We start from the raw sequence: 135,373 nt of genomic DNA, 5'->3' as shown, positions 1-135,373 counted from the left end.
ATTTTTTATTGCTCCACCGTTCCCGACAAAGGGATGCACGGTTTGGGGAGAAGATCGCCTTACAGAGACATTTGGTTCCAGCGGTTGAAACTGAAATTGATCACGTGATGATGACGAAAAACGAAGCGGAAAACGGCTAATAAGGCTGAAACAACACATCGCTTTCCGAACGGGACTGAATTGATCGTTCGTTTTATGCTCATTTCAAATGCCCTGCTGCCCTCCAACGCCATAAATCTCCCTCGGGCGACCAACCCTCCAGCAGGGAGTTGGGAATCGAATAAAAACGTCAAGAAATCCCACTCGCCGATCGAACCCAGATTGTGGAAAGTGCACGGGTCAACACCGTAACCTGAAGGCCAGCATTCGCATGAAGGGTTCGGCAGGCCAAAAGTGCGTGCCAAAGCTGGCACTAACGAGGCACGCAAAATCTCACCTCCACACCAAGCGTGGTCAAATAAAATTAAACACGAAATCGACGGCCCTCGAGACGGCCGTCGGATGCAGCTTTCATGATGCCAAAAAAAAAAACACACACACACGGAGGGGGGAGAACATTTACAACTGCCAACATTCTTGTGGGCACTCTACTCGAGTGACGGCATCGGCATAAATGGCACTTCGGGGATGGTGGGAGGTGGGTGGTTGATCGCGGGGTACTGGCGGAGAGTAGCGCACACAGAGACGCGTACCAGCTGGAATGCACTTTCGAGATGCAGTTTTGCATTTTGCCATCTCCTTCAACTCCACTTCGCACTTCGTTGCCATGAAATGAAACTGTATTATTGGCTCCGGTCTGTGGGTAAGCCTGCATTATTTGGTGTTTCGAAGCGCGGGTTTTCTCCGCGACGTCTGAGATTGGGTAAAGGAATGGGCAGCAAATGGAGGGAAAAAAAGGGAACGAACATTTTGAGTTTATGTGCAATACTGCCGTCGAATGAGTTGGAGCATTTTTGCTGGTTTCTTTTCAATTCAAGGCAGGTGCGAAATTTTGTTCCCTAATGAGCCTGGATTCTGTCACAGATGAGATGTACCAGCTCAGCATAGCAACGCCAAAGCCTACTACTGGCTTCGAGAATCTGGCCTTCGAGATCTTCAAACAGCAGTTCCATCCACTAACCAGCGAGTCGCTTTTTATGCAAGCATGCAACAACCGTGGAAAAAAAGGTCGCTCCCGGGGCCTTTATTTATTGACCGTTCGAAATGAAACCGCAGGGATTTTTCTGCCCTCGAGCAGCCTCCCTTTTGCTTCCTTTTGAATATTCAGCAGCGTTAAAATAAGAGACCCTGGAAAGGAAAGCCAAGCAGCCGCAAAACGCTAAACGACAGTAGCCGTTTGCATTAAACCACAAACTATTGTTTTTTTTATTTCTTCTTCATACCTCTTTCTTGCTCTCTCTGTTTTCCCATAGAAATGGGTGCGCCACGGAAAGCCTCACGATCGGCGCGAGGGAAAACGGGAGCCGATCCGTTTTCCCGCCGATTGCCATCTCATGTTTGTAATTTAAATAAATTACTAGCGAAAATACGATCAACCACGGAGGACCTTTTTAAGCGACAGCCGCTACAAGAGCCCAGCAAAAAACCGAAGCACGAATGCTTCATCGATTCCAGCTTTAATTGAATGCATTCTCGAGGCAGCATCGCAAGGGCTAGCGAAGGGTTAAAAAGCCAACCGACGAGTAACAAGCACGAGCAAATATCTTCTCCAAGTTTGCATTCGCTTCGAGGCCGGTACGCTTCCTGTGACCGGGATCGACTTGACCGAACCGTGCCTTATTCCTTCATTTTTGCTTGCCCTCCCGCACACCAAAAAAGGCTCCCAAAAAGGGTTCACCCGCGAAGGGAGGGCAGCAAGCAACGGAAGCTCGCACAAACGCAACCAAAGACAATGGGCGGGTTTCGCGCGCGAACATATCACCGTATGTGTGTGTCTCCTGATCCTGATCGAGCATCGTCCCCAACCGTGCCGAGAACGGACGGAAAGGGACGATGAAAATGCGAGCATAAGTTCGCATAAGGGATGCTAAGAATGTCGCCGCGACCCGTCGGGAAGGAGTCCCTTTGAATGGGTCCATTGTTTTTCCGCCTTTCGTGTTCGCTCCCGCGAAACACGGTGAAGGTTGAGATTGGGCATGATTTATGCGCCTCGTTCGCATAATTTGTGGCTTTGTTTTATGCTGCTCGTTGCCGGAAAGTCGGCACGCCACGATCGCGTTGTTTGCGCTGCTGTTTAACCCTTCGGGATGTGTGCGATCGATTGCAACGATCAATAACTGGCTTGGTTTTGCAAAGGGAAAACGAAACGCGTGCAAATATTTATGAATATTTTATTGCGTTTTAATGTAAAGGAAATATTTTTAATTTAACTCAATATTCCTTACGTTAGCGCACGGTTGCATAAAGTTGCTCTTTATTCTTACCGTCATTTCTTCCTCGTTAACGCTACATCCCGATATTCGCCGATCGTATCGATCATCATCGGTTGCAAACAACCCCAAACAAGCGAAACATCCACGAACGCGATCCACAAGCGTGGGAAGGCAATACAACAGACAATACGTAGAACCCAATAAGTGCCACAGCGAATCCTTCCCCGGTGGAGTCCTTTTCCCATTGTTAAACGGCCGGCGGAGATGTTCACTCTTTCGTTCACTCTCATACCCGCACGCCATCACTTATCACACCATTTTGTCGGTCTTTTGTCGGTTCGTACTTCAAACACTACCGGCTGCAAAATCGTGTTAATCCTTGCTCCTTTGTAAGCGTGAGCAAAGCTCCACGCGCTTGGTGAATGGACAATGCAGAGGTTCGGCAAGAAAATCGTGCATTTCGTAAGAAGCTTTATTTTCTGCTAAGGTGTGGAGCTGGTTAAGATTGTATTGTTTAGAGAGCAAAAAACTGTCACAAGAGACCATTACCCACTACTTTCTATAAGCAGACACTCCGGACCGTACACCGGATATGCAATTCGAGTGCGCTAACGACCTGATCGGGCCAAAAGCGTGTGAAATTTGACGGTTCAAGGCGTAACAGGATACGAACCCGAGTGTGGCGTCGGTTGCTTACAAAGCGTGTGAATGCGGGTGCAAGGAATAAATGCATTGTCCTTTATTGTCCCGCATTATAAAGGCTGCAGGCGTGTTTTTTTTTTATTACGTCGTGCAAACCCTCGTCGGATGTGCATTATCCCTCTGTAAGAGGTGTATAGTACCCACAATGAACCATTATCAAAGCTTAAATTCAATTAAATTTTTGTACAAAAAAAGCGCCTTTCAATTAACCGAAGGGGCAATCCTTTTTATCGTTCGCCCTTGGAAGACGCCGAAAGCGATACGGCCCAATCATTCACTCGTTCATCATAAAACCGAAGGAAAATCGCATTTCCGTTACAAACTCTAATCGAATTGAACCGACGATAAATCAATCGATCGACTACTGCCCGCTTCCAGCCAGGTTCCTCCAGCCGGCGGGTCCATTTCTGCTTCCATTCAGCAATATATTTATATAAATACTCCAACATATCTTATCGCAACCCACCGCGAACCGGTGCACCGGACTCGAAAAGCTGTCGCAGCTGGTGATATTGTAAATCACCCCGTTCTACGCGCCAACGCTCCCGTCAAACCGGCCTTCGTGGGGGAATAAAAACCAACAAAATCGATTTCTTAATGGGCGCTCGTTGGCCTTTTTTCTGACCCATTACCGCCGGGACGGGGTGCCGTATTCGCGGGTTCGGTGCCGATAAAAGGAAGCCTCTCCTCTAAATGCCACCCCTGCCGGCGGGTGCCTTAAAAGTAGGGAAGCGCGATTAATCGAGGCGTTACTAACAAGCTTATTAATTATTGCGTTCACTCCCGAACAGGCATTGGGCGGCTCGTTGCCGTTTGAAATAAGCTCGGCAATCTTAATCGCTTGTCGGCCGCGAAAACGAGGCGTGAGTTTTTAGGTTCCTCAACACCCCCAGAAGCACAAGACGAATTGAATCGAACCGAAAATGGGAACAGTTCTTGCTTTGCAGGCACCGCCGGACGATCGAGAACGGGCGCCATTTCCTTTTGATTAGCTCAAATTAGCCAGCTACCCGTGCGTGTACAAGCTGCCATTTTCGCAATAACATGCCGCCGGTGACGCCATTGCGTTCTACATCATTGCGCAAGGGCTACTGTCAGCGAGCTGCGAAAGTAAAGTGAGCGAAAAAAAAAATGACCCACAAACATACGAACGATCAATACACGCCGCTGCCAAAAACCCCATACAAGCTTCCGTGGCTTGTCGTTCGCTTCCCAGATCCAGCGCGCATCTCGCGAAGAGGGTGGAAAAATGGACGAATGGGGTTGGGACTGATTTCGTGCCGGCCAGCCAATCAATCAGCGCGAGTACACAGCGCGAACGTGCGTCTAGATTGCGCTGAACATCGCCCGGTACACGGAACATCGATCGCGTGATCAATCTAGCAGAGACGCGGTTGCGACTCATCATGCGCATATGTCACTGTCACCGTTACGGCATGGCAGATAGGGGACGTAGGGAGTCCTACGACGTGTGAGCGGCATTCGAAAGACGAACCGACGTGAAGTGACCAGTAGTACATTGGGCAGGGTGACTTCCTTATCAGCGGGAATTTGGAACGAGCTGGTTGTATGAATGGTATGATCGATCGCCTTTCAACCTAGCAGCGGTCTGTGGTGAAACGTGCCCACTATCGGGAGTGGATTTGAAGTTTGTTTAATTGCGTAAAATTGGGAAAATGGACGATTAATTAGCAGCCCAAGAATGAGGTTATTAAAGCTGGTCTACTTCATGATAACGCATAACGCGCGCTTTAACCACTTGCGTACGGGTGACATTTATTACAAGCCCGAAATGGATGGATGCGAGCTGGAAGGTTCGTAGAGAAACGTCCGTCGCCAAAATGTCTATAATTAGAAGATTTATAGACCTCCGACGTAGATAATGAGTCGGGGGTGCTAACGAGCCAACCGAACGTGCGTGCGCCTGGTTGCTATGATTAAGGTTAGTCGACGCTCTAGTGAACTAGCTGTCAAAGTGACGTTTCATAACGGATGGCAAGGATGTTAAGGCCAGAAAGTTTCCACTTCCGAGAATTTAATTGGCTTGCGTGCGTTTAATTATAGCATTAATGATTTCTCCCGACGAGAGCAGCATCCGAAAGGAACCCATCCATGGAGCAGCAGCTCATTCTTGCATGAAATTATGCCCATTTCGTTTAAAGAACGCTCGTGTTGCAAACACATGCGTAGTTTTTTTCCCTTTCAGAGCATCGAAATCCCGCTGGTGGAGCTCGTATCGACGATACTTTGCTTCCATTGCACGTTCTCTTACACCTAGAGGTTGGAATTTCATGACAGCGAATCGTTTTTCACCTCCGAGAGGGTAAAGATCGAGCGTCGATGGCATTTCGAACCACCCAACGAGCCTGTCATGACCGGTACAGAGGTACATTATGCATCGGTAATGTGCGCACAGTGTGGTCCAAAACATAAGCAACTGCTCGGAGGGGAAAACTCCGCTATTTTTTGCTATCAATCCATATAAATGCTTTAAAAACATGAACATCAAACACAATTTCTTGCTCACTTCCACAAGGCGCATTTTTGCTGCAAATTATGCACCCGTTAGTGTGTCTACCGGGTCCATTACGGATCCGTGCTCCGTAATCGGGCTTACATGAATGCTTACATTACTCGCCAGCCAGTCCCGGCCATGGCCCGGATAGTGATAGTAGACCGCCTCGTACAGCAACGCAAACCAACTGCGCTAACCATTTATGGAAGGCGGCCCTGTCGACACCGCGTGTCACTTCGACGTCGTGATTTTATGTTGCACTACCGTTCGCCCCCATCCATCCGCTAGCGTACGTCTCGAGCAGCAACTCGAAAAAAAAAAGGAGTTTTCAACCCTATTCCACCCACCGGTTCGATACTGCAACCGCTTCAGTGGCTCCAGAAACTCACTCTCTAAATGGAAACGATCTGGGGCTGGTTTTCCATTTCAGTTCCTCTCGCTCATTCCCGTTGTACCTCTACTCCCATTCGCCCACTACCCGCGAACGTGCTGCGAAACGTGAGCCAAAACAGGACGAAAGGATAATGGGTTCGAGCGAATGATCGATCGGTCGCGATTTCGCGATCTCGCCAAGTGGTACCATTGTTGCGCACGGTGCCATGTTGGTCAACCGGGTGGTATGCATGATAACGAGAAACCACCCCACCCCAAAGGGTTGTAGAAGGCGAAGGGGTGAAATATGGCTCCAGCAGGATCGTGAGCTGAGTGGGTCCGGATCGAAAACCATCAGGCTCGAAGCGACGATCGAGGCCAGGGAAAAACCATGACCCCCACAAGGGGGCTTCAAGGTGTTGATCGGGGGTGCAGCTACATATTTTCCTGTTTTCCATCTTCTCCTAACATTCTTCCCGAGCATAAGTAGGCGGTAGCGAAGATGCATTTTCTCGCTCAACCCACGGCGCGATCGTACAACGCCTCGCACACATTCATAATAATGTTAATTCGCTCCTCATTGCCGGATTGATTTATTTCCTATTATTACCGGAGCAGGGAGATCTCGCTCCCACTCCTCCTGGTAATCCTACCACTCCTCTCTGGTTAGTGCCGCCTGCTTAGTCCCGGTTCCGAAGGGTGCACCAGCGGAGGGCAAAAGACATAAATAATTCCACACCGCTTCGAAGACGGGGTTTGCTGGTGCTTCTTTTTTTCTATCTTTACCTTTGCGAAAGCGTTCACCTCACACCGAAGGCCAGCGGCCGCACGGAAGCATGGAAATACGATTCGCTTTGCCGCTTCAAACCGCACCCAGCCCCTAAAGGACCCCCGGCACAACCCCGTCTGGAACCGGTTTCAATCGACACCTCGTTTCTGCGGGTGCATCCCGGGAGTGCATTTTTTGCGCTGCTGCAACACTGCATCTTGAGCGCGGATCTCCTTGGTTGTGTCTGGCAGTGGTTGCGCCTTCACCCCACTCGATCAACCATCCTTTTCGCACGTCCCCGAGGCTGGACAGCGGAATTGTTGGGTTCCCCCGCGATCGGTTCCGATGATCGATGAGGTGGGCATTTATTCCCCGTGTTCGTGTACGCATTCCTAGCCGGCGTCAGCTTGCCTGTGATCGGATATTCTTTTGTTGAAGGTATGTAAATTTCACTCTTAAAAAAATGAACTGAAAGCCGCATTCCACCGCGTGCATCCTAGGCCTTGTGCATCTTTGCTCCGAATTTTATTATGCTGGCAAACGGCGGCTCGGTGTGTGAAATGCGTAAGACAAACACCCCATCGTCCCACGCGGTGGATAGAAGCGTAAATATTTTGTCAACGCTTCCGTCTTATCAAACGGCAGCCCTGTGGCGGCAGTGATAATACAAAGAAAAGAGCATCCACTTTCAACTAGCCGCCAAGAGCCGGCTAGTTCCTTCATTAAGAAGCTCACTTCTCTTGGGTAAACGAAGTCATTTTAATGCAAACAATGCAACCGATCCACAGCGAGTTAATCCACCTACGTTGGGTGGGTTCTTCTCGTGCTGATTTGTCGAGGAAGTTGTCGGAAAATCATCACACGGAAACGTACGCACGTGCAGAGATGAAAAAACCGCGCCTTATAGTGCGGCAGAATGCCAAAGGGCGAAGAAAAACAGCCCTTGCACGAGATCAGTGGCAGATAAGCGCCCGTGACATCTTCACTCGAGTCACCTGGCTGGTATCGCGTTGGGACTGATAGGGTAACCTCTCTCTCTCTCTCGTGCTTTTTTATCAAAAGAACAACATTGCGCATTGTTGTCCCTGCAGAGTAGAGTGTCAGCAGAGCCCTTAAAACAGACACGATGCCATAAGTCGCGCGATAACGCTGGGGCTCGTGTTAATATTTTATTTCATTCTCGGTGAGCTACATGTTTTTTTTTTCGGTGTACCTCCCCAGGTCAATATTTGCTCAGTGATAAGCCCACCCAAAACCACACACGCTCCTTCCGAAGTGACGGAAAAAAATGGAACGGTAAGCCCAAAAGAAACCAGTGCTTTCATGGCTTCCAGGGCCGCTGCTGGTGGATCATAAACGGAGGCAGCAAACGTTTTTGCTCCCGGAAAGAACCAACACCGCGGTTCCGGGTGATTGCCAAACAACGAGACTTACCGAAGAGTTCATCCGCGTCGACGAGACGTGCCACGAGCACGGTGACGGTAAGCAATGCTGGAAGACCCCAGGCGGCTAGCTGGAACAACGTGTCGTGAGCTGGATCTGGTTTTTCGGCGTGAGGATCACACGGAACGCCGAGCTCTGTTCCGAGCAGCCGACGGACGGATTTGCTCCACCGCAGGCACAAAATCGCCCACCTGTAAATTAAGGGAAAAAAACGAAAGAAAGAGAGTGGATTAGACACCATCGCCGAATTAAGGGGACACACATAACATGCGCGAAAAGCGACGCATTTTTAACACGTTTCATTAAGTCCCCCAACGCAATGAGCTGCATTTTTAATTTCCCCGCACAAAAAAAAACACACACATTCACCGATCAGCTCGCGCATTATCGCGGTTCCTTTCCCAGCCCCGTGAATTCACGGTCCAAACGGGCCGGAACCATCGCGAAAAAGCGCAACCCTCCACAGCACGGTGGCGGGAAAGCGTTAAGCTCGTCGAAACGGAGCGAAAAACCGGTAGCTGAATGGCCGGTCCGACCCCGGAACTCGCGGGCAAACAAAATATACGAATCTAATTAGTTAAGTCTATTTTTACATGAAACATTTACCGTGCCCGATTAGATAAATGGCTTGCGTGTTCGTTAGCGAGCGCACGCGAGCTCTTCGCAGTTCGTTTCGGTCGGTTTAATTCCAAGTCGAGATGTCATTTTGGGCGTCGTATCGAGCCAACCTACGCTCCGATTCGGCGCCATTTTTTTACTCTCTACCCCCAACGGGGAGGGGTGCCCGAAGGGGAGGAAGCCGTGTGGTGGGGTCGGCAACGGACGGGAGGATTTAATTAAAATACGCCAGATAAAGCGGTGCGATTAACGACGCGCCGCACGGATTATGACAGCCCGGTGTTGACGGGATTTCGGTTGGCCGGTTTGCTGCCGATATTTTTTTTACTCTCTCTTTCTCTCTCTCTTTGGAAGGCCTTTTCCGTTGACCTTTCGCGAAGTCAGGGGGGGTTTGCGAAATGTAAATAAAATAATGAAAAAACACACACACGCTCACTGGCCGATCTTCCGCCAACGCGTTTCTTTTTCTCCTCCAGCTCGTTTTCTCGAGCCGCATCATCAACGGAGAGAGCTGAAAAAGGAATTTCCCTGCACGATACGAGCGAGAGAGAGAGAGAGAGAGAGAGCCCATGCGATCGATATAAATCACACGATGATTAAAAGCACCACCCGCTTCCACCCGGGGAGGCCGGAAAATGCATTCATCCTTTTCCCGTCTTCGACTTTTACGCGCTCCGCCTTAACTAATGGCTCACCGCGTGGTGTTTCGGGGGCAAGAAATATGGGTCCGGTTGCGTTCGGTGTGGTTTGATTGGTTCGCTTATTAATTATGGCCCGTCTGTTGCAACCCCCCCCCCACCGGGGGCCATTATTTATTGGCTGATTAATTTCCAAAATCACCGGGAGGAAGCGGCCTTTGAACGGCGGCGGTTCGATTTTAACGATGTGTCAATCGCTTCTTTTGGCGGCGTACGGTTCGAGGTCGGTTGAGGTTATTAGGGTGGCAACTAACCTCAAGATCGGCTCAAAAAAAAAAGCCTTACATGTACAAGACACCACCAAAAAACCGCCTATCGAATCGAATTACATAGGATCGTTAAACGATCGAGTGATTGTCTCTCGATCAATGCCTTCGATCTCGAGAGGGTGCCAAAAAACCGCTTTTATTCAAATCAAACAACAGCCGGCGTGTTTGGGACGCCTTCCAAGAGGGTCACTTCCAAACTGAAGGGCCTCCCGACACCACAAGCACCCAAGTTTGACAGCGGCTAGAGAAATAATTGGACACTTTCAGCTTTTGGGGGCCGATAATGAGGTCTCATTCCGACACGGTTGGATAAGAAAGCGCATGGCAAACACTCGCCACAAAACGTGCGACCAATGGTGGAAATATAGGAGAGATGCTGCGATAAAGCGCTCGTTCAACTCGCCTTCCAAGCAAAAGGCTCCTCAAAAGCCTACAAAAGCTTCCACGGCTCCAGGAAAACAAAATATATAAACCCAAAACCCGCGTATCCAAACGCGTGGTCGAAGAAATCTCAATTTTGACAGCCACCGCTGAAGATCCCGTCTCAGATGCCGACGCGATTAGAGCACGATCGAGAATGCAAAACTTACGATCAAGCGGGCCCCAAAACGATCGAAATGATAAATGGTGCCTAAGTCGTGTTGATTGCATCTAGCGATAAAGCGATGGCGCGCGCGAAAGAGAATAGGACCTCGCTCGTCGGGACTTCGTTTGTCAAAGAAAGAAAGAAAAAAAGGGCTGAAAAGAATGATTAATACGCTCCGCTTTCCCAGACGCAGAAGAGTTGCGAGAGCTCGCGTTTCGAGCCGCCAGAAACCGAAAGAACCCGTTGGTGTACGGAAAAAAGGAATGAAGCGTTGTGCACCCCATTCAGACTCATGGCTAGTTGTTGGCAGAACCCGCTAGCTCCACTAGTCGAACCGGAGGTCAATTAACCTCTACGACGCACATCGATTGACCGTGGTCAAACCGAAACATGGGACGATCGAGACCCAGGGACGAGACACGAGGTCCGGGTTCGCCGCAAAACTCCAGCGGCCAGCGACCATTTATCTCCCCATCTTTAAGGGGTTCTCGATGACGAGACACCATTTATCAACGGGGCTGATTGGTTTGAAGTGTGTGTGTGTGTTTGCCGATGACGGGTGATGGACAAAGCCGTCCAAGCCGACTCCCGGCGGCACATTCGAGAACATCGCCAATCGCGAGAACTAGCGTAGAGGGCGCTTTAGCGATCGTGTACAGTGCGTCACCATGCTTACACTGATCGATTGCCTCGCAGCGTGGTCGAAGAGACACACTCGAAAGCTTTGCCCCGAACCGGACAGCTGTACTTCCAACACCTTCTATCTCGTGTACCAGGCCAACATCGGCTAGTTCTAGACGTCTTTGGCGCACAATCTCACAGCCTGTTTTTTTTGGGGGGTGCCGTCTCGAGCGGTGTATCTTCAACCCCATTTCCAGGCCGCTGAACACCACACCACCGTATCGGTTCGCGCGGCTGTCAAAGATGACAAATTGTTGCCCTGATAAAGTGGAAATTAAATTCTCCACACACTTCGCGTGGAGCGTTTCGGCCCGTTGCGTTTGTTGCGCGTGGTGGTTTCGTTTATTTTTCTTCTTCCTTCCTTCAGCTTGCCTCCGCATTTTATAGTAGGGCTCTGCTTTTGCTTGCGTTTTATTTTGTTGATGTTGCCTCGATCCACATCCAACGCCACAAAATCCTCTCGGGCTGGGTCCCCGCTACCAGCAAACCGGACGCCGGATTCGGGTTTTGTTGGGTTCCCTCTTTTAACCGGGCCTCCCCGAGGTTGTTATTAAGTTATTTCATAATCGAGATTAGCCGGCCACTGGCTGGCCACGAACTAATATAATCGCTACGGGACCCCGGAGGCTTCTGATAACGGCGTACCCAGCGTGGCACGCTGGAATAGATTTGTCACTTTATTTCGCTCGCATTACCACGGGCGTTAGCATGGGAAAGTGGCTCGGTTTCGGGTGTTTTCCAAGCGACAGACGATCAGACACGGCTCAAGATACGGCGCAATAAGTCACGCTTAGTCGCGTACGTGACCGACTACTGGGATGGTTTGCTTCAGACAGACCAATCGACATTTGGACCAGACGTTAATCCGCTGTTTTCTCTAATTAATTGTCACGATTCCAAAGGGATTCCAACGCCACGATGGTCACTCCAACTGGCCCAGTAAAGCGGACGTTTTACAACGCACAGATCTCGTCCCAACAGCTCGTTAGGCTTGGGGACGCTTTTCGCGAACGATTTCCCCGCTGCGATAAGTAGATGCTAAACTTTACGGCCTTCAGCGTACAGCGCGAGAACGGCCAGACAACCGACCATTAGGGTTCGGTCTAGCCTTCGGAGGCTTAAAAACTCAAAAACTCAACCCCCTGGTGATCGTATTCGAGCTCCAATCAAAATGTCAAGCCAAAAAAAAAACGACTCCTTCTCTCACACACTGACACACCAATGGCAACCAATCAATCGTCCGGGAAGGGGTGCATGCTCGTGTAAGCCAAGTCCTCCTTCAGGGCATCCCCCCTCTCTTGGGGTCCCCTAGTTCAGGTCCTTGGGGCGCTTGTTACGCTTGTTCCAAAGTGGAGCTCGTCTCGACTCAAGACCGTTTGGGTTTATTATACCCCTCGAGGCCATCTTCCGTCCGTCCGGTCGTTTATTGATTTCTAAGCCCCCGAAGGGGTTTCGGAGGCCAGTAATAAGATGCAGAAAAAGAAGAAGAAGAACTAAACCAACAACCAAACAACGCATCATCCCCCTCTATGCCTATCGATCGCCATTCCCGATGATCGGATCGCGCGCTGCAATATTCAATCAAAACACCTCCACACGGAAAGTTAGATGGAGAGAAAGAGAGAGAGAGAGAGAGAGAGAAAAGGCGGCCCTGGGGGCGAAAATTCAGCTGCTGTAAAACGTCCGATCGGATCGAGCAAATCCACACACACACACACATACGCATGCTTAAGATCGCCTTTCCTCCGTCCCACCAGAGAGAGAGAAAGAGAGACCGGCTTCTTCCGCTCCGAACGCACCGCAAAAGGGGGGAAATCGTTCAAAATCTTAATCGCTTTATTTTGTAGATTTTATTCCGCATTTATTTTTATTAATTAAAATTTATGACCCCATCGTGGATCAATTTATGGCGAGCATGGGCGGGAAATGGCGGTGACGGTGACGGCGGATGGACGGCCCGTCGGATGGTCGAATTGGAATTGGTTTTTGAGCATCCCTTCGCCCTGCCCGTCCCAGCTTCGTCGAGGATCCTTCCGTTTTGAGCAGCAGAAGAAATGGAGAAAAAGGCAAGAAGCAACTCGACGCCACATACAGACACACAAACACATGCACATGAAGAGGCTTCTCGCTAATCCACCATCAGCCGCACCATTTTATGATGCTTGGCCTATGCTGGAACAAGGGGTTAAAAGGGGTTGAGGGTGCAGACCATCCCCCTGCCGAGGGGTTGGTTTAGTTCGATTGGCGTGTGTAGGATGGAAATATTTTTCCCCAGCATCCCGGGACTCCAGGCTCTCCTGTCCACTCTTATTTAAGAGTGTGGAGCGAAAGACTGTCAAAATATTTCGCGGTCCAGCGCCGATCTTATCTGATCGCAGCCACACGGACTTGGAATGCCCCCGGGGATCAGGGCTTCAGGTTTTGGTTGGGTTTTGGTGTGGCCAAACATGGGCCATTTGCCATCCGGAATGTTGTTTGCTTAGGAGGTACTAAAGCAAGAAATATGAAAGATCAACCTAATTTAGCCAGCCGATCGAGAGAGTATTTTGCATCACCAACTGCTCTTTCATTTCATTCTCTCTCACTCGCTCTCGCTCTGGATGTTTTATCAAGTAACATTTTTCCATTCGAGTAAAAAAACTAATTTACCATAACGAGAAGTTTCAGAACTCACGCTTTGCTTCACCAATCTGAAAGGAAGCTTGCGATCGAAACAATGAACATTCGCCGTTTCGTTTTTCCATCCCAAAATTCTTTGTCCCTAAAAAGCGATCATTGCCGACGACATCGACTCCAAAGAATCGATCCCTGGCAACGGCGATCGCGGCAATGTAAACCCAGTGCCCACATTCATGTGGTCGAGCTCCTTTTTGGTCAGCGTGTTTTTTTTTATTCATTCCGCAAACATTATCGAACCACGACGACCCGCTGAGCAAACGAACGGACGGCCACGAGTCACGAGGTCTGGAAATTATCATACGCGAAGTGGAATAATTTTCCTATAAAAAGGCAATCTCCCGTTCCCGCGTTGGGCTTCACTTTGCTGCCCTCCCTTTCCCATCGGAGGTTCGATTTCCTTCGAGACCGGGTTTCGGCTCGTTACCACCAGCCCCAAAAAGGGGGTGGCGAGCACGGGGAAGGACGAAATGGGCGTTACCTGTTGATGTCTGTTGTTCGTTCCAGAATAATAATGGATGCCCGTGCGCCATCTTGCGCCCGCATCCTCTACGGCACGCCAAGACCACGCCGAATGGAATGTAATTATTCTCAACAAGCCTTTCGACGTCGACGAGCCCTTTTTCCCAGCACAAGGTGGGCCGCCCAGGTCGCCCAACAGCCTCGATCGTTGCGTGCCACTCGAACACGGCCACGAACAACTCCTCGAAACGTTTCGCCCGACTCGGGCTGCTTAGCGTGGTTGAAATCCAATCTGACACCCCAGCAAATCATCCCGGGCCCTGGGGATCCTGGGGTTCCCGTCAGCGGCCTTTAGCAAAACAACCTATATTTTTATCTCCCCGCGCAACCACCCATCCAGTCCGCTTCAGCCCCACCGTGGACGTTGGAGCTAGCACGCGCCTCCAACTCTCGAAGGTGTTGCCCGTAAGCGCTGCGAAAGTCGCCCATAAAGATTACGCCAAACAGGATGAATGCTGGTCGTGGCCCGGTGGTTGAGTGCCGTGGCGAAATGCAAGCAAGCCTCCACCCCGAAACGACCCCTTAAGCTCGAGGGGTCTCAAAGGATAAGAGAGAGAGAGAGAGAGGGATGGAAAACGAACGCAAGAAAATGAAGAAAATCGCGCACACATAATAAACGCGAGAACGACACCGACGGCGCGATTGGGAAGTACGCATTCGAGACGGTTCCATGATCGCGCGAACCCGCGCACTTGAGAAGAGGGGGGAGGGGGTGATGGGTGGCGACGAGCACTTTTTTTGACACATTTTCGAAAGTGTTAAAAACCAACATCGAACGCAGGCGAGGATTATTTCCATCCCCATCCCCATTGATCGTTCGGGAACCGGGCCGGATTGTTGCACATTTTTCACCGTCCCATTAGCGGTGGCCAGGCGCTGTTCTTGACCTTTTTGAAGCCTTCTTTCGATCATTCTCACTCTCTCTCTCTCACTCTCTCTCTCTCTCTCTCTCTGTGTCTGGATTCGCGCAACCTACGATTTGCACGCCGCTCAAAACCGGATCGAACGTGCAACGGCGGAAGGATTACGATCTTCACCAAAACAGAGGGTGGCTGTGGTGCATCGAACTGACGCGATCTGATTGGGATTACGCCCCACAGGGTGGTGCGTGCATCCGTGAAGCCGGGAAAGGCCTGTCGAGTAAAGCCAGCCCCGTCCGTTGGCAGTCGGATTTGGGCGGCTGCGAGACATTGCGCTCGTTACATGTGGGTTTTAGATTAATTTTCCATCAGGCCAAAGGCCGGAGGCCGGGATGGCTTTCCTTATTTTTCTCTTTCACTTTTGTGATTCAATGCGCAAGTAAATTGTCACTTAAGCAGTCGCACATTTAATGTTATTTTTGTTGTGAAAATAGCCACTCAAGCCACTTTCCAACAGCATGGCAAGTAAGGGCTGGTGAGCTGTACAAACGGGCCGATGATAAATTATTCGACAAAAAGATCCATTTATTCATGGTTCATGGAGCTTTCCGTCCGTTTCTGATTAATTCACTCGTGAAAGGCATACAATAAAAGCGGTCGCACCAGCCGCGTTGAAATAATTAAAAAACCAACACCCTTTTGGGTGAAAGAGGGAAAATCACAAGCCCAAATGCCTGCCAGCTCAGAAGGCCAGTGATCGCCGACGCGTTTAGTTGCGATGAGAAAAATTGCGCCCGAAACCATCGCCACAGAGGCACCATAAAGACTGTGCTGGAATGATTGATTTACGGCGTCTCGAAGGCGATGCATTCGTTGCATTAGAGATGCATTAGTTCCGGCTTGGTGAAATCCCGCATACGGATGGGTGAAAGATCAATCATACATGCAAATAAGCACCTCCAGGGCAAGGGAAAACTGCCTCAAATCGGTGTTGGACGTTGACCAAACCGCTCTCGGACACGGCCTAGAAGTTTGACATGCTGAGACACATTGTTTATGCAACGAGGGATCGTAATTGTTTACGGCTGGCGGCCTGCATCAGACGGTCGCCTATCGTGTGCCAAAACTAGCGCGATCGCTACTGTCCTTCCGCATAAAACCCTCGCAGGACCTTCGTGGAATTTGCCACCAACAAACGTGGGCTTGTGCTTGTTCGACTCTTTTTTTTTGTTTTTAACTTCCTACACCACAGTGAACCAGGCCGTTCCCAAGCTTCTCCCGCTGGGTCGGCATCGGTCCGTGCCGTCTAATTGTTGGCTGCATCATCTCGGCGGCCCAAGAAACCCAAGAAAGCCGAAACCGAACATCCAAAGGGGCCCTGAGAATGATGCCTCGTTCAGACCAGAACATAACAAACGAAACGAAAGAAAGCGAGAAAGAAGAGAGAGAGAGAGCGAGAAGCAGAAAAAAGAGCGATCGCAGCATCCAACGATCGGCCATGTTTGGTTGTCCGGTTGATATTTATGTTTCCCGCTTCTTCCTGCACCTCGTTAGCCGGTCGGGTGTGGACGTTTTTTCATCGTTTTTTTTCTGCTTATTTCGAGTTCCCTCGCCCTTCGTTTTCTTCCACCGCCCGAGGAAGAAAGGCGCGCTCGAAGGTGGACGGTGCAATACGAGCCACATGGCCCTTCTTTTTTGGGTGCTTTTTTTCTACTTCTCTCGCTCGGACCGCGATCGAACGTGCCGGTATTTGCCGTCCCCGTCCCCGGAATGTACTGCCCTAAGAACCGCTGCCAGAGCCAGAAAGGACACCAGCAAAGGAATGCCTTGCAGTGAACGTGCAGGCGAAGAAGATCGAGGCAAGAAATCCACCCCGAAAATGGTCCGAACTATACCGAAATTTTTATCTTATCTGGACGCGCGCGCGCCTGGATGTGCACACACACACACATACGCACGTGTTTGCGCTTTTCTTTGGCTGCTCCTGACCCCGCCGGGAAAGGATCCTTTTTTGGGAACGCTATTGCCTTTGGCGAATTGCCGTACGCTCGTTGGATTTTGTTTTGTCTTTTATATTCTCCTTCCTACCGCCTTCACAACGAGGCTCGTGTAGAATGAAAATTTGCCGATAAAAGCACACCGCCGCCAAAGTCAATCCTCGAGCCGCTGGCGGCGATCGATAAGCGATTTGTTGTGTTTCTCTTTTCCGCCAGCCGAGAAAGCCGCTCATCCCATCTTATGACACATTGGCGGGGCGTTTGTTTGCACGGGCTAGAAATTCCACAAAACAAACAGTGGGAAAAACAAGGGACCATACCACCGACCTCTAGCTGAAATCCTACGAGTTTGGGTGCAGCAAAAGGCAGTTATTGCACCTTGCACCACGGTAACGCAGGCCCCGGGATAGGGATTAAAGTGCACACGCAAACGAAGCCCCGGGTGTACGCTTTAATCCGAGCAAATCGAGCGACGCCCGTAGGCTTGACCGGAGACACGGCAGGCTGCTCTTTGAAGCCTTGCCCAAGCAAACCCGGAACCTAATACCGGAGCTTAGGCGTCCCCGACTGGGCGACGCCGGAACGGCTTCTTTGCGTCAAGTCACGGAAGCCTCGTGGGGCTGAAAATCGACCCGGTGAGAGAAGAGGGACACCAAAATAAGGTGTCAACCGAAAGGGTGTCCAATGTCGTTGCTTGTCCCGCTTGAGTTGGGTGAGCACAGGCACGATTTATGACACTCTTCGAGGTGGAAAATCGAGCCTCTGCGCCACAGGAATGCAGCCCATTTCCAAGTGCTGGAGATGCCATCTTTGGGGTGATTTAATTGGCTAGATATTGTCAGTCAACAAAGTCAACACGCGCCGTATCATTACCGGCCCATGATTCACCGTTTTGCGCAACCAAAACCCACCAAACCGGTGGAAGTGGTTGGCAAATTTTTACACGTTAACAAGTCCACAGAAGGGGTGTTCCGTGTTAAAAAAAAATCACAAAACCCGCCCAACCTGCCAGGTAACACGATCTCCAGCTTCTCCGGCCGCTAAATCTCGTCCATTCCGAATCGTGCACGGACAACACCTAGCATCCTTCACTGGCTCGATCGAGTAAGGGGAAATGGCAAAACGGCCCTTCGGTCCTGGGACGATGGTCACAACCTTGGACCGCATTACTTCCAGCCCGGCTGCTTTTCTCGCTCATGCATAACGAGCAATCTGCATCCGTCCATCCCCTGGAGGGTGCACCACCAGCAGAAGGTGCAACTTTTTGCGCTACATCGTCCTCGATCGCCTGCAACGATCAGCCGTCGATCAGGGCAATCATCGTCGACCGACATCGATGGGTTTCTTCTCCGGTGGCAGAGCAGGACCCTCGGGGGATGCTTCACCGTTCGCTTTTCATCCCTTTTTTCTGCAAGTCGGTGAACTCACCTTTTCAGGAAAGACGTTCCACGAGCCCCAACAGGCCGGCAGTGGAAAGGTGATCTAGGCTCGTCAACCCACCATGGGGTGATTAAAAATAGCGAAAAACCGCACGCCCAAGCCCGGGACGACCTCGTAACGGCTGCCTGCCAGAAGCTATGAGCCGGAACCGGCCGTACCGTTTATAACCCACCAAAGGTGCCCTTTCGGACTCGGGGCCGACCTTTTTGGACGGGTTTATGATCTGCAACCGCAACCGGCAGTGATTGAAATTGGTGCAGTAAACCGTGCCCGGTTGTTTCGCGCTCGTGGCCGCTTTGATCGTGGAGAGCTTCTCGTTTTTTTTCTTTTGGCTAACAAGCAATTAACGAGCGCTCTCTCGGTTGCGATCGCGTGATTTATCATCCTTCCCGGTGGTACGTTGGGGGATTTTTTTTTGGTGAGAAAACCCAACCAGTTTCCACCGGCTGTCCATCCCAAAAATGGACACAACTGGGATGTTTCAAACACCGTATCTAACGTGGAGTTAGCTTCGTTTCTTCGAGCGCTATTTACCACTATCAAACAATGTTGAACAGGCGCAACAAGCGCTAAGATGGCCACGGTTTCCCGGGCATCGCATCCGGTTGCGGTTGCACGCGATGGCGACACCTAGAGCACAATACAAACGATTTAAACGACAAGCGACAAACCGGCCGCCTATCCATCCGGTGGCTTCGGACCGACCGGAGAAAAACCGGGTAACGTACATATTTGTCCAATTACTCAAATATTGATCAGCGGCGTCGATGGAGCGCTGGTGTCTCCGGACCATCCTGGGGCCCATCCCGATCCGGTAGCGCTTTCACCGGACGAGTAACGAGGCTCACCATTTCCACGCCCCTGTTTGGGTGGTGATGAGGAAGCTTCCGCTCGCGCGGAGGGTAAGCGTGTTTGCACAGAAATCGAATTCTGCATCTATGTCAATAGACACATATATGTGGCAGTACACCCAACACACACACACACACCCGATGCCAACCATACGGGGCCAACAGCCCCCCGGAAGGCCAGATCTGAGCCAAAGTGCTCGCTGGCAAACAAATGGATCCCGAGCTACTCCACCTCAACAAACAGCCTTAGCAACGAGCAAGCGAGCGAGAGAGAGAGAGAGAGAAGGAAAGAGAAGACGAAAGAAAAAGGCGACGAGTGGATGGGAAATTGTAAATAAGAAGGCTTTTCACAAACACTCTTCGGTTGCAGGCACTTTGGAAACAGAAAAGCAGCAGGCAGGCGCGATCACGGATGAGATCTTCAAAATCCAATTCATGCTCCCGCACACACACATACACGCACACACAGCTCTGCGCATGGTTCCTGATTCCTGGAGGAATTGCACGAGCAAACCGATCGCCTCCACTGCTTGGGGGCTAATTATGATCGCAATGATTATGCTGCTCGAGCAGCAGTAGCAGCAACCAAAGAAGGAACCTCAAGTCGTGGCGGCATCACGTTACGCGGAAAGTTGATAATGATCGAGTTGCGCGGATCAAACATTCGCGGTGTACAATCGGGGGTACTGTGAGTTTGTTCCGTCATGTTTGCTTCCCATCTGCCTGAGGGGAAGTGTACACAGTGGCGTGCTTCACAGTGTCGGTATTATGACTTATTTTTTGGGGAGGAATTCAGCTGGAGTTACTCAATTATTTCAGCTGTTAAGACTCTAGTGATCGTCATCCAGCAGCTTGTGTGGTCTCCACTGATGCATTGCCCTTTTACGATCACTTTATAGAACAAAATATTGTACAAAAAGTGCAACAAAACTTCACTAAGGGTAGCGAAGGATCTACAGTTTTGGTCCTTCGAAGTTGAAGGCTTTTGAAGATCACCTCAATCCAAATCGGCACCGCACTGTAGTGCTCCATCAAATCCATTCCCCAATCGAACAACTCTAAGCAACGATCGTGAGCCAATCCACCGTTCGATTGCCACGTACTCCAACATCCCCAACATGGAACCGAAGAGGCGCTCTCGACTGAATGGGAGCGATTGATTGGAAGCTTTCGCCTTTGGAGGCCTTTTTCTTCGCTGCACCTCCACCGAACACGTACCCCATTGCATGGCCAAACCGCCCCATTGAACCGGGTGGTGCTGATTTTCTTTTCCATTACCCACCATCCAGCGATCCTCCATCCCGGGCAGACCACGTCGTCTCTCGTCAGCCACGTAACGAGTCAGCAATTATGGTGTGGTTGTTTTCGTAATGATTCAAATTTCACCCACCTTCGATGGCTTCGCGAGGGTCGGAGCCACTGCTCTCGGTTGCCTTAAACACACGCCTTTCCTGGCACACTCTCGACCCCTTTCCTCGTTAGCGCGACGCGTCTATGTGCCGTGCTGGGCCCCCATTTCGAGCGCATCTTTTTGGCGAATACCGCTGCTCGGGCCACCGGTTTCGTGCCGGTTTTGCGTGTAAATTGAACCATAATTGGCGATGCTGTACGCTCAACCGAAATGGGGTAGAGGAGTGAATACAGAGACAGAGATACGGACGCAAGAAGTCCAAACCACCCCGTCTATTAAGAGCACTTACTCCACACGCATTACGGCGCACCGAAGATTAGCGGCTGGCCCCCATCAGGACCCGTTGGGGAGACGGATATCTTTAGGCTACTAATAAGCCGAAGAAAGAGAGAAAGAAAAAGAGAATGAAGGAGCTCCTGGAGTGGCAGCAGAAGTTCATCAGCCGGAGCTTTGTTGGTGTGTCCGAGAAACGACAACAACGGGATGCCTATGGGAAGCCACTCGGGCGCAAATAATTATGGCACTTGCATGGCAAACCCTTCTTTCTGCGGGTGTTCACAAACAGCGCGTTGGTTTGATTAATGCAGCGACAGATAGGGCGCACTGGGTGCTGCATTTCCGCATCGGCATCTCGATCAGCTACCTCTTCAACGAAAGTGCAAAAATGAAAAAAAAAAACACCCATCCCAAGGCAGATGTCGGAGTGATAGGGCATGCGCTGCCCACCGACACGTGATCCTTATCGGGGTGAACATCGCGGTGACAGCGAAGCGTGAAGCGGAAGGCCAGCTATCGGCAATCAGAGTTCTCACTTCATTTAAGCTAATTTAAGGCCCCCATCAAGAGCGAGGGGAGAGACCTCGACGCGCCACATGTGGGGTGATTATTTATGCTACTTCCAAGCCATCGGCCGCATCGGGCATCCGGTGCCGCCTTGGGATGGAATGGCTTTTTTTTTTTGGGAAAGACTAAAGCAAACGAACGTGGCGCGACACCGAACGTCACACTTCGCCCGCGCTGGTCCAAAGGACGCGCCGTCCGGAAAATATCAAATTTCCAGCGGAATGAGAAACGAACAGTGCCGCTGAAGAAACGGCCAAAAAACGGGACGCATATGAACAAATTATACATTATTTATTCTAATGTAGAGCCTCATCAAGAGACGGCAGGAGGGCTGTTTGTCGAATGGCGGAATGAACCGAAATTCAAATGAGGACGGCATTCGGGTGTGAGAGAGAGAGAGAGAGAGAGAGAGAGAGAGAGAGTAAGAGTAAGCGAGTGAGGAATAAAGGCAGGACAATAAAACACAACAAACTCGCCCGGAACGGCGAGAGGAAAAGATTGTGGAAAAACAAACCAAACCCCAAAAATGAAAGAATCCACACGGAAATGGCTGCGAGCAAGAACTAAGAACCAAGAACCAAGTGGGTAAGGGCAAACCGTGCACATGTTGGCTCGGAGCAGCAGCGCCGCCCGAAAAAAAGGGCCTGATGTTTATGTTTAATTGGAAAGAAACCCGGCCACAGTACCGAATGTGTGGTTTTTTGGCAGATGCGCCGTTTTTTTTTTCGAGGGTAACGATAAACAACGTCCCTTTTAGCCCGGTCTCGGCTGAGGTCCGTTCCATTCGTTCCCCGATGTTGGTTCGTTCCGGTTGAAACTTAATACACTTTTTCGGGCATTTTTAAGGCCTACCAACGTACGGGTCTCAAATGAAGTGACACAGAAAGTGCGTTAGTTGCTAAATCTTCCGGCCAAAAAAAAAATTCATTGACATCTAAAACGTCGAATCGACAAACAAACAAACGGCTTTCTGGTCGGTTTATTGCGATGAGGAACACGCAATCCCTGACGCATGATCCCGGAAAAGGTGCGCGAAAGCGAAAATACGATCACGTGCGATCGATCGGCAACATTCCAAACCGATCGCGACCTGCAGAGGCGACATCTCGAGCCAGGGAAAACGGCCACCGCAAATGGTGCGGTGCTTAGTGTTCATAAATCTATCACATAAATTATCTCCCCGGCGATCACGAACACGATCGACCTCGCGAACAGGAGGAAGATCGCGATGACACTCCTCGAGCGCGGTTTTATGGACCACGCGAGTGTTATTTCGGAATCGATGAAACCCGAAACCCCGCCGAGGTTGTTGTCGCAATGGGGCGCTTTCAACACCGGAACTCCTCACTCCGGTCACGGGAGGGAGAAAAGTCCATCAAAACCGGACGCGGAGAATCTGGAGGCTTGCCAAACGAAAGCCAAGCGAAACAAAAAAGAACGAAACATTCGAATGAAACAAGAAACGACCGTTTGGACGAATAACTAATGATCGTAAACGTGGTGACATACCATTTTCCTCACGTCGTGATTTACGGGCCGAATGTCAGACGGACGCATCCCGCCGACGTCCGAGAATATGTCAACCCTGGAGGATCCACCCCAAAAAAAAAACCGGTCATCAACGGGAATCGGAATGTCCCCGTGGCGAGTGAGTAGTGACATTTCGGCAGGAGGAAAAAGAAAAAGAACGTCCGAAAAATACGCACGACCAGCACCACCAGCACCAACGGGGCCACGCAGCGTAAATTAACATAATTTATCGACCGTTCTAGGCGCATATAATCGTCTTGTCGCGGTCCCAGTCACTCCTCAGGCCTCACGATGGTCGCTTAATTACGACGGCATCAAGGATGCGAGATGGAACAAGACGCAAGCATCTCCATTTAAAGGAAAGCTAGAGAGAGACAACGCACACGAAATCAAAAATTAAACAAGACCCGCGATCGTCAAGTCGCTCGAATAGACTCGTAAAAGTGTGTAAAATGTTTGGGGATGAAATGGAAGAAAAACGACCCCATCGCACGTTGATGCCGATCGTTAGGGAGTAAATGATGATCGTGGCGTTTACGACCCCGGGTTGGTGGATGCAAGTGGTGGTAGAATGAAAAGCTGTCTTTCCCCAGCGCCTTTCGAGATGAGTTTCACAAAAAAAAGGCTGTCGATAAGGCGACGCTGACTTGCAGGAACTGACAATCTCGCCCATCTCGCTATTTTATCATTCATTCCCACACACCGCTGGCTGCAAATGTGCGTACTTGAAGCTCGTTTCACATTAACATTTCATGCCACCACCCCAAAACTACTTGTTAAACCGAAAGCGAATCTTGTTCCGTGGCGATCGATGAAGCATTCGTAATTTCGACCGCCTGCTCAAAAAGGGTTCGATTTTTTTATTGCTTCTTCTTCTTCTTCTCGACATCGATCGCGCGAAAAGGGCGCCCAAAAACGCGCCTGGGAACCTGCAGCCAGAAAGACAACTGCTTAACCAGGCACCTCACATCGGGCAGCGGGCCTGCGTGGAACCCAAATCACGTACGCGATCGCACCGATCATTCGCGATCGATCTCGCGGACGGTGTTGTTTGAGTGCGTTGGCTCGTTTCCTGCCATTGCCCTGGGAGGGCGGCCGATCTGATTGAACCATCTCCACGCCTCACGGTCATTAGTATTCCCGGCAGGTTTCCCCCAGCGAAGCACACGCACCCACCGAAAAGAAAAAACCTCTTCCAGAACGTGATGCTGCTTCCCTTTCGGCCCTGCCTGAAGAAGATGATTATCGCACGCCCCTGGGGAAGTGTGGGTATGAGCACACGGGTGTGTGTGTGTGTGTGCACTCGTTCGGGAAAATGAATCGAGAGAACGAGAAGAAAAAAGGGAACTGAAAAACCTCCCCAGCCCCCAGCCCTCGAAAGCCTTACCACAACCGACTGGAGGCCACCATCGTGGTGGTTTCCGAATGGCCAGGAACGATCCTCGAGCTTGTTAGAAAGCTCGATTAATGGACGTCGGCGCCGAAAGCCCGGCTCGTGTTGGTCTGCATGCACGGCTCCTAATGAGCCTGAGCTCGGGGTCTATCAATTACGTCCGGCGATCTGGCGATCGTAACCCGCGCGCTTGGGCCACGAAATCTCCCAAATTCCCGGCGGTTGCTTCGTAATTCGAGAATTCACCAACGATCAGCTTGTTTACGGGGAAGTGTACAATTATCCCTCGCTCGGCTCACGGATATGCTCGGCTCATCGGGCGGGCAGGGATCATCATAAGCCGCTCGCCACGGTCATTGGCTCGTGTTTGGTGTTTATTTGTACAACAAATTGCTCTCTTTCTCGACCGCACGCGGGAGTGACCCGGCACAGCTGCATTTGCCCTTTCCGAGCAGCCCACCAAACACCCTTACCGAGGTGCTTCCTTCCGTGGGGGTGAGAACAAACAAAAAAACACGAGCTCACCCCTCATCGGGCTTACCGCGCATAATCAGGCGCCCAAATTGACCCCCTAATGAGGCCGATCTCCATCACCAGCTAGCAAATGCCCCGGGAAGGCTCACAAATCGGCCCCAAATTGGCTGCGGATCGGCCGCAATAACAATGTAATTGAGCATTGAGCAACCTACTCCCCCGAAAATGGCGCCCAACCACAGAGCGAGCTGGTTTCCGTCTCAGTACAATCACAAATCGGTGTTCCTGGGGTGGCGAGTGGGCGCTTGATTGCGCAAGTTAATTGGGTTTTGTTGATCAAAACCGTAGCGTGGAGGGTTGAGGGCGTACTTAACCACAATTCCCGAAACGGAAACCCGGATATCGATCGGCTGGCGGGGAGCGGGTTGCTGATCATATTGAGCTTTATACATCCGCAATCAGCGATCGATGCTCAATTTTCCCTAATCCGCGATCATTTCTAGCCGGTCGATTTGTGGTGCCAAGATGGCGCGATTCTTTCGCTCTCGATGCCCAAAGAGTTCCTGCTAAAGGAGCAGAAGTTCTTCGAGCCGACCCATTCGAAGCTAATGAGGCAAGTAAATACGGCACAGCTAAGGTACCTGAGGCGTGACGAGGTGTAACTTGAAACCCGGTAGCCAACCCCTACTCAAGGACCGGTGCCATAAAATCGATCCGTTTTTTCTTGTTAGACCAAAGTGCAGTTTGACCGATGACGAGCGGACTATGCGGCAGGTAGAACGGACCTTCAAAAGAGCTTTCAACAGCGAGAACCAGCTTCTGTCCTGAGGCTCTGGAAGCTGCAGCTTCAGATGCCTTCAGCTAGATGTACTTTTTCCTGGAACTCCCGTCAAAATCGACTTTGCTCGCGTTTCACAAGCCCTGAAACGTGCTTCGTAAATGTCAATGGTCTAATTTTGGAAATGACGTCTTCTGTCTCCTTTGGGACCATCTTCCCTAATTGACGACGAGCCTCCTCGCATGCCGACGCTCCCAGGGAGGTTCCAGTTAGTGGCCCCAACCCGATTAGGTGTAATTTGTTAGCCCAACCTTCTCCCCGTACTTACCACACAGCCGCCGATAGGCCGAAGTAGTACCGAAGCAGGAACGTAGCCGCACAGGGTGCCGTCGAGAGTCCATCAGTGAGCAACAGCGCCACACCCGGAAGCTGCGGGTCATAACCGCAAGCGGTGGCGTTGCGACCTGCCAACCACCTTACGGCCCACCCAACCGTCACCAAACAGTGACTGATGACGAGCGGCATTAGGCTCTTATCCCATCGTTTGGTTGACAAGATGAGACAGAGCGTGGCCACAATGGCCGTCCCAAGAGCAGCAACGCTCCAGGACGTTAGCCACACCTCAGCGAAGTGTTTCTCGCCCTGCTCGAACATGATATCAGCCTCGCACAGAGGCGCACATCGACCTGACCGGTTTAGCTGTACGTACAGATTGGACCGTTGCATTCCCTGACAACCGTTCCGGTCTGAGACGAGTACGTCAGCCGGTTCGCCTGGACCTTCCATGCACATGTTCTCGTGATTGTTCTCCGCCGGGAACCGGTTGCAATCCAGCACGGATGGCCACGGAAAACCGAACCCTTGCAGGATCGGATGGCAGCGGTTCTTCACCGTGTTGCAGAGGCTCCTACATGGTCCGATTGGCATCGAGACCTTAGGCGTACACATGGGAACGTATGTGGCGCAAAGGAAGAAAATCAGCTGATTGCTGCAACCGAACTTTATAAGCGGGAAGAACGTCTGGAGCGTGAAGTTTGCATCCGACTGCAGCTCATGCCCGACGATGTTCGGTAGGGACGTTTCATTGTAGCCAATGCCCTGGCACAGTTCGATCCGGATCGGTTCGCAGGTTCGCTGGCTGGAGAAGTCGGTGTTGGTACCGAACACCGGTACCGCAAGGCAGCTCATTAACAGCACGCGCACCAAACTCGACAACGCGCCCATCGTGATCGTTTCTTTTACTTCACTATCTTTCTCTTTGGAACACGTCCTAATTGCACGTCTATTCTGAGATGCAGTGCACCTCCACTACACACTCGCGATGATACGATACCGTTTGCGCTCGAACCACTTCACTCGAGCAACTCCACGATAGAGTGCGCCATCCTCCACATAGATCGAGTTTCCGTTTCTAGGGTTTCTTCCACGGAAACGACCGCAACGGGACGGATCTGTTGCTTCCCAAGCGCGATGATCGTTAAGCTAGCTGGCCCAAACGAACGATTCCGGGACGCAAAAGGTCCCAGACAAGGTCTTCTCGTTCGTCCGAAACGGTTCCCAAAATTCCAGACGATGCCGCCCGTGTTGCTGTGCGCCGCGTTTCGTTTGCGGGCTGATTGGGATTTCTCGTCTTTTATGTCTTGTTCTCTCTGCCTCCGGTCGTTCGTCTGCGAGGCGCGTTTCTTTTTTGGCGGTCCGTTCGCGTTTCTGTTCTTGGATGTTGTTTTTCTGTTGTTATCCTTATGATACGCACTTCCCAGCTCACTTGACAGCTCGCGCCGTACGTTCTCTCACGTTCACTCGCGATCGCGTTCTCTCACTATGGCGAAACGTAGTTGTGGTTTCTCACGCTCACGTGCGATTGCGCCTACTGCGATGTTTGCTTTTGTTTTGTCTTCACCAAATCGTATCTATCCAATTTTGCCCACGGGAAATGTTGTTTTTGATTCAAGCCACCTGTTTCAGGCGGGAATACAATCGACACATGAAAGAATCTGTAAATTTAAATCCACACTCGATAAGTGAAAGGAATCAAACGCCATCGCGAAAAGCCAATGATTGTTGCAAAAACCCCGGAATAGAAGAAAAACAAACTCCCCCAAGAAACACAGACACACCCACGTGTACGTCCCAGAATCCCCCCAATACGTTCCCTGGTACATTCACACGGCTGATTAAAAATAAATCATCACTCAACATTGGCTCGATTGAGGGAATTTTCCATTCGCGTGGAACCTCATGGAGAGCTGCTTTCCCTACCGCGTATTCCCCCACCATCACCATGTGGGTGGAAAACAAGCACCCACATACACACCCCACGGTATGTGTACACGGAGACTTTCGGTGTTTATTTTTGCATCGCGCACGTACGTCGTAAAGCGCGCAGACGCCACGGGAATATTACGCTTCGAACGTCTTGATCATGGCAAAAAATAGCCCCCAACCCATCGCAAAACAACTGTGCTCCAGTGCGGAGGCGCAAAATGGTCCCAACAAAAGAACATCTGATTTCAATTGCCGATCGCAAGGTGGAGTTTCACTTCTCCACATCTGTCATTTCGCGATGCTGTGAGATGCGCCAACACAAACAGGATCCCGCGTTTGCTCACTCGCGTACTCGCGATGCGCGAAACAGAAAACCAACATAAACAAAACACGGGCGGGAAGTTTCGCGGTTGGCAAATAGCGCCAAGGAAGCAGGGAAACAAAAACTATAGCACACCGTCCACCAGGCCAACCAGGCTGGTAGTTATTTGCGCGTGAAGCGAAAACATTTCGTCACCCGCGCTGAGGTAATGTTCTTGTTTTATACGCACGGACGGCAGGTCGACACGCACACGCACGTACGCACGCACTTGCCGCCAATCTGGAGATGAATCTATGTCAAACGCGTCGATCCCGCGCCCAAATTGCTTCCTTGCGGAAACAACAAACAACACGGCGACGGTGTTGGTACGCTTTCTGACATTCAGCGCGCTCCCGCCAATAACACCCCATGATAACGGTCTGATAACAGGGGCCCTTTTTTTCGAAGCCGAACCACACGCGGTGGAAAGACGCGTAAATGAGCAGGTTTGCTTGTTATGCGCTTTTTTTGGGGTGGTGTTGTGTCTGTTTTTTTTTTCTGTGCCTCCCCTTTACGAGAATTCCGACAGTGACGTCGAATGTTGCTGCTTCTGCGGGTTCTCGTTTTAATGACACTGCACAAATTTACACCTTCTCTTCACCGACGGGCCTGATCGTGCTAAGCCGGTTTAAGCTTTGTTTTTCTCTACTCCACCATCTCAGCTAGCACGTCTCCGATAGATGAGGCCGCAGAAAAGACAAACCCGCGTTCATTCCACCACATGCTGGCACGATTAAATTACGTACGCGAGCTCACTCGCACGTTTTGTTTTGCTATCTCACGTATCAGTTATCGATAACCACCGTAGGCAAACAGAGCCCGCAGTATGTGTGTGTATGCCCATGGAGACAAGATACGCAACGCAAGCACCTGAGAATCCTTCCTAATCCCGGAGGCCAGACTGATAGCGCGGCTGTTCGCAGGTTAGCCAGCCCTTGGGGTGTTTTTCGGTTTCACGTTTCGGTTCGCTTTACACGCACCTTTCACGAAGGATCACGGGACACTTGGGTGGATTTTGGAGCACACCTAAGGGGTGAAAACAACCACGCGCACCCGAACTCGAATAACAAAAAGGCGAACTTCCAGCGCACGTGAGGTTCCCCGTCTGTACGCAACTCGCTCGGTAAAAAAACTGACTGAATCGATCGCGAGTCAAACCGGCCGGACCTCTCGAGACGGTGAGATTGAACTCACTCTTAGTTTTTTACGCTCTTTCTCTCTTTGTGTTTGGTTTCTCTCACGCAATGGCTTCTCACGTAGAAGAGCACATGCGTGCCGATGCTGTGAGTGAGAAAATTCCAGCAACATGCTCGCTCACTGTCCGTTTATGCTGCTGCAGGAATACCTACGCACTGTGGAAACTTTACAAGAACCAAGAATAATGTATGTGTTGTTCAAACAAACAACGGATAGCGTATTTTTTGTATAAATGCATCTGAACGAGGCATCCACATTATTTAATATAATTGATATATTTTTATTATTTCAAAATTATCTTTAACACGAAACGTACTGTGCTTTAATTTATTGATCTTTTACTAACATTGATTTTATAAACAGTAGTTAACAAATTAAATCAATAATGTTTAACTTAATTCCCAGCAAGCCCACTGTGAATTTCATAAATTTTCCACCCCCTCTCTCTCTCTCTCTCTTGTTTTTGTGTTTTTGAGCTTTGGCTCTCTTTCTCACTTTCAAGGCAGTAAATTCTCTCAGATTAACATCCCACCGACGGATTTGAATTTATATTTTGCAAACATAACATCTACTAAAAACTAGACACATATTTTAATCATAATGACCTCGTCCCATGAAACGCCGACTAAATAATTCAAGAGCCCTTTCCGTCGATCTACCAGAAACAATCGATTAGAATGGCACTCGTCACGTTCCCGTTTTTCCTCTTCGCTCCCCACACGATCTAATCGCGAGTATGCTCCCTCGATCGACGAGCGGTGAGAAATGAGCTGCTTAAGATTCTTTCCAGAAGACAAAACAACAACCCACCGGGCGGACCTCGCACCCCATCAACGCAAACAAACCCTCTCGTTCGGTTGCCTATGAGAGGGGGTTTTAAAAACGATTCCAGACGCACGCACACACAAAAAAAAATAACCCCATGGCATGCCAAGATCCGTGCTCAAGCGTCGCTAGGCAACCGGGAAGAATCGCTCGCCCGTGTGGGTATGATGGAATCCCGCTACGCAAGCCACCCAAAGGGCCCCTACCGCTGAAAGGTATCGCATCATGCCCGATCGATTATTTCCCGATCGACGATCTTCACTGAGCCGGTTTCGGTCAGAGGCAAGGGCAGAGAACGCACACGCAACCCCGCGTTATGCTGCGCAGGGGATGAAGAAAAAAAATAATAATCCAACCATCCAATTTCAAGCGCGGGTCATAAACCATCCCCGCCAGATGCCCGGTGCAATAAATCATGTCGAGCAGACACACGAAAGCCCTCAACGACCCCATTGGGCCCCCGAGGGGATGGCCAAAGCCTACTATTTACCGCTTCATAATCGTTTGGCAGTGGAGCCATAATTTCGTTATGCAAATAAAAATCCAAAACTAGCCGCCCGAAGAACCGAAGGGCTCGCCAGTTCACCCAGGATGGTGATAAACAGCGCGTTAATCGATCGAAGAATGGATATTGAAATAGCGCCCGAACCGGGGTTTAGAAGGAGACGGATTAAATGTAGAGCATGCTTTCGGCGAACCATGCACCGAAAGCGGTAGAACCGATGAGGGGTCTGCTTGGGCGAAAAACTAACTAACAATCTTGGACCCCGCGTGTTTCGTTGCTCTACCCCTCGAAGTTCCTTAGCATCTCGGCTCAAAGCCTCCCGGAGGCACGCTGAAGCTCGAGTATAATTATACCCAACAACCAGTGCCACGAAGCAAAACTGCTGGCTTCTGCGCCCGCGGGCTCCAGCATGGAAATTTTGGCTCTTCATTATGCTGGTACCTCGTGTGCTCCATCTCGTCCGTTCCCTGGAAGCAGCAGCAGCAGCTGCTCTTTCTCAAACCAGAACCGGGTTCCTCATTATTGTGCCTTCGCGCAGTTCGTCAGTGCGGAAACGCACCTTCTGCGGGCTGCCAAATGGAGTCGAGGATCCGCGTGATGGAGCTTTAAAAAGGTCTGCCATGGTCGTTTGCGGTCCTAATCTCACTCTCGACGGTGCTCGTTGTCAAATCAATCGATCAACCGATCGACGAGGCGTTTCCCTTGAGCTGCTGCTGGTGTGGAAGGGAAAAGGCGACGCAAATTTCTTTTTCCATCACTTTTCACCCGTACAACTCGTCCACTTGTGGGATGATGGTTTTCCATTCTTTTTGTTCTTTTTTTTCTCCCTTTTCTCTCTCTCTCTCTCTCCCTCCCATCATCTTGTTATTGATGAGATGTACGTTCTGTTTCTCTTCGTTCCTCTTTTTTTTCCTGATCGTACGGTTTTTCGGGTGCTTTTCTTGCGTTCCCGCATCTCCCAACGCGCCCCGGGACGGCACGATGACTCGTTCACTTTTTTCCCCCCTGTCTGAGATCTTCCTTTATTAACGAGGTTCGCTGCTAAGAAACAAGTCATAAAACTTAACATCGAACGGGCGGGCACAGCATAAGCCAGCCAAGATGAGAGCACGTTTCTTTCACGACCCTCGGGCTGGGCGAGAAGGTGGATGGAAAAATGAACCAGCCGGCGGGTGGAATGGATTTCCATTCCAGAAATGGACGAACGAGAGAGAGAGAAGAGGTTAGAGAAAAAGACAAAGACGCATCATGCCCATGCGAGGAGTAGAAGTACGGGAAAAGCAACACCACGAAGGTCTCTGCACGGTTGCTACCACGCGCGCATGTTGCGCCTCGTTATCAGTGTTCTCACTGGGCTCCCCTCTTGAGCCACCGGGGGCTTCCAAAGGGGGTTCCTGTTTTTTTTTCGCCGAACCGATGGGTCTTAATTTTCTTCCTCCCTTCGGTGCCCTTTTCCCGGGTCGGTGATGATCGTACCAGGCCGGACATGTAGCGCTTATCTTGTTGTAGCTGTTGAAACTGTCCCCCGGTGTCGGGATGTGTTAAATGGCGCAGCATCGCGCGGACAGGCCTTCACTGGGTGGAGGGGTTGCTTTTCGGGGGTGGGTGTGTGGCTCGTTTAGATAGGGCGTGTTGCTGGAAGTTCGTAATTAAACGGGCCTTTTTTGTTCCCATTTCGAATGCACCAAAACGACTCGATCAGCTACTATTCGGGGTGGTGACGATGCCATCAAAAAACGAAAAATGTGTTTCGAAAACACGAGTCACACTATCAATAATAGTTTACGACTGGTACTGTCGTAAAATAAGCTTTGCATTCGTCTCAGCAACCAAATAAAGATTTATGCTTAAGTTGCACTGAAAATAACCGAACTCTGGCTGTGGTAGGAAGCACTCGTTTGCTATTCTACAAGGGAAATAAACTTCGCAAAAGGCGCTATAGCGACTTGGACGAGTTCAACACACCCCTTAGCATTCAAACCGGCGCGATCCGACAACACTTGGTGCGAAGGCAACGGCAAAACATGCCGCGGTAGAGGTGCAAAAAAAGAAGAATAAATGGAAAAACTCATCCCACCCGTAGACAGGTACCATTTAGCAAGATATATTGGAGCATGGACAATCCAGATTATAGGGTTGTCCCGTGATGCAATTGATGCAACCTTGGGACTGGATTACCGACGCTACAGTGCAACACGTGTGATTAGCAGTTGGCTAATTAAGGACTAAACCAATTGTGGAACATCTGCACTTTTTAAAATGAAAATTTATTACAAAAATGAAGTGGAATGTTGGTTTAAAAAATAAATACGATGTATTTCGATCGCTATGCAAAATGTTTGCCCTCAACTGTTCATACTGCGCCAATGTAACCACAGCGCATCAAAGAGTTTTTTTGTAATTTCCAATAATCACATATGGAATGGAAAAAAGGCAGAAAGAGAGAGGGCGAATCGCGAATACATCACCCGCGGTAACAGCTCTCGGTTGCAAAGTGCGCAATTTTTACTTGTCTTGCCTTTTCGGCCAGTACCATCTGCATGCTCGCGCGTTCGCCCTTCGCTCCTTCGCTCATTCACCTACGAAACACCCCCAAATGAAGCTGCCCCCCAGCACAGCAACACACAGGCATGCCTGTGTAGCCTTTCGCGCCAGCCAGCACCAAACGAGCCCTTTGTGCAGGGGGAATCCTTGCGCATCGTGCGCCGTACGCGTGCAAAATGGGGCGTTTTCGGTACCGACTGCGTACAGGTATCAGTTCTCGTTAATCGGAGAAGAGCTCGTTTTATGTTGTTACTTATTTATTTTTTCCTCTGCTGCGGTTTTTTTTTTCTCTCGGGATCCGTTCGAATTCGTTCCTCTCCCCTCGGTGGAGCTCAAAGCTCGTTACCCACGGGTGGTGATGGCCGGGGAACACGTACGGGGCATGTACGAGCTTTTATGCTCGGGCTTATCTGTGCGCGAGCCCCATCGGCAGCGCGAGCCTTATGGCAGGAAGCGCATAAGAAGAATCCGTTCCGTTTCCACGCGTACGAGCGTTTACAGATGTTTCCTAGTGTCTGGTCTGGATCCCGCGCACGAGCATCGCGCTCATTAGCAATGGACGCCTTTTTTGGAATGGGGTGGAAGCACCCCTAAAGCAACAAAAAAAAACCTCTACACCCAGAAGCCACCTAGCCGTCCGGAGCGGCAATTGCGTTCGCGTTAACGATGCAAATAGAACAACATTCTTGCGGTGCAGGTTGCGCGGCTCTGGTGTATGCTTTTTACCGTGCGTCGATTAAAACATTCACCCGTCGAATAGCAGCCTTTGATGGGCTGTATGTTCCGTCAATTTATGTGTTTGTTTTACATCCGGTGGGGCCGCAATATGAAAGAAACAAAAAAAAAACATTCAACAATTAGACGGATGCATGTAAGCAACCGTTCGTAACATGATTTTAAGTAGGCCTTTCAAAGGGCTTTTACAGCCATACAAGGGAATGTATTACCGCGTAAATGCGCTTAATCAGAGAAGAAGTGAAAAAAGCCCGTATAGGTTAAGGCGCGGTTACGCGCAGAATCTCCAAACTAAATCAGCGAATAGCTACACCCTTCAGGGCTTGAGATGCGACGGCTTTCCAGCGCACTCGTGCCGTCGAAACGTGGATGGCAAAATAATCTATCTTGTTAAAATAACGATAGCTTGTTGAACGAACGAATTGGCACGAATACGCTGCAAAGCGTACCAGGAGCTGTCCGGCGCTTTGCTCCCCGGGTGTGCCATTTCCTTGCGGATCATCGGACCCCGGGTTGGCGGTTTTCTGGCGCATTCTCGCGCCTTTCCGGCCGTGATCCGCAAAAGCGATACCGAATAACGAGCGTAAAAAGGAAACGAGTACATGTATTTAATTTTTCAAACCGCATCCCTTGATTCCCCAGACTCCAGCCGGTTCAGCCCGTTCACTTCCAGCGCCAGCGAGCAAGCAAGCACCTATCCGTTCTCATTAGCCTGCTAGGAAGATCGACGCACGGTGGTGGCCCACCGAAAACCGGGTAAAGAAGGGCAGCAAACCGACCAGAATTACCATCGCCAGTGTGGTAGACTTTAAATCACGATAAAAAATTGTTCAACTCGTTCTTTGTCCGTCTGCCTTCGCGCGGGTTGCGTAGCGTGTTGTATGTTTACGCGAAACTTTACGCAAACGCTGACGCCCGTTCTAGGGGTGAGAGGGGAGGGAGGTTAGTGGTTGGGAGCAGATTGAAAACAAGCGAAAGGCTGGAGCTCCAGAACGCATGGAAACGTTTTCCTGCTTCCTCACACGAGAGTGAGCTTCTTTAACCGGGTTCGTCGCTTGACGGCGCATTGAAGTCACCGGAGCTTTTTCACTCGTTCGCAAGCTCCGTGCGCCCGTCTCACAGCAGCTATGTTTGAGAATCATGGCGTCGTTGCTCGTTTGCATGTCCATTTCTTTCGCTCGTATTCTCCGCGATTCGTGCCTGCTGCGCAGCCGGTACTTCTGTGAGCATAAAATATAAAAAAAGGAACGCAGCAAACGAGAATAAACCAAAATATCGTTAATCACCACAAACGCAGCAGATATTTCAACAATGTTGGCTCGTCCTCACTCGTGCCTCCTTTCGAAAGGGAGGACACCATCATCCACCACCGGCGTGATCCTCGAGCTCCGTTGTTCTTAACAATGCAATCAAGGATGGACACGAATGAAAACAAAAAAATAGCCACACAAGACACGAAAAATAAACCACACCACACTGTTGCAATGTGTTTCCATCCGGCGAGATGTTGCGGGATTTTGGCGGTCATAAATAAGCATAAAGCGTTTCGGAGTTGTTTCGTTCCCGCAATTTTTGGCATTTCTTTACATTTTTCACATTCGACTCGATTGTTTTTCGTTCTTTTTTAGCCATTCCTACCAGCTTCACGACCCGGACAGGCGGGTCGAGGATCCGTCGAGAGGAATAAATTCTCGACTTGTTTCAACCAGGCGGTGGTACAGTGAAATAGAGTCGGTGTTTTAATTTGCATGTTGATGGGCAGCGAAACGCTTTTTACACGTTCGAAAATCAATAACACAAATCACGACGATGGATAGTTATGCGCTGGGTTTGAGAAATGTTTAAAGCTTGTTTATGTTCACCAAATGCTAATGTAATAGCGAGTCATTGATAATTACCTGATAAATGATATGCGAATGAATTATTTATGTCAACCATTTCTTGTATTTCTAATCGCACAACATCATTCTGTTACCAAAAAGCAGATGAAATATAATCACAAATGATCTAACCAGTTTTAACAAGGTTTCCCTTGAAATAGCGGAATAGTAATTGTCAATTCGACCTACAGCTAACCATTTTTACAATTATGCTCCTTCTTACTTAGAAACACAATTTATAAACCAACGGAGTAACAATGCACCGAGACATCGTTAAAAATTGCACTGTATAATTTGCAGCTAATTTATGGAATACACCTTAATTTTGCGAAGAGTAAAAAAGCAGAATGAATAAAACAGCCATTAAAACAATTCATTTATACGGTCCACATGCGCTAGCTGCAGGCTGGGGGTTTCTTATGCAGCTATAAATTATTTCCACTTCGTCTTACACGGCACTCTCACGCAGTCACGCTTTGCGCATAGAATGCGTACATAATAATCACTATTCCTATCCAAACAACGTGTTTTTGCTTCCGTTTTTTTCGGTTCTGTTTCACCAAACGGCTGCAGAATGTAAACCGATGCTTTGCGTACGCTCACGTACTCTGAGCGAAAGTAATTGAGTCATAAATAACGTTCAATAAGAGACGAAAATGTATGAACTTCAAACAAGAAGAGACCAGCAGGCTCTAGGGCACATAAAACAGTATCTAATTACATGAAACAATACCCTTTTGCCCTTATATCGGAGTGATAAAATCTTGAGCATGTGATGATGGACGATGTGCGTACAATCCTGAGGTGTTGCTACGATGGGAGGCGATTGTGGCGTGAGACACACAACAATACATCCTTGATAACATGCTGCATGTGCATTTATTTAACAGCTCTTGTGCAGTACGAAAACCATGTGTGCTTGCCGGTATTTTTGCGTCAGCTGCGCATGCGCGACACAGGGTGTACCAATGAAAGCTCGCTTTTGTAGTGCGAATTTATGCCGTAAAACGAATAAAATCTACCATGCTAAAAATTTTCATGAATGAATCCTTTCCTCTAGAGCTATTATGCTTCACCCACGTGGTTGGTTTGAGTCACCCTGTAAGCAGTTTGTGTGGTGTTCTCCTTAGCAACCATTCGACCGTTTGTTTGCCCTTAGCAACCGAGAAAGAACTGTCAACCGTGGCGATGTTATTTAGCTTTCCGAAGTGGAATGACCGCGGAATTACAAAAACCATATTCAAACCGTTCGTGCTCCATTTGAATTTCCGCTCCGATAAAGCGTTATGTTCCGCAACGAGTACAACCTCGCGATGGAGCGAGACGCGGGCGGAGTCTCGTCCGTGTCCTCCTTCCAGGTGGACGATCTGATGGAGAAGCTGAAGCTGCTGAACTACGAGCGGTTGCTGCTGAAGGAGATGAAAATGAAGCAAATCAACCGCTACTACTTCCTGCGCTCGTTCAACCCCGGTGAGCAGTTCTTCATGTTCACCTCGATCTGCGCCTGGTTGATACGCAAGATCGGCAAAACCTTCGATCAGCCACAGGAGTTCGACGATCCGAACATTGTCATATCGCGTATCATCAAGGTGCTGCAGGAAATGGTAAGTCGGTGGCAGGGGTTCGGTAATGATAATTTTCGATTGAAAATCGTCATCATTCGCTGCAGGACGTTCCAACGGACTTCCAGACGAACCGTTTGATCCAGGGAGCGGGTCCGATCTGTGTGTACATTATGGATTGCTTAGCTACGCAAGCCCTCAAACTGACTAAGTTCCAGTTGAAGCGACCCGAGTGTCGCAAAGAAGATGACCCCATGGTGGACCTAATTGAGAACGACTCTGAGATCATCCTTGAGAAGGTGGAAGAGGAACAGATGGCGATCGGTAGCGATGAGAGTGATGACGAACGGGCTGGTCTGTTCGATTTGAGCTTCTCAGATCCTGCTCGATCGAATGCGTCCAACGCCCGGAAGGAGACACGTGAGTATAAGGTGGATTCGCTTTCGGATAGCGAAACATGGCGTTTGGAACTCGAACGAGTCCTGCCGCAGTTGAAGGTAGTGGTTAAAACGGACCCACGTGACTGGCGCGCACATCTCGAGCAGATGAGAACCTTACGAGGCAACATCGAAACGGTGAGCCTTAGGAAGTGATCTTGAAGCACCTACACGAGTATGGATGAATCACTGTTCTTCTACATCTCTTTCTAAAACAGGCGACCGAAGAAACTGATAGCCAGTTGGGTAAGCTGCGCTCCGACATCAGCTACGTGATGGAGAAGATCGAGAGCCGCGAGAGACACCTGAACAACGATCTTAAGGAGCTGATCGCACAGTACAAGCAGATCCTGGTCGAGCACAATCAGGTGACCGCACAAATCCGACAGGTGGAACAAGAGAAGACAGAACACGAGCACGAACTGTCGAAGATCACCAACGAGTTGGAGAACGTCAAGATCCAGATGGAGCAGCGTGGTAACTCCATGACCGATGGCAGTAAGTCCGACCAAGACGTCGTGCAGATTGGCGTTCGAAGGATGAGAGTGCGTTTTGTTTCTTTCAGGTCCACTTATCAACATCAAGAAGGCAATCTTTCGCATCAAGGAGGAGCTGTGTGAGATGGACATTAAGATCGGGTTGATGGAGCACTCGCTAAATTCGGAAATCGTTCGACAAGGCTCGCAGTACGCCGAGTTGGACTCGCTCGTTATGGCAGCCCATTGAACAGGGAATGTGTTCGTTCCGGAGGAGTAGCTTCATCATCGCCCATTAGGAGTGGAGAATGAGAAATTAAAAAATATATATATCAATTCCTTTCAACAGTCTAAATAAAGCAGGCGCCTCTTCGATTGTGTTTGTTTTATGCATTCTTGCAATAAATGATATTTCGTGAACTTGTTTGTTTTACCCTCTCATCGATGCCTTAAAGCTAACCTGTTTCAAGACGTGGTAAGCGATCGCTGATGGTAATAGCAAACGAAAATTGATCGTTCCAAATCGTCACGAACCCCATAACCTTTCGTTAATTGCCCCTTCAGTCGCAAGCTCGTTTTGGGCGAAACGCAACCGGCAAGGAAAAGGTCGGCATACCTTCAGAAGCGATACCGCCCCTTCCCAGTCAACGTGCAGATGCGATCGCAAACCCCCTAATCAGGCTGTTTGCATTAAATTGGGACAGTCGAAGGAGTTTCGCAAACACGGCATTAACGTTGGCCAACATAATCGTGATCTTGTTAGCAGATTAAATCGTGCGCGTTCTACCCGAAATGGGCTCGATTTTTTTTGGTCTCTCTTTTTACAGGCCCCCTTAACGCAACCTGCCCGATCATCGAAGGAGGCGACGACAGGGATCGAGTCGGCCTGGAAGAATATTCGTTAACAAAGTTAATGCAAAAGTAGTTTTAATACATCCATTCTCGTTAAGTTGAAAAAAATACACGCCATGTTCAGATTGATCATGCTCGATCGAATTTTCGTTTTATTTTGCCTATTAGTATCTTGTACGTTTCCTCCCTACATCCTTCCTCTCTCGGTGTCCTTTTCGCCATATATCACGTCCGACCACGGGTATGCAGTAGTATCCTAAGAACGATAATGGTGCTTACGGTAGGTAATTTATCAATGCAACGGTAGCGATGTGGCAAACTTTTAAGTAAACAGTAAACTATCGCCACGGTTCAATGTACAAAGCGTTTTTTCCCAAAGTTTGTGAACGGGGGTTTCCTCGCAAAAAAACACGCGATCTCTTTACAATTGTATATAATACACGCCTTGTCTGCCCACGTGGCGATCTACTCTAACATGTTTTTTTTTACTTCTCTCAAGTGCTTACAGCCATAGTTTTTTGGAGCCCGTGGTCGTGAGGCCGGTCCGAGTGGTCGGGTAATAGTGTTTGCAAGAAACGTTACTGCTGCCTCGTGGAATAGAAAACTGACTTTAAAATCAATCCCCGCTTCTGGTTCCCTCGTTGCTCTTGGCTGCTGCTGCTGCTGCCGCTGTTTCGCTAAGTGATGCCCTCTTTTACAACAGGTATCTAACCTGAACTTACGTGCTATCATTCACACGGTCACACCTTCTCCTGCACACGATCGCGTGTTCGATATTCGAAGTGCCTTGCGCAAACGTCTCTGCTGCTAGCACGGGCTCGAGATATGCAAACCGTGCGCTCATGCAGTCTGCTCTATTTGCTTCTCCAGTATCATACTGTTATCACCGTTCGCCATTCGGGCGAGGTGCTACATTTACTGTACAACAGTTTTGCCGAATTTCCATTCACACCTATAAGCTATCGCACAAAGCGTTCCCTCTCTTTGCTCTTCAAATACACACATATCGCACTTCAGGTCCCCTGCAGCCATTGAACGTAAGCGTAACTGTTGATGTTTACTTCTAAGTCTACTTTTTAAAGGTTCTTACATGTACGGTGTTTATATCATATCGTTCATGCCCTGCCAATCAGCTTTTTTGCCAATGTCGAAATGTTTTTTTCTCTCTATCGAACGTTTTTTTTCTTTGCATCTGAGCTTTAAGCTTGATTTAGGAAATTTTATACGCGCTTCTATCGACGCAATCTATCATACGATTTACCAGGACAAATTTTCTTCGTTTTCCTTCATTGTTCAAATATTACTCTTTTCTGTACCGTAATCTTTACACTTCATTCCTTTACCCACTGGCGCTAGGTAAAGAGCGATCATTCCTACTGTTAAAAGCTCTCTCTCTGTTGCAAGAACCGAGGAGCCGAGTTTATGATAGTAAAAAGGAGGAGTACGATTTTACTTTACAGTCCCTTAGAGAGCCGCTCGTGGTGGTTCGCGCTCTTCCTATCACGTTGTCGCTTATAATTTCTATCTTCCAGCCCACGCAGCATGATCATGGTATGGTAATGAGTGAATGGATCAGTGCCGCCTTTCAGCTAAATCTAGTATTGCTGAAGCGGGACCGGAAGTGTATTTTAGTTCAGTGCAAAGATTGCATAATTGCAGGTTAGTCGTTGTATGTTTCTACACGTCAACAGCGCTTCATTGTTAGCAGATTATAGCACGCAACACACGCACTTATCATGGGCGATTGGGGTTTGGAACAACTTCCATCCGCAGGAGCGTTCCGTTCTGCACTCTGTTTAAGCTAGGTAGCACAATCAGTACGTTATTTGTAAGATACGCCTTGTAAGATACACAAAACACATACGTCCCTTTCGTACACTAGCAATCGAAAGGAGTACAGATTAAAACTAAGCTGAGCTAACGCAAACGGTTCCATTCCTTAGAATAGAAACCCGTCATTAAGTGTAGTGTTAAATCGACAAAATAAAACAAACAAGCCGGTTATGTTCAAAATTAGTTCCTAGCTAAAACCACACCGAACGGTGTCCTTAAAATGGTGTTCTCTCCGTGGAAGGGCAAGCATTAGTGTCCTTCCTCGTGGGGTAAAGCATAATGGCCGATGCTGAAGGTGCTGCTTGTGCCGTGCGCCGCTGGCAGTGGAGCTGCTCCGCTATCGCTATCCTCCAGATCGTTAGCCTCCAGCGACCGGTACTCGGAGTCAGCCGAATCGCTGATGTCGTCCGCGATCGAGCTGAATCCAGGACCACCTCCTCCACCAACCGACAGGAGCATTTGCGACGGCTGTGGATTGTTAGTGCCGGAAAGCGCAATAGCGGCGCTGCTGGCAGTGGACACTTCGCCGTGCTCACCACCGTCGATGTCCCCGCTGGAACCTTCCGGAGGATTACTGCCGACCGAAGGCACCGGGGAGCAACGAATGGCAACGATGGTGGAGGTGTCAGTGGCGCTTGTGTAACATGAACGGTGAACCTGGTCCGTGAAGGGCGTGTAAAGTGAGAGAAGGATAACAACGAGAGAAAGGTGTGATAAGTGAGCTGTTAGATGGCGACCTCTAGGACGGTTAGATGGCATTTTGCTTACGGAGCGTGGTTAGCTTGCGACGGGCGAGGGTGGTGGTGAATGGGACCATCGGGCGTTCGGTTGCGCGGGCTGTTAAGGGTTGGCGCAAGCGCAAAGGAGGTGAGTATGAAGATGTGTCCTTGCCCGTAGCATGAGAGTGACGTGGTCGATGTGCGAAAGGATTTCGATTTCGTTCGGTTTCCCAGGCGATCGAAGCGTTACGAAACGTGCGTCTTGCGACGAGGACGGGAGCATAAAAGCAGCGAAAAATGTGTATGCGAGAAGCGAGAAGCAGATAGCGATCGCGCGCAGCAGGCAACACCAGTACGGAACGGTCAAAATGTGCGTGGCTCAACATAGAAGTTTAAACTATTTTAAGGTAACGGCTAACGAAGAAGCAAAAAAACGCATCTTCAAAACTGATAAATTCTGCAGGCCGAAACATAAAACGAGCAATACCGAACGCGATGCCGAGACGTTCTTGCTAATGCCAAAAGAACAGATCGATTGATTTGTTTTTTTTTTTTTATTTTTGATTTTGTATTTTTTTAGAATAATTTCAAATTTTATTTAAACTACACTTTTTTTCCATTTCTTGTTCGAGAATGCGCATCCTGCCGTCCAGCACACACTCTTCGTTTCCACCTGCCAGTGTTAACGTGTTACGTTCCCTCCCACTGCTATACTGCTACACTATTCTCTTGAGCTTGAGTGCGTCACTTTAACGGACACGTTTTGATTTTCACCTAGTCCTCGCCATTCTGCAAACCTCTTTTTGTACACACGTAGCGCGTCAAACGAGCATTCCCGTAGCGCACGTTCGGTACTCCTGCCACCGAAAGCTTCTTCCCTTCCACGGATTCTGTCTTTCTTTTGATTCTCTAGCCCATCTCCTAGAAGTCCACGAGGCCTGACCTCCACACCTAGCATGAAATTGTAATGAGTGCAAAGATTTAGATGTTGAATATTCGATGTCATTCGATGGTTCTTCATCCGTGTGCTATAACAAACTGTTTGCTTTCCTCTTCGTTTGCTCTTGCCTATACGCGCCCCCTCAGTCGGTTGTCCGTCATCCTCGAGTTTGCCTCAACTCGGATTTAGTACCATAAATTACAATTACATCTCACACCTGTTACAACGTGCGGGACCATTCGGATATCCCTCCCGCGCTTACAACCCCCGTTTGTTCTTTTTTTTTTTGCTATCACCAAAAGTGCATCACCGACATTACTCTTACACAATCTACATCACAATCGTTCTGATCCTCATCATCCTCATCATCATTCCTCGTCGCCGTTGAGAAGTAGAAAAGCTTTAAGCAGCATCAACTGGAGAGAACCGAAGGAGGATCAATCAATACAACAAAAAAAGTATAAAACACAGCTATGAAAAGAGCAAGGATGCCATAGCAAACCCAGCCGGGGTGTGGCGGGCGCACAAAAAGCACTCGTACTAAGAGGCGGTGTTGCAAGAAACATGGCGGAAAGCGCGTGGGATTGGTTCTAATATTTGTAAACCAACAAAGCAAAGATAGTAACAGCAAGCAAGGAGAGCGATGTAAGAGCGTATAGCAGGAATTGTATGAACAGTATTAACTCGTCCGGCGTTTCCAGGTTAGCCGCTAAACAAAAAAGGATATGTAATAGCGCAAATACCGGCGAAATTTTATCGTAATGGTAGCACTACATGACAGCCAATGTTAGTACCAACTACGAATGGACATGAGCAACATGCATACGTTTATAATTATTACAATAGATCGCTTAAGTTAGCCATTCGTTGTTATCCGTGGCTCACGAATGGTGTTCCAGGAACGCGCCATCGGAATTTATTCCGTTGCACATGTATGTTAATAGGCAAATGTTTAAAAAAAGAATCATTAAAACTCTGCAGGCCTCAGTAGTGAAATAACATTAAAACGACACACGAATAAATACATTACAGAAACGACTGCACTTCTAAGTTGTAAATTGTGATAATGAAGAATGAGGACTGAACGAAATAAACGATGATGCGTGCTACGTGGCGAGATTATGATAGTTGAACATAATATGCGGTGAATTCCTTCCGTTACAACGGAGAAGAAATGAATTGAAATCAAGAGCCCTTTTCCTCAAACAAAAATGGCATTTCACATATGACATAGAGGTATGACACAGATTTGTTCAACATCAACAGCCTCCCAACAGATAGGGGGAGCATTTACCGCCACACATAGATAATGATGACGATCCGTGAATGTGCATGAGCATGGGGGAAAAGTGTATGTAGGCAACAAACAACAAAAAACCCCGAACGACAGGATGTAGCGAACCAACCGACAGCGAAAGGAAGTACGTACAAGATCGGAAACTAGGGGGAAAACTATCACAAGTAGAAATTTACCGTCGCGCTGCTGCCACCGGTAGTTTCCGGAAGCTCGCCGTCCGTGTCGTCATCGCCCGCCGGGTCTTCTTCCTCGCACACACTTTGGTAGCGGATGCGATCGATACTGCCCGTGGAACCGATCCCGACCACAACGTCGTCGTCGTCCGTGATGCTTATGTTGCGCTCTCGGTAACCGCTGCGCTGCTGTTCGGCGACACCCGAGTCAATCATGTCACGGCTGGCCGTGGTCGGGGATTTGCTACCATCCCCGGTCGGTGTACCGATCAGCATAGTCGTCGCCGACGTCGACACCGTGGTCGCAGATTCGGTCGGTTGTTCCGTTTGTGCGAATGAATCTATTAACCGTCCAGAGGTGCCACTGGGCTGCACTTCGATCGTAACGCTGGCCGAGGTAGACTGCTGCATTATGGAGCTCTCTCCACTGTCACTGGCGCCTCGGTACGAAGAAGATCGACCTAGAGGGAATAAAAAGAGAACCAATGAGAACCAGGAACCGACACCGACAAACGAAATCCCGTACTTTTACTCTTCTTGCTCACGTTGGCCGGCTTCAGCCGTACCCGGTAGAACTGGGTACCACGCGACACGCCGTACCGATTGTCGTCCTTGCGTGCGTGGCAGAATTCCTTGCTTATGATCGTTCCGAAACCAAACAGAACCGGCGGTACCTCGCCTTTCAGTGGCGGCAAGATGCCTAAGGTCGGGTAGCTGCTCTCATGCACAAAGTAGATATATTCTGCCACCTAAAACCAACGAAAGATGCACAGTAAGTGATCGTTCTAGCAGTAAAATAAAGCAAACTCGATACCTGAATGATGGTATATTGCGCGTAGGTTGGATTCCACATGAACGTCACCGTGTCACCGTCGGTACAGCTTATTAACTGTGCCATCTCTTTCCGCAGATCGTCCTTGAAGGACAGCTTCAGATTGTGATAATCCTGCTCGAGTTGCTTCACGTGGCTTTGTAGCTGAACCAACCGCTCTGTCATCTGCTGATTGCTGGCTTCAATCGCCTCCACGTGTTCGCGGGAACACTGTTCGTTCAACGGGCTCAGCTCGGGATCGGTAAGCGATTGCATCGTCTCCTGCATACGGATGACCGTCCGTAACAGCTGGTTATTTTGCTCGCGGAGCTCTTCATTCTGACGTTCCTTTTCCTCCAGGATACGCTTGTACACGTCCTGACTGCCTCCGCTGGGTGAACCACCCGCTCCGTACGATCGGTGTAAGCGATTACCGGCACTACCGACGGCCCCCCCACCAATTGCATTCGTTTCCAACCGCTGTCGTTCCTCTTCGATGGCTGCACGCACTGCTTGTTGCTTTTCCCGCTGAAGTTCCTCGCGTACCTGCGCCATCAGCTGCTCGTGCGTACCGATATCGATCATATCCGGTTTCTCGATCTTCTCCAAGCTCGTATCGGAAGGTGACCGGTCCATGCTGGAGGCCATCAGCTTGAACCGCGATCGGAACGTCTCGATCTCCGTCCGGTGCTTGTGTTCCAGTTGATCGATCGCTTCCTTGAGTGCCGTTTTGCGGTCCACTTCGGCGTTGGCAAGCTGACATTCCAACCGACTGATCACTTGCTGCATCTGGGTGATCTGCTCACTAAGCTCCTTCTTTTCCTGCTCGTAGCTCGACACAGTTTCGATCTGACTCGCTTTCATCGTGCTGTTGTCCGAACGGAGCGATTGAATTTCGTCGTCCTTTAGAAGGATGCTTTTGCGCAAATCGTTCATCTCCAGCTCGTGGTCGACCGTCAATTGCTGGATGGTTTCTCGCTCACGATTCTGTGCCAACTGCTGGATGTCGTTCCACGCTCGGTTTATTGCACTTAGCTCCGACTGGAACTGCGTCCGGTTCGATTCCACTTCGCCGCGTACCCTTGTCAGCTGACCTCGCAGCAATATGATCGAATCCTGCGATAATTGATAAACACTATGGAGCAACGCTTTCAGCCGCTCCACTTCCAGCCGTGTGGTACCAAGATTATCCTACGGAAGACCCAATGGAAAAAAAATGATTTAAAGCTTTTCAGTTATACAAAACGATGTTTAGGATCGTATCGGATCGTTCTTAATATCCGGTCAGCTTTTAGTCGACAAGAAAAGGATGTCTATGAACACGCGTTAACGGCACGAACGTCAAACAGTCAGATGAAGATATTGGGCAATTTTCCTCTTCTTTTTTGGCCAAAAATTTCCAATCTCAACCCATAACGCCTTTGAAACAAAGGGAAAACGCACGTCAGAGTCATAATGAAAACGCATAAAAACGATAACCCACGTCAAGAACATAAATGGAAAACAAAAGAAACCAAGGCAAAAATGTTCCATAATATCGTTCGCCTAACGTTCTCGATTGCGTCTTTCCCTGTCTCCGGATTGTACCTGCAGGAGCAAAATGACGGTTCCCTCATCATAACTGCTTCGGCCGCGGGCCAGCAGGCAATCGGCGATCGAGTGTCGCATGTCTTGCTGCTGCTGTTGCTGTTGCTGCTGGTGCTCCAGCTGCTGGCGCCGCTCGACGCTGGCTGCACTCGATGGCAGCGATTCGTCGATGTAAAACTCGCTATTGATAAACTCGCCCTCATCGCCGGGCGATCGGAGTATCGCGTTGCCCGCGTTGACGGGCTCCATCAGTGCCAGCAGCAGCAGCTCCTGGGAACTGCTGGAACGCTCCGACGAGGAGGCGCGCGTGAAAATTCCCTTGCGTAGCCGGCGTCCACCCTCGAAGGAGTTGGGAACTACCAAAGGGCACCGACCCTCAAGATTCGCCGCACTAGCAGCGGCTGCCCTCAACGTAACGTGCTCTTCCGGTATGACCGGATGATATCCCGACACCACCGGCTGCTGTTCCACGAGATCGGCCGTTACGGATTGCCCACCGGTATCTCCGTGCGCGCTCGCACTAAGATTATTGTTAATAGCGACGTTAGGGGAAGTCGTCAGAGTGTTAGTAGCATTCAAACTAGCCGAGTTAGTAATGTTCGTCCCTGTGATCGCTGTACCAGCGGCGTTTGTCGTAGGAAATGTTTCGTCAAATCGCACCTCTGTTAGCGTTTCCGCGCAAACCGTTTCCACCGGTTCGGTCGAGGTCGCAACACTGCACGTCATCACAGGCACCACTTCCGGTTCTTCCTGACGCGATCGCCCCCCGACGGGACTTTGATTTTGGATCTTCTCGTACTCCTCCGTGTCGGTTTCTGATTCCGCTCCGATGATTCTGCACCATCGCATGCAAAGAAAATACGGATCGTTACATTTGGGCTGAAATGGACGATTCCCTGAAGCCGGTTACATACTTATCGTTCTCTTTAGCTTCCGGCTCTCCTGGCACGTTTGAAGGCCCCGTGTTTTCACTGCTGGAGGCCGTTGCGTTGTCCTTGCTTCGTGCCGAAGCTGAGATATCATCCTTTTCGGCGCTGCTACTTCTATTTTGTTGCAGTAGCTGCTGCTGCTCTACCGATCGTGTTTGAAAAAAATCTATCACAGACGTTATGTTCGGCAGCGGAATCTTCTCCGTCAGTTCAGGCAGGAAGCGGGACAACTCTTCAAGATCTGCAGAACAACAGAGAGGTGTGTTAGTTAACCGATCTGGAGCTAGCTAAAAAACGGTTGGACACGAAGTGAAATCTATGACCGGTCTCGCCTACCCTTCTTGTCCAACGCTGGTAGACTAGAATCGAACACCGATGGTGCCTGATTGGCGTAGGACGGTGGCATATCGTTCATGCCCGGGAAAAGCGTGCTGAGGAAATGACCGTCAAACTGCGATGCAAATTCCTGTCGCCTCATCACTTCCTCGTTATGGATCGCCATCATCCGGCACGCCAGCTCGGAAGCCCACTAATCGAGAGAGAAATATAAAAGAATACCAAACGCATTAGATTCGAGGAACACTTCCGTAACAATGTACGGTCTCTTCCACATTTACCTTCAAAAAAGCGCGAGAAAACATACGCCTCCGGACGACTTCTGTCACAGCGCTCACGTACATGCACGGCACCATGTGGATTTGCTCGATAATGCTCAGATGCTTCTGGAGCCGCTGAAGGGAAGTGTGGTAAAGCTGTATAGAACTATCCAGGTCGTGCACCTTAGTTTCTACATTCATGATGTAGCTGTGCATGTAAAAGGAAATAATCAAACTCGAATCAATGCCGAAACATAGCAAACGAAGCAACTATCGCTCACCTTAATCTCATTGTTAAGTTTACACCGAGCTGATCCTTCGCAACCGTACACCGGCGCCGATACTCGAGCAACTCGGTGTGGTTTTTCTTCATCAAATTCAGGTGATTTCGATGCATCTCGCACAGATCCGGCAGCACCGACGTGTCACCGATCGTGTTAGCGCGCGCGTGGTTATTTTGGATGCCCTTCGCAAGCTCGTTTTGCTCCTGAAGGATCTTTTTCGCCTTTGCCAACAGCTGGTCCAACCCACACAGTCGCTCTTCAAGCCCCTTTACGACCTTTAATTCGAGCTGCAAAAAGGGATTTGCAAAAAAGAAGTCCCTTATTATTCGCTCTTACATTTAGCATCAGCGATACCTGTGGGATACTTACGCATTGGGACTTTTTCACCGCCGTATCGATGCTTTCGTTAAACAACGTCAACCTTTCACGGTTGAATTTTTCGATATTAATGCGACATTCCTCGGCCATGCGTCTCAGCGTCAGCTGACCGTCCATTGCAGATATCCAGTCCAGCAGTGAAATTCCTTTCCGTTCTTTCTCGGTCAGATTGAGCTCGTCCACTGCTACCATCGCATTGGGACCACTTTCCACGGCGTCAGTTTCGGGACATTCCGACGAACTAGCCGCTTCGATCGTCGTACCATCAGTTGGCTTCACACCCGCTGCAGTGTCACTTGCGGTTTTCGAAGCCGATCCTTCACCGGACCCCATCTGCGACTGGCTAGTGTTACTCGCCGTTCTGCTGGCCTCGCTGTTTGACGTAACACTTCGGTTGAACACCTCATCAAACATACCATACGGGCGCGATTCCGCGTTCTCTATCAGCGACGAAAGGATCGGAATGTCGGCAAGCTGCTGGAGACTTTTATCAAAGCTGCATGCACACCGACAAAAAAAACGGGTTGAACAAAATTAATTCCCTCCTCGAAAGTGGTTCGCTAGCGGCCTTTCGCTTAAGGCGCTTACTTTTGCAAAATCTCTAACTGCTCCTCGTGTAGCCGTAGCTGCTCCTCGTAATACCGGTTGAAGTATTCACTCCGGTCCTGGAACTCCTTGATCGTGTCCTCCATGTTTGCAACCACCGCCGCCCAACCCTGCTGCTGCAGATGCTGCTCGTGGATGAGCGTCTCGCACCGGCGCAACTCCTCCTGGCCCATCTCGTAGATCTTCTGAGCCAGCTGTGCACGTGCCGCGACAGTCGAGTACGCAACCGGAAGCTCCAGGCCCTTCTTCACCATCCCTTCCAGATCAACCTCGGCTACAATTAAGGACGAAACGCATGAGCATCGGTTCGAATGATGTCGACTCATCTCCACCGAAACCACCGAAACGTACTCTCTTTAATCGGCGCAGGTAACGGCTGGGACGATTGGCCAATGTTATTGCAAAACATGTAGATCGGATTGGTGTCGGTGCCGGTCGCGTAGTTGCAGGCCCGGCTATCATCCCCCAGCAGCTGGCCACCGCTGACGAGAAGCACGATACTCCGGGCCGGTATGGCATGGTTCCGCTCGATCACCTCCTTCAGCTTCCGGATGCTACAAAACAAAACCACAAGCGGTTAGTACGCGTCTAGCTTCGCCATCCGGCAACAGCACACGGATACTTACTCCTCGATCATGCACTCCATTTTAAAGGTCAGCATGCGACCCTGATCCACGCGAAATACGAACATCATGTTGCCGGCGTGCTATGTGCTGCGGTTCCTTGCCAAACGTTCGTTCCTCCTACGTGAAGCGTCTGCTGCGGCGCTTCGCCACGGCCACGTCCCTGCGCTTCGCTTCCTGATCCTCGTGCCTCCACGCGCGTTTCACCACGCCTGCCAGCGGTACCCTCAGCAAACCGCAGCGCCGCATTCGTTTCTTCTGCCCAGCTCAGGCCGCGTTAACCGTGACAGGATGGACACAGTAAGGATCCTCGGCGCCAGCAAGATCACGGGCCAGCACGCAGTCACCCAAGTGTAGCACAATGCGTCCACACCATCAGCGACGGAAAAACGGAAAGCAAAATTCAAAACGCCACCACACGGTTACGACCGCATTCTTCGCCACGAGGATCTGACCCCCGCGCGCGGCGGGCAAGTGTTTACGAATGCACTAGGCGTCTCCACACACGTGCCCAACAAGGCACACTCCAAACACACCCGTTGATGGTCACAAACGAGCAGGAGTACCGCGACGGCGCCACCACCACCGGTGCATATGGTGCATCACCGATTGCACCGAGTTTCTCTCACTCTCTCTCTCTCTCTCTTAGGGCCGCGATTGGCTGTACTGTCCGATCTGCTGCGGGTGGCTTTCTTCGTTCTTTTCTTCCCAACGTCACTCTCTCTCTCTCTCTCTCGCTTGCACTCGCTCTAGCGCACTGATTCGGCTTCTATCCGCTACAGTGTTGCCGCCTGCCGGTCTGCCCTGCTCCACTGCGCATATTATCGGACCATATGAGACCCGTGGCCGCCCGCGCCCCGTCGGGGGTTTATAGGGCCGGTTCTAGGGGTTATGACGCCGTGCCACGGTGATCGCGTTCGCGCGATCTAGCACGCTTGTTGCCGTCTCAGCTGTAAAACCACCACTGGCCCGTGGCTTCCCGCGACACCGTCCCCTCCCCACCCCGTTCGTTCGTCGCGATCCCCTCGTCTATCGCTGCCGAGAATGGCTGCAGTTTACAGCTGTTGTAGCGGGTGGCGAAAAGAGGGCGATCGGTGGTTGGCCCGCGTGCTAGTATTTCTCGATGCGATGCGGTCTTCTTTCCTGCTCCCCAGTTAATCAGTCAGTGACAGAGGTGCGGGGTGGTGTGCTGTGAAAGTAAACAAAACAATACGAACGCGATGATTAGACAAAGTGTGTTGCGGAATCACAAAACCGAGGCAATTAAAAGTAACATAAAAAGCAACACCACCACTCTTCATGTGGGTGTAGGTGGGTAGGGGGGGGGAGAGAGAGAGAGAGGGCCGTTACGTTGGCCGTCTTCTCGCGAAGGTATTTTTGCACACACCACCACCCCCCCCCCCCCTCCCTCCACCATGAGGTGGTTGGGCGCATCGAAATTGGAAGTAAAAAGCCCACCACCCACCGATGGGGTGAGTTCATTGACGCCTTTGAAGCTCACATGTGCCGCAATGGGTCGTTGCCCAAACCGCGATCTTGAAACAACTTGATGAAACCGAAATGCATACATTTTGTACAATCGAAAGTGCGTTTGTCTACTCCTTCTAAGCCTCTTCATTCTTCTCACCCTTTCTCTCTCTCTCTCTCTCTTCTCTCTTTTCTAGACAAATTAACCACCCACCCAGCGATAATCTTTGGCCGGTGTTTGGTTTGTTTCCGCGTGTTCACGCCAGAAAAAAAAACATAAACCACCCGATAACGCGTTTCCACATTCGGACCGGCCTGGGGCTTCTTCTTCGTCATCATCCACGCAAGGAGCACGCGAGCACCGGTCCGAGGTAAAAGGGTACACACATCCGGCAGAGAAATTACGTCTTACGACCAAAGTGATGACGATGCGGCGGCGTGCTGCAAAATGGGATGGATCAGCTTTTTCGCGCACCTTCCATCGCTGCTCGGTGATGATGGCCAAGCACAAACAAACACCCTCCTGAAGGACGTACCACGAAGCATTAGACGATGAAGGCGGGGGAGGAAAGAGCGAGGGAGATTGGGCTGGGAAATCCTGCCTCAATGAAGAAAAAAAAACAGCCACACATACAATCTCACACTGACCTAATTACGGGCCCGTATCTCTCTCACGCCGCAGCGTGGCGTGCATTTGATGGGATCATAGAGGGGTGCAAGCACAATGTGGCGGAAAATAGGGGGTGGGTGGGTGGGTGCGATTCAACAATGGGGAATCGGGATCGGTGAACGGCTGCACATAACAACGCACACACACATACACGCAACCGGCCATATCATCATCGTCGGGCAGGCAGACGAATAGGTAAACAAAATATTAAACAAGCGCCACCCACTTTTCCGCTCACCCCTGGGGTACGATGCAGATTATTTACGCCGTCGAATAAGCTTTTGATTGATGGTGTGAGAAAGAACGAGAAAGAAAGTCAACACGGGAAGGGATTGCTAAGCGCAGTGATAACGCTCTCACCATGACGGTGAACGTGACATTCGGAATGCAACCAGAGAATGACTTGTACTTTAGTGTGGAAAATCTGTGAAAACTCAGCACCAAGAAGATCACGACGGGGAAGATGCCTCGAGGGAGAGAAACTGTACAACGTATGAATAGGACACGATCGAGTGGCGACTTTCCTTGAGCACAGCAGCAACGAGCTGTCTCGCGGTCAAGGAATACTGAAGCGAAGAACATCGGAAGATGATCGCGCACGATCGTTTGAGACAGGGCGTGGAAGTGAGTTGCTTATGAGAAGTAACTTCAACAGCAAAAGGTACAATGTTTTGCCCGCACACTGAAACAAATGTCGATCGACTTTTGTGAGGTTGAACATTCGAGATCAACCAGCTGTTCATGGGTGCAAATTTCCATCCCATTCCACGAAGGCCTGCACACAGCACAATTTTGCACGCAGACAGACTACCAGAAGATTGGTTCGGCCGTCACAGTTTGGCTGGGAAATGGAAAATGCGTTCCATCGTGTTGAAGGTTTCCAATCACAGTTCTTTTAAAATGGCATCTGCTCGAACTGTTGAACTTCAACAGTAGCAATTTTGAAGAACCCTGACGGTTTTGCTCGAGTCATAAAAAATAGAAAAATGCACTCTTCCGTATCTGGAAGGCTTTACGGTGACCTTAGAAATAAAAACGAATGATTCTCTTCTTCGGGTGCTTCCGTTTCATGTACAACATATATCGCGGATTTACCGGAAATTGTACGCCAATGAAGCTACAAGCTACCGGAACCAAATTGCATCACTGGAATCAGCTGAAGCATATAAATCTCCATCTTAATCCGTACGAATAAGACATCTCAAACCCGTTCCTCGCATAATATTACTATCGAACACGTCTGTGCCGGACCAGACACATGAACTGCGCATGTTTATTGTTATTATTTTGTGTTCCTACACGTCCCGTTTAGCCTGCAACGACAATGCACCGAAAGCACACCGTCTCCCACCGATCGTTCCTCCTTTTAACTTCACGCGATCACTCCGTCGCGTTTGCTTTGTTTCTCGCCCCAAAACCGCGGAAACATCTGATCAGCGAAATGACAGTGTGTGCGTGATCTTCGGCGAGTGATCGTGTTGTTCGAAACCAGCTGAATAAAACGCACCACAACCACAGCAACCGCACACTTGTCAGTGCGATCATGAAATCGACGGTTGACAATCAAGTTTGGGTGCTTTTGGTAAGAGAAAAACCCCCTCTCGTTCGCGTCAAGCGGCTGCGTATAATTATGTATGCCCATACACAACACATTCCACCGTTGGGTGATTACAAACGTGGGGACACATCGTTAAACAATGCTCGATTTTTCTCAGCACGCTGCTGATTTTGCTTTTTGTTTTGTTGTTTTAATTGTTGAGCCAAATTGTAATTTCAACCTCAAATTAAAACCATTGAAAATTGGTTTGCTTGTTAAGTGTATTTCCCCTCTCTTTACAGAACCCTTCTACACAAGCGTGTCGTGCCGTTTTCCCCCTTCTACATGTGTCTTTGCCATCGCACACGTTTTTTTTTTCATAACGCTGAAATAGACCACACACAAAAATGCGACCTTCAACGACGCAGACCCCGCCGGGCGAACGATCGTTCCTTCCTGCTCATTATCATTGAGAACCGTCCACGCAGCGCGATTGCGTGTTACGCCTTGAACTTTGCTGCCGAACTCGTTTTTCACGAGCCTCCCTTGAGGAGTGGGGAGTTCGGGGGAGGGGAACGAAAACTTGCCTCAGACTTCCGCGGATGTGACTCATACCATCGCGTACGCATGAAGGCACTGAGCAAAAGGGGGTATGGTTAGGCGGTGTTATCAGAACCAGAGGCGCGCGATTTGCATGACATTAGACAAAAAAAAACACACCCATGCGACGTTGAGGGTTCTTTGTTTTTGTGTGATAAACCCGTCCACCTTCCTCCCATCGCTCGGGGTGGTTCCAAGGCGTCGCAGGCGATAGCACCACCAATTAGGCCAGGCATTGACCAAAGCACGTGTGCCAGCAAGCCTGTCAGGAGGAAAGCGACCGCCGTTGACATTGGAAGTGATTTCTAATGGGGCCTCTCGTTTCCGGGTTAATCGGTCAATCGGCATTGGTTTGCGTTTTTCTCAATATTTTCTACACCGCCTCAGTTGTGGCTCTTTGGCGACAATGGCCTGGCCGGTGGCAACAACAAGTGACCCACACACCCCATTACACAACATAATGCAATGTGCGAAGGATGCATATTTCATGACCGATTGCGTCAACCGAGAAAGGGTTGAAGGGTGTGGTGGTCTCCCTGGAAAGGTAACGTAATTGGGACGAAATTGAATTGTATCACGGTATAGTTAAGGCGCAATGTTGTTTGGGTTATCTTATTTACCTCGGCACTCTCTCTCTCTTGCAATAGAGATGTTTATTTGCCACTCAACAACGCCAACCCTGAGCGAGCAGCACGCAACGCAGGCGAAGTTAGTTGATTATTTTAAACCATATGCAACTAACTGCAGCAATGGGTTCATGTTGTGGCTTCTTGAAGTCTCAAGCATTATGAAGTAACAGCATTATTTCACGAATCACTTTTATAAAGTGTATTCTCGTCTCCGTTTCGACGTTTCTGATAACGATAACGAAGGTGTTGAAATGAAAATGAAGCATACACGTACGGTGGCATGTCCACGCGTTTTTCCACGCTTTATGACAGAATGTGCCCGAGACCGAGATATGGCACGAAGGTGTAGGTCTTTGCATACGCGGTTTGAAGCGATTTATTTACACCCCGCTCGGTTCCGCTGCCCAGCATTCCCACCACACCAGGAGGGGGAAATTTTGCACCAGCACGTGGACGATCAGGAGCTGAATGCGTGGCGCTTTAATTTGCCGTTTATCAGCCGGTGTGGCCTCATCGCTGAGCCGAATGGAACGCAAACAACAACACGAAATCGATTTCAATCCTATCGACCCATTACATCAGACAGCAAACAAGCGAAAGCCGAGCCGTGCAAAACTCTCATCGATCGCGCCCGGACGAAAACATCGTCCCCTTTCGACGAGCGCCTTTTTTGTCTCTGTCTTTCTTCTTGATGCAGTGACTAATCGGCAGGATGGGGTGGGTATGTTGCACCCCATCCCCCGGAGGCACATCTCTATTGAAGATAATAGGCGAGACGCAGGATTGCCAGCCAGCACGTGTGTACGTTGCATTCTACAGCCAACGATCAGGTGAAACATGCGATATCTCAACCCATCTGGAATGGCACCTACGACTCATTTCCGGATAGAATTTACCAGTTGAGGACTTAAAAAAACGTATGAATCACCTCCCAGTTGACCGCCAAAGACGATAAACAATTCGGCCCGTAACGTTCACTCGAATGTCATCAAAACTGCACATCGTTTTCTGAAGCAAAGCTGCTAGGATTTTTCGCTTCTCAGCAGGCTTTGAAACGGAACACATCCCAACACAAAGGATTCGCATCGTCCGGTGGATACCATGGTTTCCCTTGGGAGGGTGGCTACGCTTCGTTTACGTGCACCGGGAAAATGAGGTACGCAACGGAAATGTCAAGCCTACGACACATCCCCAACATGGGTGTTGTCCTTTTTTTTATGTGCGGAAGAAAAAAAACAACATACCGCTGCCCACGAGACTCGGTTGATTCATAAGAAGCTGCTCGAACATGAATGAAACACGGCCGACGCATGCGACGTGTCGTTGTTGTCCCCGTTCCCCTGGTGTTGGCGAAAATTGGGTTTCCTGTTTGTGGGGTGACAGGTGCGACCTCAAAAAAGAAAATGCGTCAACCCAGGGCCAGGAAAAGGACATCGAAAGCTAATCGCACCTACGTGCACTCGCCCTCTCACGGTGGGAAGGTAACGTTGGGGGGAGGTGCTTGAGGTGAAGATAGTAACCCTTGCCCGAGGTAGTTTCGCACACACACGCGCAGGTGATTGTGTTCCTTTCGATGCTCTTTGTTTGGTCTGGTGTCTCCGTGTCCATGCGAGGCTCGGTGTAATGAGATGCTTCGCGACACCATACACCCTCCTTGTCCACCCCCCCAATGGGATTGCGTGTGTCCTCCCACAACACTCCCCCTCCCTCCTCACCCCTCTCTCTTAGATGGCGCGCGCGCACACACAATGAAAAGGGCAAAGAAAATCGAAAGGCAACACATACAGCTCACAGCCGCCTATCGAAATGAAAGGAAAATGTGTCGGACGTCACTAGACGAGCAATCACAGTCGTCCTGTAGAATGGGGCTGGCTTTTGGGGTGCAAAAGCGCAAACATAAAATCGCGAACACGAAGAACAGTAGCAAGAGGAAGGCTCATATCGAGAGCGATATTTGTAAACACTGTCTCCTCACTCTGCGTGCCTCTGCGCGCCTCAACACGCGCGCACAACAAACGATGACGCCGATGATGATGTGCGGAGATGACGATGATGATGACAGTCACGGCGGAGAAGCACGGAAAAAGGGATTGCTTGGATTGAACGCGTATCGCGAGAGAACGGCGAATTTGACGCACTGCGAGTTACTTGGTGCGTGTTGTTGTTGCTTCTGTGTCTCGTCTGCGTGTTCCTCCCCACCCAACATCAACGGCTTTACCACATTTGATCCATTATTCGTACCCCCTTAGCAGGCACTTGGCGACTTCGAACAAAATCGCACCTCCTTCACGGCGCACACACGCGTACGTTCGCGTGCTGGCAAAAGGCGTACGCGTTCGCGTATATTGCGCGTACACGCACCGAACACACGGCGCGATGGGGAGCTTTCTATTACAGAAGAGAGAGAGAAAAAAATAGCACGCATTAGTTGGATCATCGCACCACAAACGACGTCATCCAGAACGTGGCCGAGGGCCCCATTATTGCGTGCGTTCTCTATTTTGTTTTCCAATGCTGTTTCGTGGGTGGAGAGAAGGGTGATTAAGGGCACAGGGTGGAGTGGGTGATCTGTGCTGTGGGATTGATTTCTAATAAGAAAGCATAATATCTCTCAGCGCACACAACGTCTCTCACAAGCACACACGCGCGCGCACACACAAACACTGGACGAATGGACAAAGTGTTGCAGCACTGTTCTCGCGGTCGGACACCAAACAAAAACAATAACAAAACCCAGCCAGACAAATCGCGAACGATGAAAATGTTATCGAACAACCCACCAGCCTTTTAACGAACTAACCAAGGCAACATACGGGATGAACAAAAAAAAAACCCCAGTCATATAGATGTGTATCACCGTGCACCACGGGCAGCAAGAGGGCAGATAACCTTCAGCAAACCACACACAACACAGCACAAAACCCCGTTCCGAACCGTTCCGTTTACGTCACTTCCGAACCGAAACCATCAGGGGCCATTGCTTGATTGCACGAGTTCGGTTTCTTCGATGCGCTGATTCACGGGCAAATTCACCTCACGATGGTTGATTTAGAAGGGTGGTTTGATAAGTATCCCGCTACACAGCCCGCTGGCTCCACTCACCAGGTGGAATGGCATCAACAACAAAGACGCAACCCCGATACTGTGTGTGTGTTTCTCTCGCGGTGCAGATTCACACAAAGCATTGCCTGGGAGGTGTTTCGTCACTTCGCGACTGGAACGACGGGCAAGGACCCAGACAGGAGGCCAATGGTCACCTTCCGTTCCCGTATGGTCAGAAGTAGCAGCGAAAAATGTAACACTCAGCTAGCGCTCTTGCCTTCGAAAAACCCTCCACCCTATCGCGATTACAGGCACACTATCGACGGCACTCGATTTGCTGTTGCTTTCAGCAGCAGCAGCAGCAGCACACTTACATTGGGGGATGTTTTTGTCACTTTTTTCGTCGTTGCTGCTGCAGCACAGCAATCCTGTCGTCTGCAGGATTTCCTATTTCTGCACGGTTGGTACCTCACTCTATAGTCGACACGGGACCACTTACTCTACGGTTTCGCGCACCAGCCGCTAATTGTTTGCAAAGTCCGCGACACTCCGCAACTCTTGCTTTTCTAAATGGGTTGAAAAAATAAAACTGTACACAACGAACGCGCTCACACGCACGGCCTGGATTGCTTACCTGCTTGCACACTCACGGAACCGCGTGCTGCCTCGCTCTACCTGCTGTGACAGCTGATTGTCATTTAGGACGCACTTTCCACTGTCAAACGGGTTTTCAACTCAGCTGTTTGTCGCTCTTGCGGATCGCTTAAAATAAATGTACTCACTGCGTTATAAGTTAATCTTAAAGAGACATGAAAAATGAGCAACAATTTATCTTACAGATCATTCTAATGGCGATATTTTATGCTAAACACTCTATACAAGATAGTTTGAGTATCGAATACGAACGTATGTACGATAAGAACACAGAGGTGGCAAACTCATGTGTTTTTTTTAAATCCACACAAATCGAATAAAATCTTATTGCAAGAGAAAATCGCTACATCCTTCAGATTGTTTAATTTATCAAAACATTTTTCAAGGAAAATTCATTTTAACTAAAGTTACTAAGTACTAAAAATATTTGTTACACAGTAGTCCTGAAAAAGTTTAACGGCTATTGAAGGGGAATTCAATTTCTTATGCTTCAAATGAATTTAAACTCCAACTTTCACTTTACTACAATCTTCTACCAGATTTATTATAACGTTTGCTTTTTTAAATGACCGATGAATTTTAAGCAAATGATTGAATTTTACTCTTGCGTTCTTTAGAATCCAACCAATCCTTAACAAACATATCATACTGCCTCTTGCTTTTACACACGATGATTAACGACTTAGGCCGGCAGCCGATTTCCTTTAACTGTGCCATCCGTTTTTTCGTCGTCTGTAAGCTGTGCATCAAAATGCGCGGGTTTACTGCAATGTCGTGGGGTTTGTAGTCTAGCTCATCCAGCAAATAGTCGATCACTTTTTTCGCTTTCGTGATCCGCACGTTTCTCACCGACGGTGCCTTAATGATTATCGAGTTGACTATCTCGCGATCAAAATTCAACCGTTTACAAAAGTACTCAACGATCGTTTCGTTTTCACCTAGCAGCGCCCCACTTTCTTTGGTCAATTGCAATGACTTCTCTAACACGACATCTGGGCAGCGGACCATCCAAGGCATCAGTTTCTTGCCGCGCACTTGTTTCGCTCGGGCTATGCGCTCTGCCACAATACCGGGTGAATACTTAAATGCCCACAGATCAGCAAGAATATCTTCTCGATTCATGTGCTCCAGGAAAAGATTTAAATTCTCGAGGAAGCTATCTTTGGGCACTCGAAACATGAATGTGCGTCGAGCGAACTGTTCCGTCACCTCCCCCGGAGATAAGCCGGTGCGATCGGCGAAATAATATATCCGATTAGCGTTTGTTGTTCCGAGCTGCTCGTTGTTAAGGGTGTTAACGATCTTTTTCAACTGATAAGCTTTCAATGCACATAACGGGAACATGTCATTCAAATCTCTTATGCAATGAAGATTTTCTAGAGCGGTTATCTTTTGCTGTAGGTCTTCTCTCTTTGTCATAAGAACCAACGACTGTTTTACAATCATAGCAGGAGACACATTTTTAGCGAGGAGAAACTCGATATTATCAACGAGATACACCGATCCCTTGCATTTGTCGTAGATACCACGGCTGGTTTCTTCTGAGCAACCCAATAATGACTCTATCCGTTTCAGCACGTACGTTTCGAACCAAACACCGGTTACATCATCTTTAAATACGGGTTGCTTTCCTTTTTCGATGACGGCTTCGAACGACTTACCAAGCGCAATGTCCGGTACACGCACCATCCATGGTTTAATGTTTTCTAGAGGAGAATTTTCCAACGCTTTTAATCGCTGTCGTATCGAAGCCGGTGCGTAGGCCAGCACCGAAAGATGCCGCACAACATCCAACGGTTTGAGGTGTGCTAAACAGATGTCTAAATTCGAAATGAATTTATCCAGCGTGATGCGATACACGCGGATGTTTGTGGAAAAGAATTTAATCACAACATCAACGTCGGTCCCTGTCCTTGCGCTGATGTAATTAATACGGTTTCCACCTGCGATCGTTTCCTGATTTGCTATTTCCACCATGCGTTGAATGGATTTTACTGATGCCTTCAAAAACGGGGCAAGCATTTTAAAATCATCGACGGCCGGAAGCTCGCGCAGTAGTTTCAATTTGGTGAAGAGATCCTCTAAAAATATTGTTTTCAATCAACCAAAACCCTTCATCTCCTTCATTGCGTCTTTGACTACTTACCTGTAGGTATAGAAAGCACTCGTGGATTATCATAGATAAATTTATCCTCCATGCTATTCACCCGTAACAGCTCTATGTTATCAGTAAGTAACTTTGGTGCGAATACTCGTAACGCTTTCTTATTGGCTTTATACAACATTTCCGTCTGCTCATGGCTACAGTTCAACAATTTCTTTAGTCGCGCCAAGATCTCTTCTTTCTTCCAAAGCGCCGTTGCCGACGATATTGAATCCTCAACTAACTGCAAATCGTCCTTATTTGCATCATCCGCCCGATACGCGTGACGCAAATAACCGCCATTAATTGCACCCACGAACAAACCTCTGCTGGAAAAACAGCTACATGACTTGGGTACAAATTGAAGCAATTTTAGCATCCTTTGAACAGCTTGCTCTGCATGAAATTATTTTAAACAAAACGATCACACGCCTTATTTTCTACTAGTGGTGATAACCAACCGGTGTACCGAAAAACTGTCAATATTTCTCCATGTAAACAAACCTATTCCAAGAGCACTCATGACATTCCACGTTCTGACAGTTGCCAGCTCACTAATTTCGTACTCTGGATGTAAACAATCACGGAGTTTTAACTTAATAGTTTAATTCACAGTTCTAGCCCTCCAAAAATGATAAAACTTGAAGCATTCATAGGCGATAGTGATATCGCCACCCCAGCTGGCATAGAAGATGTTTGCCAAAGGATATCTGCAAAAGAGGTACGTGAGGAAGCGAAAATCTAACACAAAACAAAGAGTTAACACCGAATTTGGTCTTCTCATTTTGCAGCTTAAAATCGATGCACGACTCGAGGAGATTCTTTCGCAACAATGCCAACTGGAGGCTAAAATGCGCAATATAGGTGTAGCTCTTAGCGGACTTAGTGTGGTATCGGACAAGAGCCGGCACCTTTCGGAAATGATCAATCACACTGCTACATTGGCCGAAAACGTGAGCGCAAAAGTGAGACGACTAGACGAAGCGAGGGTAAGTAATCACTGGAATGTTGCCTACATAAATGTATTACGCAATGTACGATGTGTGTACGACGGAAGTACTAGGTACTTGAATAACCTACAATAGTATAGTCGTTAAATCTTCGCACTGTTTGCAGAGTCGCGTTTCTGAATGTCAGCAAAGAGTGCATGATCTAATTGATCTACAACTATGCAGCCAGGGCGTAACGAGTGCGATCCGCGAGGAAGATTTTGAACAAGGTGCCGCACATGTGAACCGATTTCTTGCCATGGACAAAACGCTTCTCCAAAAAACGGCTGATGATGTAAGTGGGTCCATAACGTCGGTCAGTAAGGCGGTGTCGACACTGGAAGAAGCCACAGTGCAAATTCAGCAGATGATAAACCAAAAATTCGACGAGGCAGTCAAACGCGATGATCTTGCATCAGTGGAACGATTCTTCAAAATCTTCCCCTTGCTCGGAATGCACGATGAGGGGCTGGAGAAATTTATGACATACATCTGTGGCAAGCTGCAGAGCAAAGCCGTTAAGGAGTTGCGTTCTTCGATGGACATCGCGAAAGCGGAGAAGCGCACGGCGGTAGCGTATGCTGATACGCTAACGATTTTGCTGGAGAATATCGCTCGAGTGATTGAGGTAAATCAGGCGATCATCGAAAATTGCTACGGTCCGGGCAGGTTGGTACAAATCTGCCGTATACTGCAACGGGAGTGCGATGACGAGGTGACGAAATGCGTTCAGGAGTTCAACCGTAATCGCCAGACAGGACGAAGGGTTGCCCAAATTAACGATTACATCAAAAATGCCGGCAACAGCTCTGCAATAGGTCACTACAGGAAAGCATCCGGTGGTGGTTCGATCGATAAGTTGAACGCGAAAGACATCGACAGCTTAATTGGAGAAATCACCATCATGCACTCGCGGGCAGAATTATACGTAAAGTTTATCAAAAGAAGATGTACCGTATGTATCACGTAGTACAACAAAATCGATTGCCTTAAATTAGCTACATTTTTCAACTCCCTTTTTAGAATGATTTAGAAAAAAGTTCGCTCGCCCAAGATGTTAAAGAGCAACGGCTCACGGAACTGCAATCGCTTTTGCAAAAGTCTCGCCTTAATACACAAATGCAGGAGCTGTTGGGAACATATTTGCTTTTTGAGCGCTATTTCATGGAAGAAAGCGTCCTCAAGGCGATCGGACTAGACAAACTCGAGGATGGGCAGCAATGTTCCAGTATGTTAGACGATGTCTTCTTCATCGTACGCAAATGCATTCGTCGATCAAACGGCACGCAATCTCTGGATGGCGTGTGTGCGGTAATCAACAATGCAGCTAGCTGCCTTGAAGAAGATTTTCTGAAAGCCTTGAAGGCGCCTTTGAAAGCCGGCTATCCAACCGGTTACATCGATCTGGCCCAAGCATATAATGCATTCCAGAGTTCCATTCAACAGGGTCGCCTGCAAACAAGCGACACTGATCAGGCACGTGGACGGTTTGTTGCTGCGCTGAATAACGCCGACATGTCGACAGAGTTTATTGAAACGTTGTGGAAAATGATGACGGAAGAAACGGAGGTCACGTTCCCAGCGATGAGTTCAAGGGAGAAGGAAAAATTGGACAGCTGTCTTGGTGGATTGAAGTCTGTCGGGGATTCACTAAAAGCACTTATTGACTTTGGCTTTCAGCAGCTCCGATCTTCTGCTATCAAACCACGGCTGCACCCGTGGGTCGATCAATTTTTGACCCACAACCACAACCTAACGGAAGAGGAGTTAGCCTCGTATGAGGCGAGCGAAACATTCGTTCAGTTTCTTATTGTACAAATCGATGGGCTACTGAATTCGTTCAAGGTAGCTCTTACGCCGCGCAATTATGACGCATTGGTCAGCATTGTGACTACAGAAATTACAGCACGCATGGAACGGGCTATCAAGAAAACGACGTTCAATCGGCTGGGAGGATTGGTGCTCGATCAGGAGGTTCGAGCACTTGCTTCCTTTCTGACCGGTGCCACTTCGTGGTCGGTGAGAGACAAGCTGGCAAAGTTGCTACAAATGGGAACGATCCTTAATTTGGAAACCGTGTCCGAGCTACCAGAGTATTGGGAGTCCTCGTCTGCCAGCTGGCGATTGACGGCCAACGAAGCACGTTCCATATTAGCGCTTAGGTGAGTCCCGTAGCTTTTAAATGCAGATTCTATTCTAAACCATGTCTTATATATTTTCCCGCTCTACAGGATCGACTTCAAAATGGAGGATATCAAGAAGATTAAATTGTAACGATAAAAATACATATAGCAACAAATTATATTACAACTTGCTGATTGTTTTCAATATTTGTTTCGCGTGTTTATTTCAAATCGCGTTATGTGTGGTTTAAAGCGATATTTTCTCTTTAACAAATGCACTACTCGAGTTGAAATAAATGTACAGTACTGCAGCTGAAAGACGGGCCTGCGAATCGAGACGCTGCACATCGTGCGCCCATTCTACCTTGCCCCAGTGGCCTTGTTGAAATTCTTCCTCTAATCGTGCTAGCTGCACCGCCTTCTCAATCGGTATGAACCGATCCACGCAAGCCATTGTCAATATTATAGATTTTATCGTGTCTACTGCGAACACAAACCCATGTAGTGCAGCTGTGTTATAAGAGGAAAAGTAACGGCTCAGGTTCATCGATGTCCCGGCTTCGAACGTTGGCACCACGAGTGAATCCGTTGCAGCAAGTTTGATCTCATACCGCTTGTTACACCATTGGACGAGAGGCAACCATTCCTGGTTCTGCATTTGTTTCAACTCTGGCTCTTCCTAAAAATGATAAATGATCAGAAGAATTGAGCAAACCTTATGACAATATCGAAACCTAGAATAACAAACGTACGTTGGAATGGAACAACACCGTATCGGTATTGATGTAATTGACAAGATAATTCACCATATCATGCTTTTGGAGACTGTTGGGATTATCGATCACTGTACTGCTTAGCGCAGTCTGAAATACATTAAAAACGGTTATTAAAATGTTTTCATTATTCTGATGTTCAAATGGAAAAACAGATACGAACCAAGTGCATTGAGGAACGATCAATAACTTCCTTCTGTGCGTCCCATTCTGTAGCAATTGCGATGGCAAGCGGTTCGCTTTCGACATAAAATGGCAGGCCTCTCGGCGTTTTCAACTTTCGACTGTCCAATGTAATTTCGAACCGTCCATTACTAGAGATCACACCGGTATTTTTGTAGAACCTCTTAGGTGGAGCAGCTGTAATTGTTTTTCGTGCCGGTGAATATAGTAGGATATATTGTAGGAAACATGTAGTAGAAAACATATTGCAAACAAGACGTACTTACCATAATTTCTAATGCTAGTATGATGTAAAGGTCTCAAAAGCCGCACCAAGCTGAATATGTTAGAACGCAACATTTTTCTGTTTTCTGCAAACCTGCAAAATTACATAAATATAAACATTACCCAGCCGGATTGGTTTGTTACGAAAGGACTCACAAAACATATGTCACGATTGTTTGACATTCTTGACGTTTAAACAACGCTCGCTTGTGCATATTATTTTCACTGTTAGCTTCATTAGTTTCCTTTGCGAATTTATCTTCTATTTTCTTAAAATCTAGGCATATTTGCCAGTTGTTCTATAGTCATTCCCTAGACCTTCTAATCGTGTTTTATTGTGAGTCGTATTTTTGCTCTAATATGTAAAAAAACTAATTCATAAAGTTCAGACAAAAATAACCAGTAATGAAATGACGAGTTTGATTTGAAAGCGTCTTTTGTTTCGTGATACCGTACATCCATTGAAACCCATTTCAAGCGATAAATAAGAATCCTTAGAAGGAAGTTATTTTGTTAGAAATATGTTATTCATAAGCTAGTTCGATGTACAATGTAGTTCGTTACCGCCGAATTTAACCTCACTCTTCTACTCCATTCTAGGTTTGCTGATTCAATTTGTTCCATACGGTCCACGTGTCATGGATACCGAACTAGCCTTGTATAGTAACTTTCATCAAAACCGATGCAACATATGTTTTAGCATCTCTCCGGCTAATCCCTTCACCCGTATAGATGTGGTGTGTAAGGGTTGCAAACTTATCAAATATTGCAGCGTGCAGCACCAGAAACTGGACGCACCTTCGCATGATGAATTTTGCCTTTCTGTACAGGCAGTAACAACAAAATTAAAAGTTGACCATATTGTGCGTTGCCCGGAAAAAATGTATCTAGAGCACTTAAGCACCTTTGCCAGCGACAAACGTTCACTAAAACGCCTGGTCGACTGTAACCGTTTCTTGATTGAAAGGGTTCTCAATCGCTCGTTGCTGTATCATGAGCACATTATGGTACAGTTTCTAACAGTGTGTAACGTCTGTTTGAATTACGATTCGGAAAAGCTAGATTTTTGTAGCGATTGCCGTCAGGTTGCTTACTGTAGCGAAGAACACCGTCAAAGAGACCGTGAGAACCATTCCAAGTGGTGTGATTTGTTGCGTATCAACTTTTGTCTCGACTTTGGTAAGTTTATATTTAAATGTTTATTCTATGTTAAAAAATATTCCTAAATCTAATTTTTTATTTATATATGGTATAGGCTTACCGAAAAATTTCCATACAGGCGACAGCTTCATTCGTCTCATCGGAGACAAAGTCGATTTGCAATTCTTACCGAAGGATAGTTTTCAGTTGGCAAGCGAAATAATGGGTCGAAACATTAAGGCCAGATCCAGATCAGTTTCCAAATCTGGTCTCACTATCGAATTACCACAAGAGATGGACAATATCAAGTTAGCGTCCCATTTCTCCTGGGTCGGCACTATACTTTATGCTCTAAAATGCACTGATATGTATGATGATCTACAGGACGATTTGGTCGTATTCATCATTGGTACCGACAACGAGGATGTGTTTTTTAACCGGCTCACCAATACGGCATTCTTCGTTTTCATACCAATGTTACGCCGTCTTCGTCTGTATTTCATCGGTCCCAACCTGAAGCAAAATGATGGGTACCAAAACTATCTCGACGAGACGCGTGTGGTGGAGGCAGTACTCTATCGAGACTTGTACCACAAGCTACCCCAAAAGTACGAGCTTCCCAATCCACATCTCATCATCGCGTTCAACTGTGGTTTTCATGAATTTTGTGGAACTCCAGAGGAGACCTGGTCGGAGACAATCCGTAACCTGCTCTGCATCCCGAACGTTCCGTTCGCATTTACATCGTACACACACGAGGAAGCCGTCAACGATGCCACCACCGTCTTGCGAGAGGCCCAAATGCTCGATAAACGTGACGCACTCACGTATGTATTGCGTGCTGCCGTAAATCCGCTCCGCAACCCAGATCCAATTCGCAACCCCGATTTGACAGATGAAACGGATGTGTTGTACCACAAAAACGGGTACCTGTCCATTGCCATCATGCGGAAGGAGTAAAAGAGCCACTTCCGCTTCCAATGTCATGAGGAAATTTTTACAGTGCACTTTTTTATATGACCATACCTTTATATCTCTTTACATATACCGCTTTTGGTATTGCGCTTTTTTTTTCTAAGCAAACTTTACACGCCAATTAAGGCATTTTTTACAAAACATCGCAAAATAATTCCACTTAACGTTCCTTTTTTTGTATTTTTTTGCCATTTGCAACGGGAGGAATCCCGTGCAACTCTAGTGATTAAGATTAACCATGTTACTTTAAAAGCCATAATAAACACGTGGTACAAATTACAGTCAATGGTGGTATTTATTGTCATTCAGGTAATACGGAGAGGTAAAAATGTTTAATTGTAATTGTCCAGTTGGGAGAAAACAAAAAAAAGAAGGATAGTTGCTACTTCCCCTCCGGCCAGTCACCGGGACAGGCGCGTGAGCTGGCAGTGGCGCACCTTAGTTCACCTTCAGGAAATCGGACGAGTGCTTCACCCAGAAGACGCCACCGTTAAGGGCGATCGTGCAGTACACGCGCGCCTCCTCGCTCAGGCCCTTGGGGGCGACCCAGTTGAACGTGATGGCGTTCGGTGCGTTGGTAATCTTCTTGTGCGTGACGGCCGACTGCAGAAACGTAAAAGGAGTGAAACACAGAGAGACATTAGACATTGACACCCCCCTAGGATTAGTCTCGCGGTAACCGAACCCCTTCGGCAGCAGCAACCTAATCTGTGATCCGTTGCAACAAGTAGCTGATTTTATGCTAATTAGACTAGTTAGAACACCTAGGTCCACTTCGTGGCTAATTTATATGCATTAGGCCGGTGTCACGCTTCCATCACGATAGCGTGCTGGTTTGCTGACACCTCTGCCACCTCAACACACCTTGCCATTCCAGCCCTGTCGCCTCGGGGAGGATCGGTTTCGCACGGGTCCACTTACCGCCTTCGAATTGCCGCAGTCCAGCGTCTGGATGTAGTTGTTGTTCGGTGGCACATCGAATGCACCGACCGGCGTTTCACCCACACGCGTCTGGCACAGCAATCCCTTGATCGTGTCCTTGGCGCTGTTACCTGCCGTTACGAGTGAACGATGAAGCGGTGAGCAAAAAAAATAAACAGACGTCAGTAACGGTTACGCGTTTGATCGGGGTTTGGTAAATTTATTCCCAATCTCCTTTCTACGGTGGCTTCGGACGGACGATTGCGGACTTCCGCCTTCCGCTGGTGCCCGCTTACCTTGCACAGTGATCGTGAGTCCTTCGCCAGCCTTCAACTGCTTCTTCGAAAGGATGATCTGGTACGGAGCGGCCGATTTCTGGGCGTCGGTGTGATGCTGCGGGATCATATCACCGCAGGCTCCGTTAGGGGCACCGGCCGAGAAACCGATCGCTGGGGCTGCACATAGAGCCACGGTCAACAGGACGCAAGCGTAACGGTAAGCCATTTTGAGAATTTGAATCTGAAAGTGAGAACGATTGCGTGTAAATAAATGCGACTGAACGAACCACGTGCGTGACAGAAGCACGTGCTTCCTGCCGTTAACTTGACACCTTAATTGTACGCAATGAAGTTAACGTTGATAAGGCAAAATGGCATCAAAAACGAGGTTTCATCAGCGCAAAAACTTTATTCATCGTGTTGCAATTTAATAAATTAGCGCTTATCCGGTATCGGGTAGTTTTACACCGGCAATTTGCCGGCGTGAGGTCATATCGATCTTCTTCGATCATCACCGTGACGCACGTGTGCGTATCTCACCTCACAAGCGCAAAGTGAGCGGATTTTCTTTACCACATCCGCACGGATGTGCCTTCGATGGCCTTGCGCATTTAGATGTTGTAATTAAACATCGAAACCATTTGCTACCGGGGATTTATCTTCCCCATTCATTCCCCCGCCCCCACCTTGGATACAAGCTATCAATCGCGGCACATAATCTCCGCCCAAGCAGCACCACCCCCACCACCACCTGGGTGATCACCATTCCGTGAAACAAACGAAGCGGGCGGAAAATCGAAAGTAACGGACACCGCCGACTGGCCACCCTGTGCACCTGTCAACCGGTTCGCGCCGTAATTATGTGGGACGTACGAATTAGCATAAAAAACGTGTGACGGTTGGGCGGTGGGAGGTTCTCGCAACACGCCAACTGGTTGCGACTTTTGGGTCAATGCTGCAGCCGGACTGCATAATCAAATCACCCTCCACCGACGGGGACTCGCCGAGAGCTTGTGCGAGAACCAGCATCACCATCTCGTCGTATTTCCGTTCTCGGGCGGATCAACCGAGAAAACGGTGGAAGAGCGAGAAATCAATCAACCCTCGTCAGATGGAAGGCCCCATCAACCCCGAGAGGGTGAGTAGCAATTTCGGAAGGCCTTGAAACGTGGCGTAGTTCATCGTGGGCTCCACGCGCGGGTCATTCACCAGGTGCGTGTACCACGCGTATGGATGGTGCGTCGATCTCGCGAATATGCTAAGCTCGATCGATGAAGCACAAGCAAACAACATCGTACAACAAAAAATGATCCATCGAAACGGGCTCAAGTGAAACAGGTTTTTTTTTTAGTGGGGCTTACCAAATAAAATCCTTACCCTCAGCGGACGGTGAAGCCGGGGGCTGTAAAAATCCCCCAACATTTCACTCTCTGCGCCACCGATAGCGAACCTCCATAAAAGGAAACACCTGGAAGGGATGCTAGGGACTGCGTGGCGTGGACAGAGAGCAAAAAAAAGCGCTTGTAAATATGTAATGGAGCTGGCCATAGCTAGCTTCATCTATCATTTCTGCTCCACGCTACCAATTTTGAGGAACAGCGAGGAATTCCCGCAGCCCGATATCAAGTGTAGACTAGACTTTGATCATCTTGAACCGAACATCCAAACCAGACGATGGAAGGGCAAAAGCTAACAAACGGCTGTCTAACAAGGGGCTCGACGTTGGCGTTTTTGTTGCTCCTTTCGGTTTGCGTGACACTGAAGACGAAATATGCCACTTTTACGACTGCGGAAGTCCTTCAAATTATGTATAACTCAACGTCGGCGGGCTCCGTTTAGGGACAGCCAGATTGAGTGTCTAATTTCGCAACGCTACCCTCCACCGAGGACAACCAGCCGTGCCTCCATGGGCGACGTTTTAAAGCGTTGGTAGCACCATCTGAAGTCGTTACGATCAGACAGTTAAGGGTAAACGTTCAGCTAGAGATCAACGCGCTGTAGGACTAGGTACGAAGGTTAACCACTTTGCTTCTAATCCTCTCGCTGGTGTCGGGATATACGCGTCTGACCGGCATGAAACAAAATGGAGGATCGTTTCGGTGTGATCACGATCCTGTGCCGGTGGTAGGAAGTGCAACCGTTGTGCTGGTTTCGGCGCATTCAATCCATTTCCTGGGGGCGCAGTGATCGTAGACGTTGAAGGACAACCTTCAGCAGCCGTTGCAAGCAATGTTTTTTGTCGCAAAAACACGGCAGTTGTAATTGAATACCGTGCCGAAAACAAAACAAAAATGGTGGAACGATCGCTCTTGCCAAGAGATTAATTACTAATTTTACATCCCAACAGCAGCGCTTTTAACATGGCCATGTTAGCAGTTCGAACAGTTTGTTTCCGATGCATGTTAACGTCATTGATTCAATTCCATGCAGTGTCGGAATGAGCGCATTCTGATTCTCCTTGGAACAGGCCATATGGGTGTGTTCAATTGTCGGCAAAAAGAGGAGAAACAATAGTGGCCGGTTTTCCGCTGATTGGAGGAGAGATAAAATGATCTCTCTCAGCGCCTGAATCATCGACGGTTCGCTTTACGATCATCCGATCAGGTAGGGTAGAATGAGGATCGCTAACAAGCACTGAATTATACATAGTGCACAATGAATTGCGGCAGTAACGCAATTTATTTAGGTACTGAAAGAGTCACAGTGTTGGCAGATTGTATTTCGTTTCGGTTCGAGCTACATTAACATCAAATTAAATTTCAACCTCGAGCACAAACGAATAGAGGTTTCATTTTAATTAAATTCCCATCAGTATATGATCCACGTGGATTTTCCAGACGAGGATTTTATGATGCTTCTTCTACACATGTGATGCTGTAATGACTTCGAGTTGGCATATTGCACATTGCAAAGCTCCACAATTATTTGTAGTCATTATCCAAGTTCAAAGGTCACGTTTACTTAACCGACACTATCCACTAAGCTTCTGTTCTTCGCAGGACTCACCTGAATAAGTGTTGAACCGGTATATATATGAAAAGTCGAAGGTGAACACGAAAAGCACTCGACGGCACCGTTTGAATTGATCTTCTCAAATCGAACTCAAAACGCTTATTGAAACGATCTGTCGCGCGTGTGGTAGCTTTTGTTCTCCCAAGTGAAGCGTTTTTTCCCACTAACAGGCAGAAGTATACTTTTGGAACGCTTTAAGGTACCGACTGACGGCAGCAGCTTGATTTGCTTTGGATATTTTTCTTGCTAATCTCGTTCCTTACCTCGTCTATTATTGTACCAAACGTTTGTTAAGATAAAAATTCGAATTTTTGTTTTCATATGCAATTAATTTCAAAACCATTTAATCTGAAACGTTGATCAATCATAATTGCTTCCATTTATGGACAGCTTCATGCCGATGAGCATGAAAGTACAGGGCTCGTTGGCTAAAATGCATTAGTAACTACAAAAGCTTTAGTAGTACAATTTGTGTGGGAAGTATATTACACTCATTATCTACAGGTTAAGCCTAATAATGTACTCAAATAGATGAACTAATTCAAATAGCAAAAACAGTCACGAAATCATCAGATCTAAGCTACGAAAAATTTCAAATTAATTTGAAGCGTTTTAAGTGTTGTATCGCATGCAAAGTGCATAAAATAGTGCATGCGATTAGAACTGCTTGTTACCATAGCAATGGGCAATGTTTGCCACGGTACAAAACTGATACAGAAGCACCTCTGTACGCGGCCATCACTCCGCGTTATGGTCTCATTTGATCGTCGAAAGCGTACCGGAACAGACCGCCGGTGGTGTGGATCACTTGGGCACGTTCGGTTTGAATCAGTAACGCCTCGACTTAGTTACTAGATTATCGCAGCGTCGACGAATGTGGTAAGTACGGAAGAAAGGCCTAGGGAGGGCCGGGTAAGCTGGAGCGACGAAAGTGAACGAAATCTGGAGCACACGTGCAGCCTAAACCGTTGCGAGAAGTTGTTTCACTCTCAGCAGTTTTCGATTGCGCGTTTCGAATGTCGCAGCGTGTCAGCAGTTATATTTACACCGCTGGCCGGCCTAAGAATAAACGAATGACACTCTTCTCGCCTTCTCATACAGGCTCACCGTGTTCGGTTGGCGTTGGTGTTTCGTCCTTATCTGTGTAAAACCGGAAGCCCAGTCCCGCTGAAGGACCTTGCTCTGTGCCCGTTGACCAATTAAAAAGGTCCTCTTTTTGGATGCAACCAGCCTAAAAGGTTGCCTACGAAACGTGCCCTCTTGCAGCATTTATAGTGGACGTTGAACTTTTCGTAAAATGGCCGGCATTCTGTTCGTCGTGCATATTCCATCCGCCCGCTACGAACGGGAGCTGCGGCGGCAGGAGCAGGATCGATTAGCAAAGGGAGCGAGTGCCACGACGGAGGATGAAAAGGACTCCGATCGACCGCCCGGCAAGTCGGAAGAGACGGAACCCTTCGTGACGCCGCAGCTCAAGAAACCGACGGCAAAGGTAAGTTGAGTGAAGAAAATCATGGTCGCCATCGCTGGCATGTGAAGGTCTCGCTTTATCTACTACACCCATCATCAATTTGCATCTCGAGGATCCCGCTGATACGGACGCTAGTGTGCGTTATCGATGGCGGGTCGAGTTCATTGTATTCCGGTGTTTGTTTCCCTGTGTGCCTGCTGGTGAAAGCGTGATCTGTGGGGTGTGATGGCGTCTTGTAATTAAAGCAAGCTCATCGTGGCATAAATGGCGCGAAAAACGCCACTACTAACGCTACCTTTAGTCATCTACTATGCTATGTGTCACTTGCAGTTCTTTTGAAGCCCTCAATGACTATGGTTGGAATTTACCAACCCGTCACCGGCTGTCGCAATGCAATAATGCTATTCTCGCCCCGGCCAAGTGCTCTTGAAAACAGGAAGGAAACAGGAAAGAAACGAACCGTTTCCGTCCCGCATTTATGTCACCCGGTTGCGATTGACGTGTTTCGATAAAGATTCGAAAGGAACCGCCCAACAAACGAAGCAAATCGTTAGGTAGCGTGTGGTAGCAATTACTTGAGCTTTATTGGTGCCCCGTTGAGAGTTGGAACATTTTTTTCCGTTTCTTCTTCCGGTTGCAGTAAATGACCACGTTGATGAGCCAACGTGCGCTACATTATTATTCGTTTTCTGACCTAGAGCGCCTGTTTGAACAGGTGAAAAAACGAAATGCAACTCCAAACAAACAGGTGAATTATGATTGCGGTACTATTTGGTGCACTTGCAAGGGTCGGCCCATTGGCGGCCTTGTACAGCCATGCCGGAGAGCTGTTTCATTTCATTCGAATGTACCTATTGAGACTGGCTTCTTTATGGGTTATAAATTATGGCTTTAAGGTTATGTTTAGCTATGTCATGTCAATGCACAGTTTTTGAGTTAAATACCAAGATACTAACAGAAATCTACTACATTACCCCTGCTATTGCCAGCGATGAGACAAATAATTCAAGCGCCGTACTTTCAAGCTACTTTGTCGAGGGCGTAAAAGTGTCAACTATTTGCTTTCCGATTAGTGCCCTATCACGCTTACTTTGTTGGTACAAACGGGCAGTAGGTTGTGATAATTTCTTCGCTAAGCCCCCGGAGTCGGGCGGATCATACCAAGAAGTGGCGTACTTCTCGAAATGCCGCTTTCAAACACATGTACAACGCGATCGTTGAGGCGTCCAAACAAACCGCTTTTAAGTAACCGATCATCACCGATCGTTTGACAGCCATTTCATGCTGAAAGCTGACATGCTTTGGATTACGTCCAACCAGCACTTCAACAACAGTTTGCACTTGAATCCTCCCGGTCTCGGTGTCTACACGACGGCTCTTTCATCGGCGATGTTGATTAGTGGGAAAAAAAACACACTATTTAAAGAACGCATGAAGCCGGCTCAGCGTGGCGTGGCATCGTCACGTGTTACTTTCTTTGGCGCTCCAAACCACGCCTGTCATGGCGGTATTGGTGTGGAGTGTGCCAGCCTGTTTTATAAATAACTCCACGAAACCCGGTCTAACCGAAAATTGTATTTCCATCCCGCACCGGCGAAGGCATGAATTGAGGCGACTGTGTCACTGCTGCAAGAAACAGATGCTTAGCTGTTCTCAAGGCAAACGCCAAAAATATGTGTGCTCCAGTATTCGGTTGATCGTGTGCTTTCTCACACTCTCTCACGCTAGACTAAACACTCGACGTGGCATTTTTGGTCTACTCCGATCACTCTATACTCCACTGCCACTTTCTTCTTTAACCCTTGCTTAGATTCCAAGATCCAGCATCTTTATAAATGCGTCTGAAGAAGACAGCAAGAAGTCGGAACCGGCGGGGCCCCCTACGATCAAGTTCATCGATCAGGACGGCGAAGAAATACCATCCAAAGCGGTCGAGGGCAAACCGGACGACGACAAAGATGCCGACGGTGGTGATAAGGGGAAGGACAAAAAGTCGAACTTCCTCGCGGAACCGTTCGATCGGGCGTCCGCACTTCGCAAGTCCTGGGACGGGTTCAAGGATCTGATCGGTTCGGCACGGAAGGAAAAAACGGCCCGTGAAGAAGCGGCTGAGAAGCTCACGCTCACCGGAGACTCCTCGATGGAGGAGGTCCTGAAGACGATCATCAACGAGAAGCGTATCCACACCGCGGCCTGGATCGAGACGGACAAGGGGAACGGATTTCATGTAGGTGTCGCGTGTGCTAGAGCACTTCCTTTGGAAGGATAAGCGCTAACATGTGCTGGGGCTTGCATTTTCCAGATCATGTTTTCCATCCAGTCGGGGCCAATTTGCGACGACGTCATCTACATGCTTAGCTCTTGGGGCGTTGGTCAGCGATTCAATTCCACCATCTCGATCACATCCTGTACGCTCTACAGCCAGCCTCCCGAAGTTACCGAGGATCAGGAAGAGTAAGCAACTGAGCTCGAAGATGCCACAAGAACGATAGCCTAACGAAGTAATACGATCATTTCAGTGGAGCGAGTGATATGAATAAGAACAACGATGCTGGCGGGTGGAACACCTTCTTATCGACCGTCCGCGCTCGGTTGAACGTGGCGCAGATTGTGGAGGAAGTAAAGCACGATGCTCAGGTGTCGTTTGATTTCGTCTCCATGCTTGCGGTAGCCAGGTAGGTTAGCCGTTCTTAGGTGCACTTGCGTGAGGAATACTTCTGCAGTCTAATCTTCATATACTTCCGCCAACAGCATCCTGGCCGCGTTCGGTTTGGTGGAGGACAGCTCCGTGTTTCTCATCGCTAGCATGTTGATTTCGCCGTTGATGGGCCCAATTATTGCGGTCATTTTCGGAACGGTGGTTAAGGAACGATCACTGCAGCTGATCGGTCTGAAGAACGAGATCATCGGTATCATGCTCACGGTGTCGGTGGGTTTCATCTTTGGTTTGATCGTCTGCAGCATCGACGATCGCTACAGCGTCGGTGAAGGCATCACACATGAGATGCTGGCTCGGTGCGAAACCCACTCGTTGTTGGTCGGTATCGCCATTGCGTTACCTTCCGGGGCGGCCGTTGCCATCGCCATTTTGGGTGAAAACATCGGTTCTCTAGTCGGTGTTGCTATCTCGGCATCGCTTCTTCCTCCAGCCGTCAATGCGGTAAGATTCATGAGAAATGCATCTCCATCGAATCATTTAACGATCTCGATCTTCACGATTCTCTTCTAGGGTGTGCTGTGGGCTCTATCATGTTTGTACTTCTTATTCGGGTCCGAAGAATCCCGATATGGTACACTGATCAAAACCCAAATCTACTCCGAAAATCAAGGCCTCGAGCTGTTCACCCTCGGGTGCATGAGCATGTCCTTGACGTTGCTCAACATCTTCTGCATCTACCTAGCGGGCGTTATATTTTTGATCGTAAGTATCCTCGTGAAGCAACTTGCTCCCGATGACAAGGATAACGGAACTTATCGTCCCTTTTCGCCCATCTTATAGATCAAGGAAGTCGCACCGGTGGTACCTAAGGATCAGAAGCAATTCTGGAAGCACGACATCAAGATCGCACGTGACTACAACCGCACGCTGCACACGACTGACGGTCACTCGATGAGCAAGAATCTCATGCAGGAGCTTACGTCGCTGCATCACAACAACGATACCACCGGTGGAGGACTTCGAGGAGACTTCCTGTTGAATTCGGCCTCAAAGGGTAACCAGAACACTTGGTCCCCAAGGCACAATTACCACCAGCGGGACCATCGTCCTACGATGCAGGAATTGGAGGCGCTCTATCTCAGCCTGTCAGCCAACACGTCAGAAAATCAATTCCACCATTACTCATCTCATCACGGTGGTCCGCATTTCATGAACTTCGATCGAATGGTGAGTGGTGCTGCTCTCGGCAGTTGTAGATCTTGGAAGGTTAATGTTCCCTATCTGTCTCCTCAACAGTCGACCTCGCCAACGCAACATCGCCGCATGAACCCGTCGAACCCGATCAACATCCACGGTGGCATTTCGCGGCACAGCCGTTTTACGGAATCGTTGCGTGGTTCTTCAGCGCCACTGACGAAGATTCTGGAAGACGTTGCTGCCGGTACGTCCGGTGCGAAGGGCGAAACTAGCCACGGTGGCCACGTCGAACGTGGCAAGTCGGTGAGAAGCTACGGCTTGCCAGGATTCAAACGCAGTTCCAAGAAGTTCATCGTTACCCCAGCCTACGATCCAATGCAGAAAGAGTAGATTTGCGCAGAAGGACTGGGATTAAGGAAGCTGGCTGTTTTAAAAAAAAATATCGCGTAGTGCCTTAGTTAGTTAACTTTTGGGGTATCGTCCGGTGGTCTGTCGTACTTATTGTTTCAATTTCTCGATCGTGAATGTTTGTAAGTGTTTAAGCGTCATTTTCATTTGTTTTTCTCTCTGTATTTCGTTTCGTCTTATTACCGTCCGTTCTTTCGGAGCGCCATTGTACATAGTAGTAACATTTAAGGGCGTTTAGTTGTTAAGCAAAGAGGAACAGGAAGGCAACATTTGCCTGCCTTGCCTGCCGGCCGACAGGGATCGTAACCGCGATGTCCTGGCGTGGTCGTTAGTGCGAAGGATTTGTACTTAATCGGTTCAACGATGAGTGAGTGTTAGGGCATACTGTCTAATGTCTGCGAGAAGCGATATAATTCTCGTGAGCTATGATAGCAAAATAAAAAAACACACCAAATACAGCTGATAATGATGCCACTAAGCCTGTCGCATTTGGCTGAACAGATAATTTCGATTTCGTTTAGAATATTCTGTTTTCGTTTGCAAAATGAAGTCTCGATTTTATGGTGATAGCTTTTCGTAACATAATGTTCCAGGAAAGTAGCACTTAAGATGGAAAAACAGCGTAATAGAGGTGTTATTTCTTGATTATTAGTTTCACAATGTATTGATGGACTTTTATCTAAATAAATTCCAGTATTACAAGCACTCGATTTGATGTTATCTTTACCAGGGTCAGCTACTCCGTCTCTACACCATCTCTTGATACCTTCGTGATCTCTTCCACGCCTTTGGAGGACTTTTCAGACTTGTCCTGCGACGGTTGGTGGCATCCTCCAAACAACCTTCTCCCGTAGCGTTTTCGGTTGGTCCTGATTTATCTGCACCACCACCGTGTCCAGCCGGATCGGTTTCGTCTGCACAAACCGATCCGTGGATGCTGTGGCATTGTGAGACGCGCTACTACTCTGATTGTTCTCCTTTTGGACCGTCTCAAGAGCACTTCCGTTCGCTGGCAGTGTTGCCAACTGTTGCCGCAGCTTGCTGATGGTGATGGTTTGGTTTTTAGTCTTGCTCGAATTTTCCAACCGCTCGATTTTGATCTCCTCCGTTGCGTAAAGCGGCTGACCTGACTGCTGCTGCGGACGATGAAGCATCTGCTGCTGCAGCTGCTGTTGATGGTTATGGTTCGTTTCAACGCGCTTATCGTCCACCGCGTCGTTGTCATTGGTGTTCATCAAGAAGTCGCTGATCTCAAGGAAAAACTTGGCGGGCAGATTGTTACCGTTGACCTGCAGCATGGCGGCACTTATGTCCGGCAACGGTTGCCCGGAACTATCCTCAGGTTGCTGCTGTTCTTGCTCTTCCGAGACCTGCTCAGGACGGCTCGTGGTGACATCTTTCTCCGGTACCCCACTCAACTCGATCCCCAACAAACGCAGCACGGAGTTGCGAATGAGCTGCGCCATGTTGGATTTCTGGAAGCGCTCAAGTTGCGATTCCGGCAGCTGCAGCTGAAAGTTCTTGATGCTCAGCCGTATGTTCGTTTCTCCGTTGACCTGCCGTTGGTCGTAGATAACCTCGTCGCCAGATTCGGCCTTGCGCCCATCATCTTCGAGCCGTTCGATGGCGTCTCTTTCTCGTTTCACTTTCCCCGGCAACCGGGACGTCCCAGCGATCACCAGCGTGAAATGGAGCACTAGAATTGTGGCACAAACGACCCCGCTTAGCTTTACCGCCGACATTTCACCGCACTACTTCTCTAAGCGTCGTCGATTAGGGCGTCATTCGCCACACCGACAGACGATGCACACGCACTGGCGGGCTCCAGGCGCAAATACGCAAGCAGGACACACGGGGACACACGGGTCCGCACACTTCGGCAGCACATGGACGGCTGATGCTCGGATGCGGCGATCTCGCCTGCGCTGCCCCATTGTCAGGAAAACAACCATCACGACGACAATGGAAATGGGGTGGATCGGTTGGAAATGGGTGAACCCTACCGCATTGGAAGGCCAACAGCAAAACCACGCACTTTCGGTTGGTGCCGAAAAAAAGCGACTCTCCCACATCGGAAGTCAGCACGTTAGGTGCATTTGTGGGGAAAATACTGCTGCAAACACGTGCTATGAACGGGAGGATCTTAAAAGCTCACTGCAAAGGATGACTCGAAAGTTGTTGATAATTTGAATAGGTGTTTGAATTTTGAAGTACTGATCGTTCAACGATCCTCCACACTTAAAACTACACCCTGCACTGTATCGATCAGCGGGAATACGATTTCAAATTCGTGATCGTGCGAGCGGCAACACAAACGCCACGAAACGGGCGACCACAAAAAATAAATAGAGACCCCGAGACACAAAGAAATGCCATCGCCGGGAATCGGGTGGAAAGAGAAACCCAAAGCAGGTGACTCGAGTTGGCGCGTGACACGCGAACCTCTCCACGCAAAGACGATCGCCGTGGATGAGGCGTGGATGATCGTAAACCTCGAATGGGGTACTTCGCTTTTACGGCGGGCAAAATTGAATGTCCTTCCTTAACTGAGCGATGGGGAATTAAAGGTACAAAAAAAAACGAACCTCTCCACCTCAAATACCTGTGCAAATTAATTAAGACGTTTATGTGCGTCGATTTCACGGTGCATGAGGCGATCTTGGTGATCTTTTGTGTCGATAAATTCAAGGACCATGGCGTTGGCAGCTGGAGCATCATTTTTGAAACAATTCATTGCCGTTTTTGCATGACAAAGTGAAGGAAAAGGTGTGTCATTTAGGGGATGATTATATTTTAAATCTAACGACAATGCAAGGGTAGAGCTTTTGGAGGGTACAGACAAAAATAGGACATTGAAAAACCAAGGACTTTTTTGGTACAAGCTATACGTTTGAATGTCATGAACCAGCTCATGTAGCAAGATAGTTTGTATCCATCCCATTCAATTAAATGTGCAGCAATGTGTGAAGCGAGGATAATTTCCCACAAAAGCGATGCAGCCTTCAAAGCACGGTATGATTTCCGGCACATAATACGGTGATAGATTTCCAGCAGCTAAATCCAAACTTGACCCAATTCTTCTCACGCCACTATCAGCGGGTTAGTGGGCTAAACAAACGACTCATTCTTGCTTTTATCTCTAGTGAAGGGGAACTGTCAACAGACGAACACACCAAGAGGCGTTTCTGGCGTTCGTTCAACACAAAAAAAAACCCATAAAACAGGTTTTCCCGGGTGCCGAAACGGTAAACAACCAGTTCCCAAGTTGGGAATGAAGCGCAAAAGAGTACCCCTTCGAGAGTCGGTGAAATTATTGACACATCGCACCATCGCAACCGAGTCATCTTCAGCATGCTGGAAGGCTGCAGAAGCGAGTGGAAAATGAAATTAAACACCTCTTCCCTTCTTTAAACGCACGTGTGAAGTAGAATCTCACTTAACAGATATTTATTACGCTGCCCGCCATCGGCGCGATAACACAATAATACGCTACAATAAATGCATTTGCCTTACGATCACTAAGCGGCTTAGATGAGTAATGCTATCGAACCGTCTTCCGCAGGTGTTGCTACATTTTCAGTCATTTCGTTCGCGCTTCCGTTCTACGAGAGCTGCTGGTGGCGTCGGTCCGGCACGGTTCGCTTCAGCAGTGGCCGCAACATGCTGGCCAGCCGGCTCTTGTACCTAGGATGGCAAACACAATTCGTCCATTAGCTCCCGAGCTGCGTGTGCGATCCTTTGGCTCGGTGGCTTCCGGCGCGGTCAACATTAGAACGACAGTAATTACTTCCGTTTATGCTTACGCTTCGGCGATCCCGCCTGCTGCTGCTGCTGCTGTTGAGGTTCACCCGAATCGATCTTCGTCAGGACGAACGGGATCTCGGGATGGTTGGCGCGGAATGGAAACCCACCCTGGGTCGTGTTGAACAGGAACGACAGTCCTTGTCCGAAGAGGTTGTTCGTCACTGGTAAGCCACTGAGTGATGGACCAACAGCTGGGGCTTCCGTGGTTGTAGTACTTGTGGTACTCAGCTTCGCCGGAGCTTGTGAACTTGAAGCGCTTGAATTTAGTCCCGAAACGCCATCGTACGAGTCCTCCTGACTTTCGTCCTCCTGCCCACCATTCGTGTCCAAGGAAGATACGAACATATCCAGCAAGGATGCACCAGTCAGCAGGGCCGATGGAGGTAGTTTAGGCATCTGGACCGCTAACATCACGCCATCCAGCGACACGTGCACGTTGGCCGTTCCATTTTGGCGCTGATCAAACACCAAATCGTAGTCCTGCTCAAGGCTGTCGTCGTAGTCGCTGTCATCGTCGAGGATGCTCGAAATGGGCAGCGAATCCAGCCGGGACACTGCCAGCACCAGGACGAGCAACCGCAACACCGCACGATGATATCCACACATGATCTCTAGGGGCTGATCAGGCACACACGTACCACACGAAAAAGCTGTCAAGTCACCGCGCAACGGACCGAGATGCTGCCCCGTGCGAGGTCCGACGTGAAGTGAAGGTTCTAGTGGTGGACCCCAAGCTCGCAAGGCCCGGTTTCCCGGAAGAATGATTGTGATTTCCCGTTCCCTCTCTGGAAGAACCGGAGGCTGCGGTGGTCGTTTTTCTTGGTCCCGCTCTCTCCACGGTGGAGGTGTACTTTCTTCGATCGCGGTCGGCTTTCGCGGGGTCTTGAGTGGCCATAAAAATCGTTTTGGTTCTCTCGGTGCGAATTCCGCTGGTTGAAACCGAAAGAGCGACAGGCGGTTGAAAGCTGCCTTTCGCGAGGAGGCATTCTGGTTTCGTTATGTACTCTGACTTTGCTGCTATGCTGCCTATGTACAGTGACACTTCATGGCATGCTGCGGGTCGGTTTAAAAATGTGCAAAATTTGGAACATACAGCCAAGTCCCAAGTCAATGACCTTTCGGTAATGGTGTCCTGCAGAAGCGACATATAAGGGCCATGAAAAAGGATCAAATATTCTGCAATTATCCAGCCTACTGTTTAAGAAAATTACATAACAATTCGATAGCTCAGCTTCACATTCAACTTGTGTTGCAAATAAGTAAAAAAGAACACAGGCTTTCACCAAAAAAGAAAATTCAATCGTTTGCTCGGTTCTACAAAGTCCACATAGCCTGTTTCCCAAGCTACCTGCCTGCCTGCCTGATCAAACTGATCATCACCAGCATCACCCAGTCCCCAGCTCTCTATGGGTCAGGTCTCAGTCGAAACGCCAATCGATGGCATCGATTCCTAAGCTCCATCCACTACTCCACCTTCGAGAGAAAGCCTCGAAAAAAGAGCAAAGCAGAGCATCGCATCCGAACAGGTTACCTCGTGCCAGGCCCAGAGCTTCCCCCCCCCCCAAGGGCCACTTCTTCTCGGCCAGCATTTAAACATCAACTCCCCACCCCATAGGTGCGCTCCCTTCGCCCTAACACCGGTGGGGTCAACGAAACTAACCGTTTTTTGCCGCTTTTCCTCCATCCAGGTTTGTTTTGCTGCGTGAAAGCTCTGCCCTTCCGACCGTCGACCGCATGTGGAGAATATCATTCCGTATGTTTTGTGCAGCTCCACAGGTTGTTTGACGGATCGGATCGTTGGGCGATAGTAGATAATAGCCCGCCGTTCAAAGGCCTCTGTCTTCCGGAGGTGGTAGGCTTGAAGACGACGGAAGAAAGCCATAAGCTCGACCGCTCGGGGCGCAGTTTAGGACGCCACAAATTAGTCCCCGGAAGCTGTCACGACGAAAACCTGGGCGCCTGGGTTTTGAAGATCTTCAAGCCGGTGGGGAGAAAACGGTACTTTGGTCATTTATTGCCAGCAGTCCCGGACACTGTGAGAGGACGATTTGCCTATGCCCGGGTTGAGTTGCGGGGGTTTTATAATGACCCTGGCGAATAGGATTGAAATGCATGCTAATTGAAGAGCCTTAAAAGCCTTCAAGAAGCATGGCGAAGAAGCCACGAAGAACCAAAACGATAGCTCAAACTGTGGCTTCAATTTTTCACAGAAAACGCAATCAAAAATCCGCAACATCGTCCTCCTCGGACAGGCATCGATCGATGGTGCAGAGCGCATTCGCGAACCAGCCGCGTATCAAATGCGACATGTGCTCGATAACGACATTCACCGGAAAAGTAGGTCGCGGAATATAACGGAATCGACCGGACGGTGCCCGTGGCCAGTGGGCCCGTTCGGTCAATGTTAGGCCTTTCCTTTTGCGTGTGTGTTTGCCCGGTTTCTGGTTCTTTCTCCCGGGTCTCTAACCCCCGAGGGTCCTTTCTCTTTTGCAGTGGCTCTGTTTGTTCTTTTTCTTGCTTGAACCAGCGATCGTTGCTATTTGAAAAAACCTCTCACGTGTAATCAATCCGCGTTTGCTGGCGGATCTAGCGCGATGGCGTATTGGGCGCACACTTTGGGGCCAAATTCCGCGACCATGTTCCTTCGTGTTCCTGAGAGAAAGTCTGCTAATCTGTCCCCGGGGTAAATTCTAGCGAACCGCCTGTATGGATGGGCAGAATCAGATTATACGTGGTTCTTTCGTGCATACACAAACGCATCACACAGCATCCAAGGCAAAATCATCTGCGACGTCATTAGATTATCTCGCGCACATGGCGTGAGCTGTCAGATTAGGATGCAGCGCCTACTACATGACGTAGTGGAGAAGCAGAATTTATAACGCCTAAAGACGGTTGTAGTTGAATATGGCTTTTATTTGGCACGATGGCATCAATAAATAAGCAACAGTAAGATTGGGCAGTTTTGTAGCGAATGCTCCGACGGCGTGAGTTAGAAGGAAAAAGAGATCAACTAAACCTAGTGTACTTAATAACCTAGCGCTTAACTAGTACCTCCACTACGTTTGTAAAGGCTTTACGGCTCGACGAACTGACACACGCCGTAGCTGTCCCGCTTTCGATCCGGACCGCACTGCTCCTGTGCCCCGAGAAGCCGCAACTCCTCCCAACCAGCCAGGTCTTCGTCCTCCTGCAAGTCATCGAACCGGGTATCCTCGTATCCTTCGTCGTCCTGCTCGAGCTGAAGCTGTGTCATGTCGACGTCAGAACGCAACGGCGCGTACTCTAGGCTGTCGAAGGAGGAAGGATGGTGAGAATGGTCGACCAGGAGGGGTCGGTGGGCGGTAGCAGAACCACCGACGACCAGCTCGTTGTCACCGCCATCGGTGCGTCCTGCGCTGGCGCCATCATCGGCATCGTCGTCGCTCGGGCGAAGCAATAGCGGGAAAGGATGTCCCAGTACTGGCAGCAGCAGTTGGTGGCCCCCATCACCAGGAAGGATGTGGTTGTTAGTGGCGCTAATACTACCAGCGGCATCTACCAGGGTGTTAGTGCTAGCATAACCGCCGACTCGCAGGGCTCGCCCTTGGGCACCGGCATCGGTCGCGAAGACCCGGCCAGTTTGCGGAGTGGCATAGTTACCTGACGCGGCCGGAAAACGGATCAGCCGGCCCGGTGATGGTTCCACGCTGCGTGCGTTGCTCGAGAGGTCCACTTTGTACGGCGTGCGGCCTTCGATGAATTCTTCCGCCGCGAGTGGGCTCGATCGTTGGTTGCTTTCGTCCAGGACGATCACTTCCGGTGTCACCTGGGCTGACTTTTTGAGCCCACCGTGGGCCTTGTAGTTCTTGCGTCGGTACTGAGACTGCTTGCGACTGAGGTGTGCGTCCTTTTTGTCCGCAGAGCGCATCAGCAGCTCAAGCAGGGACGCCCCAGATGACGAGTCGGACGGGACGAACATGATCACGAAGTTCTCCAGATCGGCTCGGATGTTGTACTTGCCCTCTTGACGTTGATCAAACGTGATCTTCTTGCGGGGTAGCATTGGTGGTGGTGGAGCGGGAGGATCATTTCCCGCAACTACAGGAGCTGGAGCTGCTGCCGTCGTTGGGGGTGGAATTTTCTCCGTTGTCGATGTCGCTGTCACAGAGGACGCAGCAGTCGTCGTTGACGAAGGACTACTTGCTGGAGGCTTTGTGACACTCGCGACGGTGGATGGCTCATCGTTTACTGCGGGTTTTACTTCTGCTTCTACCGCTGGCGTGATGCCATTAGCCGCTTCGTCTTTTCTTATCGTAGGTCCCGCGACAACGAGCGCTACAAAGAGCAGCAGCGCGTACGTGAGTCGTAGCATCTTTCCACAGTACGCAACGCAATGTTCTGATCCTATCGATCGATAGGTCGAATACGTGGAGGTTGAGCCTGGGAGTCTTGAAAACGCGAGCTCGTGAACCTTAGGAACCTGCACCACGGGATGGAAACTCGAACCACACGACACTCTCTGACCGCGCGATCTGCAGCTTGCAACGGACAGCGTTTAAATGACGGGCAAGCATCGTACGGAGGAAAATACACACCAAGCGGGTGGTTCTTCGCGAGAGTTCTTCGCGGGAGCCTTCGGAGGGGGAAGAGATATGCTCAGCATTAAGGGTGGCCTCCTCCGCGAGAGTTTTGTTCGAAACCGCGAGAGATTCTCGATCTTACGAGGCGCGATCGGGTTGTATGGAAACGCTAGGGGGATGATGCTAAGGGGATGATCGCGATCGCGAGTCGAGAGATGGGGGAGAGAGCGGGTTTTGGTCGCTGAAAAGATCGCCAATAGTAAACAAATAATTAGAGATTAGAGAAGAACTAACTAGGGAAATTCTCTCCACCAGAGGAATGCTCTCATTCAACGATCATTTAACAGTGCAAATTGATTAGATTAGTACAGTGTAGTGTTTGATAGAAAATGACCCCAAACAGAAATTTGTCTATTAATGGTTTGTATTATGTCTACAGATAAACCATTGTAACTTGTTTAATAGCTTCAATTACGTGTTTATTATCAATTCTCAAAGATGTTTGACAATTCCGATGGTGTCTGTATTATGCTCCAACACCGTATTTATGGAAAAGACGACGATTAGCATAACACTTTCACAGGACAACTTCCTCTTCCGGTGATCGGTGAGTGAAATGTGTCGCAATAATCTAACTTTCTCGTGTCAGCGTCACACCGCTTCGATCAACGTCCATCGAAACGCATCTTAAGACCATTCCCCGTTGCTCCTGCAAAAGATGAACCACTTTCAGGGTGGTACTGAATCGCCCTCGAAGAAAGGCTGCACCGAACGGGAACGGGCATCGGGCAGAATCTCACGTAGAACATAACGGAATCCTTGAGTTAATGAGCGTGCAGACTACCGGACAAACTGGTTACAGATGATGGTCAATTATGAAAGAAAAGCTTTCACCGGGCTGCAGAAAGAGTAGTTTTCTTGCCACCTTGCCACTTTACACGCTGCCAGCCACAGCAAGGATGTTTTTATTTGCAAGGCATTAACCTCGTTCTTTGGGAGAATGCGCAGCTTGTTCGGGGAGATCGTTCTAGCTTTGTGGCTTTTTTGCAAACAAAAAGTAGAGTAATTTTCTCGCAAAACCACGCATCCATGATTGACACGTTTGAATTTTGGGGAGAACGTTAATAACCGCAACACGATGATGGCACATTTCAAGGGTAGCTAAACGTGTTATCTGCCGATACAAAAAACGCTCCTGCCAGATGCATCAAGGATTTTCATAATTAACCACCAAATTCAAGGTGAAGATTTCATCATTATAAAATTGGTATTCCACTATTTGGAATAAATTATTGACGCTGATGTGTTTCACTTATTTAATCAATATTTGAATGAATACAATTTCGAAAAACATATAAATAGGGTTGGAAATTATTTTTCACTTTTATTGAATTCGAGACCATACAATTGGAGTATTGAACGAGCGAAATTACTGTTGTCGCAAGAGCGCACGTGGTTACATAATTCGTCTGTTATTTGTTGGGTTCTGTTAACGAAGCCGGTTGGAATAATAAACGTGTTTCAAACGAAAAAAATACAATACCATTTCTGTCTGCACCAAGCGCAGCATCCCTTAAACGATCAAGTGCATTATGCACCATACTGTATACACATAAGGATTTATCCTTTCACGTTCTGATATAACCTTTCTGGGTACTGATGTGCTTTATGCTCATAATTTGCTTCACATGTACATATATCCTTAACGTTGCGGTAGTAGCTTCTGTCATGCTGCTTACTTACTTACTCTGTCATGCTGAGTGTGAGTAATAATATTTCTTACATTTTGATTTGCTCACCGCAATTATTTCTCGTTCTTTAGACCATTAAGCGACGTCCCTAAGTTTTTTGTGATGTAGTAGTTTGTTTGACGATCATACAATTCCATTGTATCTTACGCAACTATCGGACTATATACTAGGAACCTGCAGATGCCCTCACCGGATTCTGTTATCGTTCTTCGTAAAATTGTCAAACCCGTCAGTGTGCATGTATCGCAAGCTGTTTGCAAATAATGTTATATTAATGAAAGAAATAAATTAGTTGTACATATTTTTGAAATCAATTTACTAGCTTAATTCGAAACATGCAGCAATTAGTATGGCACTGCGATAATAGATGAAACGTATCGTATGAAAAATGAAATGATCGAATGATGAAAATGAGGGACATGAAGCTAAGAGATGGTGCTTATTTCAGCAACATCTAATCCCAGCTTGTTTGGTTTCAATAATCACGTTTTTTTACCACTTTCCTGAATACTAAGTGTACGACAGATGCCGTATCAGCACGTGATGCCATATTAGATGGCTCTCAAACGGTATGTCGATTGTGTCGACGCTGCTCACTAAGCAGTCCCTATTTGTATGGCTTGAATAGTGCAATTAAATCAACAGGCCTGAGGTAAACAATTTCCATCAAGCGCCCTACGATGCAACTCTTTCCGTCTACACGTTATTGTCGTTTTGTTTCCTTTCGGGAACTGTTAACATGTGTGCAACGAGATCCTAGCTGCTCCGTCACTAATCCTTTGAAAGCAGACATCCCATAAGCAGATGATTTCAATTCTCCTCCATCTACTTTCAAATGATCGGCGCTCGGTCTAGAGTACCTGTGATCCGCTTCCCACTGGCGAAAGATCACCACAGATATAAAATGCAAAAATTGCGTCTATGCAAAATACACTATACAAATATGTCACGGCACAGCATTACGTTAATATCGCGGAGCAGCTGCACTGGCGCAGTACACGTTCCAATTCCGCATCTATCGGGCTCGATTCTTAATCGACGTCGATATGGCGATAGTTACATTTCTAGCAGAAAAAAAACCCCGCCCGGTCCTGGAATCGAACACAATTCACTTTGTTAATGTATATTTCCTTACGCGAGCAATATATACAGTAATACGTTAGAGCTATCAAGTTAGTGGTGAGTTTAGTTGTACTAAATACGAAGATGTAACACGGCTTGCACAAGGAAGAACGAAGCGGCGAACGAAGAGACACGTCGATCAAGGAAGCTGCTTTCGGTTATGACTTTAAGTTAGTTCTTTGGGAAAACTATGCTAGCGGGTATGGAGCGTCCCTTCAGTCCTTGCGTACATGTGATGTCGGGACTGACTAATATACAGAATATGTGTGAGTAAACCATCGGTATAGAGTACGGAGCAATAGTAAACTGTGAGGTATATAGATAAGAGATAGGTGCCGTCGTGATATTTCAGTAGCAGTATCGGCGTGTGCACCAGAACCATCGATTTATCTTCAACGTGTTTCTGATCTCTAATCACTGACGATTATGGTGCTGGACCCCTACGTATGTGGCCGGGCCTTCAAGTACAAATATTTTCACTGGGTTAGTCAATGATCGTTACGATTCAATCCGGAGAAAGTTAACCGTTAGTTCCACATTAGATTTTTGCCATTCGACTGCTCAAGAAGTATTGTGGTTCGCTCTTAGGTACTTAAACACCAAACATGAAGTATCATTTAAAAGTGTGTACGATGTCACATTCATTAAGACCATTTAAAAAAATGCAATGTGATTATGACCTCTGCAGCGGGGCGACAAGATTAGAGAAGACCATTGATTGTGGAGAAAAGTCAACATGCAGACAACAATAAGCCGTTTGGTTAGCATTCGAGGCATCTAGCAGTCTAGCAACCCGTTAGGAAGTCCGCAAAGACCCGTATTGGCAATTGACGTTGCACAGGACGCTCAGAGCTAGACATCGCACAGCAGTGCCTCCTATTCTTTGGATTCGGTCGGTTTTGTTACCATAAAGCAGCGTCGGTTAAAATGTGTGCACATTTGTTGTACCTGACAAAAATGAGAATAAAAAATGATTTAAATTCATGTGCAATCGAATAATTCGTTCAGCAAGCTTTCTTTTACGATAAAACTTACCACTCCACTGCCGTAATGCCAATGAGCGAATGACGACCCGAGTACGAGTAAGTATAGCAATGGCCTTTCAAGCAAGGGCATTGTGAGGCTCATTAGAATGGCTCCGCAAAGCGCACCTGTCATCCAGTTGAACGTTTCTGCCGTCGTGTTAGACATTTGCGACACAATTAATCGGCACTGAAAAATAAAGTTGAAATAATTGTACGCTCAACGTCGAAAACGCCCAGAACATGCTTACGCTTATATTGCTAAAAATCGTCCCTGTCATGATGTACACTGCTCGTGGATCACGGTTCATGATGTCGTTGGGGGACACAAACACCCACAGTAGGCACACAAACATGAAGGTGCCGTACGTGAAAAGTGGTCTCATCGCTTCCTTCATCGTGCGCATTTTGCCGGTACGATCCTTGTATGATCGGTACATATTATACACCACCATCGGCAGGTTCGACATGGCGCTCACGTGCAGACACAGCTCCATCAACTGACCCGCTGAGATACCCCATGGAAGGGATACTTTCCACAGTTGATAGCCAAACATCCACGTAGCTAGGTACATCAACACGGAGCCCTGCGCGAAAGCAATACGGAGAAGAATAATATATAAAGAATGTTAGGTAACAAACGCAGCGAGAAAATCCATTTACTTACCCACATGCCAAGATCGTAGCCCCAGGGCAAATACAACACGCCCGTGTTATACTTTTCCCAGTGCGAGAGATAGAAATTGAAGAAAATCGTCCACATAATGTAGTACATTCGTATCGGCGGTACTGATGTAGGGCCGCGTCCGAAAATACTGTACAGGCATGCCGGGATGAAGAATGCCGAGTACGAATCAAGCCCGTGATCAAACAGCTCGCCTAGCGGACCGGAGAGCTTGATTCTTCGCGCTTGCTTGCCATCAATGCCATCAAGCGTGTAGGCGAGAAAAATGTTTACTGCTGCAAGCGCCCAGAACCAGTTCGGTACCGGCGTCGTGTTTTCCAGTTCCGTGCTCGCCCAGAAACCCCAATCGTACCAAGACAGTAGCACGAAGTTGGCCACTGTGAACAGGAAGCCTGCAAACGTCATCACATTCGGTGCGATCCATTTCGGAAAATACTGCAAAATATTGGGAGGGTTGAAATACGTTATTAAAGTGAACTGGAAATGTAACGCTTGTCATTCAACATGTTAGATTATAAATCGATAATCAATTTTTTAAGCAACAAATATTATTACTTCGCTTATCAGTGAACGGGGAAAGAGGTGCGTAATTGTGTTAGGTTTTATATATGATGCAATCGACCTCTTCGGTTCAGTTTTTTTGGATGAATACGACACTTTCGGTACTTTTTTTAAGTGTTGTCTATCGCACTGAAAAAACGATAAGACACGACATACCAGACATGTCTTATCAATGATAAGAAAGAAGCGGAGTTTCTTCAAAATACTATTTGAGCCGAAACTGAACTGCAACGTTCGATTTTAAATGGGCGTAGCAAAACGGTGTCTATGAACGGGACGCACGGGTGTATGGCCACTTACCTCTACGAGCCAATTCCAAAACGGATGCATAAGATAAATACTGAGGGGCGACGTATCCTTAGCATTGTACTAAAAAAATTTAAGAAAAAAGCATGATTATTTAGAGGATAATCTGATACCGAATATTTCAATTCTAAAGGAAAAGAACATAAATATGTGATGTGCTCCTCTACGCACATTTTTTTTCTACTTGTTGAAAGAACTTAAAGCAATGAACAACAGTTCCCTAGAGACGTGTGACTATGAATGCGGCGGAATAGACGATTTTTTTTACTAAAAATAGACACTAGAAAACATAAAAGTACAGAAGCAGGACGATATTTGGTCGATATCGTACGCGACAGATTGTACCGCGCCTGTGTTGTGCCCTTTGCGTACCAGCTGATATAGAACTACATAGTTTAGGGAGATGCTACGATGACCTCGAGGTGTGGAAGAAATTGCCACTCCGTCTCTGCCAACGATTTACTTCATTCTTTGGGAACAAATATACAGAAAATGAACCTTATGTAACTGTTAAGCGTCCTTACCTTATAATTATCGAACCCCGCTAGATGCTCCTTGGTCAGGTAAGCGTCACTCATGGTAGGCAAGCACGCAGAACGTTGGCTCGCAAGGGGTTAATTAGGAAATCGTGTTCGTTAATCGGCACCCTCTGTTTCCTGACACAGACTAGTCGAACCCGCACAGAACTGCAACTCGCCCTTGGCCCGGATGTTTCGATACACCGTTGTGGAATACGATACAAAACTACCGATTTATGCTTGACCCAGGTAACGAGTCCTGCATCGGTCACTCTGGCTAGTCTAGAACACAGCGCGCGAACTAACAGGGACGACGTGAAAATATCGTATCACCTGCAGAGCAAAGTTATCGCTGGACAGCCCCAAACCGCCCGTTTTGCCGGCTGAACACGCCGCGGTCGATAGGCACGCACACGCTTCTGCTTACCGTTGGTATCCCGGTAAGCTCATCGCTAGCCCTTGCTCTTCGGATGGATTGCGGTCGCTGGACGGGAACGAAAACACTCGATATAGAGCAACGCGCTGCAAGGTGCGTTCGCGAAAACCACACAGCATGCAAATTGTTCGATTTTCCCGATCGTTTTTTTCCGATTAAATGCACTTTCCTTTTCTTTTTTCTGCTGTGCGTTATGCAGTTATGACAGCTGTCAACTGCATGCCGCGATGGGCGTGCACTAGCGCAAGATTAATTTGAATAAACACCTATTTTAAACTATAATAAAAAATAAAATGAAACGTAAAAAAATAGCTTAAATGCATGAAAAATGAATCTTTTCATCTCTAGAATCAGTTCGATTTAAATAAGGTATTATTATTGATTTTTTCGTCACGGAATGATCACCCTGTTTGCCGCATTGTTTACTTACAGACGTCAAAATTAAAAACACGCGTGCTCTTCACGTTTTGAAAATAAATGGAATTCGTGTTATTTGGTGGAGAGTTCGAATTTATCCGCTGGTTTTGTAGTAAACAGTGTTAATATACTATGGTGAAGGCGAAGAACGATTCTCCGGTAATGCCGGAAAAGAAATTATCATTAGAAAGCTATGCGAAGCAATTCCGCAAGTTCACCAAGTGTCCGACGAACTACTTCAAGTAAGCGACACATCTTTCAACCTATGTGCTACGGATTGTGACCTGACGATTCGCATCTTTTCGCAAATTTTGCAGATTACAAAAACCACTATCAAAAAAACTGACAGTGTTAACTAAAGGCATCTACGATCATGGTACTCAAAATCCTTTCTTCATCAAAGAGGACGTGGTTCCGTATCTCGATGAATTGGTCACGGAGAAGATGGACCATGAGCAAATCTGGCAACAGCTAGAGCTTAAGAACGATTTCTTCATTGAGCAGGATTTGAAGAAATTTCTAGAGGTGGTTTCCAAAAACGCAAAACGACTGCAGTTGCCATTCAGCACCGAAGCCATTTCCGACAGTCACTCAGAGCAAGGATCCAATGAAGAGCCAGAGGATTACGATGAAGAAAATGAAGCAAATGGAAACGGAAATGAATCGTATGAGGAAGGCGTGGAAGAGAAAGCCCCTAAAAAAAGAGGGAACCTTAAGAAGAAAGCTAAAAAGAAATCCAAAACGAAATCTTCCATCGTTGATGACCAGTTCTTTAAGCTAGAAGATATGGCCAGGTTCCTAGACGAAGAAGACGAACGTGAACGGCTAAAACAGCATGGACTGAGAGAAAGCAATCCTCTCATTGAAATAGATTACTTTGATGAACTTGCTGGAGAGGTATGCTGGGAGGACACCAATATCTAGCATTGTTAAGAATGTTCATGACGTTAAACATGTCTTTTTTAGGACGAAGGCGATGGAGCTGAAATGAAGTATGATGACTTTTTTGGTGATGAAGACGATGAGGTAGATGAGAGCGAAGATGACGAAAATGGAGAAGATAAATATAGCGATGTTGCAGAGGAAGAAGGTGCCAATAGCGAGGGTGATGATGAGAATGGTGATGCCGCTGAAGAAGACGATTTATCTGACGAGGCCGAAGTAGAGCGCAATCGAAAACTGCGCTTTGAAATCTACAGTGGTGAAGGGGGCGAAACTCCTTGGGTTGATGATAACCGTACCGCTAAGAAAACGGTGATCGATCAGCCAGATTCCAGCGACAGCGAAGACGACAAGCAGCATAATACCGCCAATGGACCGAAGTCGTCGTACGAGGAGAGGCAGGAAAAGTTGCAAGAGAAAATTTCCAAAATGGAAGCACAACTGCTGAAAGAAAAACCATGGCAGTTAAAGGGTGAAATTTCGGCAGATACTCGTCCACAGAATTCTCTCCTCGAAGAGGTGCTAGAGTATGAACATACAACCCGTTCGGCACCGGTCATTTCGGAAGAAACGACGATGCGGTTAGAAGATATCATTAAACAACGCATTAAAAACAAAATGTTTGATGATGTTGAGCGAAAAGTTCGGCCTCCTGACAATCCTCGAGAGTACCGTAAGCAGCTAGTGCTGGATGGAGAAAAGAGTAAGGAATCCCTGGCCCAGGTTTACGAACAGGATTATTTGAAGCAGTTGGAGTTAGCCAATCCCGATGCATCTAGTAAGTAACGTGTAACTTAATATCATAGTAGAATGTTATTGATGTCAGTTTTTGTTTCCTTCAGTGCAAACAGAGGAGGAAGAGCCGAAAGAGCACAAGGAAATACGGCGAATGATGAAGATGGTACTAGCGCAGCTGGACGCGCTCTCGAACTTCCACTTTACGGCTCGTCCGGCCGTGCCTGATTTGAAGATTCTCACCAACACCCCGGCCATCAGCATGGAGGAGGTAGCTCCGGTTGCCACTAGTGATGCCACCCTCTTGGCACCGGAGGAAGTGCACCGACGCCCGAAAGGAGATGTCATGTCGAAAGAAGAACGCACCAAAACAGATCAAAATCGCGAACGGCGCCTGAAGAAACGCTTCCAACGGGACAAGTTCCGCCGGGAAGCAGAACGCGAGCAGAAGCAACTAGAGAAGGCCGGCAACAGCAATTCGAAACAGAGTCGTGCTCTGCAGACCTCGCTGCTAAAGAAGGTGACGAAGGCGAAAAATGTTCAACAAATGGTGGAAACCTCGGGTCCGGCAAAGTCTTCCAGCGCTTTCTTCTCGCAGCTGCAGGATGAAGTTCGCTCCCAGGTGAAGGCAAAAGCAGATGGGACAGTAAAAAAGAAAAAGAAAGTCATCAGCAATTTGAATGCGTGCAGCCTAAAGCTGTAAATGTAAAGTGCGTTGTAAAATACATGAACGTTAATGCATTTCAAAATCATGTTATATTAAGAATGATCAATTAAATTTTCATTAACATAATTTGCAAATCTGTTATATGCAGGTGCACAGCTTCATTTTCAATCATGTTCTTTAAAGCACATTGTTTTAAATATCAGCCTTCATTTGTGTGTCAGTAAGCACAATTTTCTCTCCCGGTTTAAATGCAGGCATTCCAAGGTACGGGCATGTAGCACAACGGAAAGCGTCTCCCAAGTAGCACTGAATTTAAAAACAAAGAATATGTCGATCAATATACGAGAAAAATATTGTAATGCGCAAAAACTTACGCTTCCGCATGACGATTTGGGTGCCGGGTCGGTAATGGCTTTACCTTTAGCTTCAGCGTCTAGCTCTTCCGCCAATCCGCATGAGCAGTCCTTGCAGGCCTTTCGTTGGCCGGTTGTTCCACATACTGCAAGTAATATATAGTACAAAATTACAAAATCTATTAACTTGTTTTGTTCAGCTCACCTCTGAGAGACTCCGCAGTCGGCTTGGCTTTATCGTCTTCGTCCAATAGCTCTTCGTCATCGATACGTTCTTCTTCATCGTTGTCGTCTAACTTCCACACAGCTGCTACTTTAGATTTGTTAGCAAAGGAAAGCTTCGATCCAGAACCGATTTCGTAGCTCGGTTTCTCAGCTACGTACACTGTATGGAAATTGAATCGAGTACTGAGAAATGACCATTTGGTGGTTTAGAGATAACGCCCCCTTGGACAGAAACATGATTTTATCACTTACCATTATTCTCTGATGCCACAATGTTGATAAATCCCGATAGCAGCAAATTGGAACGTGCCAATTCAACATTCGCAACCATATCATCTTTAAATACTGCTTTACCCTTGGGCTTCAACAGCTTAACCAAGTGTGTTACGAGTGAGGAATTTCCAGTGGGAACATTTGCCAGAACCACATCAAACTGTGAATTTCCGTACTCAGCTAAAGCGAAAAACACAGTTGTATATATGTTTGCTCACGCAGATCTCTTTTTGAAAACATACCCAGATGCAAGCGGTCTACATTTTCTACATTGACTTTTACGTTGGGAATGGACTTGATATTGTTCACTTCTTGCTCAATTTCAGGGCCAACTGCTCCACCCCAAAGGTAAAGAACGTGGTTGTTTTCCAGCACGAAGTTCATTCTGCTATTGCTCTTTTAGTTTCACGAGGATTGTCTTGGTGTGCAAATATAACTTATCTTTCTAATCTCCACTAACCTTTTCTAGCTGATATTACGTTTTGGAAAAGTTAAGGTATCACTATATCACAATATATTTTAAATAAACGGCTCACTATAGACTCCTTTCTTTACGATCTTCAAGAGTGCAATGTTTTGCGTTCTTTTCCACAATATATGAATGGCAGCTAACACATCTGTTTACGTTTCATGTCATGCTTATTTGCGAAATGATAGGTTCCTTTAACAAATGAAAAAAACTGTTTTGTTCAGTTTTTATTGCACCCTCGTAGATGAGGATATTCCATAGCCTTTTTGAAGTATTTTAAAATAAAAATTCTGCTTAAATTTTCCGTTTTTCCATCTTTTTTTAAATCTGTTATCAGTGATATTCCACATCAAAATGACACACTGAGTGTCAAAGAGTTCTCTTCCTCTTTTTTGGTGTAACAAATTGTCAAACGTTTTTCGGCACGATGGGTTTCTAAGTGCATAACACAAACATCGTGCGTTTTTAGCTTCGTGCTGCATAAAATGCACCCCGTATTGTCTAGAGCAGTGTAATGCATAAATTCCTCGCAAACGGTGGTCTATGGAGCGAGCTAGTTCGCCATACCGGTGCCATTCGTCCGCCCATTCCGTCCTGCACGCGGCTGGTACGTATGAACAAACCTGGGTTGTTTTGATTGTGTAATCAATCGATGAGCTTGTGACGGAATTACCTTGAAAAGCATCTTAACCGCGCTATTTCTGGCTCTATTTGTTTCTTCCTAAAAACAGACCACTGGCCAAACATCGGTGGTGCACTTGTACGCAATTACTAACAGGAAGCAACATAGCGGAATCAACGAAAATGGTTCTTCAACACAGTTTGACAGAGGCTCGCCGAAAACAACACCGGTACAACGACCGGTGGCTGTTCCGCTTACCGTTCCATTGTCCGTAGTACCGTCGGTTGTGGACGCAAAAGCATTAGTTAGTGAAATTAGCAAATCCGTAGGGCTACCGGCGGGAAGCACCTTGCGAAGAAAAGCAAATGTATCGGGTGTAATAGATGGAGCAAAGGAGGAACCGGTGGTTGCTTCGGTGACCTCTCTGCCAGGCCTCAGCCGATTAATTTATCATTACCTGATGTTATCCAAGATCCGTTTAACGTGTATGTGTACTATGCTAATCGCGTGCTTTTTAAAAACTTTTTTGAAAGTCGTTTTTCTATATCAAATTTTAGCTCTTGTGGTACTGACTACTATGGCCGGCTATGCAATGGCTCCTGGTTCGTTCGAATTGGGGACGTTCCTCCTATGCTCCGCCGGAACAACTCTTGTGTCTGGTGCGGCTAATTCGATCAATCAAGTCATAGAAACGTCGTTCGATGCACAAATGGCTCGTACGAGAAATCGAGTGCTTGTTAAAGGCTATCTATCGTAAGTTGAATTGTTATTTACATGTTGGTGCGAACATTACGCTATTTCTTTTATTTTAGACGAATGCACGCGGTTGGGTTTGCTCTCGGTGCTAGTACGGTCGGATGTAGTATGCTGTACTTTGGTGTAAACGAAATGACCGCTGCGCTGGGGGCCGCAAATTTAATCCTTTACACTAGCATCTACACCCCGATGAAACGCTACAGTATTTTAAACACGTGGGTGGGATCGCTCGTTGGTGGGATACCTCCACTAATGGGCTGGGCTGCTTGCACAGGTGGCGACCTTGGAGCTGGAGCCTGGATCCTGGCCGGTCTGTTATACTGTTGGCAGTTTCCTCATTTTAACGCTCTGTCGTGGAACATTCGTCCAGAATACTTAAAGGCGGGCTATAAAATGATGGCCAATTCGCATCCTGCCCTCTGTACACGTGTTTCTTTGCGCCATACCGGTTTTATAACCGGGCTGTCACTACTGGCTCCAGTGCTCGATGTAACAAACGTTTGGTTTGCAGTGGAATCTTTGCCACTGAACGCATACTTCGCCTATCTGGCCTGGGATTTCCACCAGAAAGCCGACAGTAAAAGCTCCCGCACGTTGTTCCGCTTTTCGCTGTTACACTTGCCACTCTTGATGGGACTGTTTCTGTTGAACAAAAAGAATTGGCTGTTTGGCAAAGATACGGACGAAGCAGCGGAGATTACTACCGAACAGGCTGCTATCGGTCCCGGTGTGTTTGTAACTGGCGGAGAGGCTGATGAATTAGCTAAAGAATATCTTGTACCAAATATTGTTACAGACATTGGAGTTCCGATATCGGCCCCTGGAAGTATCAAGGCAATCGAAGATAGTTTGCTTTCAAATGTGGCAACTGTGCTACCAACAGCTAGCAAACAAAAAATATAACAAACTGTAAATTACAAGTGATAGAGATTTAATGATCCAAAATAAACAAAAAATACATAAACTATCTGTTGAAAATCTATGGGACTAATAGTTTATTACAAATAGCAAGTAAAACGACAAACTTAACGAATACTTTCAAAACATTTCTCATTCTCTGCCATTGTCATCCATGTGATTGCACGTGGCTCGATTTCATGCCACAGGGATGTAGCCATGAACGGCTAATGTCAGCGCTACCACAGAATGACAGCAAAATAGAAGCGTACATCCTCACGCTCGAGTGTCGTTTTTGCAAAAAAGTTCTAAATAAACCGAAGCGTTGAACATATCGTGTTAGAAAAGGCACTGTTTCGTGGCACACGTGCCACTTATCTACCGTATCGTGAGCAAACAAAAGTAGTTTTCCCACTGCCCCTAGGTTTGTGTAAGGCAGCAACTTTCCTCTAGCGAGCAAGTCCTTACCATGGCTGATCCGCTGAGTTTGCTGCGTCAATACAACATCAACAAAAAAGAGATCATCGAACGGGATGGGCAGATAATTTTTGGTGAATTTAGCTGGCCGAAGAATGTGAAAACTAACTATTTAAAATACGGGTAAGAGACACCATGGCATGGCACACCGTTTCCGGATGCCATCGATTCGTGCAGTGACTTACTCTGGTTGTTTGTGTGGGTCGGCGTTTGTTTACAGTTCCGGCAAGAAGGGCGCCCCGAAGGAGTACTACACACTCGAGTGTTTGCTGTACATCCTTAAAAATGTGGGCTTACAGCACTCGGTGTACGTTCGGCAGGCGGCTGCGGAGGACATTCCGGCCGTCAACCGTCCCGATCGTAAGGAGCTGCTTCAGTATCTTAATGGCGAAACGAACACCTGCGCCAGCATCGACAAAAGTGCCCCACTGGAAATTCCGACGCAGATTAAGCGACCGGCCGAATCCGATGGATTGGACAGCTTGGCGAAAAAGGCCCGCTACGAGGAGACACAGGTGCAAAAGGTTAAGGAACAGCTGGCAGCTCGTCTGGATGTGAACAAGAAGGAGGCGTCGGTGAACATAGATAATATTAAGTACGTGTGCTGACTCGGTTCTTTTTCACGTGGTTCTTTAATGGATGGTGTGCTCTTTCCGCTTCTGTTTTTAGGTCCCTCTCAGAGACGATGTCGGTGGAAAAGATTGCTGCTATCAAAGCGAAGCGTTTGGCAAACAAAAAAGTCACAATCAAACGTACCGACAACGACGATGCGATGGGCGTGGGACCGGATTTGCGTGTCATACTAGATTTCGATGTTGATTCGACGAAGGATATCGTGAGCCGTGAGCGGCAATGGCGAACGCGAACCACAATTCTGCAGAGCAACGGGAAGATATTCGCCAAAAACATTTTCGCCATACTGCAGAGTATCAAAAACCGCGAGGAGGGTCGCGGACGTCCACAGGCACAGCCAGTAAAGCTTCCCGAACCACCACGAGTCATCCGGCCGCAGCCTCAGCCGACGCAATACAATCGATACGATCAGGAACGGTTCAACCGGCAGAAGGAGGAAACGGAGGGCTTCAAAATCGATACCATGGGTACCTATCACGGTATGTCGCTTAAGCTGGTAACACAAGGTTCGGCCGGGCAGAATAAGGCCGCCCAGCAAAACAGCTTAAACAATAACAACAGCAACAATAATAACATCTCGGCCAACATGCCCCCGGGTCGGCCCAAGGAGCTGATTCCGACGGCACAGGCACGAATGCTCGCTCAAAACGTGCCCAGTAAACGGCAATCGCGCACACCCATTATTATTATACCGGCTGCCACAACCAGCTTGATTACGATGTACAATGCGCGTGACGTATTACAAGATCTGAAGTGAGTATCAGGCTATTTGCTGGAATATTTGAACGTTTATTCATCACGAATGGTTTTCCAGGTTCATCACAACGGACGAGAAAAAGAGGAGTGGTAGCTCGCGTGAGAACGAAGTGCTCATCCAGCGACAGAAGGCGGGTAATTTGACTGTTCCGTACCGGGTGATAGACAACCCGGCGAAGCTGACGGCTCACGATTGGAACCGGGTGGTGGCTGTATTCGTCATGGGACCAGCGTGGCAGTTCAAGGGCTGGCCGTGGGATGGAAACCCGGTGGAGATATTTTCCAAAAGTAACACATCTTGGCGGGTTCCTTATCGATCACGGTTTTATAGCACGCTCTGCACTTTTACTCCTTCTTTGTAGTCGCTGCTTTCCATTTACGTTACGACGATCTCAAGCTGGATGCTAACGTGGCCAAATGGGCTGTGACGGTGTTGAACATTTCGCGAACGAAGCGGCACTTGGATAAAGCGTGCCTGATGGCGTTTTGGGAAAAGCTGGACCTCTACATGACAAAGTACAAACCGGATCTCCGATTCTGAATGTCCATTGCTACGTTTATGCCCGTGCCAGAATGCACCGCGTGCGTGAAGATTGCAAGTTTTGTGCTGTACACGTGTACCGTCAGAGCAGCGTAATAAAAACGGTAGGAAACATTTTTAAAACCTTATCACGTGTTTCATTCGTTCGTGTTTTATGGAGAAACGATAACGTTCGAATGATGGTACAATTGGTAGCCCATTGCACCGGCGTGCACTGACCACATATCGAGTTCTGAATGTACGTCTGATCAGAAATAATTTATACACAAAGCGCTCATGCTATCTCGATAAACTGGAATCTACAAAAAGATTAAGGGAAACTGATTAAGATATCAGTAGATTTACGTGAACCAAATGAAGATAGCGTATGATAAACCCATTACTAATTTTTCAACCCATAGGCAAACTGAGCATTATCTCTCGTCGCATTTCGCGTTTGTGCGTCCAGACGAAAGTATTGTGTGCGTGTATTGATTAAAATTGAGTAAGTTCGAGAAAATCCAAACAACTGGAGTGAAACTAACTATCGTTTTATATTTTATTGTTTTGCCAATCACAGTTATACGACCAGAAAAAAAGATTTCAAAATGCACCCCACTAGAAGGGCGCTCAACCTGATCAAGACTCTGATCTTGATGCTCACGTTTTTATGCATTGTAAGTTTTCTGCTGAAGAAACACCCATCGATGAGGCATGTTTTTGGTGCAACAATCATTAATGCTGTTTTCCAGGTGGTAGAAATTATTCAAATTGTAGTTGGGGCCGTTCTCCACCACATGTTTTCGACGTACACCGCGTTCATAGACAATGACTTCATACGAGCGACCCATTTCCTGATAGCTGTCGGTATCGTCTTGGTGTTTCTGTCCATATTCGGAATCGCGGGTATTTGGTTCGAAAATGTGGTCATGATTTTTATGGTTAGTATTTTGCAATGGAATGGAATTGCCAGTAACTATGATTACACACCCACGCTCTGGTTCCACAGTTTGCAGGCATATTCGGTATGGTTGTTATTCTCGAAGTTATCCTCGCTGTGGCAGCGTTTTCAATGTACAACCGAGTGGACAGGATGCTCGATCGTCGGATGCGCAATGTGATACAACGGTTCAATTCGGACAGGTTTATGCGAGCGAGCTTTAACCACATGCAGAATGAGGTAGATCTGTTCCCTAGACAATCTGATTAGGGTTCTAATGTCTCCTTTTAATATTTGGGGCACTTTCAACTTCGTCCAGTTTGACTGTTGTGGTATCACATCATATGACGATTGGCAATATTTCCATCCTGGGCAAGATCTACCCAATTCATGCTGCCGTCAGCGGGACGAAGGATTCTGCATGCCCCATGAGCGAGGATGCCAAACTCCAATGGCCGATTTCATAGGATCGCGAATTAGTATGATTGCTACCGGAACCACGATCATCATCGTATTCCAGGTCGTGTGCATAGTTACTGCAGTTATCATGGCAGCCCGATTGATGATGCACAAACGACAGCTTAGAGCTAACGCCATAAGTGGCATTGCGCCTGCTCCTTCGCCCATCCTGACGGAAAAACCAAAGTTTTAATTCAATGCAAACCATTGCTACATTGTAGACCATGTAATGTTTTTGGGGCATATGGTGAATAAACGGTATGTTTTGAAGTCTTGGTAAACCCAGGATAAAAAGGTAATTTAGACATGTGTTTCATTATCCAAAATTAGGTAAAACTGTTTGAACAGCCATCGTAAATTAAGCTGCTGAAAAATGATGTGAAATAACCGAATTTTTAAAATTATTATACCATTTGTCAACAAAGGAAACGGAACGTCACAACCAGACTGTCAAGTTGCGCTTATCAAAAGAAAGAAAAGAAAAACATCATAGGCAAATTCACGAAAGAAAGCAAATCATCTGTATTTTTCTGTGGGTGTAAATTGATTTCTAAATCATACGTTTGTTTCTATAAAGTATTGCGACATGTTTCGTACATCCGTATTCGATAAAAGTTTGGGTAAGTGTAGTTTCCATGAGGTTGTTTTCTCTGCCTTCGCGAAACTAGCCGAACAGCTGTAGGACTAATGTTATGTTTTTTTTTCTCTCATTTTCCGATGGACCAGAAAATGCCACCAGCAATCTCAACCTGGAACCCGACTGGCAGGCGATTTTGGTCATTTGCGATACGATCCGGCAAGGCGATGTGAAGTGAGTACTCACGCAATTGTACCAATTATTTTTGTTATCAATTACTGACTCTCAGATCTCCTTGGTTCCAGCGCAAAGTACGCAGTGCAGGCGTTGAAAAAGAAGATGCAATCGCCGAACCCGATTACGGCCATGTACGCGTTGCTGGCGTTGGAGAGTATCGTGAAAAATTGCGGCACACCCGTGCACGACGAAATTGCCAACAAGACGAACTGTGAGGTGTTCCAGACTCTGGTCAACACCACAAAGCACGAGGAAGTTCGGGCCAAAATGCTCGAGCTAATTCAGGCTTGGGCATACGCTTTTCGGTCGACCATAAAATACCGCTCGATAAAGGTAAGCACAATACGATCCTTTTCCATGCCCTCCAGGGAGCTGTACGTGACAGTCTAGTGCCACCCTTCGACGCGAACGGAACGCATTTATTTACTACATTTCCCAGACTTGGTGTGGGTTTCGGTATAATTGGATTAGTGCTAGCATAGGCTGACTCATCAGTCATCCAACGGCGTAGCTCCAGCATGACGGTATAATTTTAATGGAAAATTGCTTTAAATCCGATTATTTTTGGCATATTTTGTGTTGTTAACAGTGCTAGAAGTATTACATGTTCCTACTAGTTTTTTTTATCCAGAATTTGAGATCACTCTTTGTATCGGATTACATCGGGAATACTGTAAAGTGCATCTGCCAAATTTATTATGCAAAACACTCTGCTCGAGTATGGTGAAAAAATATCTATCTGTGTTGGAAATTGGTTACTTTTCTATGATTCATGCTTTGGGGTCTGATTTTCTTTGTTTCATTTCGAGAAGGTCGTCGGTGACGTCACTAGACGCCAATGTTTACGCACGTTTATCAAGTGGGTTTATTAAACATTGTCTGTTTTCACTTTCCTCCTTGCTAGGACACGATGAACATTCTAAAAACGGAGGGCCATAAGTTCCCCGAGCTGAAGGAAGCGGATGCAATGTTTTCGTCCGATATCGCACCGGATTGGGTCGATGGAGAAGTTTGCCACCGGTGCCGATCGCAGTTTACGTTCACCGTCCGCAAGCACCACTGCCGGAACTGTGGGCAGGTGTTTTGTGCTCAGTGCTCGTCGAAAAACAGCACGCTACCGAAGTTCGGCATCGAAAAGGAGGTACGCGTGTGCGATGGATGCTTCGCGCAGCTCCAGCGCCCGATGGCTACCCTAACGAAAAAATCCACCGAAGAGGAGGACCTCCCGGCGGAATATCTGAGCAGCTCGTTAGCCCAGCAAGCACAGGGTCCGGCACGCAAAACGGACGAAGAGCTACGCGAAGAGGAAGAACTCCAGCTGGCCCTTGCCCTCAGTCAATCGGAAGCTGAAACGAAACAGAACACGTTGGCGCGTCGAAATGTAACTCAGCACAAGACCCGTGATTCACCGGAGCCGCAAATGCCACAGGCACAGGTTAAACGGAGCCCCTCACCCGTCGATGATCCTCCGGCCGATCCGGAGTTGGCCCGTTACCTAAACCGGAACTACTGGGAGCAGCGGCAGGTGATTGACTCACCGGCATCCCCGTCGGCTCCGAGCCCAATGCCAAGCCCGATGCCGTCGATGCAGCTGAGCCTGCTGACGAAGAGCGCACCAGAGGATGCGGAAATAGACGACTTTTCCAACTCGATGAAAACGCAGGTGGAAATATTCGTGAATCGCATGAAATCCAACTCGAGCCGTGGCAGGAGCATCTCGTGCGACAGCGCCGTTCAGACGCTGTTCATGAATCTGACCTCGCTGCATGCTCGGCTGCTCACGTTCATCAAGGACATGGACGACAAGCGCATGTGGTACGAGCAGCTGCAGGACAAGCTGACGCAAATCAAAGATTCGCGAGCGGCGCTGGACGTGTTGCGGCAGGAGCACCAAGAGAAGCTGCAGCGCATCGCCGAAGAGCAGGAACGCCAGCGTCAGTTGCAGATGGCCCAGAAGCTCGAGATTATGCGCAAAAAGAAACAGGAATATCTGCAGTATCAACGGCAAGTCGCGGTCCTGCGCATCCAAGAGCAAGAACGTGAGATGCAAATGCGTCAAGAACAGCAGAAGGCGCAGTATCGCATGGGGACAGCTTTCCCGTTCATGACGGCTGGACCGGCACCGGGTCAAGGACCGCAGGGATCTCCGGTGCACGTCGGTGGCGTTCCCGGAGGCTACGGACCGGCCGGTCCCGGTTACGGCCCGTACGGTCCAATGCCTTCGACAAATGGAACGCTTCCGCACTATCACGGTGGTCCGACACCTCAGCAACAACCTCCGCAACAACCACAGCAGATATTTTCACCACAGCACACGGGGCAGTACGGGATGCCAGGTGCTACGGCACCGGGAGCGGATGGCCAAGGTCCGATGCAGCAGGGTATGATGCAACCTCCGCCCGGTGGTCCTGGAATTATCCCTCCACCAGGCATGAATGTGATGCCGGGACAGGTTCCACCACCTGGCGCCATGAGTATGCCGGCGGGATCCCATATGCCAGGCGCCCCGATGATGGGTCCACCTCAAGCCCCTCAGCCACAACAGCCTCAGCAACAACCGCCTCCGCAGCAACCCGGTTTGATGGGAGGCAATCCGATGCAACACCAGGCCGACCATCAACAGCAACCCGCACAGGCACCTCCAGCATCGATGGTTCCTCCGCCCGAGCCGGTTCCCGTTCCTGCTGCGGCTCCCGCTCCCCAGCAGCAACCTCAACCGGTTCCGGCGAATCCCGAACCGGCAACGGCAGAACTGATCAGCTTCGATTAATAACGCGGAGATAATGGAGTGCCCTTTGGGTTCCGTCGGGGCACAGGGCAGCTGTTCCGAGAACGTTTTGTATTCCCTTGCAATCTATCTTTCCTTTATTGTCGTTATGAATATCACGTATGACGCTTGGCGAATAGGAAATTGATATTGTATCTCGTCGCCATTCGCTACAATGCTAATAAAATCCTACATATAACGTTTCATTTTACGACGCGTGCAGTCGTGTGTAGTGTTTATTGCTGTAGAGAAAATAAAACGGGAAGCTCGCTCGTTGACTTAGCGCACGTATGCGCGAAGTGGAAGAAAGATTCAAGCTGGAGCTGGTTAGCATTGAATATTATTACTTCTTTCTTTTGATCCGCACGAGAGCGAAAGGGGAACACACAATAACGTTTCATGCATTGTCTCTAGATTGCGGAAGAAAGATTTGCATCTCGTTAGATCCTCTAGCTGCAAAGCGTCCCAGCCGGTGTGCCCTTGTCTCTCGTGCAGGACGTAGCCAAAGGTCCTGTTGCACTGCGGCGGCACATACCCGTTTGAGGTAATGATTTAATGTGTCCGTTCGTTTGTTTATTTGTTTTTTTTTTCATTCCCCTTATCGCCGATCACAGGCGCTATCAAGCATTCACATCACGATCTTCATAATTTTTCACGTGTACGATCGTGCTTGATCGTGTGGAGTTGTCGTCGGATTGTCTTTCAAGCCGGTGAGCGGAAAAGATGCAGTCGTTAGTGGTGTGGCTTGTTCGTCTTCTTGCGCAGGATTTGGCTTTGTTATAGTGGATGAACATTCGCATCCTTGAGACAGTGGCACAGGCCATTGACAGCAAATGTGTGAAATCTTTGCCACAACGTGAAACGGCACTGCATCTGGTGAATCTTGCGAGTGTAGTGAACGATCGTGTTTCCGTTACAACCGTTGTGTAATGGGAACGTAAAATGGAAGGCAAATACCATGCGACCACGACCATGCGAATTCCTAATTCAAATTTGAATTCACCCTGAACAAACAAAACTAAAACGCTTCCAGCGGTCTGAAACCCTTCCGAAAATGAGATGTATCGGAGGTATTTAAATGGTTTTTGGTTCGAGATCAGCGCATAGTAATGAGTCATCGGTGTTTTGCATGGGATTTGCCAGCACAAATCCGCTTACGACGAAGGCCACCGAAACTGATAGCGAAATGCGATCACCAATGGTGGCCAAGCCGCGAATGTTTTGCCCATTTCAACCAGCCAATGTTGGCATAGTTGTGTCCTTTACAACCTTGTACGATCGCGGCTTGTGTGCTTTGCTTAAGTGCTCATAATTCCGCAGAACTGCACCGTTTCGAGCGTTTCTGCTCGCACCAAACGGCACGCGTTGATAAGCTCGCATTCGCGCGCGCGACTCCAAAAAACGTGGCCCGTTGTAACGTAGCGCACCGTAAATCAAGCGCAATCGCTGTAACCCGATAGACGGTGGGCTGGTTGTGGGCCAGTGCCCGTTCGGAGCCTACAAGGAACGCCGAATTGGGCAACAACCCAACCGCAGGAGATGCAGCCGGTGCAGCGGATTTGTTGTCGCGTGAGGTTTTAGCGCACGGTTGGCATTTTTGCGAATTTTGCGCACCCACCGTCTAATGAATCCGCTGCTGGTAGGAATGCTAGAACGTGGAAGTGCCACTGCCAGCACCTGCGGGGCCAGCCCTGGGTGGGCTGGTGGCATGATGCCCTAAATGAAGCGGTGGCACGTTCGAGGGCGGTGGGGAGCAAATAAAAAATAAATGGAAACTAAAAATCGAATGCGGTTTTTCCTGTTCTCCCGCCACCATCTCGCGGATGCCACTGGCACACCTGCACACCCAACCCCAAACTCCGACACACGACCCGACGTTAGACACCGTTCGGAAGACAGATTGGCCGCGCAAACCGTGCTTTAGAGAGAGAAGGGGGTGGATTTAGGAGAGGTTCCAGACCCTCGAAGGCGGCCTATGGTGTAATAAGGCTCGTGCAGGGAGTCAACGAGTGTCAACCGAGCTACGCGGCTCCAAACGGAACGCATCGCAGGCTTCAGCTCGGGTTGAGTTGTGCAAGGTGCAAGCAACAGCGCGTGGTCGCGCGGAGGATGAAAATGGAAAGTAGTTTTTCGTCGGCATTTTCCACCCGAACTCCCAGCCATCGCGCCACCACCGTGCGACATCTCGCGGACGGCTGAAAAGTGGGTTGCAAAGCCCCCTGGTGGCCGGTTCGTGCAAGGGTTGTGCAATGAGTTTTGGGCTTTGCTGCCGGCGTGTGCGCGAAGGCTCGCGATCCCAATCGGCGATCGCTTCCTAATCGAACACCGTGGCTGGCATGCCGATCGTGAGGAGAAGGGCAATATGCATCGGGTGTGAAGTTGAATTTTCTGGCCCAGCAGCTCGCCCCCAATCGCCCGAACCGTCACGGTTGGTGGCTCCGTTGAGCGGTTGGTAATTGAGTGTGTTTTAGCTAAATGGGTTCGTATGCGAACATGGCGACTAATTGTGGTGCATATGCGCGAAAGGAAATTATGGAGAAGCAGCAGAAAAATATGAGTAATAAAGTTCGCAAGGATCGGTCGAAAGAATGACAACAAATGCCACTTACTGGTCGCTTACTGCGATGGAGGAAAAAAAACCCGCGCCATTACCGGTTCTCTCAAAACGGTTGCTAGGGAGTTACTATCGAGCTGTCATCGGATGTGCTAATAATTTAGTACACGGTTTCCCCCTTTGCGCTCCAAATAGCCACACAAAACACGACCAAACAACCCCGCAAGGACTGCAATTTTCTCTCGCACCACGCGAAGATTTATTGTCACCCGTTTAATCCCACGAAATCGCAGGTCCAGGGGTTCGCGTGTACACGCGCTGGTACCGATAATAATAAGCCCGCACGCTGGGAAACTTGAATCTAAGACGACATTCTCGCGCGGCCCATTAGCCGATCGGCATCGGAAGGTCATTGTTGTTTTAATGCGTCTTGTCGTCTGCCCTTTCGCCCCTACCATCGGTGGAAACGAGCAAAGAGAGAGAGAGAACAAAAAAAAACATGAGAAGGAAACTTTACATATTTTTATCCCCCCCCCCCTAGGCCCGTGCCATCCGGCCTGTTTGATGGTTTGATATCTTACTAGCGATTTGATAAACGAGCAACGTGTTTTGATCGCAAAACGCAGCGTAAGAGTGTGGCCAAGCGAAGGAGGAACGAATCATGACTGGCACCGTAATGGGGCACGTGGCTGCGACGGTTGCCCGCCCTTCTTCTCCTTCTCTGAGGGGTGGTTGGTAGGGGGTGGGGGTGGGGGTGGGGGTGGAGACTCATTTGGGGAGGTGCGTAAGTCGGTAATCGTTAGCCGGCGGATGTTCATTAAAATGTACTCCATATCAAGCAGCAAATAACAACGGAGAAAAAAACTACGCGCCACGCACGTGTTCGCTGGCCACGCGGTGCGCCTCCATCACGCGAGGACATCCGCCAGCACCGGTGCAGAATGGTGCTGTGCAGAATCCATCGATCGGTCGCTGAAGGCAGCCCACGGGGCTGGGTAAAGTTGTTCGCTAATTACGAGACCATTAATTAAACACCTCTAAAAATCTGTAGGTGTCGCGTCACGTCGGGCTCCTGGCTGTGCTGGGCTGGGCTGGTGGAATTTTGTGCATAATTTATCATAACTTAAAAGCCCCACCTCCACCCATTCTACACACTCACCCGACCCCTAAAGGCCTTTGCCTTTGCCCGTTGCCAGCGGATGTCGTTCGCAGTTCCCGTTTCCCGCCCCGTCACGCTGAGGTTAAAGGTTGTTTTAGAGACCCTCCATTTTTTTGTTGCCTGCATTGCAGTTGCGTTCTCGTTAAGGCGGGAACCTGGAGGGAGTACAAAGTGCACCCAATGGGTAGGTGGGTGGGTGGTTGGTGCGTTTAGATGCGGAGAGCCTTCATTAGTGATCGAAAGGTAATTTTCGATGGGCGAACGATAGGGCACGGTGCAAAACGCTTGTTACACTCCCACCCATGGCGTTAGTGAAGCGTTACCCGTTACGCTAGGGTTTGCGTTAACATCTCGACGATCGCTGGGGCATCATTACATGCTCTGTAATTGCCTCGCGAACGTTCGTTTTCTGCTTAGAGACTGATGATGGTGTCCCTTTGTTCTACGGGCATTAGCGTCGCGGCGTTCTGGCGTGATTCGTGACGTAGACAGGAAGTGAAAGTCACGCGAGAAGGACCATCCAGTCACGGGGACGTTCACGGTCGTTGGTGATTGAACCCGAATGCCCCCTCCGGTGGGGTTTGTTCTGTTTATCTATTTGTGGCCAGTCCGATTTCCAACCCTTTCCTGGATGAGAGCAAAACAAAATTCTCCACAGAGCCAGTACAGCCACTTCTCGCTTGGAAAGGATTTTTGCTTCATTCCTTGTGCTGTTCCCTGCCGTTTCTTCTTATCTCGTCATCGCGGGCTGACCGCGTGATGCATGAGCTTTTTTTATGATTTATTGCCCGGTAGGGGACAGCCATGGCTTGATGTTACTTCACTTTTTTTTTACATGCAACCTTCCGTTCATCGGTACTGGCGGAGTCATTGAATCATAGCCTTTTTTAAGAAGCCTTTGATTGATGAATCAATATATCACGTTCGTAACCTCCGTAGCTTCTGATGTCACCGGAGCGTGCAGTCGCGTGTTTCGCGAAATAGTTTAATTAAGTTTACAACCGATCCTCTCACCGATTCCATAAGCGAATGCAGTATTTTCTCTGCCCATTGTGACCTTGTGGACTTGGCCTGGGTATACTTGTCTCAAATGAAGAAAAGAAAAACCTCCAAGAAGAGAAAAACTGGTCGGTGGGATTGTGTTCCTAAAACTCCCTGCTATCTCATTCTCAGCTGAATGAACGCCGTATTAATTTTTCTCATTTCCCCAAAATCGATTGCAAACTCTCCCTCGAAACGAGATCCGATGCAGCCGGTCCTATCGGTAAACAACGTCGCCATTCAGCCCCCCTGGTAGGGGTTGGAATTTTGGCGAAAAACCGACAAAAACAAACCCCTACACCCGGTCCCTACGCAGGGTTTCGGTTCTTCTTCTTTGGGCAACTTTCGAACATACGGGTGGTGGCCGAATATTTTGCGCAGTCTCCGGCGCCATCCGCCCAACTGGATATACCGGTTTAGTGTGATCGTGCTAAAAAAAAAGTGCTGAAATCCACGGAAACGGCATGGTCGGAAGCGCACCCAAGGCACAAGAACACGGTGATTAATGCCATGAGATAGTGGCATACCCCGAAAGGACGGCGAACTGCGGCGTGTGATTGATTATGTTTTATGAGCTGTTAATAAAGCAAAAGAAAAGATCTTCGATTAAATTGGGAAGCCAACGAACTATGCCACCGAAAACGTGGGTGTTTGTGGAGCTGACGAAATTCAAGCTGCCTGCGATCGAGAATGCCGAAAAGGCTCGCGATCGCACAGAAAACTGCATTCAACCCGTTGCGATCGTGTGAACGGAGAGGGCAAAAGTTCTTCGAGAATGCAACCCATCACCTTTTCGAACCCCAGAGAGAAAGAGAGCGAGAGAACACCGCCTGCCGTGAGCAACTTCTGGGCCTACGTCCGTTTTGAAGCTGGGCCCAGGCGCAAAGCGCGTATGCAGCGTGCGTTTTGCGCGCACCAAAACTGCTCGCGTTCAGTCGCGCAAACCACGCCAAGGAATTGCCTGAGCAAACACCGAACACCGTGTTGTGGCGCGTGTGCGTTCGCGCGGTCAGCTGTCGATCGGTGGTGGCGCGACCGCTCAGTTCTCGCGTAAGCTCAAACCGGACGAGACGTTCCGTTGTTGTTCCGAGACACCGGAGGTTTCCGTCGTCGTCGGGTTGCGTTTTTCTTTTTGGTGACGCTGAGCAGAGACTTTGCTGAGTCTGAGAAGGTACATCCAGGAAGGTGGCAGCTGGAACAAGAGGACCTGCGAAACGCACGCGTGCGATGAGAAGATCGCCACATGTTACCAGTGGTCGTTGTTATTTTTAGTGCAGGTAACCTGCGAACGTTGCAAGGAACTGGAGCTCCAGTGTGGTGGCGACGATTGTCTCCATCAATTTTGTGATTGCCCTCGCGCGATGGTGTAGGTGAAGGTGACGGAGGAGTAGGTGACGTGGGGAGAGGTGACCCGATCGTACGCCAAGCCCCGGCGGAGAGTGGGACAATTTTGCCTAATTGAATTAAGAGCCAACGCTTAAAGGTTGCGACACGCCGCACGATCACCGTTTGGGAAGTAACCTGCCATCATCACGCGGGAACCAGCAGTTGAGTTCCGCGCCTTGGGAAGAACGATGTCTAGTACCCGTGACGGTGTGATTCCTGAGTTGGGGACACGCCGAATCACGCCAACCAGCGCACGCACGCACCGTGCTTTATTTGTACCGTCGTGGAGAACTGTGACCTACATTGATAGGGCGGCAATTCGTGACGCGTTATCAATCGATAGCGGAAGATGCTCGAGCAGTGGCTTTGCTGCCCTCACGCTACTTTCCGGCGTTGTTCCGGCATCGTCTGGCCAAGTGGCGCCCTTTTGGCCCCCGGGCTATTCCATTGGCCCATTGCGCTCCTTTCTTGAGCCATGGGAAACGACGAGAATGACAGTGAATAATTAATTAGAACCAGGGCATCAGTGTGGTTGCGTTTGGTACCGGCGATTTGGTGCTATTCGTGGAATGACTATTGATTCCGAAAGGTGTGCGCGTACACTCACACGCGTACTCGTGAGGACACCCTGCAAGACGGCACCAGAACTGGATTGCAATAGGAAGTACGCGAATTGTAAGTGACCTCGTTCCGTTGCAATATGCGATAGTTGGGGAAACGATAAGACGTGGCTGCGTGATTGCAAAGTGACCTACCCTAACGTGGCGCTAAAGTCCGCAGAAACTCTTCTGGAACTCTTCGTCAGAGAGGCCGTTATCAACTGTACCGCTGCACTTGGGTGGAGTGGTTTCGAGCCCAACCATTCCCGGAGATTTGTGGATGAGCCGGAGGATGTGGTTTGAGTCATCCCCAAGGTTCGCCCCATCGGGCATCCTTATCGTGGTGTACTGCTCCACCTTCGACAGTGACCTTGGCATCTTGCCAGGATGTGGCACCGTCAGGATGCACCCAAGTCACCTTGTGGTTTGACTGAAAGCGCCCCAAACTACCGGCAGTATGCGCGAGGCAGACAGCAATCTGACCTAGAACGCGGGTGTTGTTAATTTGATTAGACGGCGGTGTTGGAGGTTATGTGGTTCGAAATTTTTGGTACGCACATTCGCGGCTTTCGATCGCCACGCGATGATTCACGGCTCGGTTTTGAGTTTTCGATTTTTAGGCCGAAGGTCGCTAGCCCTGTGGTTTGGCTTAGTTGTTCGATATCCGCGCGTTGGTCGTGGTTGTTTTGGTGCAAACGTGTGATGAAACCTTCCTCAGCACCTTCAGCTGGGATTACAAACATTACGAGGCACATTTTGCAGCTTCCTCACTCGGATGCTCTATCGAAAAGTCGATCTCACGGGGGAGGAGTGCAATCAAACGAAGGCGTGCTTTTGTTCCGCCAAGAAAACAAAACATCCCTATTATAGAGCGCAACCCACTATCTCATGGGGAAATAGTTTGCTACGTGCGTGCCTTCCAACACAGGAAGAGCTCGATTAACCACCGCGTTAGTGACGTGCGGTTACTCAGAATTGGCACAACTTCTAAACACTGTAAAGCATCTGTCAAACGTGTTCGCTTGACATTTCATCCCAATCATGAACTAAGTAGGCACTGGCTTTACATGGTAAGCCCACCTCGAGGGGATTTGATTAATTAACCGGTATCAGCACAACCGTTAGTATGTTGGACTTCCTTCCTATCTGTGATCCACCGGACGTTCTCTCGATCTCACCCCAACTCGCGTTCTAGGATCCCCTAGCGCGCATGGGTGGGGGAATCCCTTCGCAGCGTTACCTTGGATCAACTGGTAAAACTAGATTCTGCGCTTCCTGCTCGAACTCAGCCGCCTAAATAGCACCAAACAGCAGTAGAACTACGCGATGACTAGCCCCTTGATGATGGCGCGGAAGGTCTGAGCTGCCATTGTGAACAGGTTGGTTAGCGTGATAGCGGTTGCTAGTTGAAATGATACACGACGAAACCGTTGGTGGGCTTTAGAGTGATTCTGCTATGAAAATGATTTCCGCGTTTGTGTCCGGCTGAAGGCGGCCAGGTTTTCGGAGCTCGGGGGTCTTGGTTGAAGGTTCATTTTTCGAATACGGAATATAATTTAATCCACCGAGCGGCAGGTGTTGGTGTTCCGTTGCTGGAATCGTCCGAGAGAATGCGATTTATTTTACATTTAATTTTAACATCTCCGGACCAGGGCTGAAGGTAATGAAAGGCGATTAGACGTTCCCAGAGTAACTGGTTCGCGTGCGGTTTGCGGAAATTTGCCAACTGGTGACTAAACTAACCCGCGATTGGTAATGAACAGTTTGATCTATTCCTGGCCATGCGTTTCCCCCTCCCCCCCCCTATGCAACCCACCACCCGTTCGGCAGGGATGACGGTGGCCGTTTACGTAAACGCCCTGTATCGGACCTGATCATAGACTATTGCTGATTGTCGCCGTGCCGTAGCCTGATTTAGTAGAACCAGTTCCACCGGCTCGCCCCGATAGAGATTGCAAGTGTTCTCGTTGGGTAGGACTTGGCTCGGTTTGTGTGGCTAAGCATGTTGGGATAGGGAAAGTGTGGATGGAAAGGAAAATTGATCAACCTACCTGGTGTGCATTTCACGCACGATACAATGAAAGCTCCACTCGATCTCTAGCCCTCGATTCCGTGAGTTCTTGACGACAGTTTTTACCGTATTCGCAGCAAACCAGTATTCGTACAGAATGAACATTCCGTCCACCGCTGAGACTCGAATCGAAGTGTGTGCCGATACCTTCTAGTGATATAGCTCAGTGATAAGAACACTACTAGTGATAGCGAGTGCGAGAACACGAGCGGGAAATTGCACTGTGTGTGAAATTTTGTGGAGCTTTTTTAGAGCTTTTCTCGCGTTCCTGTGACATCAACGCATCAACACCACCACAATGGATGTCACCTTTGACAACATCACCTACACGGTGTCCGTCGGCAAACGAGGTAAGTCACTGCTACCCCTTAATTAAGGCCTCTTTCGTTCAGAGATTTGTGGGAATTGTTTTTCAAACGGTTTGGGAAGTCCCCGGCTGTAGGCCTCGGGCGTTAAATTTTGCGTCTTAACGTTCTTTGAACTCGACACACCATCGTACTGACGAACCATTCGGTGCTGAGGTTGGGTGCGATTAATTAGCTTAAGTGGTTCTAAAGGTGTTCGAGGTCAACGCGATCGTTTCGGGGCGCATGCGTTCGGTTGAAAAAAAAAAGCGTTTGGAAGTACCGGAATGAGGTGGCCGAAAAAAAAACAAAGTTGGAAGGTGTCCAACACTCTCGCTTATCAGATGCGGGCTATAGTGGTGCCGGCATCTCTCAGGGTTACAGCGTTAGTGTTTTGGACGAACTAACTTTTTTCAAGCTGTTGGAGGTTTGCTTTTTTTGCCTGCGAGAAGGATGGATCCGTTCGCACATGGCTCGGGAAGGAAATGAGGTCACTTTGTGTTGATCGCGAAAGGTGACGATCAGCACCGAGTGTGGGGAGTAGAGTTGCCAAGGAGCTATGGAGAGAGCCTCAAGGTAAGTAACCTATCTTTCCAACCGAGTACTTCTTGAAGCCATCGAAACTTACATGCCGTATGTTCACAAATGTTGTTCGAAAGAATTTGGGGATCATCGTCTTGGTGGTTCGCTGGGGAACCGGTTTCGAGCTACACATTTGGGCGGATGTGAAGTACAGCAGTACACGATCGCGCTTACGACGTCCAGGATGATTAACGAGCATCTTGAGCTTAGAATGAACGCGTCCAGATTCAACGGCCAGCCGTTTTCGTTGGATCAAATGTGTAAAAATACCATGGTCCGTCCTCCAGCTGGCGTGCGAATGTGAATATTCCCCACTCCATTCCCAAAGATAGCATCCGGAACAGCGATAAATTAGCAAGTCATTATAAATCACTCCCCAAAGCCGTCCGATTCGACGCACGACGAGAGGCCGAGTGATGGATCGGCGTCCCCAGAAATATTTGAGTGCCAAGTTTGTTTTTGATTTGCTAAAAAATTCGTTCGGTAAATAATCTGCCATTTCGCAACCGCGAACCTTCGGCCCATTTCCGCCGGACGACGCAGCTTTCCGATCGAAGCGAAAAGCGAGCCCTCCGTGCCGTGGCAATTAAAAGCGCCTGTAGGGCAGCCAAGCAAATCACAAGCCGCTCCAAGTGGCGTCCTTGAAGCTGACGGATGAACGATAACGAAGACGATTATGGGCCCAAGTGCTGTTGCTTCGGGTGTCACGTCCGTTCCAGACCGTTGGTTGGGAGGTTTTCCAACAACAACAACAAAAAAAGAAAACGTGACGGAAAAATAATAATTAAAAAACAAAAGCACCGAAAGCGACCGGTCCCCTTAAGGACGGATTCGCGTCCCTTTTTTGAAGGGATCCAATCCCAGGGGAACGTCCTTCTCTCGCCAATGCTGCTCTTTCGGCCAACGTCGGCGTGGAAACTTGAACTTGAAACGCACTTGAAAGGCGCAAAACAAAGGCGAAAAAGCTCTCTCTTTTACGATCTTTTTCTCTCTCTTTTTTCTTGCTGTCGCTTGCCAACCCGGTTTCGTGAGCATAAGCATACAGCGACCCCATCGCCGTTATGGACTGCCGAGCTGATCTGCGAGCCTCAAGATCGAAGCCTCGCGCGTTGTGGCCCTCGCGCGGGATTTCAAAGTCAAGGCCCGTCGCAGGCCGTCGTTGATTCACGGTCCACCGGATCCGGCGGGCTTACGATGGCGACCTCGCCGACGTGTGGCTCTGGCAGGTTGGCGACTTTCGTGGAGGCTAATGACTGGCTCCTGCCACCGAATCGGATCGAATCGGTTTGGTTGCGCACGTGGTTAACGGATTCTTGCGCTGGCGGCGTGATCGAAGCGGCATGGATTTCGTCCTACCGGTGTTGGGAGCTGGGGTTGGTTGTGACAATCGTGGATCGTTTCTGTTTTTTTTGTGGTTTTCCGTTCCCTTTACATTGTTGCGAGGAAAACGTGATTGTTTTCTAGCGTGGCGCAACGGTAGAAAAGATCGTTGCCAATTTTGCGACCCACAAATCCACTTTCAAGCGGTTCATTTGAAGGTAATGGGGTTGGATTTTGAATGTACTTTCATTGTACTTACAGTCAGTCGATTTGACGGTTTTATTACAGGAAACAAGTAATTAAAATAATTAAGATAAAAATGAGAGATGGCCATATTTATCGCCTTTAAATCATTCTATTTATTTGTCGCTATCTCTCTACAAAGCTTATCTAAAGCGTATTACAAGAAATCCTTCGCGATAAACGTCACATACATAAACGATGTTCTAACATTCTACGGCCGCTCGTCAATGCTCACCTCGCGTATAACTGAATAATAAGTTTGATCCACCTGCCGGTATTGCATTCTTACCCCACCGGTTTGTAAGCGGCTGTTGGGTGTTTGTTTTTTCTCTCTCTCTCTCTCTCTCTTGTTCCCTTGTTTCTTCTAATTAAACCCCGTCCAGCAGCAAAGCGAAATCAATTCTAGGCCGCATTTAATTCGAAAGCTTGCACACCGCTCACCAACCCTACGCCAACACCGGTGTGTGTTGCAAGCAGGTTAAGGATGCACTGGTACGCGGTTTCGCGGCCCAGAAAAGCCGATGCAGTCGGGCGCAGCGCGAAAGTCGAATCAATCTCGCCCGCGTTGTTTGCGTTCACCGATTGCACATGTTCGTCGCCGGAATTGCTGCAATTCTGGTGCTGCGCAGCGTGCGACGTGGAACGCGTAGGCCCTCTTGATGCTCTCTCGCTTTTGCTGTTGAAGCGCCGTTCGAGCTGGCGCGGTTAATTCGCTTAAACTTGACCGAGTGAGCCGCGAGGCAGTTGGCGGTTTCCACGGTCACACCACGATCGCCAACTGATCTGACCTTAGGGTCAAGGTAGCCCTGTGGCACGTGGCACTGGGGCCGTTGGGAAGCGCGCCACGGCTTTCGGAGCCGTAATTGTCAACGGATTTTGCGCGAACCGTTAAGGTAACCCGCTGGCATGTGGCGTGAAGTAATTTAGGTTTTTAGATCGAACCTTCGCCTAGCGCCCTGTAAGGTTGGGCTTGAGTTTGCGAGACCCATTTAGTGGAGCGCCAGAGCAAGGCCAACCTATCGCCATTTGGAGTGGAAAATAGGAAAAAAACTAGCACATAAGATTAAGGAGAGGAAAGAGAAAAAAAAATGCCAGCCAGCCTAGCAAACACATTAAGATGACAGGCGCCTGACAGATGGCGAGATCTCTGCCCAATTTGAACTTCGGAACCGATCGATCGAAAGGCGTGTGGAATGGCGAGCTGTTGCTAAAGCTGTTGCATGGAAAGAGGAGGTTTTCGTTATCGATCAGGTGCGGAATCGAATGGGCTCCTCCGGAGATGTTTGACTTGACGTGTCTCTGCCAGGCGTGGGGAGGACTTGCGACGTACGCAAATAGAACGTGCGAGCTGTTTGGGTTCCTGTAAATAAAACGACAAAAAACACGAACCGACACCTGAAGAACAACAGCCTGTTTTGGGCTACCGAAATCAGCCAGCGCGATGACACACGCAGTGACGCAAAGATGAGGCGCTTTTTTTGTTTTGCTTCTGTTTGCGGAGTCATTTTGCCCGAACCGACGCGACGGAAGCCCACATTCCACAACCGGCAACCGGTACGAAGCGTGGAATGGTTGGGTAAACATTTGCTTTTAAAAATATGTGCCTTCGCTTTGTTTTCGCTTTTGCGAAATATTCTTCTCCATGTCGGTGTACGCTTCCTGGGCCATCTCACGTATGAATTCGGGAAGATTCCACCCACGAGCTAGCGATTGGATTGGGATTCCCCTTTTCTGGGGTTGCTTTCGAACGGGAAGCTTAAAGCTCAACCCAAGTAAGGAGCAGCCGTGGCCCAACACGAGGAGGCAAATTGACCCGTTACCGTCTTTGGGACGTCGAAGACCCCCAAAAAGGGGAATCTCTAAGCAGCCGCGATACACAACGCTCAGGACGAACTGAGCGCAGCTTTGGTTCGAGTAGGACCGTTCCAATATTTGCCAATCATTCGCTGGCATTTACCGAAGTCAACCACTGGTGGCCACGATGCGCGACACTTCTGGTACCCGCTGGCGTGTGCACGCTTTTCGTTTTCGGTGGGGAGCGTATATTTTTGTTTGTCTGATTTGTTTGCTTGTAAGAGAGAACTCCGCGATTGGAATTTCAGCTATGCTGTTCGGTGTGCTTCCGTTTCGCGTTCGTGGCGTTCCCTGCTCGATGTGATGCGAAGGATGTGGCAGCTGCTGGTCTTTGCCTGGAGGAAGGTGACACCATTGTTCCTGGCCGGGACCAAGCACTATATCCAATTAAGCGACAAGTGCTCTTGTCTGATCGACGAACGGCATCATCAGAAGCCGGTACTTGGCTGACGGTTGGATGGGGGACTTCATTTGCTTGCCGGCGATTCATCGGCGATTTGAACAGGCATTAATTATTCGATTACGGACTATTTTTCGCCGAGTGTTTGCTAAGCTTCTTTCCGGGAGCGCAATGTACGGTGTAGCACGTTGGGCTAGACGTCTTGGAAATGGCCGCAGCTTAGCGATTTTCCAACGAGCTCAAGTCTTATAAACGATTGCACGGAACATGTACACTCTCTCTCTCTCTCTCTCGCAGCATCCGGTACCGGTGAAATGAAATGCCAATTGTCACATAAAAGACGTAATTTATCGCAGCTGTCGATCACCGTTTGTCGGCTCATCTGTTCGTTTTCCTCAGCAAGCAGATAAAAACGGTCCGTTAGTTGGCATTGGCAAAGCATGGCCCCGCGTGACAAGAATGTCCGAGCGTGCCGCATAAGCCGGAACGTCGTTTACCTTGACATATTTTTTGCGCCAACAACCACCAAAGTCCCGTAAAACGTGACGAATAATAATTTACGACCTTGCTGAGGGGAGGTTGAAGCAGTTTGGGGATGATTAGTGAAGCTTCCGGCATAACTTGGCGGGTGTTTTCGCAAGGGCTGTCTTTCCAACATTCACCGATGGGTTGGGTGTGTATTTTTGAACTTTCTTTCTTTTTTCTTTCGGGAGATGGAAAACACTTCATCATGCTGAATAGAGGGCGACAGTGCCGTTGAAGAGTTTGAATTTGAAAGCTAAATACTGCCGCAATAAATGAGTTGCTTCCTATTCACACAGTTTACTCGAAAGTTTACTTTTCGAGCTTCACTTCAACAATAAAAAAATTTAAATAATCCCCCACACGTGTCGCTTCGCTTAGCGTTAAGGAAATAGTTTTACGCGCCTCGGCTTTGGTCACGTTTTTATCTCATTTTCCGGTTCCGCGATTAAACGCCTTCCTTCCGAGGGGGTCAGTTCTATTTTGCCTGGTGTTTTATTTTTACCCATCGCAAAAAGCCCAGCCTCAAACAGCTGAAATCTGAGCCCATGTGGCCACACCCGTCGATCGATTAGAACCCAAAAGCACCCGTTACCCGTGCAGGGTATCGTCTCCATTCAGTGCCATAATTAAACTGACGCCCTGCCCAATTTGAGCCCATTCAATGAAAACCCACCCTGGCTTCCCGTGGTTGCCGTGCTAGAGTGCCGTTTTCAAATCGCGCGAGCAATCATACCGGGCACGGCGCTGATGTGTCGCACGAGATGTGAACCTCGAATGGCACCGGAACACCGGAAGCCCTCAACCGATAACACCCGCGGCCCGAGGCGTCCAGATTTAATAGTCGGATATTGGGACAACCTGTGCTGCCCGCGACAGCAGCAAGGGTTGGCGTATAAATAGCAAATATTCACGGTATGGTGCATTGCATTCGTTCCACCGGTGTCGGTGCAGTTCGAGCAGTAGCTGCAAGTGGTGATTTGGGTGTTCAAAAACGCGAGCTTTGACCAAACCACGACATAGTACGGTCGAGATCATGAAGTACACGGGTGTCGCGTTGTTGGCGCTTTTGGCCAGCATCGCGCTGTTGATGAGTCAAGTGAGTAACATGGTCCAAGAAACGATCGGCAGATGGATTGACTGACTTGCTCCATCATTCTAGCAAGCAAATGGACTATCCGTACGGCCACGGCGAGATCTGATAGAGATGGGTAAGGCCGTAGTGCTGCAGGGAGCCGCCAAGGTTAAGGAAGCGCTGGATCACGGTGTGAGCATGAAATCGGAAGGCAAACGTTCAGTCGGTTAGTGTGCGTTGTTCTGTCGTTTTTTGGGTGGGTTTTCTTCTAATGTTGTTTCCTTCTCTGCGATTAAGACGTGTTCGGGTTCAAATTTGGCGGAGAAACAGCCGTTAAGGGTGGTTTTGGAGATGCCGCTAGCGAAGGCGCTTCCGAAAACGAGGACGATCTGGAACGACGCCGACGGGCGGTAGATGTCCTTGGGGCGGCCCACGCAGTTAGTCTGCTTCCCCAAACGCCCTTTGGCACGAACGTCAACGTGGTGCGCGTCAGCTCGGTTTCGAATGTGAACAACTTCGGAGAAATCCCTCCAGTGGCACCAACGGCAACGGTACCTGCGGAGGCTCCAGCAGAACGTCGTCGTCGTCGTCGATCAGCCAACATGCTGCAGTTGACCAATTTCGTGAAAAGCTCGGCTAAGCTAGACAGCGAAGTGCTCCAGGGTGGCTCGGTAAAGACCCACGAGGCTCTGGAATCTGTTCGCGGGCAAACTCGCACATTGGTTAAGGATGTTGCGGCTCGCAACAAGCGATCACCTCAGTCGGAAGGATCGGATGATGGAGACGACTCCACTGGAGGTCCTCCGAAGGGTCCACCACGTGGAGGACCACCTCGAGGTCGTGGTCCACCACCTGGTGGATGTCGTGGAGGTCCACCACCTGGTGAGGAGGACTCTTCCACAACGGCAGCTACGGCTCAGCGTCGTAAGCGTGAGACACAACCCGAACCGAAACGTCCAAAGCGCTCTCCTAAACGTCCTCAGAATGCATCCTGCCGTGGAGGTGGTGGCCAGAACACAACCCCACCGAGTGATGGATTGCGTCGGAAGCGAGACACTTCGGCTGAGGACAGTGACTATAGCGCGTCGAGCGAGTCCTCTGAGTCTCACGAACGTCGGGAACGATCGGTTGAGGATTTGCGACGTGTTCGACGAGAGCCGCTTGGAGATATGCCTGGACAGGTGGGCACGTGGTTCGAACAGCTGGCCGGTGTGTTTGTCGAAACCGTCAAGAAGGTGGTTGATGTGACGAAGAAGTCCTTCAACAAGGGCCAGGCGGAACAGTAACAGGTGGTCGTCGATTTTCTTTTCGCTTCTCACGCTTCTCGGTCTTCGTGGTGCTGTGATTTTGTGGTGGCGTCGATCCAAGCAAACTGAAACGAGCTTTTCTACTGCGTACCCCTAGATAGGCACAGGTTTAATAAAATGTTATGATTTACAATGAATTCTCGACGTAAGTGAGTCGATCTGAAGCTGTTCCGCATTTCAGATTAAAACCAATCGGCCTCGTCAATTGCATGGAGGTTGAGCTTTTCTTTTATGCAAAAATATGCGCAAAAGCTCCTTCAAATGTTGCGCCTTTACATCCCACACCATGCTACTTCTATTCCATGGCAAAAGTTCTTGCCATTGCAAGAGCATCGTTACCATGGCAACGAGGGGCAACGTTGGGCAAATAAATCCCCGCTGATGCGATCGTTAGCAGCCACAAACACAAAAAAAAAATGGTGCATTAATTAGCAAACCGGTGCCCGGAAGTGACATGCGAAGCTGCACTGCGGTTAATTAGACTAGCGTCGATAGATGGTCCAGGGTCGATAAAAACGCCCTTCGGTCGCCCGTAATTGCGTGCCCGAGTGGGGTCCCACACCTTCGACATCTCGCCATTTGCTGTATCATCTTGCCCGTGCACGTGATGCATGCGTGAAAGTAACCTTATCCGGGAGTTGGTTTGATTTTTTTTTAGTGTGTGACATCTGTAAAGTTCCACCGCACGTTCAGCTTTTCCAAAGGGAATTGATGCTAAAATCAGATCACAGCATCGCCATCACGGAGATACGATGGCACGAACTTGTTGTTCAAACACCGACGCTAACTGGCGTTTCACTCGGGGGTGTCGTTTTCTGTCTGGAATTCAGTTTTATCTTCGCGCAATCGAGGGATGCTTTTATTTATTTTTTTATACTTCCATGCAATCCATCACAATCGCGATGCTTATTGTGGGATGCTTTCGTTCATTTTCCAAGCACCATCTTCCAACGCGACCCTTCTATTTATACATTTAACCCCGTCGAGATTTGCTCCGACATTCCTTTCGAGGGGATTTTCCAGCCAACAGCAAATGGTGTTTTTTATCGTTCCCTGAATCCATCATTCGCACTTACAGCAGGGGTGCGATCCCGTAGGCGTGCTGATTCGCCTTAAAAAAAAGGAGATTGGTGGCTAAAATTAGATACATTATGAATATTCCAAAAGCGAGAACGAGAGAGCGAAAAAAAGTCATTTCCATTCACACCGACCTGTTTCTGCTCGCTAACGAAGGACAGTAAATCCGGCTCGGTAAAGGAATACTCCCAGTGATTTAATTATTTCCACCACCGGCACGATTTTATTAGCAAAGTGCAAACACGACCGACCCGGCTTTGCGTGGGGACATGTGGCCACTTGTAGCATTGGCAGTTGCAATTCCACTCCGATCGATTGAGCCACTTGGCCGTTCCAGGCGCGTTGTGCTCTCCGTTGCGTCTCAAGCACCGCGATTCGCTTCTTTTCGCAGCGCTCGTAATGAACAGAGACCACTTACGCGAGATGGACAGCGAATCACGCCTGTCGAGAGCTTGCGCTCCATTCGCGGGTCGTAATTGTGGGAGCTGTGCAAACAATCCGCGGAAAATTCCCGACCTGGGCGCGTGAAGTTATGATTCACGTGAGTAAACAAGTGTGCAAGAAAAAAAAAGTATGCTCCCAACCCAGCGAACGGTATGGTGCTCATTAGCACCGCTTGCCACTGCTGGTTCATTAATATGTTGCCCGGGCGATAGAACCAATTAGCACGATAATCTCATCGGATGGGGGATGATGCATTTTCTGGCGTGCACCATGCGCGTGTGTGGGTGTTTGCCATGGGATGCAGATTCGGTTGTTTTGTTCGTGCGTCAATCGATCATCGCTTCTAGATGTAATTGCGATCTTGCGTGTCCATTTCAGATGGGTTTTTTTGTGCATTTGCATGTCGTTATGAGCGTGCGTTGTAGCGGAAAAGTAATAATAGGATGTGCGTTTGAACCTATTGTGAGAAAACAAACCCCTCCAACTCAAGCAGTGTCAGTCCGTGCCCTATTAAATGCCTTAAAGGTGCGCGAACATCAATCCTCCACCACCGTGGGGGGAATTTTCCATCACCAGCGTGGCACTCAAGAATACCGTAGGCTCGTAAAATGGCGCCGTAACGTTTAATGTCGCGACTTCCTGCTGTTCGCGCACACCTTCAGCTCGCACAAATGTCAAAGCGATCCGTACGCGACGCCGCGTGATGAACGATTACATTGATTATCTAGTTTTGCAGCCGGGTGCACGCGATCCTGCGTAGAAAAGGGGCAGTTCACATTACATCCACGTGGCCAACTAGATTGAGTGTGTTTGAATAATCCTCACCAACGCTCGCGCTCGCGGCCCATTGGCCTTTTCAACCCACGCTCGGCAACGCGGAAACGGACTACGGTTGATGGGACAGAAAGGTTGATGGGAAATGGAATATGAATCGCTGGCGCCACGCCGAGATGAGCTCAAGCGATCCCGGGCGGTCAAAAGGTCCTCACCGACCCGCCGTACGGATTCTGTTTCCCTTCATTCACCTGCGGCCCATCGAGTGGTCTATTTGAAAAGCCAATGAATGCCACATTTACCGGTCGGCCGGTCACTCCACGGTCGGTTTGCGCGATTGTGTTGATTCTCCGCCGGCCACCGGCTCTGCTGGGTGGGCACCGTATTGATTGATGAGCGACGTGCAGCTCTCGTGGCAATATTGGCCAGTAATTCAATTAAATCCGATATACTCTAAACATGGGGTGGGTGCACACAATTTATGAGCGAATGCGCCCCCCGGTGAGCTCGCCCACCGAGCATGGATTGATGCATCAGCAGAAAAAGTCTAGCGTTGCATCAGCAAAAATCGCTCCACCCGTTGCATAGCTCGGTGGGGTAGGGCGAGTTCCGTAAAGCTCTCCGGTGGTGCCAATAATGCTGATGCCGATGATACTACCCTCATCCTGCCAACGGAACTCATCGGACCAGTGGGACGTGTTCGATCGCTTGCCATCGGTTTGGTTGGCAAGGGTTTTCCGAACGCCTCGGCACCTTCACCGGCTGGCTAAGTGGTTGGGCTCACTCGACGCCGTTTGCCAGCGTATCGAGTGGTTTGAGCGCAAACACCGGCATCATGTGTGTGTGTGTTTCGGTCCAACAGTCCGTCCAGAGTTGGCCATTATCCTGCTGAAGAATCCGAACCACTTGCTCTCGGAAGATCCGTCAAAAAAGGTGGCACGGTGTGAGTGTGTGTTTTCCGAAGGGGCTAGTTAGTGAATGTGTTCAGCAATTTTCAACTTTTCCCATCCCGCCCACCCGTTAGGATATCCTCAGGATCCTCTGGTTGCAGGATGCACGTAACGCTCAATCTCTCATTGCGTGAAGCGCGAATCCTTGCAAACCGAGCGACTCACCACCGGCTAAGCGGGTGTCTATTAACTCGAGTAAGGGTAACTGTTGTGTGTACAGTACCCTGGGAACTTCCTTTCACCCGCTTTGGAAGGGTTCTCGGCTCCGATCGGCCACATGGTCGGTTCACCAGTTCCTAGCGCCGTGCGATGAAGCAGGCAAAGTGTCGGTCAAGTGTCATTTGTGGTGCTTTAAGAGCTGTTCCACAGAGCGTGCTGCCTCTGGTCGGGACTCATTAAGTGGCCGCATGTTCCCGCACACTTGCAGGAATGGTGACGACGACGCACGACAACGTGCGATGAAGAATGGCGGGTGAAGAACAGCGAGAGTCTTGCTAATTTGAAGCACCCCGGCCAAGTGTTAATCGGGAAGCCAAAGCGGCTCCTTCACACTTTTCGAGGCGTTTGGAAAACCAAAATTAAATCACCACACACACGAAACAAGAGAGGAAAAAAAAAAACAAACGAGCCAACCTCAGGGAAGCAGCACATGTTAATTGACCTCGCTCGGTTCAGTGGTCCACTCGGGGGCGCGTTATCGCGCGAGCGTGATGGTATTTAAATGAAATTCCGCACAAATGACCGGAATGACCGAAAATGCTTCGAATGACTTTTCCACCCCATCGGCTTCAGCACACACGCTGCGTTCGACCTACTGACACGGTGTGGAATATCGGTGTTCGAAAGACCCGGGATCTGAAGCTGCAGCAAGAGTGGAAACACCTGCAAAAATCTGCATTTCGTTGTTAGCTCTTCCAGTTGCAGGCCGGTGATGGCGATTTTTGCATACATTTCCATAATTCGAAGCTCGCGGAAATGTGGCATGGTTGCGAGCACACATGCGAGAGTTTAAGCTATATTCACTGTGGACCTATTTTACGTTTTTTGGGGGCGAGATGCTGAATGCTTTTATTTCGAGTAATTTGTTCCACCATATTAAATCCGTTGCCATCTACGATTTCAGAGAAGAAAAACGTCCTAAACGGAGTATCGGGCCGGTTCCAGTCTGGTGAGCTAACCGCCATCATGGGCCCGTCCGGAGCGGGTAAATCGTCGCTGCTCAACATCCTTACCGGTTACACGTGAGTTGAGCGGGATCAGTGAGATCAATCGGTAGCCTCGGGGTAGCTTCGGATTTCGTAACACTCCTGATCCGCTACCGCGTTTGATCCACTTTAACACCACTTCGCTACCTTCCGCAGGACTCGCGGCGTTAAGGGAACACTCGCATTCGGAGCCAGCGGCAACACCAACCGGAAGTTGTGCAGTTACATTCTGCAGGAAGACTATCTCCAGCCACTGTTCACCGTGCACGAGATAATGCTGATGGCTTGCGATCTGAAGGTTTCGTCCGACAGTCTTAACCGCAGCGAAAAGCTCCGGCTGGTAAGCTTTTTCCACCCCTCGGGTGCTGCGATCCTGACGTCGGTTTGCCTTATCGATTGATGGATGGACGGCAAGCGGTTGGAAATTCTAGCCGATGCATTCTTATGCAACTTTCGCTTGTGCTTGCCTTTGGTGGTTCTCTTCCGCAGGTTGACAAAATTCTCGACACGCTGCAGCTGAGCTACTGCAAGAAGACGCGCTGTGGCAGCCTGTCCGGTGGCCAACGGAAACGTCTATCAATCGCGCTCGAGCTTATCGATAATCCGCCGATCCTATTTCTGGACGAGCCCACGACGTAAGTGGTCGGGTGTGGGCCAGGGAACCTCAGGCCGCATGTTGGGTGCATTTTGTGTGCGATCCGGGATTTAACGGGGTCGTTCGGAATTGGAGTTTGTGGTTTTTCGCTTGGTAGAGAAAGAGCCAAAAATAGAACCGAACCGAACCGGCCGGACAGGTTATGCGGAGAGATTTATCTGCATTCCGTGGGCGAAGAAGTAGCTAACGATTGGTTGGAAATCGAACAGATAGCAGAAAAGAGGGTTTAGAAGAGCAACTTTTGTGTGAAAACGTCGCGAGAAATGCGCATTCCGGGACAATCGCCAGCAAAAGCTTGCTGGACGTTGAGCGTGAATTTATGAACTCGTAAAACGAGCGCCTGGAGGGTATGCAACCGTGTAGCATCAGAAACGCTTGCCGTACATACGGTGACAACCGTCAAAGCTGGTAAATTACTTATATTTATCCTCCATTTGGTAAACTTTCCTAAATGCTCATTTGAGCCATCATACCCTTTATTTCAATGGCCATTAGTTAGCGAAGAATATCTCCGGGCAAGCGGCAGGAATAACAGCGTCCGTAAAACAGAGCAAAAAGCATCGCAGCAAAACTAAGCACAGTCCAGTGTCCTGCCCCGAAGGGAAAACCCACTCGGCGTGATTCTCTCACAAGTTTTGCACCCATAAAGTAGGACGGGGCACAATTACATTAGTTTAATGAGCTCACCAGCAATCGACATCATCATCTGCTCGGTGTCACGTTTCAAAGTGTCGCTCTGTGTTTTTTTTTCTCTCGCTCTCTCTCTCTCTCCCGTTCCTTCCAACATCCCGTCACTCCTTTGCTCATTTAAACTTCATCCTCGACGCCGGAACGGAAACATCCTGCCACGGCTGTCATCCCCGGGGGTGGATCGGACGTTGCAACAATTGTGCCACACTCGGTTCCGGTCGCCCACGGACGACGACGGTTGACGATGATGTCGGTGATGAAATCAACGCCCTGCTGTTACCCTATCCGCTTCCGGACGACTGGGACGCTCTTTGATCGACCACCCTCCAGGGGCCTGGATAGTTCGTCCTCACTGTACACCATCAAACTGCTGCAGGGATTGGCGCGCGAAGGACGCACCATCGTCTGCACGATCCACCAACCCTCAGCGACGGTGTACGAGATGTTTGACCACGTGTACGTGCTGGCTGAGGGCCACTGCGTGTACCAAGGTTCAGCTCTCAACACCGTACCATACCTGCGCTCGGTTGGGTTGCACTGTCCGGCGTATCACAACGCGGCCGATTACTGTAAGTTCACGCACTCCAACCGTCGGGCAACCGTCACTCTAACCGGTACGCCATTTCGTCCTGTCCGCTGCAGTGCTCGAGGTCACCAACAAGGAGCACGGGAACTTCACGCAAGCCCTCGCGAAGGCCGCAACGGACGCGAGCTGGCGGCTTGGACCACTGCTACCGGTTGTTGACAGGCTTGGAGGTGGCCCGGGTGAGCTTGCATGCCTGCCGGCCTATGACAGCAATCACAACGACGCCATCTACCGGAAGGAACAAGCGGAACCACTGGCCGTTACGGTCGAGCGGCTACCAGTGAAGACGATGGAGCACCAACACCGGCGTCGACCGTCCGAATTCGCCAAACTGTTGATCCTGATGAAGCGCTCCAACATTCAGCTGTATCGCGATTGGGTAAGGTGACGCTGGACGCGCTAGAAATGGAGTGGGTGTGTGGGCGCGCACTAAAAATGGCGTACATATTCTCTTTTCGCACGCGAACACCCCACGGATTGGGCAGACTGTGACGCACCTGAAGCTGTTTGTTCACATCGTGTGTGCCGTCGTGATTGGATTGCTGTTCGGCGATTCGGGCATTAACGCGACGAAATCGATCTCGAACGTGGCGTCGTTTATGGTGCACATATTGTACCTCTGGTATACGACGCTCATGCCGGGCGTGCTGAAGTGTACGTATACTCGTTCCGGTCTTCGGTCCACGTGGTGACGATTAATTGATTTTCGATCCAATTCGCGTGGCCATTGCAGACCCGTACGAGATGAACGTCTTGAAGAAGGAATCCTTCAACCGGTGGTACAAAATACGGACGTACTTCGTGGCCTCCATGCTGACGTCATTACCGGTGCAGGTGAGCTAAGCGAGCGTTGATTAAACTTCTCAAGCGGCCAAAGCGGTGTGGGCGTTGGAATGGATGAGGTTCCGTTTTCCGGAACCCGGACGCTGGCTGCTGCTGAGCGGTACTGGGCGGCTCCATTTGCGCGCAATTCCGCGTGTCGTTGACAGATGCTTATTAGTGTGCACCGTATACTAACATTCACTCTACAATTTCCACTGTCAACTCGCCGTCGGTTTGACAGATCTTCTTTTCGATTGTTTACGCCTCGATTGTCTACGCGATGACGTACCAACCGTGCGAGCTGGAGCGGTACCTGATGTTTACGGCCGTGCTCGTGCTCAACACCATCGTCGCCGACGGGTTCGGCCTGTTCCTGGGCACGTTCCTGAACGAGATCGTAAGTCAAGTCGACCTCCCAGTCGGTTGGTCTCATTAGACAGGGCGTGGGATTTACGTTCACCGGCCCAAGCGCCCAAAGGGGATGGATTGTCTTAACGGTTCCGGTGTGTTTGTGTCTCTCTCTCTCTCGTCTTTGCTCGGTGCTGCCCGCAAATCGTCCCCCGGATCGTTGCTCCTGGAACCGCTGGACAACCTCGCCACAGAACGGAACGTTCATCGGTGCCATCATGACCTGCTTCATGTTTGTGTTCTGCGGTTTTCTCATCATGTTCAGCCACATGTCGGACGCGATGCGGGGCGTTAGCTACCTCTCGTCGCACCGGTACAGCTTCGAGGCGCTCGTCCTTACCGCCTACGACGACAGCCGGGGCGATCTGGTGTGCCCGCAGGACGAGATGTACTGCCACTACGTGTAAGTGTGGGCGTAGGGTGGCACGGTGGTTCCTTCGCCACGAGGCCACGCTAAATCATGGCAATCACGGTTTAATTCCCGTCCCTTCTCGTCTTTCGCTCTATTCCCGGACAGGAAAGCCAACACGATACTGCGGGAGCTCGGCATCGTGCCCGGCAACTATCTGTTCAACGTGGTCACGCTGGTCGTGCATTTCGTCGCAATCAAGGTGGTCGGCTTCTGGACGCTCAAGCGCAAGCTAAAGATGGGCTAGAGGCTGGTCAAACACGTGTAGGCACTATTAAACAAAACCACCCACACGGGCACTCACACACAGAAACAAACAAACAAACTCACACATGACTTAAGCACGGACAAACCGCCACTGGCTTACTGGCGGATGGAGGCACCAGCGGAATCCTTAAGCGGAATGGATTGTGATTAATATTTCTTTGTACATGTTTCGTACTTTAAACTTTTGATATGCCACACACTTTTTTTTTACGCGTTTCGTTCGGATAATGTGAACTAGTGATAGAAAACGACGGCAACCGGTTTCCAAGTTGCGAAGTTGGGAAGATGCATTAAAACAAAAACAAAAGGTACAAATGGAACCGACCATCGGCCTCACCCTGCACGGGGTTTGTTTTATTTCGTGCCAAACGAGAAGACGCTCCCCACTCAACGGTTGCTGTGATTTACGAGCGTGAGCAAAGAAACGATTGTCATGATGACCAAAGGAGCCTGCGAGACGCGCGTGCACGTGTTTACGCTGGGTGCTTCGGGACTTACGGACATTGTTGCATCCCCGTGGACGGAGACGAGCATAATTTATGATGTACACCACCTCGCTCGGTGGATGACGTCGACAGAAAGCTCTCACACCACGCCGGAGGACGTGCGTATGGTTAGCGTCCTTGCGCTTCGTGGGTGGAGAAAAATGGCTGCCCTGAAACCACGGAAAACGCATTTTCACCCCCCGGGACGGGCCAACCTGCCTAATGTCCGTATCCATTCTCAAAAGCCCATGCTCTCGCTTCGAAGCCCCATCCGTCTAAGCATATTCCATTAAAATATTGTAAATGCTTTTACTGATATTGCGCGATATGCATATTTTGCTAATGCGCTTCAGCCGACCCCTCCCCCGTTCCACGCCGCATTTCGTCCCTGCGGTCCTCACGAGGGTGGCTCGCAAAATGGCTGCAGATTGCATTGCCGTGCCGCGGTTCGTGACTCGTCGTTGCGGGTGATGAAATGCTTGTTAACTGGTGCCACCCTGCCGTGTTGCGTCATCCATTCACCGACCACTCGCCTGGCTCTGGTGACCACCGAAAAGCCCTATCTGCCCTTTCCCGGTGGTGCGTTGCAGGCATTGCATTATGTATAAGCTCTCGCCCGGACCCGCGGCTCACTGGCGCGTGTTTGGCAAAGGCACGCATCAGCGGAGCGATGCACACGGACCACGGGCAGGTCTCTTTCGGGCAGGTCCGAAAGCACATCCGCACATCCGAAATATGCATACAAACAGCTGAACAAGGTGCTCGCGGCCGGTGAGGGGATTTTCGGAGCCCGTGGTAGCCGCAGGCGCGCCGGTGTTGACCAGGCATCGGATGTTTAAAATCAGGTCGATGGTTTCCGTCAGGTTATCAGACACGTCGCGTTTTTCGGTTCGCCTCCGGCACGGGACGCGCAATCACGTCACCCGGGCAGGGTGCATCCGGTGCATCGATCGGTGCATCGATATGCACCCAACCTCGACGTGTGGCAGGTTGCGGTCGCCATCGTCGTCGTCATCGTCGTCCTGGGCCGTGACGGGAGTAATATTCCATTTCCGCGCTCGAGCGCTTCCGGATGGTAGGGAGGAATATTTTAATGCCCGTCGGTGTTCTGGGCAAAGGCCCGGGGGTTTTCCATAGCGGGTTGTGTAGTTTGGTAGCGCCTACGGCAACCGTAAGGCAATAGTTTGAAAATTGAATCGTAATCTTCCCTACCACGATCTGGGTGGTGATGAAATTGCAGTTCCCCGAAAAACACGACGAGTTAGCACGCGGGGAATATTTTGACGAACAAAAATAATGGAGCCCACAATACATCGCAAAGACTTACAAGGCAACGCGTGAATGGAAAAGTCTTTAACATTCGCTTCCAACATCCAATGGTTTATTATTGTGCAATGCTGCACTTTATTAACGAAATCACACATAAATGCACACACACACACAAACGCGCGCATTCTCGCTGATTGCATGCGGTGGTATTTGAAAAGCAATAAATGTTTGCCGTATCCGTCGAATTCCAGGGGGGAAACTTCACTGCATCCGTGGCTGGATGTGAATAAAATTCCTCGCATCACATCGCGAATGTAACTCTCTCTTCTTCCCGCACAAAACCACCTCCTACACCACCCAAAGACGTTGACGGCATCTTAGAACGCCAACGCCAAGGAAAAGCCCACCCCACGCGCGAAAGCGCATTCCCCAGCGTTCCGGGAAATCTGGGCTGGGCGCCTCCATCGTGGGCGCGTGCATGCTGACGGCAGCACCGGTAATGGTCTGCCACTGGAGCTGATGTTCGGTTTGAACGGGGAGCGGAATGCACGCGAGTTGCAACGCAAAATGCATTGGCTCTTGATGAAGCCCGATGCGTTCGGTGCGGTAAATGGGGGTTTCTTTTTTTTTTGCCCATTTTTCTCCGGCTCCTCTCTGATGGCACTTGTAAAGCAACAAGGAACAGCGTCAAGAACTGCGACACTTGTGCTGAACTCAGCAAGCCATGCAATTTCGCAGTACGCATTTGAATGCGCCCTGGTTGATGGATTTCGCCTGGTTTCACCGGGCCCCCTGCAGCACCTGCCAACCAGGAATGGTAGTTTGCATTTAGCTTCGCTAGTAATAATAACCCCCATGGCACACGAGATGGCTACCGAACGTCGAAAACTTTCGTCTTCTTTACGAGCATTGACGGGCGCGCACTATCGCTGATATTAAAATTCGTTCGACTGGCAGCTCGTTCAGCTGCATCCTTCGGTGTCGAGGTTGAGTGCAAAGCTGCTCGAGCGTTCGCGCTCGTCTCGCACGAAATTGCCAAAGTTGTCAGTACATCTTGCGGCCATTTGCATTTGTTTTCGACGCTCCACCATCCACGTTGGGGGCGTGAGCGCATAATTTCGTCGGATGAATTGCCAGCGCGTATAAACGCTCGCTCATGACGCGGGGCCGGTTTCGGGAGCGAAAGATTGAAAAACTTGGCCCCGCAATATTTTGCACCTCGGATCGAGGGTGCGCGTGTTGCATACGTTTCGGGCGCTGGCAGGGCGCGTATAAATCAACCGCGTTGCAAAAACCTCACCATGAAACCGCGTGCCACCGGGTGTGAAGGATTCGGGAACGCTTAAGCTGCAGCAGGAGCGACTCCTCTCGAGCTGTCGGTGGCAGAAATTATTCCCGAAACATGCGAACCAACCACCTCGACGACCGGAAGTGTTCGGTAGAGGCGCCGGAGCGAATGCTGTCTCGAACTTTCGCTTCGTGGGGCATTCTGGGGTAAGGATAAGAAAAGGAACTGCCCGTCTAGCCCTTTCCGGACCTCCCAAGGGCTCGTGCTCTCGGAAAATCGGCTTAGCCGAGCGGATGACGAAGCGCAGATTCGTGCGGTGCCAATATGTCAGAAATAACTTAAAATTACTGTCACACTCACGGTGAGGAAGGCTATAAATTTTAAGCACTGCAACGAGCTGCAGCTGCCATCGTCCTTTCGTTTCTAGTTCTCCTTCGAGCGTTCCTTACTCCTCGCACATCACACAACTGCTCCGGACGTGTTACGGTACGCTGATGTCCCGGTGCCTGCGGGGAATTAATGCTTGAGCGCCATTCCAACATCCCGACGCCACCGGTCGTGCCGGAACATGCAGCAGGATATGCTCTGGCAGGTCCCGCCAGGGTGCCAGCTTAAGGGAAATTGAGCAAAAGGACTGAAAATAGGTGTTTTTTGGTCGAAACCCCCAACCAACGAGCGGTCGCCTATGGGAACTTAATTCAACACGACAATCGAGCAAATCAGCCCATGATCAGTCTCTCAACAGCCAGCCAGCACGAGAACGAGCCAGGAGGTTCTAAAATATAAAACCTCCCGTTCTTTGAGACGAGCCCAAAATCCCCCCCACCACGGGTGCCTGGGTTGGGTCAGTTTGAGCAGCGGACGTGTCTGAATGTTTCATGGGCCGCTTTCCCCGGTGAGGCCCAGTGGACGCCGATGGACGCCTCGGCAGCGCTTCCGGGGCGAAATTATTCATAAACGGTCCGGCCCGGACCTTCAGACCCGGCTAGAACGTTGAGCCACCACCACCGACGGAAAATGGTTCAACGTTTCTGCACTGGCTCACCTTTACCGGGCCGGGTGTCTTACTGCTGAATCCCTAAACATCCACGATCCACGGAAAACGACGGCGTGACGGCGTGGGAAAAAATTAACGACCCTCGGGAAAAGTGAAGCTTTCCCACCGAGGGGTGAGACTCGTCAAAATGGGGCGGGAAAGTTTGAAAAACAAAAAACAACAACAACCACCCGAGGGCCCGTTCTGATGAATTTTTCAACCGCCGCATTTAGGAAAGCGTGTCATCTTTCGTTTTTGCCACACAATTGACCGTGAATGCGCTCGAATGAAGGCTCGTTTTCCAGGTTTCTGGAACTGGGAAGCAAAAAACTCATAACCCTGGATCTGCTTGTATGTGACGGTGAAACGGAGCTCAAATATTCATTTCATTGGATAAGCATTATGACGAATTAGGATCAGTGTAAAAATGGCAAGTGATACAGCATTATTTATGCTATCAGACGCACCTTTTCAGCAGGATCACTGATTTGTATAAATAAACTCCCAAAGCACCGAAGCGCACGGCACAACGCATCCCGAACAGGAAGCTTATTTTAACACTCCGAGCACGTAACGTTACAGTTCCGTTTAATCATCGAACGGGCGCTCGTTTTTTTTTTCTTCACTCCTGTTTTGCAGCTCCAACTCCCTGCTTTATCGCCTAGCAATCATACCTCAACACCAAGAGCGGCAGCGATCGGTAGCTCATCGC

The 135,373-nt window shown here is 48.9% G+C and overlaps 20 protein-coding genes across 20 annotated transcripts in view; 11 read left to right on the top strand and 9 right to left on the bottom strand.

Moving 5' to 3' along the window:
- Nucleotides 1–27,024, bottom strand: part of LOC128722689 (frizzled-4) — a 29,191-nt gene extending 2,167 nt beyond the window's left edge. The window contains exons 1-2 of the mRNA XM_053816364.1: nt 26,129–27,024; nt 8,165–8,364 (exon numbers count right to left, since the gene is read on the bottom strand). Of these exons, the coding sequence (XP_053672339.1) occupies nt 8,165–8,364; nt 26,129–27,024 (1,096 nt within the window). The remainder of the gene's footprint in view (nt 1–8,164; nt 8,365–26,128) is intronic.
- A 10,374-nt stretch (nt 27,025–37,398) lies between these two features.
- LOC128726593 (intraflagellar transport protein 57 homolog) lies at nt 37,399–38,837 on the top strand. The gene is made up of 4 exons (XM_053820406.1): nt 37,399–37,716; nt 37,782–38,249; nt 38,330–38,609; nt 38,677–38,837. The coding sequence occupies exons 1-4, from the start codon at nt 37,399–37,401 to the stop codon at nt 38,835–38,837; spliced, it is 1,227 nt and encodes a 408-aa protein (XP_053676381.1).
- A 2,684-nt stretch (nt 38,838–41,521) lies between these two features.
- On the bottom strand, nt 41,522–50,286 carry LOC128722685 (RB1-inducible coiled-coil protein 1). The gene is made up of 13 exons (XM_053816361.1): nt 50,219–50,286; nt 49,944–50,146; nt 49,575–49,866; nt 48,978–49,482; nt 48,606–48,895; nt 48,346–48,532; nt 48,065–48,257; nt 47,714–47,969; nt 47,460–47,634; nt 45,216–46,403; nt 44,928–45,150; nt 44,405–44,862; nt 41,522–41,929 (listed from the first exon to the last, which is right to left on the bottom strand). The coding sequence occupies exons 1-13, from the start codon at nt 50,284–50,286 to the stop codon at nt 41,522–41,524; spliced, it is 4,446 nt and encodes a 1,481-aa protein (XP_053672336.1).
- Nucleotides 50,287–59,393: 9,107 nt separating this feature from the next.
- Nucleotides 59,394–61,336, bottom strand: LOC128722683 (uncharacterized). Its single transcript, XM_053816359.1, has 2 exons — nt 60,961–61,336; nt 59,394–60,895 (listed from the first exon to the last, which is right to left on the bottom strand). Exons 1-2 carry the CDS (start codon nt 61,334–61,336, stop codon nt 59,394–59,396), a joined length of 1,878 nt encoding a protein of 625 aa, XP_053672334.1.
- Nucleotides 61,337–61,588: 252 nt separating this feature from the next.
- Nucleotides 61,589–64,220, top strand: LOC128725757 (conserved oligomeric Golgi complex subunit 4). The gene is made up of 5 exons (XM_053819526.1): nt 61,589–61,678; nt 61,749–61,946; nt 62,074–62,901; nt 62,970–64,108; nt 64,178–64,220. Exons 1-5 carry the CDS (start codon nt 61,589–61,591, stop codon nt 64,218–64,220), a joined length of 2,298 nt encoding a protein of 765 aa, XP_053675501.1.
- A 71-nt stretch (nt 64,221–64,291) lies between these two features.
- On the bottom strand, nt 64,292–65,364 carry LOC128725852 (ATP synthase mitochondrial F1 complex assembly factor 2). Its single transcript, XM_053819621.1, has 4 exons — nt 65,292–65,364; nt 65,006–65,202; nt 64,822–64,932; nt 64,292–64,748 (listed from the first exon to the last, which is right to left on the bottom strand). The coding sequence occupies exons 1-4, from the start codon at nt 65,362–65,364 to the stop codon at nt 64,317–64,319; spliced, it is 813 nt and encodes a 270-aa protein (XP_053675596.1). The 3' UTR covers nt 64,292–64,316.
- A 563-nt stretch (nt 65,365–65,927) lies between these two features.
- Nucleotides 65,928–67,389, top strand: LOC128722679 (uncharacterized). Its single transcript, XM_053816355.1, has 3 exons — nt 65,928–65,952; nt 66,022–66,486; nt 66,569–67,389. The coding sequence occupies exons 1-3, from the start codon at nt 65,928–65,930 to the stop codon at nt 67,387–67,389; spliced, it is 1,311 nt and encodes a 436-aa protein (XP_053672330.1).
- A 309-nt stretch (nt 67,390–67,698) lies between these two features.
- LOC128722678 (putative defense protein Hdd11) lies at nt 67,699–72,354 on the bottom strand. The gene is made up of 5 exons (XM_053816354.1): nt 72,339–72,354; nt 71,610–71,704; nt 68,622–68,844; nt 68,326–68,456; nt 67,699–68,007 (listed from the first exon to the last, which is right to left on the bottom strand). The coding sequence occupies exons 1-5, from the start codon at nt 72,352–72,354 to the stop codon at nt 67,843–67,845; spliced, it is 630 nt and encodes a 209-aa protein (XP_053672329.1). The 3' UTR covers nt 67,699–67,842.
- A 558-nt stretch (nt 72,355–72,912) lies between these two features.
- Nucleotides 72,913–78,018, top strand: LOC128723985 (uncharacterized). The gene is made up of 8 exons (XM_053817750.1): nt 72,913–73,107; nt 74,897–75,313; nt 75,389–75,540; nt 75,606–75,761; nt 75,838–76,246; nt 76,316–76,507; nt 76,586–76,972; nt 77,042–78,018. The coding sequence occupies exons 1-8, from the start codon at nt 72,913–72,915 to the stop codon at nt 77,330–77,332; spliced, it is 2,199 nt and encodes a 732-aa protein (XP_053673725.1). The 3' UTR covers nt 77,333–78,018.
- Nucleotides 78,019–80,952: 2,934 nt separating this feature from the next.
- LOC128722675 (uncharacterized) lies at nt 80,953–81,844 on the bottom strand. The gene is made up of 2 exons (XM_053816352.1): nt 81,138–81,844; nt 80,953–81,034 (listed from the first exon to the last, which is right to left on the bottom strand). The coding sequence occupies exons 1-2, from the start codon at nt 81,758–81,760 to the stop codon at nt 80,953–80,955; spliced, it is 705 nt and encodes a 234-aa protein (XP_053672327.1). The 5' UTR covers nt 81,761–81,844.
- A 2,386-nt stretch (nt 81,845–84,230) lies between these two features.
- LOC128722671 (uncharacterized) lies at nt 84,231–85,508 on the bottom strand. Its single transcript, XM_053816348.1, has one exon. The coding sequence runs from the start codon at nt 85,506–85,508 to the stop codon at nt 84,231–84,233; it is 1,278 nt and encodes a 425-aa protein (XP_053672323.1).
- A 3,957-nt stretch (nt 85,509–89,465) lies between these two features.
- LOC128726238 (ethanolaminephosphotransferase 1) lies at nt 89,466–91,741 on the bottom strand. The gene is made up of 6 exons (XM_053820034.1): nt 91,688–91,741; nt 91,158–91,226; nt 90,279–90,731; nt 89,863–90,198; nt 89,625–89,801; nt 89,466–89,537 (listed from the first exon to the last, which is right to left on the bottom strand). Exons 1-6 carry the CDS (start codon nt 91,739–91,741, stop codon nt 89,466–89,468), a joined length of 1,161 nt encoding a protein of 386 aa, XP_053676009.1.
- A 925-nt stretch (nt 91,742–92,666) lies between these two features.
- Nucleotides 92,667–94,929, top strand: LOC128726232 (U3 small nucleolar ribonucleoprotein protein MPP10). The gene is made up of 4 exons (XM_053820029.1): nt 92,667–92,776; nt 92,852–93,431; nt 93,501–94,254; nt 94,319–94,929. The coding sequence occupies exons 1-4, from the start codon at nt 92,667–92,669 to the stop codon at nt 94,912–94,914; spliced, it is 2,040 nt and encodes a 679-aa protein (XP_053676004.1). The 3' UTR covers nt 94,915–94,929.
- A 101-nt stretch (nt 94,930–95,030) lies between these two features.
- LOC128726239 (anamorsin homolog) lies at nt 95,031–96,124 on the bottom strand. Its single transcript, XM_053820036.1, has 5 exons — nt 95,972–96,124; nt 95,709–95,909; nt 95,437–95,616; nt 95,253–95,377; nt 95,031–95,184 (listed from the first exon to the last, which is right to left on the bottom strand). Exons 1-5 carry the CDS (start codon nt 96,111–96,113, stop codon nt 95,071–95,073), a joined length of 762 nt encoding a protein of 253 aa, XP_053676011.1. The 5' UTR covers nt 96,114–96,124; the 3' UTR covers nt 95,031–95,070.
- Nucleotides 96,125–96,651: 527 nt separating this feature from the next.
- On the top strand, nt 96,652–98,525 carry LOC128726236 (protoheme IX farnesyltransferase, mitochondrial). Its single transcript, XM_053820032.1, has 4 exons — nt 96,652–96,805; nt 96,930–97,305; nt 97,378–97,573; nt 97,633–98,525. The coding sequence occupies exons 1-4, from the start codon at nt 96,713–96,715 to the stop codon at nt 98,477–98,479; spliced, it is 1,512 nt and encodes a 503-aa protein (XP_053676007.1). The 5' UTR covers nt 96,652–96,712; the 3' UTR covers nt 98,480–98,525.
- Nucleotides 98,526–98,942: 417 nt separating this feature from the next.
- LOC128726234 (parafibromin) lies at nt 98,943–100,984 on the top strand. The gene is made up of 5 exons (XM_053820031.1): nt 98,943–99,073; nt 99,171–99,545; nt 99,620–100,336; nt 100,398–100,627; nt 100,702–100,984. Exons 1-5 carry the CDS (start codon nt 98,943–98,945, stop codon nt 100,878–100,880), a joined length of 1,632 nt encoding a protein of 543 aa, XP_053676006.1. The 3' UTR covers nt 100,881–100,984.
- Nucleotides 100,985–101,467: 483 nt separating this feature from the next.
- LOC128726240 (tetraspanin-6-like) lies at nt 101,468–102,451 on the top strand. Its single transcript, XM_053820037.1, has 4 exons — nt 101,468–101,536; nt 101,612–101,800; nt 101,869–102,039; nt 102,119–102,451. The coding sequence occupies exons 1-4, from the start codon at nt 101,468–101,470 to the stop codon at nt 102,449–102,451; spliced, it is 762 nt and encodes a 253-aa protein (XP_053676012.1).
- Nucleotides 102,452–102,763: 312 nt separating this feature from the next.
- Nucleotides 102,764–106,022, top strand: LOC128726231 (hepatocyte growth factor-regulated tyrosine kinase substrate). The gene is made up of 4 exons (XM_053820028.1): nt 102,764–102,878; nt 102,985–103,069; nt 103,141–103,405; nt 103,977–106,022. The coding sequence occupies exons 1-4, from the start codon at nt 102,845–102,847 to the stop codon at nt 105,840–105,842; spliced, it is 2,250 nt and encodes a 749-aa protein (XP_053676003.1). The 5' UTR covers nt 102,764–102,844; the 3' UTR covers nt 105,843–106,022.
- Nucleotides 106,023–114,947: 8,925 nt separating this feature from the next.
- LOC128726233 (ATP-binding cassette sub-family G member 1) lies at nt 114,948–130,874 on the top strand. The gene is made up of 11 exons (XM_053820030.1): nt 114,948–114,999; nt 126,665–126,782; nt 126,903–127,086; nt 127,236–127,381; nt 128,422–128,660; nt 128,734–129,056; nt 129,163–129,331; nt 129,411–129,511; nt 129,741–129,896; nt 130,102–130,310; nt 130,425–130,874. The coding sequence occupies exons 1-11, from the start codon at nt 114,948–114,950 to the stop codon at nt 130,561–130,563; spliced, it is 1,836 nt and encodes a 611-aa protein (XP_053676005.1). The 3' UTR covers nt 130,564–130,874.
- On the top strand, nt 120,911–122,433 carry LOC128726237 (uncharacterized). The gene is made up of 3 exons (XM_053820033.1): nt 120,911–121,013; nt 121,077–121,215; nt 121,287–122,433. Exons 1-3 carry the CDS (start codon nt 120,951–120,953, stop codon nt 122,273–122,275), a joined length of 1,191 nt encoding a protein of 396 aa, XP_053676008.1. The 5' UTR covers nt 120,911–120,950; the 3' UTR covers nt 122,276–122,433.
- Nucleotides 130,875–135,373: the final 4,499 nt, after the last annotated feature.

The sequence above is a fragment of the Anopheles nili genome, chromosome 3 (genome assembly GCF_943737925.1).
Source record: "Anopheles nili chromosome 3, idAnoNiliSN_F5_01, whole genome shotgun sequence".
Taxonomy (NCBI): Eukaryota; Metazoa; Arthropoda; class Insecta; order Diptera; family Culicidae; genus Anopheles; species Anopheles nili.
The sequence above is the reverse complement of the archived record's forward strand: the minus strand, read 5'-3'. Positions and strand labels throughout refer to the sequence as shown.

Excerpts from the sequence above, each read along its gene's own strand:
- LOC128726593 (XM_053820406.1), top strand. The coding sequence starts at position 37,399 with ATGTTCCGCAACGAGTACAACCTCGCGATGGAGCGAGACGCGGGCGGA. Across the intron at positions 37,717-37,781 it reads TCAAGGTGCTGCAGGAAATG|GACGTTCCAACGGACTTCCA; the intron begins GTAAGTCGGTGG and ends CATTCGCTGCAG. Across the intron at positions 38,610-38,676 it reads TAACTCCATGACCGATGGCA|GTCCACTTATCAACATCAAG; the intron begins GTAAGTCCGACC and ends TGTTTCTTTCAG.
- LOC128722685 (XM_053816361.1), bottom strand. The coding sequence starts at position 50,286 with ATGATGTTCGTATTTCGCGTGGATCAGGGTCGCATGCTGACCTTTAAA. Across the intron at positions 47,970-48,064 it reads ACCAGCGTTGGACAAGAAGG|ATCTTGAAGAGTTGTCCCGC; the intron begins GTAGGCGAGACC and ends GTTGTTCTGCAG. Across the intron at positions 46,404-47,459 it reads GCGCGGAAACGCTAACAGAG|GATAATCTTGGTACCACACG; the intron begins GTGCGATTTGAC and ends GGTCTTCCGTAG.
- LOC128722683 (XM_053816359.1), bottom strand. The coding sequence starts at position 61,336 with ATGCTAAAATTGCTTCAATTTGTACCCAAGTCATGTAGCTGTTTTTCC. Across the intron at positions 60,896-60,960 it reads AGTGCTTTCTATACCTACAG|AGGATCTCTTCACCAAATTG; the intron begins GTAAGTAGTCAA and ends CAATATTTTTAG.
- LOC128725757 (XM_053819526.1), top strand. The coding sequence starts at position 61,589 with ATGATAAAACTTGAAGCATTCATAGGCGATAGTGATATCGCCACCCCA. Across the intron at positions 61,679-61,748 it reads AAAGGATATCTGCAAAAGAG|CTTAAAATCGATGCACGACT; the intron begins GTACGTGAGGAA and ends CTCATTTTGCAG. Across the intron at positions 62,902-62,969 it reads TTATCAAAAGAAGATGTACC|AATGATTTAGAAAAAAGTTC; the intron begins GTATGTATCACG and ends CTCCCTTTTTAG.
- LOC128725852 (XM_053819621.1), bottom strand. The coding sequence starts at position 65,364 with ATGTTGCGTTCTAACATATTCAGCTTGGTGCGGCTTTTGAGACCTTTA. Across the intron at positions 64,933-65,005 it reads ATCGTTCCTCAATGCACTTG|ACTGCGCTAAGCAGTACAGT; the intron begins GTTCGTATCTGT and ends AATGTATTTCAG. Across the intron at positions 64,749-64,821 it reads CGGTGTTGTTCCATTCCAAC|GAAGAGCCAGAGTTGAAACA; the intron begins GTACGTTTGTTA and ends TATCATTTTTAG.
- LOC128722679 (XM_053816355.1), top strand. The coding sequence starts at position 65,928 with ATGGATACCGAACTAGCCTTGTATA. Across the intron at positions 65,953-66,021 it reads TACCGAACTAGCCTTGTATA|ATGTGGTGTGTAAGGGTTGC; the intron begins GTAACTTTCATC and ends TCACCCGTATAG. Across the intron at positions 66,487-66,568 it reads TGGTAAGTTTATATTTAAAT|GCGACAGCTTCATTCGTCTC; the intron begins GTTTATTCTATG and ends ATTTCCATACAG.
- LOC128722678 (XM_053816354.1), bottom strand. Across the intron at positions 68,845-71,609 it reads CCGGTTCAACACTTATTCAG|ATTCAAATTCTCAAAATGGC; the intron begins GTGAGTCCTGCG and ends TCTCACTTTCAG. Across the intron at positions 68,457-68,621 it reads ACTCACGATCACTGTGCAAG|GTAACAGCGCCAAGGACACG; the intron begins GTAAGCGGGCAC and ends TCGTAACGGCAG.
- LOC128723985 (XM_053817750.1), top strand. The coding sequence starts at position 72,913 with ATGGCCGGCATTCTGTTCGTCGTGCATATTCCATCCGCCCGCTACGAA. Across the intron at positions 75,541-75,605 it reads GTTACCGAGGATCAGGAAGA|TGGAGCGAGTGATATGAATA; the intron begins GTAAGCAACTGA and ends CGATCATTTCAG. Across the intron at positions 76,973-77,041 it reads TCATGAACTTCGATCGAATG|TCGACCTCGCCAACGCAACA; the intron begins GTGAGTGGTGCT and ends TCTCCTCAACAG.
- LOC128722675 (XM_053816352.1), bottom strand. The coding sequence starts at position 81,760 with ATGTGTGGATATCATCGTGCGGTGTTGCGGTTGCTCGTCCTGGTGCTG. Across the intron at positions 81,035-81,137 it reads AAGCGTAAGCATAAACGGAA|GTACAAGAGCCGGCTGGCCA; the intron begins GTAATTACTGTC and ends TTGCCATCCTAG.
- LOC128722671 (XM_053816348.1), bottom strand. The coding sequence starts at position 85,508 with ATGCTACGACTCACGTACGCGCTGCTGCTCTTTGTAGCGCTCGTTGTC.
- LOC128726238 (XM_053820034.1), bottom strand. The coding sequence starts at position 91,741 with ATGAGTGACGCTTACCTGACCAAGGAGCATCTAGCGGGGTTCGATAAT. Across the intron at positions 90,732-91,157 it reads TTTGGAATTGGCTCGTAGAG|TATTTTCCGAAATGGATCGC; the intron begins GTAAGTGGCCAT and ends AATATTTTGCAG. Across the intron at positions 89,538-89,624 it reads GGCATTACGGCAGTGGAGTG|GTACAACAAATGTGCACACA; the intron begins GTAAGTTTTATC and ends CATTTTTGTCAG.
- LOC128726232 (XM_053820029.1), top strand. The coding sequence starts at position 92,667 with ATGGTGAAGGCGAAGAACGATTCTCCGGTAATGCCGGAAAAGAAATTA. Across the intron at positions 93,432-93,500 it reads TTGATGAACTTGCTGGAGAG|GACGAAGGCGATGGAGCTGA; the intron begins GTATGCTGGGAG and ends TGTCTTTTTTAG. Across the intron at positions 94,255-94,318 it reads AGCCAATCCCGATGCATCTA|TGCAAACAGAGGAGGAAGAG; the intron begins GTAAGTAACGTG and ends TGTTTCCTTCAG.
- LOC128726239 (XM_053820036.1), bottom strand. The coding sequence starts at position 96,113 with ATGAACTTCGTGCTGGAAAACAACCACGTTCTTTACCTTTGGGGTGGA. Across the intron at positions 95,910-95,971 it reads TGTAGACCGCTTGCATCTGG|CTGAGTACGGAAATTCACAG; the intron begins GTATGTTTTCAA and ends TTTTCGCTTTAG. Across the intron at positions 95,185-95,252 it reads CCAAATCGTCATGCGGAAGC|TGCTACTTGGGAGACGCTTT; the intron begins GTAAGTTTTTGC and ends TTTTAAATTCAG.
- LOC128726236 (XM_053820032.1), top strand. The coding sequence starts at position 96,713 with ATGCATAAATTCCTCGCAAACGGTGGTCTATGGAGCGAGCTAGTTCGC. Across the intron at positions 96,806-96,929 it reads TTCCGTCCTGCACGCGGCTG|ACCACTGGCCAAACATCGGT; the intron begins GTACGTATGAAC and ends TCCTAAAAACAG. Across the intron at positions 97,574-97,632 it reads CTTGTTAAAGGCTATCTATC|ACGAATGCACGCGGTTGGGT; the intron begins GTAAGTTGAATT and ends CTTTTATTTTAG.
- LOC128726234 (XM_053820031.1), top strand. The coding sequence starts at position 98,943 with ATGGCTGATCCGCTGAGTTTGCTGCGTCAATACAACATCAACAAAAAA. Across the intron at positions 99,546-99,619 it reads GTGAACATAGATAATATTAA|GTCCCTCTCAGAGACGATGT; the intron begins GTACGTGTGCTG and ends TTCTGTTTTTAG. Across the intron at positions 100,628-100,701 it reads GGTGGAGATATTTTCCAAAA|TCGCTGCTTTCCATTTACGT; the intron begins GTAACACATCTT and ends CCTTCTTTGTAG.
- LOC128726240 (XM_053820037.1), top strand. The coding sequence starts at position 101,468 with ATGCACCCCACTAGAAGGGCGCTCAACCTGATCAAGACTCTGATCTTG. Across the intron at positions 101,537-101,611 it reads TGCTCACGTTTTTATGCATT|GTGGTAGAAATTATTCAAAT; the intron begins GTAAGTTTTCTG and ends GCTGTTTTCCAG. Across the intron at positions 102,040-102,118 it reads TTAACCACATGCAGAATGAG|TTTGACTGTTGTGGTATCAC; the intron begins GTAGATCTGTTC and ends AACTTCGTCCAG.
- LOC128726231 (XM_053820028.1), top strand. The coding sequence starts at position 102,845 with ATGTTTCGTACATCCGTATTCGATAAAAGTTTGG. Across the intron at positions 102,879-102,984 it reads CGTATTCGATAAAAGTTTGG|AAAATGCCACCAGCAATCTC; the intron begins GTAAGTGTAGTT and ends CCGATGGACCAG. Across the intron at positions 103,070-103,140 it reads ATCCGGCAAGGCGATGTGAA|CGCAAAGTACGCAGTGCAGG; the intron begins GTGAGTACTCAC and ends CCTTGGTTCCAG.
- LOC128726233 (XM_053820030.1), top strand. The coding sequence starts at position 114,948 with ATGGATGTCACCTTTGACAACATCACCTACACGGTGTCCGTCGGCAAA. Across the intron at positions 126,783-126,902 it reads AACATCCTTACCGGTTACAC|GACTCGCGGCGTTAAGGGAA; the intron begins GTGAGTTGAGCG and ends TACCTTCCGCAG. Across the intron at positions 129,332-129,410 it reads CATGCCGGGCGTGCTGAAGT|ACCCGTACGAGATGAACGTC; the intron begins GTACGTATACTC and ends TGGCCATTGCAG.
- LOC128726237 (XM_053820033.1), top strand. The coding sequence starts at position 120,951 with ATGAAGTACACGGGTGTCGCGTTGTTGGCGCTTTTGGCCAGCATCGCG. Across the intron at positions 121,014-121,076 it reads TCGCGCTGTTGATGAGTCAA|CAAGCAAATGGACTATCCGT; the intron begins GTGAGTAACATG and ends CCATCATTCTAG. Across the intron at positions 121,216-121,286 it reads GGAAGGCAAACGTTCAGTCG|ACGTGTTCGGGTTCAAATTT; the intron begins GTTAGTGTGCGT and ends TCTGCGATTAAG.